The sequence below is a fragment of the Neolamprologus brichardi genome, chromosome 16, assembly GCF_056152115.1.
Source record: "Neolamprologus brichardi isolate AB-2024 chromosome 16, ASM5615211v1, whole genome shotgun sequence".
Taxonomy (NCBI): Eukaryota; Metazoa; Chordata; class Actinopteri; order Cichliformes; family Cichlidae; genus Neolamprologus; species Neolamprologus brichardi.
The window spans coordinates 4,087,507-4,190,715 of record NC_142119.1 but is presented as its reverse complement, the minus strand read 5'-3'; the positions used below and the strand labels follow the sequence as shown (position 1 = coordinate 4,190,715).

Below are 103,209 nucleotides of genomic sequence, written 5' to 3'. Positions count from 1 at the left end.
ATTCTGGATGCAGACTGATTAAACAGAAGAGCAGCCTTTACTTTGCTTGGTTCACAGTTCTTAGAAAAAGAATCTAAACTAATTCCAATAACAAGGAGAACAAATTCAAATTTAGCTCAGGCAAGCGCAGGGGAATAACACATGGTGGCGCTTAACAGAAGACTAACAAACGCTGAGGGGAGGGCAGGGTTATTTATAAAGATGGGGATTATTAGGAAAGTGGAGACAGCTGGGGGAAACTAGACACAGGTGTGGGCAATCAAAGCAATGATCAAAGTGGGGGAGGAAGCAAAACTAAGCACAAACCACAGGAATTAACTATACTATTAGTAACTATACCATTAAAGGAAACCACAAATAATAAACTTTATATGTAGAACTATATGGCTTAATAAGAGTACAAAAAGTGAACTACCAACAACAAACCTGATCATAGGTTCACACTGAAACCAAATCAAAAACACCTGAAAATGATTAAGAAATAAAAACAACTCCAACTTTCATCAGGAACAAGGAAACGATTCAAAAGTAATGAGACAACTATGAATCCCATCAGAATCAAAAATACATCCAAAAAATAACCCACATCTAGACTGAAAAATAATGAAATCAGGTCTCAAATAAACACATATTTGGTACACTTTATTATGCAGCCTGCAACTAAAAAAAATTAAATTGGAATTCGATGTATTTTATCTGAAATTGCTGAAATTCTGTTTACCTGCAAATACTAAAAGGTAGATATGCTAGAATAAGGGAACAGCACAAGATCAATGCACTTCATAATATAACAAGTGCCCTTAAAAGTACAACACATTTATTTAAAAATCCATTAATGAAGGATTTTTTTGTTTGTTTGTTTGTTTTATTCTGAGCAAAATCAACCACAGGTTTTCAGTCTGCACACATACAGTATGCTGGGATAAGCTTCCAGTAACCATACATCTCATTCTAATAGGGTTAACTTTAAAAAATGACTTTGTTATCTGATTTTCATGCAAAACTATTATATAGAAGGATTGACTGTACTAGCTAGTGAGTGTTTTGCTGTCACCACTCTCACCAAAGACTTGCTCATAGAGGGATATGTGATTGCTGGGGTTTCTTTCTATTACTGTAGTGTCTTTACTTTACAGTATTAAGCAGCTTGAAGTGAATTATGTGATGAATTAGTGCTAAATGAACTGAAAAAGAAAGAATCATGTATATCCCATATTCTGGTAATTGGTGTAGCCAGTTTTCACCAGCGACTCTTATAAAAAGCAAAAATAGTGGCTTCAGGCAGCCATCATAAATTGCACTCTAATATCACAATAATGACTTTGATGATGTTTATATTTTTAAAGACATGCCACGCTACTAAGGGAAGTGACAAATATATGGCCAACAAGGAATGGATTTATGATATCTTGGCATTAGATTTGTTTGTTCGGATTTAGAGCATGCCAAAGAGGCTTGATCTGAGGGCCTCACGGAAAATGTGTGAAAGTTGGAAATCCTGTTTCAATATTGATAACATATTCTTTCCTTGGTAATGTTTTAGCAGTCTCAGCAGCAGTTCTGGTAGACTGCCAGATGCTTCTTTAGCAACAGGCTTTTAAAACCACCTATTCAGTTAAGTCATGAACACTTTCTGGTGTGTCTTAGCAATTCAAAGATTCACTATCAAAAATATTTCAAAATTGTAATGCGGTGGAATGACAAATTTTCACCTTTTTGTGCTCAATCAGCATTTTCTTTCATGCAGAATAAGTATTCATCATAAAATTATTAAGAAAACTTCGTTTTAAGGTTTAAGCACATGTAGCAGAAAGAAAACATGTTTCCTAAATTAGGACAAACCCGGGCGAGCATCCATCTGCCTAATGTTTCCCACCGAGACTGAAAAGTTATATTTTAGAACTTCCTTTTGTTGTTCCAAAATATTTCCATTTACATGTGTGTTTTGAGACCGGGTGGATGCACCTGTTGGTCTCCAGCTTGTTTCTACGCATACTGCCTTGCAGTTCTTTACAGCAGAACACTGATATAATTACAGTGCACGAGAAAGACATTTCCCGTAAGATATTTCCTAAAACTCTGAACTCTGCTCTTCTCGGAAAACTGTCTTCTATTTCTGACGACTCATGTCATCTAACTATAATAATATCATAGCTTACAGGATAAATAGCATTGCAATCTCCTAATATTCCCTAATTTTCTGCACAGTTGCTGCACAGTTTACACAGTGTTACGACTGTGTAAACTGTGCAGCAAGGAGATCTCTTGACTAAAATAATCCATCACTGTTTCAGCAGCTCAGTAACAGCTGGAAGAATAGCTGGAACTCTTCATAATACAATATTGACAAGCATCATAAATTACACATTCAGGGCAGCGAGGGGTCACTGCTAGAGCGGAGATTAGCCAAGTACAAACAGCTGAGGGATTCTCGGCTCTGAGGTCAGAGGTGGCCGTCAGTTCGGCACAGCTCAGCACAGTGGAAGTGTGGCTTTCTGCACAGAGTGTACGAAGGACATAAAACCATTGAAATACAATAAAATACAAAAGTACAAAGCAGTCCACAAAGCTTGCATCTTTAAATCAGTTGAACACAGGATACTAGAAACCAGGTTTCTGTGAATTATGCTGCAAATTATCCTCAATTCTACAAAATTGGCAATTGTTACTTTAGCATTGTAAAAAAAAATGTTTCAACGGGATTTGACTTTTTTAATGTCTTTGTTCAGACTTCACTTCAATTACAGTGAAATGGGACATTCAATGCTCACTGAATGTTTTCAAAAATAAGTCAGGCAACTGGTTTTTAACTATTTCTTTTGGACGACAGAGAACAGTTGCAAAATGTCTGAAGATGCAAACAGAAACTGATGAAATCAGAAAATGGAAACAAAACAAAGAACAAGATGATTAGCAATAAATACACAGCAGAAGCAACAACAATGACAAAACACTTCATTGATAACAAGAACAGAATAAGGAATAAACAAAGGCTATTCCACAACTAGCAAAAGTAAATAGCTGCAAAGAGAGAACAACTGTCATGTCAAATTAGTCACGATAAAAAGCAGTGCATGAAGTCAGCAAACAACATTAAGACATCTTTCTAAAAGGACCCTGATACATGGAACTACATCTGTTTGGATATCACATGATCTGATTTGCTTATTCTGATTGGTGGTGCTGTGGAGATCGTGACATGTTATCATTAGCTCATTATTCCTAAGAGGTAGTGATTGTCTCTTTTCACTGGAGACCTGTTTTTATATATAAATATATGTTTTGTGGTGTGAACCTGAAAATGCATTAATAATTAACATTTACTTGATCTCCACCGCAGATGATCTTATTAGGGGCAACTGCTCTCAAACAGAAAAGAAAAAGACAATGTCTAAACATTTATACCCGTCAGAAGCCTTTAAGCAATCTTTCCTGTGCCATGTTCTTCTGTTTGTTTATTTGCAGATGATGATGATGATTATTATTATTATTTTGGAAAGTTCTGCAAATTTTTTCTCTTTTTGCTTCACATGGAGATAAAATTGTCATTAAACAGTGCCATCAAATTGTTATGTAACTTTTGAAGGCCATAATAAAAGGCAGCAATTTCTATACTGCTATATAATCATCAAGCACTATGTACAGACCTAAAGTGTACTAGCTGCAAAGTTGAGATGCACAAGGGAATACATCTTAACGGCAGAAAATACCATATGTTGCATAACTATTGCCAGACAGTCTTTATTACTCAGGAGACAAACACTTATGCTGCAGGCATCAGCTTTTAATTCAGCTACTATTACCACTAAACAAGCACTGATGGCTCCAACAGAAAGGTTGCATTAACAGCTGAGGGGAATCCAAATTCTAATTATCAAAACAATCAAAACAAAGTCCCCTGACAGACAGCTAGAGAAGCAAAGGGGTAGGATGGGTATGAGTCATACTGTATTTTAACCATTTTCATGTTTTTGATCAGGGTTGATCCCAAAACCGTTTGATTTTTTCCCCCTGTGAACCACAAGAGCATAAGCCACACTAAATGGATGTACATGTCCCTGTGTTTGTGTGACTGTCTGCTTTTATCCAAAGACTAAGAAAATGTCTTTAAAAACATCTGTGCTTCAATCTGAATCCTTTGCTATGACAAAAAATGCGCCACTCTAAATCAGAAACATCATAAACAGTCTGTGGTGTTTAACTGCTCACCAATAAGCTTATGACATTCGGAGCAATAGAAAGGTGTATAAAGTGGCTCCATATGCCCAGAAAAAGCACTCATCTTAAAGTCTGTCTGGAAACACTGCTAACTAGTTATGCAATGCTATTCTCAAGGGACGTTCCTTCCTGTCCTGTGAAGTGGTAATTCCTAAACAAGAAAAATCACCACTGCATAAGATATGCAATTCCTTTTCCTGTCAGAATGGTTTTCTGCATCTTCTCTTGTTTTTTTCCACATGAACACATAAGTTGCCTGAACATTTAAGAGCTGTGGCAAAATTAATTTCCCACATCTGTGCAGTGTAACTCGTACCGACCTCTTTAACTGGATGAAAAACAAGCCGCTTTCCCCGAAATGAAACAATAAAGAAAAATTCTGTCTTGAGCGGATAAAATCTTTCTTTGATTTTCAGTCAACAAAACATTTGTTGCTTTGAATGAGACCGGTCTCTTGTTATATTACATGAACAGAGTGCAGAACCTTGAGCTGCGTTGAATGAAGTTCCAGATTAAATGTTTAAAAAACATGACTTATTGATAACTATGTGCAGAATTTTATTTTATTTTATTTTTTTAAGAAGAAGCAAAAAAGCAAAAGTGGCCCATAGAGAATGCAGATGTTTTTTTGGGTTTGTTTTTTTTTTTTTGCAATACATGAACTCTTTTCTGTGCATTTCTGTACAGGCATGGGAGGCTACTATAAAACTAATATAGTAAAATACATATAACAACAAGCAAATGTATATGTTTAAGCCCCCTATATCAAGTACTGTTTCATTCAGTTCTTTAGCTCAGTCCTCTGCTACATCGTTGCTTTCTTAAAATTGCAGAGTAAATTTTAAAAGTGTAGCTATTCTTTTCGATTCTGACAAAGTTGTAACAACATAAACGGAAAGCTGTTATTGCAGATGTATTTACACAAATAGAGATGCAACACATGCACAAATACTAAATAGTTCAATAAAGTGCTGTCAAATCTACTGTTTTTTTTCATCTTTTTCCTATAATACAATGACATTTCCAGACTGGTGCATTGTATGATTAACAAGATAATTATAAGAACCCTCCTTTCAGATTTCCATCTGAATAACAATGAATAAACAAAATCAACTACAGGCACTTGTAAAGAAGATAATCAAGTCAGCCTTTATCTTGGTTCAGACAGACTTGTTACTGATTTTCATTTGCTTTCACAGCAAGTGACAACCAACTTGCAATTAATTCTGTGAAAGTCGACACTTTGACGGGGTAAAGTGCCTGAGTGATGGGCTAAAGGGAGTATTAAGACTGTTTAGAATGCTAGGCAGTAATAGACTGTAGAGTGCTACAATATAAGTGAAAATCATACAATGAGCATTTTGGAGTTTTATGCAAATGAAAGGTCTTGGGTCAGTGTTTATTTCTTTAGATTTTGTTAGGGAAATGAAAATATCTGCAAGCATACATAAAAATACAGCACATAAGTCAAAGACAGAGTTTGTAGAATTCTACAAAGGTTCAGTAATTGGCATTTGCAGTGAGTTCAGCACAGCCTGAGCTCTCTGAGCAGCTTTATTCTAATTTCTTTGTGTTCTGGAATAGTTCTCATGTTTCTTGAAGGACAATCAAAGCTCTTCTGTCTTTTGTTCCTATTCTACCAAGAAGTACTGCTGGGGAGGCCAGTCCATGAATGATATCATTCCCCTGTGCGTTTTTCTATTCAGATGGAGTGTGTTTGGGATCATTGTTGTGCTGAAAAATGAAGCCATCAATAATCCAATGCTTTTGGGTGGTCAATCCATATATCCACATTCATAACTCACTGTTATACCTCTCTCCTGATATCCTGCATACTGACGATGATTTGAACCAAGACAAGAATTTTCAAATTTGGATGACCTTCATAAGATCTGTGACCACCACGTTTTAGTGCAGTTCTTGTGTAATGTGCCTCTTCTCCTTGTTCCCCTTCCTTGGCTTATTGACAGCAATCCTTCCACTGAGTGTGAATTCTGAAGAGGCATCAATAAACAGTTGATGAACTGATAAACTTTAGGCTTCTTTAATCCACTTATTTTTTTTTGTCCTCAACTTGAAATTTCAGTGACTAGGTGTAGAGTCGAGTTTACTTGATTTGATTAATCTAGCTTATTTCTTGTTGAAGAATTGCGTTCAGCATATATGAGTACAGCCTATGTGACGCCTAACTCCCTAATGTTCATTACTTTGTGCTACCAGAGTGAGTAATGCACACTCACACTGGCTTACAGTACCTGTTACTAAAATTTACCAGACACAAATTTGTGTGCTTCTGGTAAGATTTTAGTATAAATAAATAATTTTCTTTTAAAATCTTGAGTTTAACTTTAAAAAAATAAGTTTTGACTAGAGGTTGCTTCCGATCTACCAGTTAACTTACTCTTTGGCTAAAGGGCGATCGTGGCTCAAGAGTTGGAAGTTCGCCTTGTAATCGGAAGGTTGCCGGTTCGAGCCCCGGCTTGGACAGTCTTGGTCGTTGTGTCCTTTGGCAAGACACTTCACTCATTGCCGACTGGTGGTGGTTTTATGGGACCTCTCAACCCTGAGTTGCACTACCAAATCCCATTTGCTTTACCCACAGTAATTATAGACATCAACCATCACATAAACATGACTGTTTTTGCAGGAAAAAGGCATTAACATTATGGCAATGCTAGGAAACCCCAAATAAGTTCATGAAAGCTATGCTTCTACCAAAGGGTGAAGCAGACGTTCCACATCGCTCCAGGTCTAAAACAAGAGCACAGGAACTTGCTTTTCAACACATGCCGGAAGTTTCCACATAGTGCAGCCCCATTACAATACTAGGTTGGCTTAGTTCAATGTATCTTGTTTCACATGACACTCCACTGCCACTCAAAGAGCACTTCGGGATGCAGTTAATCTCTGGAGTAGATGATGTGCAAAGCCCCTGAGAGGGGTTGAATGGAAGGTATGACATTTTGTTGAATGTGAGTGCTGATCTGTACGGACATCACGTCTGTTCTGGCATATATTTTTAGAAAATGCAAAAGTGCTCCTAAACAGCCAAAGAACACTTCAATGATACTTTGTATAGTGTCCTGTGGTGGATGGCTAATACAAAAACAGAGAGCACCATTCAAACAGACAGAAGTCCAATGGTCATGTTTACCATATAAGGCTTACAGAGTCCTGGAGAATCAAGCACTTCAAGTAACAATCAGAGCAATTTACAAATTTATTGACAGCTTGGTGGTTTATTATATTTATATTGTAAAAGATATATTTTTTTGTCATACAAATTCTAACTTTTATCCCAGATGCTGTATTATTATTTAAAATATTGTTTCAAAGCTTATTTGATTCCAGTAGCATTTTGCCTTATTATTTTCAAAAGCTTTAACATAAAATATATTACAGGCAACATTTCCAAACGAGACACGTACTGTTTTATTTTTCCTTTTAACGGAAAAATAAAACTTAAAACTGCAAACATTCAGACTTCACTTTTTTTTTGCCACTCAAGTACAAAAAAAGATAAACCACCCTGATGTCAATATGACCAAGTGTCATGTAATAAACAAATGCTATTTAAAAATTAGAGTTTTAAGTCTGTACATATTGTAAGAGCTAGAAACAATAATATCACACAGTTGGCACAGTGCTCATGAGCATATCTGTATCCGCTGCACCTGTCTCCTACGAAATGACAGACATAGAACCGTCACTCCGTCAGCTGCGTGTGATACTATAGTACGCACAGAAAACATCTATTGAAATTGCATGACCCCACCATAATGGTATTTATTTTTTAAACACAGACTTTACACTTGTATGAATTACACGTCTTTGTGTGTGTATTTGTTGATCTTAGCTCCACCTTGTCCTTTCAAACACCTTGAGAAAACACAAATGTTCTTATCTTCACTCACCATACCTTTGTTTCACAGCCACACTGTATTGGTATTTAATTTAATTGCCTCTTTATTTTCCATTTCGGACTCACCCACATCATTATTCAGATGTGATGACGTTCATAGCACTTTGACTTCCTCCACTTGTTGACCTTGGAGGCTTAAAATCACTCAGTGCTGTGAGAGAGCAAAAGCAATTCTAAAGGAAATCTGAGAATGCAATCTGCTATTATATCTGCGGTCCTAATGGAACACTATTCCCACAATTGTTGCCCTTGATGCCTTTTATTCACTTGCTTTTACATCTGCTGCTGATTGAATCTCAGAATATAAAAGATTTATGGTGCAAATAAAAGTTGAAACATTCAAGCTGTGACTTTGAAGACAGAGAAACATGAATACACAGCATAGAAAAGAGTTCTTAAAATGATTTGCTGAACAGAACACAGACTATATCCAAAACACACGCTAGAAAGGGGAGTCACTGGATTATAAGTAATATATGACTCATGTAAAAATATAAATAAAATGGTAGAAAACGTCAACGGTCAAACAATTATTACACCGTACTCTGAAAATCCCACAGCATTCCTCACATGAAACGTGGCTTACACGTCAAGTTGTCACAATATCAGCAAATCACACAAGCAGGAAACAGACTCCGACAAATAAAATGAAACTCACTGTAAATCTTAGTGTAACAGAAAAAAAAATTATAAATAGCCCTATTGTATTAGGTCTGTGTTTAGATGAATGCCCCATCTGTGCTGCCAAGGGCAGCTGATGTCCTTAGGACGAGATGAGAAGATAAGGCAAACTGAAAACTTGAGCCATTCAAGGAAAATCAGCAAAGCAAGCAAAGCCATTATGTTCTTACACACACACACAAAGTTAGTACCCCCTAAACCAACTCATTTAACCACAAATCTTAACATTAGGACAAATATACATGCCGAACAGATGTATTCAACTAAGAAACTGTACAGAAGTATGAGTTCATTTCCATTCCCTACCATAATTTATCTGTCATGAAAAAAAATTAAGATGCTGCAAATTTTTAAGAGTTCAATGCCCTTAAACTTCTGGCCCTAAAAGAACCCACAAAACAAACAAAAAGTATAAAAATATACATATACAGCCTGTGTTTATTTTGTTTATCTGATTTATGTTCCCGTCACCTCATTATTATTTCCTTCCTACAGTTTCAGGCATTCCTTGGACTGCCCGTAGGTCTGGAGAAAAAGCAGATGGTCCTTAGCTCCAGCTTCTCCAGTTTACACGTCAAAAAATAGATTTCCAATTTGACCAATTTATCTGTCACTTTTTTGTTTGTTTGCTGGATATCAGCCTGAAACATAAAAAGATTGCTGGTGTTTTTGAACCCTCATACAATTATCAGCCATTCTTCCATTATCTCTCACTTTAAGGAGCACTTTAGCATCTGTCCAGACTGTCACTTCACTAAAAGTCAATCTAATCAGTGTTGCTTACAGATGCAGTATTAAAACATGGACTGTCATGGAATGGAAACATTTTAAGTTATACTTGATGATTTTGTGACATAGTGAAGCCAAATGGATTAAAGATTAAAATTTCCCGTTCTATTGAAACAAATTAAATTACAAGCAGCATTTTTTCTTGCTTAGCAGATGTTAAAGTTGTAAGAACAGGAGCCGGTGCCACTGAGCACTATGACAATGTGTGAAGCCTGTTCAAGGGTTCCCTGGTGGCTATGTGGTGCAGAGCAGCCGTTCAGCTCCCTGAAGCCCTCGGCCTGATATGAATAGCAGCGCTCCCTTTTCATGTTTCAAATAAATCAGCAGTATAATCCGAAGCGGCAGCTGTTTAAACTGTAGATGAGCCTGACTGTAGCCTCAGGTTGACCAGCAGTTGTTTTTCGGTTAGCATTTTTTTGGCTGGAGATTAAAGACGAATTCTTTGGCCTTTGCCTTTAAACCTAGTCAGTTTCAAACAGCATGCACGAGGACCTCGGGCTGAATGATCTGATATCTTTTACTTCCTAAGTTTCAGATTGATACTTTGTTTTTTCTTGACATACTTCTACAATTTTGGTTTGCCTTTATCCTGTTGTCCTGATTACTTTTATTACATTGTATTATACTTTGCAAAACAAAGAGAATATTGGTAAGGTAATGATTAGAATTAAACAAGGGGATACACAAAAATTCTAGTAATTTATTTCAGAAGGAGGCCTTGAAAGGAGGCCAGTTATTTGGATTTACTGGAATAATTAGCCAGGTGGCGCGCATATCTCTGTTTAAATTAAGCTCGTTTAGCCTAATTTAACTTTGCTTTAATATGGCGTGATTACATAAATGAATCAAAAAAGAAGTTATGTTCTAGAGTTTTAGTGTTTGAATTTAAGAGCATTCTTAAGTCCAAAATGCTGCTGTGACTTTCCTTTAGCTGCTAACCTTTACTTATCTAAGCAACTCTGCAGTGATAAAGGAGATCCAGAGAGATTACAGCTTGAACCAGACCTTTATCTCGTTTCTTTTAGGGCAGTGAACATGATGCACAATATTTGAACAGCTGTTATTCTGAAACTTATGCACATCTAGACAATTTATGGTTCAATGCGGTACGTTAATCACAGCTATGGGATGTATGTCATTGTCGCTGCAACATCTGGTAACAAGTTGCAGCCACAATGAGTGATTCACAAACTTCCCAGGACTCTACCTTCTAAAAGAAAATACTCGGCCTGGGAAAGGAGTATTAGTCCACCTCAGATTTTAGTCTTTCTCATCAGTTAACAACAAGCACATCACATGTGTTTTCTGCTGATAAACTAAGGCTCGGTTTGAAGAGCCATAATCAAATCAGTGTTTCAGAGCTTTGACCCTTAGTGGCCGGCCGTATGTTTTGGTGATTTGATTGATTATATTTTACTTTGTTGAATTTTCTTTCAGCTGGTGGATTCAGGGGTTGCCACAATTCACCTCCATCTTCCCCTATCGCTTCTATCTACTTCTGTCACACCAAACCCCTACATGCCTGACAGCTCGGTCTTCAGCATGGTTCTTATATAGTGCTTCTCTAATCTAACTGAGCTTTTTGTACGTTCACCTCATTCACATTCATAAATCACTTTTGTCTATGCTTTTCCTCTGCAAGTGCTTTCTATCTAACATCTGATGGACGCATCAGAGAGTAACTTGAGTTGGTATTTTGTGAAAGGATATGTGGCATGCACGCTGGAGCAAACAAGGATCGAACCACCAACGTTCTGATTAGTAGGTGACTGGCCCTACTTCTGCCAAACATTGTCCGATATATCCACTATCCCTCCTTTAAACATGTTCAAACCATCTCAGCCTTGCCTCTCTAGTGCTGTCTTCAAACTGCTCGACCCAAGCTTCAGCTCTGCCACCTCCAGCTTTTCCTTCTCGCCTCCTTGACACACACGTATTCAATCTTCCTTCTGCTGACTTTCAGTCCTCTTATCTCCAGAGCATACCTCCATGTTACCAGACTCTCTTCTACCAGCTCCCTTCTCTCAGTACAGACCACAGTGTCATCTGCAAAGACCACAGTGTCATCTGCAAAGATCACAGTGTCATCTGCAAAGACCACAGTGTCATCTGCAAAGATCACAGTGTCATCTGCAAAGATCACAGTGCACAGAGAGTCCAGCCTGTCCATCAAACTCTTTTGCTTCAACAACATGTTGTAGGAGCAACACAGCATCCTGTTGTTCACCTACTTAGTACTGCTTTGTGACAATAAACCACACCCTCCCACATGCATCTTATCAAACCACTTGCCATCTGCCTCTTTTGACTTTGCCTCTGTCTGTTTACCGGAAGTTATTTGCATACATGCATATATGCGTATATGTGTGCTATATCTTCTTCATTAGTCTCTTTCCTAGTATGCCAGTAGTTATGCTTAGATCAAAGCTGCTTCATTCTGACTGGGTGTAATTAAAGATCAGTAACAAATATCATCTAAGATCCAGAGCTTGAGATTGTGTTGATAACATTTTGAGTAGCAAATTACCCTGTTTTCATACGCTCGGGGGTCGTTGTCCCAGTCCCCTGTGGCAGTCGTGCATGAAAAATGCACGTCCTCCTGTTCAAAAATTCAAAAATCAATCCGGACTTGATTTTTTATTTACCAGCTACAGCTTTTGGATTACTCAATCAAAAAGCAAAATGAAGTGGTCAGACTCTCTTTCTGCACATAGGCATTTGGTGTGTATGTGCAGTGAGTAGGGGTGGCTGGACTATTCTAGAAACCCATTAACACCTGTGTGTGAATACTTGAAATCGTGGGTGGGCAGAATTGTATCCCTCTCGCGCTCTCTCTCTCTCTCTTTTAAAAAATGCATCATTTCAAGAGCAAATTATATTCTATCCCTGAGTTGACTGTCACTTGAAGTGTGCTCGCAGGTCATGTTAGTCATTGTTATGATGAGTCATTCATGCTGCAGCGCTGGAACTATCTGGACGAGACGAGAACACTGCGTCAGATACTCAGAGACAGAGTTTTTGTCTATGAACGCTACAGTTTTTTTTCTTTTTTAATGCCATCATTACATCATTACATCCTTACCTAACATTCAGCAGCCCCGAAACAACAAAGTGGACTTTACTTTGGGTTGATTCTATTATAATATACCTTTTAGATGCAGAATTTCTTTTTTCGAATTCATCTTTTCTTATCTAGGCAAACATAAAAAAGAAGCAATTACTCGATTTTTAGAACAGAACAGTCTTCTACTAAATAATCAGCCGTAGATGTATTTATTTCTTTCAGTCACAGATCTTGATAAATGTGTTATATAATGAAACTTCGTCCTGATATAAACTGATGTCCCAGAGAAGAAAGATCACTCGGGGATAAAAGCTATTCTGGCAGTGACTTGTAAGAAAGTAATCTCTAAATAAATAACTCTCCATACAAGCTTATAATGTGTTAAATCTATTTGTGCTATACTTTAAGTGTGTTAAAATATCCCTCAATGACATGTTTTAGGACCTAGAAGGACACTCTGTTTTAAATAACAGTTTGAGTCTAATATTTTTCCATAAACTCGAGCTTTAAGAAAACTTTCCTTTGTAAATATACATTATATATATATATATATATATATATATATATATATATATATATATATATATATACACACACACATTATTTCTTCAGAGTGCAGCCCATTCTCTGTTAAATCTTCCAGACTAAGTGTACTAACACAAATTCAAATATTTAGCTGAACCCAAGGGCGAGCACATACTGTATTTTTTTTAAAATATAAGTTTATATAGCAGGTCAGAAAGTGAAAGATTTCCAGCAGTGACCCATCTTCCCTAATCTGAAGCAGCCGCAGAGACACCTCGTTACCTTTGACATTGGTTATGATTGATTTGTTTTAATTTACCACTTGGTATGGCTCCACTGTTTGTGGTTCGTTTTCAGCAATGCGAGACCTGCATATTGTTGCTTCTTCCTGCTTTTCTTGTCTGTAGTTTAGAGAGCATTACAACACTGTAAATGCATCACAAGGATTATGAGGAACAGTTGAGGAAATGTTGGAGATGTCTCCACCAAACCACCAACCCTTGCAATTAAGGGTTAAAATGACACATTGTCTCACATGACACAGAGAAATTCGGTGGATTTGACCAAATTTACTTTTCAGTTGTAGCAGTTGACTTTAGGTACTTGAGTTAATCAAAACACCGGATCGCATCTGGCAAAATGAGTGATGTGGAAACAGACCTTTCTTTTCAAGCACAAATATCATTGTGCACAGTGAAGATCAAACATCAAACGTAACATCCAAGTGATGGACTCTGAAACAAATGATACAAGATTTAATCTGCTTGTTTAAATCAGACTGCAGCAATAAGAGCTCAACATTGCTGAGTGTTAATTTGATTTGACCAGCTGCACACGCACGCTTCAACCTCGATAATCTGATCAATCAACTGGATTCAGCGCGTACAATTCATTCTTATTCTGTGCTTGTGACTAGTGCAAATGTCCACAAATACGCCTTGTTAGCCTTGTTGTTATTTATGAGGTTTTTGTTCATTTATTTCATTATTGGCAGGCATCTGATGCAAAATCCCGGCAGCAGTTATATAATGACGTCAACATTACATATAATTTCTTTAATTACATCCTGTTATGGGCAAAGGGTACGGGAATGACAAGACGTTTGGTAAACAATCCATCCTGTGTTTATAGGAAAGTCTTATCTGTGGATGTGCAGGAGATTAATCAGAAGGAAATCTGGAGCATTTTTTTAAGCACAAGCAAACAGACGAATCACCAGAACTCAATGCCTTTCCGAGATTATAAGTGTAAATATGACATTCTAATTCTAAAACAATCAAACCATGTTATCAAAATGCTTTTGTCACTATTTCACTTCCATTTTCAGGAAGCAACAATAATTTAACCATAAAACTAATTATTATCCACAAGGCAGCAGCTACATTTGGGATTTGTGGATTTTGTATTTCCACCAGTAGTTCTCAGGCACGGCACTAGCGGATTCCCATGAAAGGTTAAAGGGGCTGGAAAGAACATTAAGTAGGAAGGGGGTGTTATATTTCCTTTTCTTACCCAGGGTCTTTTACCCGAAAACAAGGACTTGAGTCTAACTTTAAATTCTGAGATAAGAAACTTCTATTTTAATCTAGAACCACGGCATATAAATGTATGTCAGTTTGGACTCTTAAAAACAGGAAGGGAGAAGTGATTAATTTTATTCAGCGTGGTCATCTTTTTCATCGTTACCCACCTTGAATTTTCATCAACAGAGAAATCTGGAATCCAACCAATCTTTAAATCTATCTATCACAGCTGTAGCAACTCAAGCTATAAATGCTGCGTGGAACAAACAGACAAGACGCTTTTTACTTACTGACCTATGATACATTAAATTCGGTCAGAATATGAAATAATTTCTGCAGTCTGCTTTTTAAAACCTCAAACTACGTTTAGTTTTAGTAACATAAAATCACCTCAGCCTCATGTTTACTTAAATAAAAACCTCTCACAACTGTAACAGGCTTTTATCCTGCCTGATAAAATGCCAGCAACAGCTGCCGAGAGAGCTCAATGAAGTCGAATAAGATGTGGTCGCCCTCCCAATGAACCTAGACATGCCTTTATCTGCACCTTGTCAAGTGTGGACAATTGCACCTCTGGAGACTCTTGTGCTGCCACTAGAAGTCTAGTAGGAGCTGCAGAGAGGTGTGACACACTTCATTCAATTCATCTAATTTGGTGATTTTTTAAAAAAAAGCAGTCTTTGTTCAGAAGAGTATTTACGCACTATTCCAGAAATAATTCCCGTCTTTATTAATAAGCATTTATATACACCTCACATGCATGACAATTCAGGCGTACCTGCAGCAGAGTGCTGGATTCTTGTAGAAAATACAGAAGAAGAAAAGCAATAACAAGAGGGAGACCAGAGATTTGCCTGCTTGGAGTGGTAACGGCAATGTTAAGAGGAAATGGTGTTAGAAAACAGACTGGGAGTAGACAGAAAGCAAATACATATTACTGGGAAAATTATCCAGCCACAGGATAGATAAAATCTCAGTAGGGATATGAGCCTAGCCTTAATGTTTTGGTGTCGTTTGGGGACTGACGAGACCTAATGACATGAAGAACATCATGACTGCATGACAAGTCTCTGTTTCCTCTCCATCCAGATTACAACACAATCCTCGAATATTCGCAGCAAAAGTGGGAGACCGACAGGAGTATTAAAATGTAGTAGTGTAGATGTATGGGATAAACAAATAAATCTAAATTTAAAAAGAAATGCATGTGTGGATGAACCCTGAACAGCTCGCAAAAAGAAAGAACTGCATTTTGTTTTTAAATGATTTTTATTTTATCACTAAGGCAATAACACCTCTGCAAAAGAGCGACATTATGAATGTCTCCATGTGAAATACAGCTTGCCATTCCAACAGCAGTTCATCACCCTAACCTAGTGTATTTAGATGACCTGTCCTTAAACTGGGTCATGCAGAACCAACTGCACAGTCTGCTGCTGGGTAAGGTGATCTCTGATGCCGTGCCAGTGCTGTTTGGAATTCTTCTTTGCAGTATGCCGCCAGTGCTGGTTGTTTTCTTGTGCTCTTGCCAGATAAAGAACCTCTGCAGGCACTGAAATCCCCTCTCTAGTTATATCCACTGTCGGCTCCTGTGAAATTGAAAATCCACTTGAATTCTCTGTAATCTTTGATTATTTCTGGCACATGTGCAAATTATTATCGGACACTTTGTAGACAGGATATAAAAATCCTGAAGCCTCCGTGCTTTACTTTAACAAAAGAAAATTACACACTAATAAAATGAAGCTTATCACTGAATTTCCTTTCATTTGGATTTTTGTATTACAGAAGAAATTTGAGTAAAATAATCCTGTTACCCCCATATTTATGATTACAGTAAATTACATTTACAATAAGGCAATAAGAGAATGCGAGATGCATAAAACTATTTCTCCAGGTTCCATTAGAGATCAAGTAAATGCCCAATGCATTCTCCTGCCTCCATGCAGACTGGAGCACAACAACAATCTGATCTTGCATTTATTGATTGTTCATAATTGAACACAACCCATGTTCCTTACTAAAGTGCACACACAGCAGTTTAGTACCAATGTGTCAAATCACCACAACAACAACAATTGAATTGCTGAATGAGGTCTTGCTAACTCTGACAGTGCGCAATGCTGTTGATGGACACACACATTTAGAAGCATCTTGTTCCTGTATTGTTTAAAAATATCTTGATGTATATGAAGTCTAATTTTTTAATGATTTATTGTAATTTACTGAAGATTTTTTGTATAGATTTCTACAATTTCATATAAAATAGATCTGAAGTTTTGGGTATGTTTGATTTTGATTTGATTTATCCCGTCAACATTTATCATATGTTTCAGTTTTAAATCTGTTATGATTGCCAAAACTAATTAATTTAGTCTTACATAGTCTTATATTTGTTTGGTAATTATTAATGAACTATGTATGTATGTATGTATGTATGTATGTATGTATGTATCATCTACAAAAGCAGTAAGCCATGGTTACAGTAATTAATTACAAAAATAAAACTATATTAAAACATTTTAAACATATATTAAAATGGTTATAATTATAAAAAGGTCATTTTACAACTCATACAGTGCAGAAGACCTGCTTACCATAAGCAAGAAAATGAATTTAGCAGGAAATGAACTTGAGGTTAAGATAAGTGTGATTATGGTTTGGTTTCCTTGGTGTGTTTTCTCCCCACCAAACATCACTCAACATAAGTTTGTTGGAGAAACGTAATTATCTTCATGTCTGCAAGATAAGAAAATATATGTCCTAAAAGGCAATGTTTTTTTTCTCCTGCACAATTGTCGGAAGACTTGTGGGCTCTCTGTAGTGACCAGCCTGGACAGACATTTCCTTGTGTGATAGAAGAGCTACCATTCTGCAGTCTGTCTTGTTAGCAGATGTCCCGAACAATCGGCTCCACAAACAAGCCACCTCTTCCCCTTTTCTCAGCTTAACTGAGAGGAACTGTGTAAATTGTTGAACATTCCAGCATGGCTTGGTAAATGACTTTGCTTTGACAAAACTTTGTTTTGTCTTCACACAAGAGCAACAAACTACCTGATTGTTAAGTAAATACCATTATCATAGATATTTAATTTTTGTGCATTACCACATTAACGTCTGCTAATTTCTACATTTCAGGTATTTGGCTGGTATTTTTGATGAAAAGACATTTGGCATGATGTGGGGAAGCTGACAACAGGGAAAAACAAGGTCTGCTGAGCATAGAAGGAGAGCAAAGTTAAAACTAGAAATCATTAATCAGTAAGAGAAGATGGCCTTGACATCGCTAACAGAAAGTTCAACAGAGCAATGCAGAGTGAAGTGAGTTGCAGGACTGGGTAATATATACTGCAGCTTGTCGAGTGTTTTATCGAGATCAAGTGTGTCAGCCAAGGAACTGAAACTGGGAGGTGGAAACAATGGAGAAAGAGGAGGGGGGAAGTCTTTGTGCCTACACATTCATATATTTTAGAATTGTGCGCTTGCTAAATTGCAGCTTTGTGCAGCACGAGACCATGGTTCACATGTCACTGGTACTTTTTGCATTTTGGACTTTTTGGACGCTCTCACTCGCTGGATACCTTTTACTGACTTCACTAGGTTTAGGAAAAGATCTTGTTTTAGGTTAAACCCCTATACTTTAGCTCTCTTCCAAGGCAAATGAAGACTATTGATACATCACATTTGAATGCAATAGGCCATCTAACAACAAGTGTGGCTGTGTTTAACAGTATTTATTCGTATTTAACACAACTTCTAACCTTTAACAATAATTTGCATATCACCAGTTTAAGATCTTGGATTATTTCAGTTTGTAAATGTGATCTTGTTTTTGCATCAAACAAACAAAAGAGATCTGCAGAAGATCTTCCACCGGAGGACCAACTGGAACAAGTCCCAATGGTGTTAGTGTCAGCTGGACTGCTGATCTGTTCTGGGTTTCATGCGACAGATTTAGCAAGGAGTTAAATCCATAAACCTCGGGTGTCAAATCCAAGGGCAGAGGAAGTGTGATCATTACACTACACTCTGAGTGTATTTTTGTTGCTATGGGCACAAATGCAAGACTGGCATGAACTGCAAATCTGCAAAGAGTGCATTTTTTCAGGACTGAATTGACGACAGAATTACAGTACTTTTGAGTATGGATGTTTGGTAATATGTGCATACAGAACTGCATTCGTTCAAGACTAAAATATTCTGTAACACTCGCCAACAATGCTCACATTGAAAGACACACGGCTCTAATTTCCCACATGCAAAAACTCTGTCACAGCTTATCCTTCCATTCTCACTTTCTGCAGTGTCCATGCCACTGTTACGATACACCTGTCATTACGCTTCCTATCGTCAGCTGCCAAGCGTCTTTCTGGCTGATGTGCATTAGGACTTCCTGGAAGCTCTACATGCTGGATTTAGACTCACAGACAGAGCATCAGCTAATATGACTGAAAGCTGCTGACAGAAACTTCTCTTAAGCAAAAAGTGTGTACGCTGAGTTGAACACGCTTATCCACAAATAATCGAGATACTTTCTGTTTTTGGGTCAAATTAACCTCTGACATTTCTATGTAGTTGCAACACAATATTTTGTCTGTAACGGTACAAATTTGAATAAAACAGCATGCATACAAATGCAATAATACAGTTTGCTCTGCTGGTACATTATATTAATTAATTTAATTTATTAGTATATTATTTGTTAAGCTCTAGCTCCGCTGTTTCATCCCATCACTGTACTGTAGCATTTCTTTGTTTGTTTCTTGTGCTTCTGATACTTTAATTTGTGCAAGTTCATTGCCAGTTTTCACCTCAACTTAATTTGAATTTAATATGAATGAAACGGCAACAATTTTTTGAATGTTGAAACCTGAAATAGCTGACTCTAAAGATAAACCAATAGATGTGTGGTGGCACCAACTATTATACAATATAGTTATTTCTCAGTTGATATTTAACTCCTCTCACAAACTCTAACTCACTGACATTAATTATGTCTCTCAAACATTTCCTCCCCTTATAGCGTCACAATGTCACGGTGTCCTTGCACACCAGAGCACCCCCTTTGAGTGTTTCCCAAGGAATTAGAGGCTTGATGAACCCCTCATGTCACACATGGCCAGAGAAGCGACCCCAAGATTCTCAGATATCTGCACCTGTCTATACCGTGAAGCAAAGTTGCCCCAACATGTAAGCTGCAGGACATAAAGAGAAGCCTGGGGAGGAAAATCATAGCACAAGGGAGGAGTGCATGAAGGAAGGGGGTGGGGGGTCAGACAGAGTCAGGCTCAATTTCCTGGTATATTATAGTGTTAAAGTAATAAGTCAGATTTCCCAGATAATGTCCTATTAAAACCAATTTGATTAACCACAGGGGGATAAACTCATTTATTAAATACAGTAGGATGAATATTTCCCAACGTGAACTTAAAATGAACCGCAGACTGACTTAACGTTTTAAGCACTAGACAGAATATTTGATCACAATAGCTTTAAGCTAATGTAGCATGCCCATGCCATCATAATAAAATGCTAGAATGCTAAAATGCTGTCAAACACAATACTCGCCGTGCCTATCATCTCAGTTTTGCACAAGTGTCTAATATAAATGTAGGAAACAAGTCTACCTGAATCCTTTTTGATGCAAATCTATTCACATTTTATCTTCGACTAACATGGCTAAAAGAAATGGTTTAAATGAATTAGCAAGAATGTAAAGCAGCCAAAATTAGCATGTTGGCATGTTACTGAACTGCTCAATCCACGAGTCCGAAGTGCAGCTAAGCCTTTAATTGCCTCACTCAGACCATCCTTGAGGCATATTAATTGCTACACTGATGAAATGTAGTGCAAAGACTGACAAACCGAGTAACTGTTTTAAATGCTGCTACTGTACTGATGACCATTTCAGTCTTTATATAGGAAACGGTCTCTTGGGGTTAACAGTTGGGGTTAAAACTCCATGCCTTTATTCCATCATATATCTAAAGGCACGAGTTTCCCGCGATTGCTAAAAATATATGGTCACAAGGTCTGTTTCGACGTGTATTATCTAACCCCATGGCAGACATAAAACGTTCAGATTTATTTGGCTATATGGGATCCCTGTGAAAGCCCCAGAGGGAAGCTGAAGAAAAGGATGTTTAGGCTGTGTCTCTGATCCTCTTTCCCAGGATAAGTGAGTCAAATGACTCCTCCTAGAGGAATGCATGAATATACGGATGCATGGAAAATTACAAAAGCGATGGATGGGTTAAAGGTGAAGCCACAAAACAAAACTAATATAGTTTGTCTTTATTTCTCTTCTTTATTTTTATCTGCATTCCTAAAAGAGTAAATCAAACGAAAGTGTTCTTATTAAAAAATTGTCCTTTCTTTGACATTGATGAATCTCCCTGCATCTCCGTACAAATATTTGAGGAACAATGCAGATCGTGTTGATATATGGTAGGTGTGGGAGTTATCCGTGCTTCTATGACACAGACTTACCCTACACTCAGCCTACATTCTTTAAAATCTCGCCTGTGTGACCTGCAAATATGAAATTGTGAGTTCCCCCTAACGTAAACAAACTTCTTTGGCCTCTTTCCAGTGTCTCTTCTGCTGTGTGTATACAGCAGCTATCAGTATCAGTCAGGGTAAATGTTTCCATTAAGCCAAAGACCTCCTGTTGTTCCCATTTCCTCTGCTGTCATGAAGGGGTGCATGTTGGGGGGCGATTAGATAGTGACGAGCGCACACATCGGCGCCCCTCCACATCCTTTGCAGGTGGTGTGGTGTGGACTGTATTGTTGTGGTGAAATGAATGAAGAGGGTAACTGGTTTTCCTTAATGGGAAGCTCATGTTGTTGCCATTCTTGCTACGCAAAGCTGAAGTACATTTTGGTGTAATGAGGCACCGGCTGTTTCAAAATGAAATTCTCACTCATTTTATGGTTTCAGTTCAGTTTAAACCAAAAGCGTGATCATGTCATTTTGGTGCAGCGATGACAGTTATGTATGATGTTGGTGCTGAGTAGGTAGCATGCGGTGGATCTTTCAGCTAGCAAAAGCTGTCTTGTGAAAAGAAAGGTTATTGGAGCAGCAACAGGCAAAAGTTGCCAAGAACACCAGTAATGTCTAGTTTTTTAATCTATAGGAGCCGTGAGAGCACATCTAATTTAAAAACAACCCTTTGCTAACAACATCATTTGTTGTTCAGCTATATCCTATTGAGCTTGTTACAGACTGAATCTGGACTATTTACAGTCATCCACTGATTTCAGAATTTACTCCATTTAACAGCCATTCATTTAATTACACATATCTGTTTGTCCATTATGTGTAGCTAATATTTCTGTTTGAGCTGTTGGCATCATACTTATTCTGTTAGGTAACAATGAACTGCTATCCAAACTGTGTGGTGCGATGAGCCAATGATCACTCTGGATGTTATTCCGCTGTAAACTTTAATGCGTACTCCAGCACACGATAAACATAATGGCTGTACACTGGAAGAACATATCTCCCCCCCCCATACTGTTCCGGTTGGACTAGCCCACACAGTTACAGCGGGTCTGCATGAACAAATATTGCTTGGTGATCATTTAACCAAAACGATCTGCAAAACTGTTTAGCTAGCAACTGTTGCTATTCACTCTTTGATTCAATAAAAAAAATAACTGAAATTGTTGTTTGCAATTCAATTTGGTTCTCCATATAATTTACTTATAATTTTAATTCTTAATCATATTTTTAGAATGTCACGGTCTGCGGAGACAGGCCGTGCGGTGGTGTGTGTGATGGACCCAGGTGCGTACACAAGTGAGTAGACAGGAGTGAACTTAACAGAAAGCGAGCCTTTATTATGGCTGAAGACAAAGTGTACAAACACAGCAGGGATAGCGTGACTAAACTAGACTATAACTAAACTGGGAAAACTAGTACTGTGACAAACTAAGAAGACTCAGAGACTATGGTGATCACTGCAAAGACTGACCGTGAGAACACAGACGACGCGACACTGAACACAGCAAGACTGAGGACTAAATACACACATGAGGTGATCGGGGAAGTGGAGACACATGAGGACACAGCTGACTAGAATGAAACATAATTACAGCACAGGGGAGAGTAAACCTAAATGCAGTGAACAAAGAACACCAGACTCTTTCAAAATAAAACAGGAAACCCAGAGACATGAAGATAAATCATGACATGAACTTAACAAAACCACACAGACATGAAACATGACAGGTAGACGCACGACTCAGGGAGACTGAGTACAGGGGGAGATGACAGAAACAACTAAGAAATAAAGGACTAAATAGCCACCTAGAAATTAACTAGATCAACACTGGGTCACATGACCCAGCCCATGACATAGAAAGCTATTTTAACTATTTAATCACATCTTTATCCATTTACTGTTATTTTCAGCAAACTGTTAGCTAGCTACTCGAATCAAACTTATTCATTTAGCTAATCTTCGGTGGCTGGGGTCTTTCTCTAGTAGGGAATCACTGGGCTAGACAACTCTACAGTGATCTCAAACGATGGAAAGTCCAGAAACTATGGAGGCAGAAACGATGGAGAGTCCATTTGAAATAACACGTTTGTGCAATAACAAGTTTGTGCCTAGAAACTTCTTGACATTTGTTACGTGTGCTCAGTGGGAACCTTCTCTCATCTGTGAAGTAAATGAGGTGCCAGCAGTGGACCTGCCAGTTTTAATGTTCTCTGGGAAAAGCAAATCACGCTGCACTGTGCTGAGCTTTGACCACAGGTCCCAAGGAAGGACCTTATGTCATCCTGATGGAGGCTGATTCTGACAGTTTGTTCTGAAACACAAAGGAACAGATGCAAGTCCTGTTTGCCGGGTTGAAGCTCATCCGTGGCCCTGGTTTATCTCCTCTACAGCATGTATAGATGTATCATTTTAGAGGAACTGGAGTACCAGTGCCATCTCAATGGGCTGCAGGTACCATCTCATGCTAGTATTTGTCTCATACATTAGTAGAAAGTAAAAATAGGAAAAAATTAGTCAGGATAAGGAGTGAGCAGGCTACCAACTGCAAAACCATTTCTTTTGATCTTGTCGTTTCCTCTCCAGTGGACAGACATGTTGGTACCTGTTTCTTTTGCACCAAAGGATGTCAAATTGATACCCAATGACTAATGCTGCCTAACTGGACAGCTTGACATCCCCTGAAGTTTAACAGACTTGTTCCCTAATTTTATTTTTATTTTTGTTATTTATGCTTTGAGCCATTTATATGAAATATAGCTCATTTGGGTGAAGGTGCAGAAGAAAGTACACAATGTCAAAAAGAAAATAAAAAAAACACAACTCCCTGTTGTGCACTGTGTGGAGTGTACAGCTGTACCACAGCTTTTGAGGCTAAGTGCAGGTGACAGGAACCTAAAGCAGTCTCTCCCCCTTTTTTTCAGCCAGTAGTGTACATAGTTACTTATTCAGGTCACGTAAGAGGGATACAAGCCAGAAGCAGCAAAGAAAAAGACATGAAATGTCTGCTGACATATAACTACAGGAACTGTGTTTCTTAACAATTCTTCACCACTGAGGGAAAATTATATTTTTAAAACTTTTGCCCAGGTTGCATGTTGTGGCTTTGAGCGAACCTGTCTTGCCACATGCTGAGCCAGATAAGGGTCATAAGAAATTCCATATGTCAGCTTGGGCTGTTGTAAGCAGTGGGGCAGTAAATGTGTGGTGCCGGGAGTCTTAATTGGACAAAGCAGGATGCATACTGTAGCAGGCTGGATTTTCTTTACCTTTATAGTGTTGTATAGTTTTGTAGTCCTTTGAGTAGACAACTTCGTTTAGCAGAATTTAATGCTTAAAATTATAGTGCGCTGCAAAAGTGCACACTCTCAGTAGCATCAATATAATCTCTCATAGTCTCATAAATAATATTATACTGCTAAATATTCCATTAAGACCTTGCTTATTTGAAATATTTATGAACATTATACCATTCAAGAACAGCATTAGTAGCATTAGGGTTGTATTCAATGTTAAGCCCTAGATTGTCTTGATTTGCATGAACATTAATTCCAAATTAAAGAGTAAATTCACTGAGACATGCTTTGTCAATGGAGCTTATACACATAAAAACATGCTACGGTTATGGATGGCTGATGTTTGTAGTACATAATCAAGGTAAAATATCTGTTAAAAAACTCATATTTTCATATTTTAAAGTATGTATTGCTCAGTTTTTCTAGTCAGCGTTTAAACAGATCTGAGCAACCCATGCTACTGTCATAATACTGATGGTACCGCAGCTTCCAGCTGGATTGACTATCAGGCAGCAGCCATGGACCAAAATCTGTGAGAAATCCTACGCTTAGTTCAGTCCGTGCCATAAAGAATTAAGACAGTTCTAAATGCATAAGACATGACAGGTTATAGATTTGTGAAAAACGTATCAAACTATCAAAGTGTGGGACCATGAATCATTTTTCACTCTATAAAATTCAACTTCTTTGTGCAACGTTAATAAAAAAAAATATTATTGCACCTCATGGTCTTTCTGTACTTTGAAAGACTTTCAGGTTTTGTGCACTTAGTCACCCGTTAATATGTTGCTCACAAACTAGGTTAAATTAAGTAATTTGTATTAATATGGTGTTGGTCATAATCTCCCATTATCACATGATTTTTTTAATAGACTCTTCAGAAATTACCCAACGCTTAAGGGATTTGGGAACGGAACAACATAAAAAAATGAATCTTGTTTGTTCGCTTTGACGGTTTCAGTGGGGACTCTTTGGCAACATAGCAGATGTTTCTCATTACAACAGCCCCCACTACAGAGTCCCAGACGTGTCAAATCAACTACACAATTCAGTTACACTGTGTTCTTTTGGGATGTTTCACTTCAACACAAAACTCATAAATCAAGTATAGAGTAGATGGGACAAGTGAGAATGATATGAAATGTTACACTGAAGTATTAAATTGAATAGATTTGCTTGAATGGCTGTAGAATGATGCAGGCGAGAGTTTAGCAAACTGAACAGGACTTTTTATGGGCATTGCACTGCAGTTTGATGCAGGTCTTTAGCTTGGGTATCTTTTGCTAATCATACAGCCGGTGGTTAGAGATTGTGGCACAACCATAATTATTGTTACTGTTGCCTTCGAGAGACGGGGACTAGTCTGCAACCACTTGCAGTCAGTTGCTATCTTTGAAGCAACTTCAGTGCATAAAGTCAGTCTGCTTAGTTTGTCATATCTGTTGCCATCTCACAGAAATTTACTGTTTACATTCAGAGTCCAGCCAGAACCTCAACGATTTTAAATAGAAGTTCAGAAATTCCTCCACAAATTCTGACGCAGTTGCTGCAGCACAGCAATTTAACTATTGCATAGATATTGCATTGTATACTAATATAGTATATTGTGTATGTGTAGTATGTAGATACACACAAGATAGCGACATTGTCTAATTCAGTGAAATAATAAAAAAAGAGACATTGTACGTAAATATATGTGTATATACGTTCTTCACATCCAGAGAATAAAACAAAACCATTTACATTCAAACAGCAGTGTGAAGTCAATGTGTCAAGACTACCAAAGTTAGATACAGTACAGTATAAACAAAACCTACAGACATAGTCCTCAATACTTTTGTCATACTTTACAACATTTTACCAAGTGTCATCGGGGACATCACAAATCCTTTGGAGAGTCATATGAAAACATTTCACACATAAATACACAACTTAAATGATACACAAGATTTACTACATTTACCAAAAGCCTATGGCGTTTCCACAAATCTGAAATTAATTTCATCAATGATTATGAGGCATTACTACACAATAAATGACTATTTATGGATACTTTATAGCTTTCCCATTGTACATGAATCACGTGCTGCAAAGCAGTACAGCGTCAACCATACATGCAGATTGTATTGTTTATGTTTAAATGAAGAAACTGTCCTGCAGATCTGATATGATAAAACTACAAACTGTATGTCGGATATTAAAGCCTGATCTCACATAGAATCAATACAGAATGAATACTGAGAACATATGACGCAAACTGATTGGTTTTGCCTCAAACATTAACCACTTACTAATAATGTTTCTTAAAAATATGCCAATTCATAGTTTAGTGTAGAAATAAGTGCTTTAAGTCACAGCTGTATTAAAGACTGACAATGGAAACATACAACAGTTATCATACATAAATGAATAGCCAGCAATGTAAATGTATTGACCTTTTCATTGGTGGTTATTTCAGATATCCATAAAATGTTTCACAAATGAATCTTATGAAAGAGTTACTACCATTCAATAAAACACAGACAGTGGTTGAATGCTTTCATGAGCATACTGTACTCATTTATACTGTATATATAAATCATGCATACGCACACTCACACTTGTCCTCTTTGCAGAAATGTTAGATTTACAAAATATTTACATTGACTGATAGTGACGTGTGTTCCCAGCATTATGGAAAATGTGTTAAAATGATTTACAGTGAAGAGAAAAAAAAAAGACAAATAAAAAAAAGAAACAAAAGTTCAAAGAAGGTTCTGTGATGTGAATGAGCACTAAGAACACACATTTAAAAATGAAGTAAATGCTTTCAAACTGTTTTATCAGTACACATTTTTACAATTTTTAGTGTTTTGTGGTGTAAAATGTGACAAGTTTATCATGTGTACTTCTTAATAAGGCTGTGTGCAGACTAGCATTAGCACTGTGCTAAAGCAGAGGGCTCTTTCCAAAAAAGAAAATCATATACCTTAACCCTTAATGTCTTCTTTATACCTCACTCTCGGGGAATAAAATACTTTTAGCCTTTAAATAAATCACAAAAAGAAGAGTAAATTGTGTGTTTTCATCCCTGGTCACAAAATATCGACATTCTATCAAATGTCACTGGCGTCCTATACAGAAATATCAGAAATAATAGTAGTAAATAGTAAAACTACCAGGCATGGGAAGGGACCATGGTTTGTAAATTCATAACCCTGCATGTATAAAAATTGCTCTAAACCAGTGTGGTTAAATACAACACCAAGAGCTCCTCTACAAGTGTCAATATGTGATGATTTAGGGACAAGAGACCCCTTAAACTAGGTGTGTTGTAGTACCACAACCTTGTAAGTATTGGAGACTCCAGTGGCTTTGACAAAACATCAGTATTTCAACCCTGGGAATAAGAGTAGGCTAAATTAATGCATGCATTTTTATCCACTAATCACTATAAAGATTTGGTTCACTGAGGTAAGAAGGGTTTTGCCCCAGCTAGGATTCATATCAGAGTAACTGAGAAAGCACCAGTCAGACCTAAAACAAACAGGCAGTGGAAGTTTTGGAGATTTTTATAATTTGCTCATGCATGAAAATAACGAACGTCATTCCTTGACACTTCACACAGATCTAATGCTTCTTCTCTTTTGCCATTTTTAATTTCTTCAGTGAAGCAGGACACGTTAGTGGACATTAATGTTGCTTGCTTCATTTGCATCACGATTTTGCCTGGTTCTATTGCACTTTCCATTTTTTATGTGCAAACTGATTATATGATCACTGAACTCAAACGTTCATACTGGCCTTAAGATATTGTTTCGCAGCATGACTATCCTGTAAAAAGACGGGGACAAAATGCAAAAGTAATCCCACCTATATCGGGATTTAACGGTCTGAAGTTTCTTACAAATCCGTAAGCTTTTTAGTACAGATAGTACGCTTGCTAACATTAAGATACAGATTCAGTTTAGGTAGAAAAGAATAATGTGTACTGGCTTCAAAGAAGATGAAAGTGACGGTTGCACTATAAAGAAACAGAAACATGGCTTTGTTCATTACACAAGAGGAATTACATCTTTGTCCTCTTTCATGCGAACATTAATAATTCTGGTCTTCTTCAATTTGATTTAATTTTCTTCCTGCTACGGTACTAGAAAAAGCAGCACGTCATCCAATTAACTTCCTGTATTCTGTCTGAAAACTGAGTACTGTTGACATCTTAATTATTTTTAAATGCTTTAAGAGGGGTAAGGATAAAGACAGCAGTATAAGTAAATGTGATGTGTGCTTAAAGGAGCCAAGTCTTTAAACAAATGCTGCATTTCATTTGCCTTGGAAGTTGCACATCAGAGTGGGGTGTGATGTCACTCCCGAGCTGAGTGCATCCTAGCGGCGTTCTGCTCCTTCGCAAGGTAGAGCCATTCATGCATGACTAGCAATATAGCGCTTTGCTTATTTTATAAGCTGGAAAACACCACTGCTGCATGTTCACACACAAAACGTGGTCAATGCTCTGAATATGGCTTATTCAGCAATATAGGCTTTACAGATTACATGCACTGCTATACTGGATTGTAAAATCGTTATTGGTGGGAATTCTCTAACCTTCCGAATTGGAAGTCAGATTTGAGGGGGGTGTTCCAGTTAAAAAACAAAAAACTAACTTTTGGTTGGGAAAATTCCAAGTTCAAATGAAACACACCATTGGCTGTCAACATTCAAATGTGGCTTCTCTTTGCTAATATTCTGTAAACATCGCAACCATGTGGCCTAACTGATGCACACGTTAGTAAGGATCACTTGAGCAGGTGCAAACATCAGCATGACTAGAAATGAAGAGCGTGAGCTAGTGGTGCGAACCAAAATCGCCTGCATGAACTGCACACACAGGAACAAACACTGAAACAAAGAAAAGTTTCTGTGCTGCTGGCAAGTTATAGCAGTATTTAATTTTGAAAATAAAAAAACAAACATGTAACATATAAACCTTTCATAAATACTGTATGTTATTTAATCCATTTGCATTTAATAAACAAGAATATGTTGATAAATTAAGTTTAACATGTGAAAGATACAGATATGTTTAATACTTCAATATGCACATGTTAGACGTCCTATCTGATTCATTATTGATAATGAAAAAATAAATGAGGCAGGCAAGATTTCTTGGTTTGGCACCAACTGTGTCAAAAGAATTTACAGTGTAACCAAAGGCCTTTTGTGCACAACATGAACCCGCGAGGATAATCAAGCAGTCAGTAATTATTGATTTAAAAATGATTTAGTCAGGCTGAAAGATGTGAAAGCATCGTAGTCCAAGTAAAGCAGTTCAGATGCAAATTGTAGACAAAGCACAGCGCAGGAGTAGCTGTATCAAGCTCACCGTACAGTACAGTTAAAGGACCTGTGTTGGTGTGGATAAGAAGTCATAATTTCCTTCCCTCACTCGTTTTCCTCTACGTATCTATGGGAAGTGGCCAGTTTTCCCGGATGGCGAGCTCCAAGCATGTGGCAGATTTTAAGGGTGATGGTGGGATGGACAGAGTCTGAGAGCACCGTTTGTGTCAGGCGAAGGGGCTGTCTGACTTGAGTATGGAGGCATCTGAGTCGTGGCAGCCTTTGCCGTTCATGTGTTCTGAGTGACCGTCGATGCTGTAGCAGCCCTGTACCTCAGTGATGGAGGAAGCTGTGTAGGAAGCTGAGCGCAGGGCATCCGAGTGGTTTCCTATGCTGCTGCCAAACTGGATATGATACTGGTTCCAGTGCCGCCTCAGAACAGCTTGGACCTGACCAGAGGGATCATATATCAGATTTAGCTGACAGGAAAGCTTACAAAGGTGATATAAAGCCTGAGAGTTCAAGTGATAAGCCCAAAGTAATTTTGCATAAGATGGCAGAACAAAATACACAAATAAATATTTAGATGTTTTGTTTGGGTTTTTTTGCTTCGGTTTTTGGTTTATTTTTTGGCACCCGCTTCTCCATGCACATCTGTGAAAAGTCTAGGGTGACTTTCTGACAATTACACTTTTGTAAAATCTTAGGACAACATTGGTAAACAACAGTTAACAGAATTCTTTTAACCTTCAAGGGCCGGTATCCTGAAACTTTTACAGCAGTGTCCCTGCTGCAACACCTGAATAAAATTTCTAGGTCATTAGCAAGACTTGACTATATGCCAAGGTGGCAACCCCCCAACCCTACTCAAGTATATTTTAATAAAACTGTAAGTTTAAAAAAAAAAATTCTAAAACTACTTTTATTGCACAGTGTTCATTCACTCTTAAGCTGCTGTAACACAAATCAGATGGCTGAACTGCCACATCAGCCTACAGTCAAGTTCTATAGAGGTAAGGAACTACTAAATTTTATTCAGGTGTGTTGCAGCATGGACACATGTAAAGATGTCAGGACACCGGACTGGAGGACTGGAGTTCGACAGCTGTGCTTTAGACAGAGCCAAAGTTAAGGTGAAGTTTTTGTCTTAATGTTTATATAGGCTAAAAGCTTTCTAGCTCCAATTGTGTAAGCATGAAACAACTGATTATCACATAGTCAGTGAAATAGTTGACTCAAAGACAATTAATTGATAAAGCGGTATAAGAAATTCATTGATGAATTTCTTAAATGAAGATGATGATTGTATATTATCCGAAACTTGAAAAGTTGAAGCAGTAGTAGAAATAAAAATTGATAAGCATTTTCACATTTTCTGATACTCGGGGAAAGAAAATAGGAAAATATTCCCCTGCAAAGGACTGCATTTCTTCTTTTATCTGTGCTGATATGAAACCTTTAAAATGACTCACAGACATGATAACACCACTAAACAATGGACGTCAGATAGACGTTCAGATAATGTCTATATTGGGTCCATTGGTCCATGACCGATTCTGGACATCTATGCGATGTCCAAACAAGGTCCACAGTTTTGGCGTCTAACCATGACCCAACCTGGTCGTTATTATGATGTTCAACATTTGAACTTTAGACTGGGTAATATTTTTGGAGGTCATGTGGATGTCTATGATAGGTGCAGGAAATTTACATGATTAATAAATTTAATATTTTTTTATTTACAAATATCAAAATTGTTGTTATCAACATGATACATATAAATATATGGATTACTTGATTACACGATTTATTGTTTGTTATCTTTTTTTTTGTTTTGCTTGTTATTTTTAAATGTTCCAGTTTTGCTTTAACTGTTTTATTTATTTTAATTAATTAATCATTTTAATTTTTTTAATTTTAATTAACTTATTTGTTTGTACTATAAATATTCCATACATGGAAGTCATACGGACATCAACACAAGTATAATGGATGTAGACAAAAGACGTCGCTTGTTGTTACCAAACAACCCCTTCAGCGGACCAAAATTATACGTCCAAAAATGACTTCTAAAAGACGTCACTTTGCGCAGTGGGATATGCCTCTTATCACCTTAATCTATGAGAGAAAGCACATCTGTTTATTTCCCACAATTTTAAATGTGATCTTAAAATGACTTCAGCCATTGGGACGTGATAGAGTCTCAGGAGGATTGTTGGTAAGCAACCAAGAAACAGCAGAGACATGGCTAGCCTAGCTTAAAGCTAGAAGTACCAAGTAACACAAGGACTTTAGATGCTTTAGTTTATGCTCGACGAACAACGGCAGGGCATCATGGAAATTTTTTGCACAACTGTAATAAATTCGAGGGTAATTTGAGAGTCTACCTAAACTCTAAAATAGTGTGCTGTTATGCTAACCACAGCATAATATTGATGTCTTCATTTTTTGGATGGTAATTCACTACTTGAGACTATTTAGACAACGTTTCTAGTAGACAATGGCAGATGCAGTAAGCATGTACTGAGGTTGGGGTTTGGCCAAGGCCTTGGGGACTTGGGCCAGGCAGATCTCAATGCACTAATGAGAGGTGAAAGAATTGAAAAAGAGGGAGGAAGAGAGGGTACGAAAAGGAGAACAAACAGCTTGTAGGTTAGTAGGGCACATATATACACACAGAGAACCAGGGGAGGGGTGCTTCTGTTTTCTAGTTCTTCATTAGATTCTTGTGACACAGAGACACTTTATTAGGGACATCAATTCAACTGCTATTTTGTAAAGATGCCTTATTAGTCAAACATATGGCAGCAACAGCATGTAGGCATTCAGACTGACAATCTGCTGAAGGGTCATGGTTGTTGGTGCCAGACGGGCTGCAACCTACACAATCATCCGTAGAGTTTACAGAGAATGGTCCGAAAATAGAAAATATTGACTGAGCAGGTGTTCTCTTGGAGAAAAGGCCTTGTTGACTTCAGATGTCAGAGGACAATAACCAGACTGCTTTCAGCTGATGGCAACCGTCACTCAAATTCATTCATTACAGCTAAGGGATGCAGTAGAGTATCTCTAAACGCAAATACTCCAAAACTTGAGGCAGACGGAGTGCAGCAGCAGATGATCAGTTTTGGTAGCTAAGAACAGGAAACTGACTATGTTTCACACAGGCTCACAAAAATCAGACAATGGAAGACTGAAAAAGATTGAATAGCATCAATTTCTGCTGCAGCATTTGGATGGTAAGGTCAGAAATTGGTGTAAACAACATGAAAGCATGCAAACAATTCAGGCTGCTGGTGGTGGTCTGAGATATGGAGTGAGATATACTTTCTTGTCACAATATGGGCCCCTCGGTGCTAATTTCACAGCCAGACTGTTGTTGCTGACCGTGCCCATCCCTCTATTGCCACAGTGTGCCCGTCTCCTAATACCTGCTTCTAGCAAAGTAAACATGAGCTCACTGTACTGAAATGGCCTCCACATTCACCAAATCTATGTCTAACAGAGCACCTCTCGGTGATGTCACATCATGGATGCGCAGCAACAAGTCTGCAGCAGCTGTGTGATGGTTCCAGCACACTGGTGTATCTATTTCATGAAGAGTTGAGGCACTCCTGAAAGCAAAACCTGGAACATGCATGACCCATTTCTTCACATAGCATTGTTTATCTTTCACTGTAAATTCTCTCTGAAGCTCTCTTTGAGAAAAACGTGTTTTGATTAAAGCATTGTTCTATTGTGCCTTACTGAGTCAGTGTTTCTGAGTACAGAAATAACAATGACACTTTTTCTTTGAGCGTATAATGAGCACAGGGTTAGGACACACTATGGCAGTAAAATCATAAGATAAATATCAAAGGGAAGTTACTTAGTGGATCTTGTAAACCATTCTCTTCAAGTCAAGTACTGTGCAGACCAATTACCTGCAAAATTGACAGTAATCAGCATGTAGCTCATGGCTGCTTGCTAGCAGCATAATTTTCAGTCTTTGGAGAGCAATACTTGTGTCTTTACTCAACAGCTGAAAGCACAAGCCAGCTTGGGGCATAGATTCAGGTGATTTTATTTTAAAATCTTTATTGAGAAATTGCTTCTCTGCTGTAATTGACCTTCCTTTAATCTACCGTAAGCTCTCTTTTTCTTCAGTTGTAACCACAGGGAAAGCAAGTAGAAACAATGCATTTGCAAGCATCCAGAATCATAGGTTTTGATTTATTTTTACCATTTATTACTAAATGCTCAAAGATGATGTAAGCTACTTTAGTAATTCGCTGACCTGGACTGAAGTTTCTTGGGTTGTAGAAAATGAAAGGTAACATTCCTAAACGTTTGCAGCACCAGCATTTTCTCTTTTTTTTGGTCTGACAAAAAAGTAAGACCTTTGAACAAAGGTGTACTTTGGACAGCCCATTCCAAGAGTTTTTAATTTAACATGCTAGATTATTCTCTAGGGTATCTTTGCTGTAATTTCATTCAGTGTAATCAAGCTGGTAGCCTGAAATGTTATGACTACATATTAGTTTCCCCAACATTGGAAGAGTAGCACCGGGGGAATGACCCTGTCAACGCATGACCCTTCTCAACCATGAGGTCAGCACAAGTGTGGGATAGGGTGTGTACATGTGTTGAAATATCAAAAAAAAGAATAATAAAAGGGCATAGCCCCGTCTTACTTCTCCATTGAAAAAGCAGAAGATGGTGGCCACAAGCAGACCCTGGAATGAAAAAAAGAAACACATTAAAAGAGAGATGACATACAGCTTGCTAATTGGTCTCAGGAAAGTCGTTTGTAGACAACATCTTAGGGTCTAAAGTGCTGTGAAGCAGGGAAGCTTAAGAGGTCAAAGTGAATACATTTTGAAAGCTGATTCAGGCTGTTACTCAAGACATTTCCCTGCACTGCGCACACTGGGACAGCTCAAGATGATCAGATAACGCTTCATCAACATCCAACGGATTTCAGTCTCTTTCAGCTCAGATAATTTGTGCCTTACTTCCTGCTGTTCATGCCTGGGCTAGACAAACAAAGTCTTTTCTCTGGCTAATAAAAATGTTTGACTCTTGTTAAGAGCTAGAAAACAATGAGGTTAATGTCCATTTAACTAATGATTTTATTAAAATACATGTCTCAAGCACTGAACGAGACAAAGCAATCAATTTTCATAATAAAATAAATATGTATGACAGAAGGTTAAAGACAAACAGAACGGTTAAAGACTGCCGTAGATGCCACAGGCAGTCGGCTTCCTCTGCTCTATATGAATGTGTAGAAATGACGAGAATCCCCTCAAACCTTCACACTGATTAATAACCAGTGTCTCACCTGGTAATGCATCAGTATGTGCATGATGTAGTCATATATTTCCGAAGAGACCCGTCCCTCTGGCTTGTAGGGAAGCAGGACGTACTGAATTCCAAGCAGAGGGACCAGGATGAGCGTGGCTCTCACAGCTTTCATGTACAGACTTGATTCTGCTTGATGGGTCACCTTCAGTTTGGTGATGAGAACTCGCACGATGTTGAGTAGAAAGAACAAATTAACCTAAAGGGGGAAGTCATATATAAATCAGCATTACAGTCTAGTGTTTTGATAGGATGTGAAAACAAGCAATGCCTCAAGTATAAGAGCATAAAGAGCAGTATGGCACTTTCTTGGTGACACGCTTGTTAGACACCGTTTACTTGCTGCAGGTTATTCTTTTTTGTCCTCCTCTTGAGGAGTTTCCTCAGATTTTTTTAAGGGCACAATGCACATCATGCTGATTCCTCTGAAAATAGTCTGGTACAAGGACTGGACTGAAAATGTTGAAAGACATTCAGCCCGGAGAACTATTGCTTAAGACCACTTCTAAAATATTACAAGTACTTCTAGCTCATTGGAAGCAAAATATAAAGAAATCAAAACTTTTGCACAGTACTGTATTTGAATTATTAAGAGACTACAAAGCTTCTTTTATGCATCATTTCTTTAAACACGTCAATCCTAACAAGACAAGTGTTAACAAAAAATCAAAGAGGAATGTTTGCTTTTTCTAATAAGTTTCCGTTACTGCAGTATTATAAGACACTGAGTCTACTTCTCATACACGGTAAGGTTAGGAAACCTACACATAACATTTTAAAGGATGTTGGAGGCTGAACATTTAGTACAGACTGTCCTAAGGGACCAGCGTTCTCTGAAGCATGCTCCAATGTGCTGATTAGGTGAATTCCTAGAAAACAACATAAGCTTGGGGACCAGTGGGGGGATTCTCAAAGGGGAAGATGCATTGATTTCACAAGACAAACACATTTATGCATGTTCTGAGACTGTCCTGTTCACAGGATCCCCCACAGAGTCCACTCAGAGGAGGACAAAAGCAGCTTATTGTACTCTTTGCGCAACAAACAGTGTGGCAAGAGAAACATGAAACAAATCAGCTGGTTTATTCTAGCAAATAGATATATAGTGAATTACTTGTTGAAAGTGATTGGGGTTAGGAAAGAAAAGAAGTAGCATTCTTACCAAAAGAGCAGCACAGATGGGGCCGTGGATGATGTAGAGCAGTGATGTTTTTGAGCTAATCCAGCAGCTGCAGAGGAGAGCAGTACGAAAAAGGTTTACACAACAGTAACGTTGCATCACTTAACAGCAAATCTATCACAGCAATCTGTGGGTTTCCTTAAAAAAAATATTATACAGGAGAACTGCTTGCACAAGCATTGGCGTTAACTCACTTGTCGTTGTAGTAGTAGCTCCGAGCGACGGCATGTATGGTGGCTGGGATAAGAGGAAAGCCTGCAAAACAAAGTGAGCAAGTTAGGTAAAGAAAGACCCTTCAGTTAGAAAAATGTAGTGATTAGCTGACTGATATCCTCCTCTTACCCCATCCTAGGAGATAGTACCACATCAGATGCTGCTTCTCAGCAAACACGGCCACCACGATGAGAGTGTGCAAATATATCCCCTCACACAGCATCCAGAAGTAATTACAGCCAAACAGGTACAGGTGAATAAACTGGGACACTTTACAGCTCGTCTGAGGAAAGAAAACACATAATAAATGTGGATACCAGCTGCTGTTTTATAGCAATTGATTTAAGTTTAATATTAAACTAGAATGACCGGTGTAATGGTGCACATTAAACTAATAGAGACATTTGTGAGGCTACAGTCAAGTGAATCGATACAAATGATAAGAAACTGACTGGATTCCTCTGCATGACCTCCTGGTTGTTGGCCACTGCACTCAGCAAAATGATGGTGATCACAGAGTTCAGAACAAAAGAGAAGAAGAGGTTTTTATGAAGGGTGATCCTCTGACAGCTCAAACTCCTGGAAAAACACAAAACTGAAGTTATGCCACAACGCTTTTATGTTATGCACAGACCGAGAAGCATCCGTCTATGGAAGTCGCTCATATAACAGAAGTTGACTCACTTGAAATGGAAAAAAATTGCTAGGGAGATGAGGAGGGAAGTCAGAGACAGCCCATGTCCTATGAGGGCAAGGTAGAAAAGGTTCATTGCAGTCTGAGAAGAAACAAGAGATGGAAATTAGGTTATCAGGCTGTAATCTGATTATCTTTCTCCAAATGGCTACTTGACTAAACATCAACATACATCTCAGCATTTGCACTGAAAGGCTCTTGAAAATGTTCCATTTGTCTTTTAATATTTATAATTTTAAGCTAATGGGGTTTTTTATGAACCAGTTACAGGAAATTATAATATAGTTTCTCCTTGTGTCCAAGGAGAAAAATACAATATTGATGTATTTTTTAAAGACTTTAAGAAATACTTCTGAAGGCTTTCATGAAGGAGTTTTAAAGTTTTTCTTTGGACTGCTTGGACTAGCTGCTTTTTTCACTATTTTTTCACTCAATTTTCAGTCCTTGTACCTGACCATTTTTAGACAAATGTTATTATTGTTGTTTTTAGCAAAGAAATTAGATGTTATCTTTAGTTTATTTGTTACTAACAGCGTGTTGGCTAAAAAAACAACAAAAAAAAAACATTATTCCCATCTCTTTAGCTTGGATTTACTCACGATTTATTTTGAACCTTTACGTTGGCTGTCAAACACAATTTTAAAAACAAAAAAACAAAAACAGTATTGCTTATGCAAAGAAAGTGCTTTTGCATGAACACAGAAATACCCAAAGAAAACTAAAAGAGGAAAACTTGGCATAGCTCAGCAATGTGTGCAGTGTGTCCTTAAGAAATCTGAGGGAACATAAGTCCTGACACAGAACCTGAGAGATGCATCCTGGTCTTTAATTGATCTGTCTGCTGTTACTGCTGTTACATTTAGTACGTTTACAGAAATAATTTAAAAAATATACACAAAGGTTTAAAAAAGCAGAACAAATTCCAGCCTGTATTTGGTCACCAAGCAGACATGCTGTGGTGTTCAGAGTGTGCAGAGCCCCTCACAACCACATCACATGGCCATCAAAGCCATACTTTTCCTATTGTTGATTATCTAACATATAAACTCAGTCCTACCTACTGCCATTTTCAACCTACCATTCTGCCTTCTACAGTGTGCTCATTGCAGCGGGTGTAGTTGGTCCATGTCCTGTTGCTCTCCGGATGCAGAAACCATTGACCACTGTCAGTGCAAATCTTTGTGACCATCTCTGCAGAACAAAAAGTGGTAAATAATTTAAATGTATTATTCTGATTTTTCCAGTAGACGGTAGAGGCAGATGAAAAAGAAAAACATCAATATGGATGGAGCTAATGAAAACATCAATTAGAAGAATGAAATCTAATTATAAACCTGCACATCCTGTTGACGGTTGCGGTTGACTGAATGTGGTTAAGAAGTCCCCAGAAGCTTAAATCAAATTTACTGTAATAAACAGTGAAGTATTTACACCACTCCATACACGCATAAGTTAATAATCACACACACAAAAACCCTGCCTCATTAACAGAAGGAGCTGAAGTCAGTGATTTAATACACATTTAATACACAAAAATTACAAATGCTGCTTCCTGTGTTAATACTGAGAACAGAGCTTTTCTGCTTCTTGGCCATTTGCTGTAATTGGTATTTACATTCAGTGTGTGAGCAGAGTGTGAGGTATAGTCTTTGCTTTTTTCACTTAGAAAGATTCAAGCTAAATTCTGAAGCAAATTTATACATGAAGAACAGTCATTAATCATGAAGAGCTCCCCTCAGCCTGCGAAATCTGTTACATAATACCTTTTGTGGTTCTGGAGAGCTTTAACCTTGGTGATATAATAAGTGTTACTCGGTTTGGGCTTTTGTTTTTTTTACTAAAAGCCTTCAAAGTTATGAATGAGGACCTGAAAGCCACAACAAGGAATAATCATCAGAGTAATTTGTCATCTGTAAATCTGCAGGTGGATGAAGAAAATTGGCTGCTAGAAGCTGCAGATCTCACCGGATGGATCAAAATCCTGGAAGTAGTCCGGGCAGTGCTGCTCGGATGTAACTCCTGCTTTGGTGTCATCCCAGCAAAGCCAGCCGTCCCACGTGCGATTGCACACAGGTTCTAAAAACACAGACATCATTTTAAGAGCTTTTTCGCTCTTCACATTTGGAACATTGCAAACTAAGAATTGAAGAATAGATTTATAGAATTTTGAAAGTGGGATTCTCTTAACCAATTTCAATCAAGACAGCTTTACCTTGTCTGCTGTGGGTATTTTCTTTCATTAACTTTTGATAGCACTCAAACTGGGCTGTAACTATCTTGTTCCTGGTGACCGTAATGTCATCGTAGACACTGGTTGAAGCCTGCTGCTGGGTTTCATTGATCGCCAGACTTGCCTTCACCATAAACTACAAGACAGGCGAGAAAAAGTAGAAATCCACTCATTTTTTTAAGCTTTACAAAGTAGAATGAGAGATATGTTATGGTACAGTGCAACAGAAACCAAGTAAAAGAAACGAGTGTATAAATTCTCGCTCAGTGAGAGGGTACAAAAAGTACTGTTGGTTATGTTTAAAATGAGTAAAGATGTCTCCGAGCCATCTTTGGTTATGTACTTGCGAACCCTCTGGTGATGCATTAGTCTAAAACAGTCAACACATACTACCAAATGCAGGAAAAGGGAGTCATACTTAGTGATTCATTAAAGTCAGTTGCGCTGCATGGAAACTATGACATCTATGCCGAAGTATTGGTGCACAGATGTGTCCAAACTCCAACCTGAAGCTGCATTTTTTGTCCTTTAAAGGATAACATCAAACATGAACGGCCTAGCAGTACATAACTCTCTGAGGTAGAATTAAAGGCGGTTGCTGTATTTATGAAATTTAGATCAGTAAGAACTAAACTGTGTCTTGTGTGCATTTTGGCTGACCTACCGCTGCTGGATTACACAGCAGTATGAGCGCTACCATCCAAATCTGTCCAAAGCCATCCAGCTTCCTGTCAGCCATTTCAGAGCTGGACGATGATTTACAAACTGCAGACCTGCAATGGAAAGCAAATAATTAAACATTAACATTAGATAATCATTAAAATGTAATAAAAAGTCCTCATAAAAAAGGCCCTTCTTATATATAAGATGACACTGGAATGACACTGAATAATCTAAGTGGATAAGAGTGAGTTGACCTTCGCTAAATGTTCATTAAGTTTCTGTTTTTCCAGTTCGGCACATCAGCTGAGTTAGAAAATTTACTGAATCATTAAATACAACAAATTTATTCTGTGACCAAAAGAAACTTTGTAACAAGAACTTGGCCGAATCAGTTTTAATACCGAGGATTAACTACAGCAAAGCACTGTACAGTATGTTCTCCCAATAAACAGCAATATAACATGCCCTCGCTCTCCATGTTAGGTCAGCTTGGAATTACAGGCTCCTGTGATGTAGCTTTTTGGCATAGTATTCAAGGGAACGCACAGCTGAAAAAATAAGCAGCCGTAATCAACCCAACAAAGCCGTATCAATCAAAGGAAGTGGTAAAAGTCTTGTAAGCACAGTACAGGCTTAAAATCTCCTGTTCCTACTGCCGCGTGTGTTTTGTAAGCCAAACTTCTTTTGCTTTGCAGTCCATCATAAATTCTGACAGCACTTATAAATCTGTTAGTGGGTGCAATGTTGCACCTCATCAAAGCAGAATCCCATAAGGTTGTTTGCAGCAAAACTGCAGGCCACTGGGATTTCATGTCAAGGCTGTGGAATAGCAGATGAGAGAAAATTCAAATAGAAGCATATCCCTCAGGTTCTACAGATTTGCTTTGCAAAACAGTGGGTTTACTAATGCTCGGGTAGCTTTAGATAGTTTAAGTGGCTTATGTTTGACTTGAAGTTACACGTCTAAAACCTGTGATGCAAATGTACAAATATATCACGGCATGAGGAAGAAACGCTGTACTGGCACCAAGATAACCTGAGATAAGTTGTTACCATTGCTAACAATTCAAATCAATAGGTTCTTGTGGCAGCGAGGCTTTTGGTGGGTAACAAGCTTGAGAATGGGAGACAGAGAGAGAACCTGATCCCCAGGATAATGATATGGCATGCAGGAATAGGTTAGTGAAATTTAATAACATCCTTCATACCCTAAAGGAACTAAGTCACCTGTAGGTCACTTTTATTTGCAACATCTGAAGTCTGATTAAGTTTGCCAAACCAACACTAGAGCGGGGATATAGGGAAAACCAAGTTGTGTGTGTTTTAGGGGCTTTTTAATACACAGGAAAATAATTAGAACACGAAACTGATCTAAAGCTTACAAGCAGAATGATAATCAAGCTGCTTATGAAGCTGCAGACCAACCGGTGCTCTTCTCTTTAACCAGCAAACAAATCCACAATATCCCAAGCAGCTCCAGATAACTGGGACGATGTTGCTATTTGCATCTAGTGATGTAGTTAGAAGACTATCTCAACCATCACTGCATATATTACAGATGAATGTTTTTAACTTTCTGTGATCAATCGCATGCAGAACAGTCAGGCCTATGTTTAAACTTTTATTGTAGCACATGACATAATCATACCCCGCCTACCCCATTCTCCCTCCAAAGTTACTTGTCTGCACTTTACATTCTCAAAAGTATCAGAAACAGGTGTGCAGGGTCGCTTTATGTGAACCAGAGCAGTGTTTCCCACAGACTCACATTCCGTTTGTGGGACACACCTATAATGAGTTGTAGACTAATTCCATTTATAAGTTTCTCTTTTGGAAACATTTCAATTACCAATTATACACTCAGCAATATAATCAGCTGCCTCTCCTGTGAGCATCGCATCTGGATGAAGAGCTGAAATATTCACTGCTTAGTTATTTGAACCTTACAGTTACAGAACAGACTAAAGAAAAGTGGGGGGAGCAGCACAGACATCAGTCAGTACATTAGACAGAGATTTGACCCATTTCATTCTCACAGCTCTTTCTGCAGCTCAGTCACAGGAGATACTGATGCAGCGTCTCCTCAAGTCTGCTCACAGTTAAAAGGAGGCAGAAGAGGGGTTTACTGAAAGTGTTTAACTCTTTGCAACCAATTTCACTCTAGTGACAGTTCAACCTCCAGCCTCTCACCAACCAGTTGTGGAATAGTCACTAGTGGGCAGCAGTTTCCAGGGTCTTTGACGGGTCTTTAGACCTGTGTGAATAAGGCTTTAGCAATTGATTCCACGGCGACTGCCAGCAACAACTTGCCATTTGGTCAAGTAATATTTATTTTTCTCTTGTAACTGGTAATTATGGTACCAGGTGGTTGCTAATCAGTCTCTGGGCCTGTGTTACTGAGACTTTAGAAGAATGCCAAACTAGTTTCAATTCAATTCAGTTTTATTTACATAGCATGAAATCACAACAACAGTGGCTTCAAGGCACTTTGCATTGTAAGGTAAAGACCCTACAATAATACAGAGAAAACCCCAACAATCAGACAACTCCATATGAGTAAGTGCTTTGGCGACAGTGGGAAGGAAAAACTCCCTTTTAACAGGAACCAGGCTCAGGGAGGTGACTGAAGCAGAAATACTCAATGCATCATGGGAATTCCCCAGCAGCCTACACCTAAGGGAGGACTCGTGGTCACCTGATCCAGCCTTAACCATATGCTTTACCAAAAAGAAAGGTTTAAGCCTAATCTTAAAAGTAGAGATAGTGTCTGTCTCCTGAATCCAAACTAGAAGCTGGTTCCACAGAAGAGGGGCCTGAAAACCGAAGGCTCTGCCTCCCATTCTACTTTTAAATACTCAACAACAACAAGTAGGCCTGCAGTGTGAGAGCAAAGAGCTGTAATGGGGTGATATGGTACTAGAAGATCATTAAGATCCGTACGATACAACGACTTATCAATACAATAAAAAAGATAGAAATTCTCAGCTGTGATGATGTGTGAATAGAATAGTCCCCCTGGGATCCCCTTGCTTTCATATTGATATTTCACTGGCCAGTACACTACACCCATCAATCAGTATTCCAGAGAGAAATCTAACCCTGTTTATTCTCATAGTGGTTTTCACATTTGCCTAACAAGCAAAAGAGCCTTACTTCAGTGCTGGAGGTAGACACAAATCCCTTTGGGGTTGGCTCAGAAAGGGCATCCCAGTGCAAAAACACTGCCAAATCAAACATGCAGAGCAGCCCGCAGTGGCGATACCCTTCTGAATAAGGAGCAGGTGAAAGTAGCTTTTATTCCCACACAGGTCCCCACGCTGCTCAGTCACCCAAGGGACTGGCTGGCTCAGTGCTCCTCAAGTCTGCTCAGAGTTAAAACAGCATTAAGCTGAGACAGAGGAGGGACTTACTGAAAGTGGGATTGTAAAACATTATGGTGATGTGCAAATTAGAAACAGCCAGGAAAAGATCAGCTGCTCTGTCACACTCGCACACAGTCAAACACACAAAAATGCACAAACACACACAGACACACAGCCCTACTCTGTCAAGAACTCCAGCTGTTTCTTGGCAAGTTTTTTTATATATAAATACATTAGAAGTGATACAGAGGATGCATCATTTCAGACAACACAGAATAGACATCAGACTGTGCGTGTGTGTGCATGTGTGCACGCATGTGTGCATTATTGTTTTTATACTTGTTGAAATGATTCTGAGAGAGAAAATGTTAATTCTTTCAATTTTAATTTAATTTTTTATTAACTAATTAATAAGCAATTGTGAGAAAAATGCAACACTGCTACTGAACTTCTGCAGTAAACAGAAAACAGAGCATGATCCACCAGCAGTGCCACATACTGTGTGATCAGAACAGCTGTTCTGTGTAGGCCTACGTGCAGCTCTCACTGTGCTCCCATCGCAGCCTGCTTTGTGGACATCATTTCACATTCAGCTGGTTCAATCCTGTGCGGGGGTTTCTGGAACAACTTTGGACAGCGGAAATTTTTTTTTATTGCATTTCCAAATAAAATTAATAAATTCATGACTAGGACAAAAACAACTGCATTATGCTGCTAACACAACTTTGCGCGTGTTACACAGTGTTCTGTGTAAAATACGTAATACATTATGCACACAGCATGCAATTAATTAGAGTGAACGTGATGTCTTTGATATGCTGTTTAGCAATGGTGGTGATTCTTAAAGCAGAGCCAAAACATGTTTTGGAACCCAATGAGATTTCATAAGGAATTGAATGGAATCCATGAAATGATTTTGATAATGGAATTGGAACCCCTATTGTCTTATTAATTCCCATCCCTAATTCTGTGCTTATACACACACAGTTTTACACAGACACAAAATGAGCTCTTGGTTAATTAAACAACCTGATCCATTTAACTGTGTACTTAACTACAGAGCCTTGCAGCTAAAACTGTTATTATACTACTAGTATAATAATACCAGTAGTGTCCCTGCTTTTAGCTACAGAGAAAAAAAAGGATCCCTCTGATTATCTGCCACGTCTGTCACATAATCCCCTTGATGACTCTCTGTTACATAATCCTTGTGGTTTGTCTGTGTTTACATTCATGCACTTAACTTTTACTATGTCTCTATGTCCTATTAATGCTGCTATTATGGAGGTAACGAGAGCTCAACAGCTGTAGCAGCGGGCTGGCGTTATCGTGACACAGTCCAGGACAGCACTCAGACTTCCCACAAGTCTTTTTAAAGAAAGAATTTTTTTTAGAGTTCTTAAGAAAATGAAAACTTCTTTTTTTTTACTTCATCCTAAGACTGAATACTTTTTTGTTTTCCATATTCGTGTAGATAGAAACAAAATGGAAAATTTTGGACATTTGATTTGCAACTATTTCGCAAACTTCATAAACATGTTTCTGCTAATTGCAGCTCAAAACCAGGAGAGCAGCCTCCACAGAGGCACAGCACTTGATTATTGATCTGTTTGGGTCAAGTTTATCCAACAACAGACCAGTGCAAACTGTAGGTGGTCCACTATTATCTGTAGTACCTCAGAGTGTTTCACTGAAGTGGTTAGTCATGTACACTTTACACAAGAGATGACATCACCTACTACATCTGCAAGCAGAAAGTTACCCAGAAAAAACAGCATATGTATAACATCTGCCGTCTTCTCACCCAGTGCCAGAGCCCAGCCTGCACTTATCAACTCCCACTGTCCCTGCAGAGATGTTATGCTGCACTGTAAACATCCTTTTGTACTCACAGGATGTTTGGCGCCCTGCACACCAAGTCCCATCAAGTTCGGCTCAGTGGCATTCGGAGAACCTTTAGGCTGGTAAAGGCCAGTAACTGCATTACTGTCTCAATCTATAGCATGGATATGGGATTGGAGCGGGAAGCAGGTACTGGGAGCCGATTAAACCTCTGCTTGCAAAAGATGCCGCCAAGATTTATTCCTGCTCTGTCTACGGCAAATTTGATTTAAAAAAAGACGCAATTATGAAACAATTCTTCTTCAAACAACATTGCAATAGTAGCTGACCATATTTTAAACAATAGTAAGTGAATCAGAGAAAAGAATCCATCACAAAAATATTATGTAAAGTGATCAGTTTTACTCTCTGCTGAAAGATAAGCAAAGAAGTGCAAAATGAAAAGATAAATGATGATAATGATGCTGTGCTGTTACACTGCAATGTTTGCAAAACACTGTTATTGGCCTTTGAGAGCTACGCACAAATCTAGTCACTGGGGTATAGAGGTCTTGAGTGTCCTATGCTTGCTCTGTAAACAAGAGATGAGACAAGATAAACAGCAGAGTTGTGCCTTCTGAAACTAATTCCATATCAGTCATGCCATCATTTACCATGTCAGTACACACAGAGTCAGGGAAGATTTGGTGTGTGGACACACGTTTCAAGCACAGATTCAGTAGTCAATAGCCTATAGAAACATATTGCTAATTGTAGGACTAGATCATTAGGTGCAGGTAAACTGTCCAGTAGATCAGCGGTCCCCAACCCCCCGGGCCACGGACCAGTACCAGTCGTTTGGTACCAGGCCGCGAGAGTTGAAGCTCGGGTATGAAATGTATGGTTTGCAAGGTTTTTATCATTCTGTTTTTTTATCATTTTTATCATTAACTCGGTTTCCCTGAGTCTTTTCCCGTGTGTTATGAATAAATCTTCTTCTTTTGGTACCACTACTGGTTTTATTTTGTTGTATTTATCCGCGACACCTTAAAGGCTGGTCCGCGAAAATATTGTCGGACATAAACCGGTCCATGTCACAAAAAAGGTTGGCGACCGCTGCAGTGGATGATGTCTGCATGAGGGGCTTGATGCTTGGGATGAAGGTGACTTTCAGAGGGTGCTCAAGCCTGACCGCAATCTTTAAAACATGGACCTACAGTGTATAGAAATGGTGTCGTGAACTGAAAAGAAACATTTCATAAAATGTATAAAATGTGCCTATACACAGACCACGTTTAGTCTCACCATGTGCTCCCACTGTGATGTTCAGTGCAATATGTGTTTTCTAGCTGTTAGATTTGAAATTCAGTGCACGGCTTTTGTTTAAAAACATGAAGGACTCTCTATTTCTGACCTGAAAACAGGTTGTAGCAAGTACAGAAATAAAAATGATTCTTTTGGTGAGAGCAAACCACTCTCTCTCTCTAGACACTCGTTATCATAGTCTGTATTACAGCAGCACATGTCCTTGGTCTGTGCCTTCATGAGCCAGCGTACACATTTGTTGAGAAAATGAGTACTTCAAGTGCAGTACATCATTCCAAACAAACAACTAGCATACAATTACATACAATAAGAATTACTCATTATGACTGACAATTACTTATAACCCCTCTTTTATCATGTTTGTGGCTGCAAGGTGTACACAATCTTCATTTCCTCCAACACAAAATGGATTATTTAAACAGAGCCGTTCTGACAAGGAAGACTTAATGTGTTCAAGGAGTAATGGAAGCGTTCCTACCTGCTTGGTTTTACGCCATTTTACTGCATTATCGCAGGCTGATAATTATTTTAGAGGACAGTGGAGGGTCTGTGAAAGAGGAAATTCTAAGAAAGGAAAAATCTACATGCCTTTAAATGATGCTGACCGCGAATATACAGGAAACAAGAGTGACAAACCCAAAAAACACGAGGATGTGAGAACACGGTTCCTCTGAGAGCTTCCCTTCTGATTAACAGGGCCAAATTTAGCTATTGGATGTTTTCCACAGGATCAGCTGTACGTGTAGCTTTTATCCATGTGAGTGAACATGCCTGAATAGGAGTTCAACCTCACAGCAACTGATCTTACCAAGCCTGGAACATGAGAGCAGACTTCCCAGTTGCCAGGGGCATCACCAGATGTCTGGAAAAACAACAGCATTCCCACACTAATGTGAAGGAGGAGTCCTCTTTGTTGCAAGAAAAGACCGCTGCAAATCTCCTTCCACCCACCCCGACTAAAGTGATGCAATATTCTTTGCATTAACAGGGCAGGAGGGGGGCTGTGTTCGTTATGGTTTTGAAATAGACAGCAACTCAGATACCAAAACATTCATGTCATTTCATTCACACCCTCACAAGCATGCCAGTGTCCTTAAGGCTTAAGGCAAGCACGTGGATCTATTTATGACGGCGGTGCTGAAAAGAGTGGATTCTAAAACTCATCTCCGCAACTAAGAAAGGACAAGCTTATGGTTGGATGATGCCAGATGTTGTACAGCAAGTTAGGGAAGTGTGAAGACTCTGAGCCTGCATAGGGAAATGCATGTGCAGCTAAACATCTTGGGGAATTATGACTGTTCAAGGAATTTGAAAGTATGTGTCCTTCTGTTATACCACTATCACTTTGGGGGAGACTATGGCATTGTTATGCTTTTGACAGCAACAGCTGAGCCAGGAAATGTAGGAAAGCGTTTACGGGAATGTCATACAGCAAATGGTCTGAGGTCAGGGATTAAACCGTGAACTTGCTGCTCAGTGCAGGGCCCATGTGTTATGCATCCCAACCATTCTGTTATTGCCACATATAGATACACCCAGTACTTCTGCAATTTTGCGTAAAGCGCTTTGGGGTCTTTAAGGACTAGTAAAGCGCTTTAATAATACGGGCCATTTACCATTTTACTCTTGGCTACGTTCAGAGGATTACAGGATTTTTCTGTCAGACTTGGATGTTTGCAGTTTTTCAGTGTATGTGACCACATTTGGATGAGCATAGGTGAATCTTTATGAAGTATTGTTTAGTGTTGGTGTTTCTTTGTCTGCTAGTTGAAAATACATTTTTGGCATGTGACATAACCTTTAGTGGTAAAGATAAAGTTAATGTTAGAAATGTTAATAGTCACACAAAGAATACACACACACATCACAAAAATGCACTTTTACGCTTAAACGAAAAGAAAAGTAAAAGGTTACGTGTGACATTTTTTGTTCTGAATATCAAGTATGTGTTGGCTTTAAAAGAGTCCTGCCAGCAGAGTTTTGAGGCATAGTTCTAATTATGCCAAGTATTCAGTGCCTGTGTGCAGCAGCTGAGCTTTTCCCCTTTGTTCCTACCCCGTAATCAGCTCCTGTCACCCCAAATTTATTGTTGTAACCACTCTAATAAACTATCAAACTGTATAAAAGACTTTAAAAAACTCATGAGTGGGCCGATTACATCAGTAAAATGCTGCTTATGTGCCAGTGATTCAGTATGAATTGAATGTTTCAAACACAGGTGAAGGTTTTCTGAAAATTGATTCATTGTATTTTCAAACCTTTTAAATCACAAAGTGACTTAAAGACTGTGAGAAAGCAGGAGTCAACACAGAGGATTCAATTCAATTCACAGCAACTGCCACCTCGAGGACATTTTATCATTAGTTACAGACCTAAAATATTAAACCAAAGCATTCAAGAACCAGGTTAATGTCACAGCACACCACTGTGACCCCTGTGTGACCCTCTCAGGTGTTGCCTGGGTTTAATTGCTGATTGGCTACTCCTGATGAGGTGTGGTGTAAGCCGAGGCTTTATGCTCACTGGGCTGTAAGTGTTTTAGCCAAGCCTATCAAGTAATTTGAAACAAAAAGGAATGTTTCTTAAAACTCTGATATCAGTCCCCACATCATGTTGTGGGTTTTGAGCCGGGTCGCAACTCATGTAGACAGCACAGCAATACTCTGCAGTACTTTCACACAGTAGCCTTCTTTGAACCCTTTAAAAATACAGCTGAGTACTGTACTACAACTACTACTTAGAACTATTAAATGTTTTCTGTGTGGACAACATAAAATACTAGATTTATTTATTTATTTTTTAACACAGATGAGACATGGCGTAACCCGCTAGTGATCTTTGAGATTACGCTCTAGGGAGGTTACTGATAGGTGATGAAAGAAAAGGGGGAAAAAAATGGTGACCGTCTTGCTCTGGAGGACCTTTTGCTAGTGTGGTTTGGATCTGCTTGTCCTTTTGAGGTGAGCATCACTGTGTATCATCTTTAGATGACATATGTGGTCTCATTGAGGATGACGTTTGCCCCATCCATAGAATCAGCAGTATTAATACATCAAATGAAATGTTTCTTTCTGAAAACAATGATGTCTCAGCACTTCAACAGAGTTCCAGAAACCTAAAGACTCAAATCCAAGGACTGCCCAATCTATTCTGGCAACACAGTTTTCTTTATTTGCTCAAATAGCAGTATCTTTTAGCCATGTTACATTGTAGCAGTTTTAACCTGTCCCCTGTCTTCACTAAGCTAATCTAACCATCTACATATATTTCTTACAGTTCTACTGATCCTTCTAATCCAGTTCTGCCTACAAAAACAATCACATTTCTTTCCAAAACTCTGAGATTTAAAAAAAAAAAAAAAAGATGAACACGATGCAGCATGCAACAGACAAGCGTTGAATTGCTGAATTGCTTTACTCAAAATGTGAAAGTGAATTTGTTTCATTAGCGTGTCCTCATTAATCTTGACAACAACAAAAAATAACAAACACCAAGGCTGTCTTCAGTTACCTTTGCATACTAAAGGTCTTAGCATAGGAAAAGGATCCTGTTCCAGAGGCCACTGGTCTGCGCAAAGGAAAAAATTGTACAAATACCTAGATAAAAATACTCTGGTTAAAAATAAACCAGGCTCCGTCTTGCACTGCATCTATATAGCTGCTCTTGCAGTTGCGATGTAAATGTTTTGAAGTAGCTATACAACCACATGGATAACCTCCTGAGCATGCCCAGTGTGTAACCTGGTGCATACAGCATAGGCTGGTGTGAATGTGTGGTTAATTTCATCCGTTCTCTCCACTGCATAGAGCCACATTTTTACAGGTCACTCGACTTTCTTTGTCAAGTGCTTTAAATGCACTGACAGCTTGACAGATTTATACAATAGCTTAAGCTTCTTCAGCAGAATTGTTCCCGTGTTTCTGGGTGACATTTCTGCATCCTAACAAGCTGCTGCTTTTCACCAAATTTATTTCCATAACTGTCTGTTTAGGGGATTCTTAATCATTAAAATGGCAACCAGCAGAGGATTTTCAGGCCAAACACTGCCTTTAAATCAGTGTTTACATGTTCTCCCAGTTTCTTTCTTTCTTTCTTCATTTCTGTGGATTTTATCAATGAAGCCTCCACTCACTTATTGGCTGTTTTTCTTTGTGCTGTTGAAATATTAAAAACCCAGAAAAATGTCCTTTGGGATCTCTCTCCAAGCAAGTCAAGCACCATTCTTTAATCCCCCCTGTGTTCGATTTCATTTACATACATACAACCATTTCCAAAGCTTCATATCACACTCTTATTCTCCATTAATAAAATAAATTCTTGAATTCCAGAGGTAGCACATAACACTCCCCACACAGACACACACACACACACACTGAATGCAGAAAAGCAGTAAGGTTGTTCTGTGATGCATTATTTAATCTCTGGCTGAAAACCTCTTTTAGCATTTAACAACAGTCAACAGTGAGCACAGGCTGCTCAGGGACCTGTATGAGTGGTTCCCTGTGGGTAGTGCCACGACAAAAATAACACTGGAGCTCAAAATTAACAGCCCAAAGGAAGCCAAGGAATATCCTCTGTATGCTTGCTGTGGGCCCTAGACTTGACCTCTGAAAGTGCTATTTACGTCACTACTAAGCGGTTCAAGTTTCTCTGTGTGCCTTGGGTTTGTGTAACGAAAACATTTTAACAGCTTAGCCCACACATGAGAGCTTCAATAAATATATTTGTTTTTGTGGAGAATATCTGAATAATGGTCATTTACAGTTAGTTTCACATGACATTGTCCCTTATTGCTGTCACAAAGGGTGCAAAGTTATTTTAAATTTATAACTGACCGCTTGTTATCAGTAAAAAAAACTTTTACCTGTAAAAAGATTGAGAAAACTAAGCGTTAATCGGAGAAAATAAGATAAACTATTCAAACCACAAAAAATTAACAAGTAAAAGAATTATTGCATGCTACAAGAGGTTGAAGGCAGACAGTGTTTGTTTGGTAAGGCTGAGGAGTAGCTAGCATGCAGACCTCCCCAGTAGATGTCTGCTTAGTCACTAGAGAGGTCAGCAAGATAAGGATCCAGAGCAAGACAAGATCCTGTCTGTAAGCTGGACAGTAAAGCAGCATTAGCAGGAAATCTAGTGCATTATACGGTCTGTGGCTCTGTCTGGCTTCAACGCTACGCAGAGCATCAGTCTCATGCATGTCTGATGGTTACATGGATACTGTGTCACTAGTAGTATTGGGTGTAACTTTTTACAAAATAAAACGTTAGAGTGCTCAGATTTCCTTTTTGTTCTAATGTTAATGACAAAAATATACAGTTAAAATGTTACAGCACTTCCTTTCATTGCCACAAAAAAGAAAGCTCAGACACATTTCCAATATTTGGGGCAGTTTTATGGTTGTCAGTGCACATGCTAAGGCTTTTATAAGGTATTTTCCTGTCCTGAGGTGTTAATAATTGCATGTGAGCTGCTAAGAGGCTCTATAATACATTTTGAATCCTAGCTCCAAGGAGGAGGGTCATGTCAGTACTACACCTCCAAATCTAGCTTTGAGATTGGCTAGTCAGTATATTTAGACCATAGGTCTTGAGCCAACCATTGCTCCAGATCACTTAAAAAAAATACAAAAGTCTGACTCTTTGGAAACAAAATATTTAATATTTATACCCTTAGTTGCTTCTAGTCATCCTTCCTGCTAATCTTTCCTAGTGGTCACTCATGGTATTGCAATGCACAAATAATCCCTTACAGCAAACGGAGCTTTTTCCCAGTGGCTATAGTTCCCTATATGTTTAACCAAAGCAACATTATGATATTGACCATTACACAGACTACAGACAATAACATATTGTGTTTTTCAATGGGGAAACAAGCAATTTGAGACTTTTATTAACCTTGAAAACCAATTAACTACAATAATATGGAGAGATTTTTGGCACAGCTTACGGCAGCCTGGGCTTGACAGTAATAATAGTCGTATTTTCACGCTAGAGTAAGTTAGCTAATTGGAAATCCAACAGAAATGGCTGCTGCAGACATTTGCTCAGAGCTGCAGAAAACGCAGGGTGGAAGAGGAATGTGAAGCAGTGTAAAGTGGTTGGAAACAAGCTCTCTCAAACAAGAAATCTCTGCACTTAATGTAACAGATTATTTATTAATGATCTTCCATCAAAGCCCCAAGAATTTATTATGAGTTTATGTGGCGAAAAAAAAAAGTTGCTCTATACTCATCTGCTAGTACTCCAGGTTCACCTTTGGAAGACAAACATGCAGCTCTTCCCAGGAACCATTTCCTCTATTCTGTATGCCAGAAGCCCCCTCCCACACACTAAATCAAGAAGCTTGTATCACTCAGTTTGTTTAGCTCCCACAAACATGGAAAACCCTTAGAAACCATGCAGCCTTTTCCTTTTATCCTTCACAGAGCGCTGCAGTTCAAAATGCCAATCACTACACAGCAACCAAGCCGTCCTGAAGCTGCGACACGTCCCATCAGGCACCTCAATTTAAACTGGAGATGAGAAATACATTTACCCTTCATAATGTATGAGTGGAAAAATTACCTCAAAAGGTTTCATATCCCTGAAACTGAATCCAGAAGCTGAGGGGAGTGCTGCATATGTACATCACTGTGCTTTTGTGTAATGCGATAGCTTCAGTCTTGAGTGAGCAGGGAAAAAAATATATAATATATAAAAGAGGTGGTGACTCAGTTTGAAACATGATAGGGAATCAATTTAAATACATCTGACAGACAGTGAAAGGTGCTGCAAGAAACCTGTGGTCATGAAGGTTTTTATAGAGGTCTGAGAGGTCTGCAGTGTCCCCGACAAGATGAGGAAGATAACAGGGGAATCGATCAGGAGCTGTGTCCTGGTGATTTATGAGGGGCGACGTTTTACGAGAATCATCATTACGCTTGTGACTGTGAATCGGATGGCCTTTGCACTCACCAGAGAAGGTCGCCTGGAGTTTACAGGATAAATTCTTCACAAAAAGCTCCAGTTTCAACACACGTATTATCACTACAAAAAGCCACATGAGAGCTTCTTCTAAGGCCTGAAGAAATTTCTTTTTCACGGTTCTCCATATGAATCGGCTACACTGCAAATGAGCTGCCACTGGCACAGCTTTCTAAATGCCATGGCTGTAGGAGAAGCTCTGCTATATCATGAAGACTGCAAAGGTTTGGGGAGCTTTGCTGCCAAGTTCTTTGTCTCACCCACATTTAATAGTTGCTTTCTAGACGTGGGCAGTAAACACTCAGCATGGGTTAAATGTGATGAGCTGCACGACACTCCCATTGCACAATCGGCTCATGAATTTGGTGTAGGCCCGAGCCGCTGGAAGATGTCAGAGCGAAATGGCCTCAAAGACTCATCAGACAGCCCTGCCAACTGGCAGCTTCGATACGTTCACTGTCCAAAGTGTCTTGACATGCATGGGCAGGAAAGCAGATCCACTGTTTTACTAGGCTTACTTTCTGGCATTTCTCAACGTTATTTTACCTTTCCTATACTTGAGAATAAACATGTGCATATAATGTAAACTTGAACATTTAACATTTGACTAGGTGTGACATTCAGGGTGGAGCACTGGAGTAATGGGGCTGTTTTTGTTTTTGAGGTGTGCGTGACAAATCTGAACATCTGTGAGATCATCACAGATGTTCTGCTTTGATGGAGACAGCAAAGCAGAAATTAACTAGTGCTGCTATACTGCTGCTTAATATTTCTCTGATTTTTCTTGAAAACTGTTAAATAATATTAATACACTTTAGATAAAGTGATTTCTGACATGCAACTAGTAAAAGAAGCTCCTTCAAAGTTAAAGCCCTGAAAAAAATCAGCTTTTTTGCTGGTTTTATACAAAATAATCCAAAGTTAAAGCACTTTTTAGTCATTTTTAATTAGAAATGTCTGTTTCTGATGTTTATGTTAGCCCTTTTATGAAATATTAATCAGTGTTCATCTTGAAATGAGATCTGAAAATGTGTTTATTCCAAGAAGAAGAAGTTAACTTTGGGCCAAACATGTGCTTTGAAACGAATTTTTCTGCATCTTAAACTTATCACATTTTAAATGATCTGAAGTGACCAAAGCAACTTACTTAATATTTAAATGAATTATTTTAGTTTTGGCAAGGCATGAGTTGAAATTGCACGTTTAAAAGCAGAGCAGCAAATAAAATCGGCACATAAAATCTTTTGGCTCAACCTTTTGAATGAATTCAACTGCTGATATTTCCCAATCACCATAACAAAAGTGCTAAATTAGGATAAACAACATTTAATAAACACAAGAAGTCATCTGAGAATACTCCACCTCGACATTGCAAAACCCACGGAGTTCAAACATATCTAGAAACGCATCTGTTAAAAACCCAATCAGCTTCAGATTGGGAGTTACCTCTGCTCTGTCACCTCCCTTGTAATGACTCGAATGCATCTTTCCTCAGCAGAATATAGTCCGCCAATTGTGGCCATCGTCATCACATCCTCCTCCTACACACCACCATCATCACAACCATCATTCATCATCATCATGATCCCTTTCACTGTCCAGCCCACAAACTTCCAACATGTCCAAATCTGCCCCTTATGTAACCATGCAGATGATTTAGCAACCAGTGGCCGTCGCTTACATCAAAGCCTCGGTGCTGAATGGAGCCGAGTCTTTTTCTTATTCCGTTTAATTAATTTAAAAAACAAAACAAACGCCTGACTGCGTCTTATCCCTTCCTATGAGGTATGAGTCATTAGTAGATGTATAGATTACATGTCAAATCTAAATCGGCCATGCATGCATCTTAAAATGTAACCTCTGAATTCATTTACCAACAGTGTTATCATTTCTGCGCGTGTGAAAAGATCCTAAAACCACCTGAAAACGGGACAGGGGTGAGCGCGAATGTCTCATTAGATGGAACTAATATATGAATTTGATAGAAATAATCACGCACAACGCGCTTTGTTGGTCTAACGGTGTCCAAAGCGCACAAACAAAGCCGTGTCTTTATTTTCTTCCTACAACTCGACATTTCTTACATTCAGCTCCTGACAGAGGGGCAATGCGGCTCAAGCGGATGCTCATCGTTCAGAGTGGGCTCAGCCATTCTATAAGTGCATGTTCCCCGGCTCCCTCAGTGCACATACAGTCGAAATGCCCTGGATAAAGCAACAGAATGCCCTGTCACCTCTGCGCTAACTGCATTCGACGTGACTGCGGCTCAAATTGCCTACAAAACATGGAAAAGACAGCGCGTAGACCGCAATTCACACTCCACTGTAGCACGTCCTACCACAGAGTAAAATCCACCCGGAGCGCAGGGGCAGGAACCGCAATAAACTCTCAGAGCAGTCCCCCAAAGCGTCTTTTCCTCCTCGGCTTCAGCGCAGAGAACTGGACACGGTGGACCTCCGGCGCTCAATGAGCGCAGCTCAGACGGCTGTCAGGTTGACGTTGGAAGGCAACCCACTACTTCCTGTTACATCACACTGTAGGCTACAGCTGAGGACCTGCGATCTGTGGCGAGCTCGGCACAGTGCAGGATGATGTGCCCCTTTCACTCCTACACGCCAATGCAGGCTTGTATACACAGTTTGTGTTATCAAAGAGTGTTTTTGCTCACAGGCACTTCACCGGGGAAACTGTTTTGTGCATTTTCAGTGATCTTTTCGTTCCAAGCCTGCAGAAACAATGAAAGGGCTCATTTTAAACGCGGAGACATTTAAATCATACGTCTAAGCCTCCCTTTTTGTTCATTTTCTTCCTTTATGGCTGGGTTAAGACATCGGCTTATATTTTATTTTACTTCTACCCGTGATCTATAATTGTGCATCTAGCCTACCACGCATTCATACATTTCTTATAAATTGATTCTTCGTTATTTGGATGGGTCATTACTGATCACACACAGGTAAAATCACTTTTTGTAGCTTTTGAATCCCTTTTGCTTCTCTGACCTTCTCTGTTTCAAACCAGCTGCAGTTTCAAACCAAACTGCTGCTATGAAAGTACTGGAGATGCTTTCTAAAGCCATAACCATATATGCACCGATAAAATGACATGCATCAAAAAGAGTCTACTGCCAGGGGAATGTGTTTTCTTGACAGGCCACATATAAACATCAACACTTTCTAGTAAAGTAAGATACAGACAAACATTATTCCACTGTGGGATCTGACATATGATGAGGATTTATTGTATTATAAGCTAGAAATACAGGTAAAAACATAATCTCGTTAGCATTTACTTATAGATGTGTTTCTACAAATTTTTCTTTATGCAGAATGAGCCCCTTTTATTCATAGGAGGCTGCATTTTCCGTAAACTACAAGGAATTGCTCTGTGAGATTATGATTGGAACACGGTGTCAAAGTGGATTTACACACTCAGAATTCAGATGATATTGAGTGATTTCAGCCACAACGATGGTTACCGCCAGCTGGTAAAGCACACAGAGGCGTAACAGACTGAAGGAAATATCTGAACCCTTGATCCTGCACTGATGGGATGTTGTGTCTCTGTTATGCTGTTGGACTCACTTAGCTAGCATGATTTGGATCCACTTTTCATTTTAGAGGAAAAAGACTTACAAAGTTCTTGCACCACTCTTATCCCACTGTGATATTTCTATCGTCGATGAGAGCGATATATTCCAGCAGCTTACCAGCTAACTATTGTACGATGATTGTGTATGGGTTCAACAGAGTGTCTTCACTCAAAACAGGAGAAAGTTACAGCCTATAAAACTAAAACTATATCAGGTGATACGTCTCAGTGGGTTTGTCAGTATAAAGAATGTCTTTCACATGAGATGCATTGATTTGACATTCTGAAATTATTGTCTTGTGGAGCTTTATGAAAGCATTTTTTTTACAGACTTGAATAAAAAGCCCCTAAAAAGTAATCAATAACAAAACAGAGATCAAGTCTTGAAAATGACCCAGATTCCACTGAAAATATGCAGGCCGTGGATTCTGCACTACAACAGAGGTAACCTAGAAGGATGCTTAAAAAAATTCACCTTCACCCTGCACAACAATAACGGACTGTTGTGCAGGGTGTGAACTATCAGCTTTATGTTGTTATAAAGCTGATAGTTCAGTTGACAATTCTTGCAACTCTAAATGATTTCTGTTGGCTTATTTAGAGTTCTGAAGGCCATTTTGCGATTCTTTGTTTTCCAGTGTAAAACTCTGGACTTGTCAGTCACACTAAAAGAGATGGAAAGAGAGTAAATAAACCCAAAACACAATAGGATTGTTGAAATGTATTATATAAACTGTTTCAGTCCCATCCATTACAGCCATGTACAGTAAACAACACACTGTTCGTCTGCTGCTCAAACTTCTTTCTTTACACAACACTGCCCCCTTCTGGCTTTTCTTACCAACAACATTCCAAAGCTTGAAAACATTGATTTAAAGTCATAAAAAATCAATAACAAACAACAATACAGTCATTATCCTGTTCACAATGATTTACAGCTGTGATGGTTTCTTGATTATGGATTTGCTTAAAAAAATTCAATTCTGGACGAAGAATTGTGCACAACTTTAATGCTGCCGTTCACACTGAACTGAAACTATGCCAATACCACAGTAGAATAGCATCAGCTGCTGTACATACACAGTAAATATGCATTAGATGTATTCCCATTAAGGCTATAGTGAGAAGTTTAAATTGAAATGATAATATCTGATCGTAAAAATAGAAAGACATAAAATATGTATACATATAATAACTGCAGTGCAAAGCATTAGTGCCCAGAGCATGAACATCAGCCAAACGAATGTTTTTTGTCAATAAGCCATAGAAACAATGCGAATAATAAGTTTAATTCATTAAAAATCTAATTTAGGTACTTAAAAATCATTTTTACACAAGATCTGTTATCCCAAGCCAAGTGTGCTACAGAAGAATATGAGATGCTGCCTGACGTACGACGACACCAACAGAGAGCACCGTCCTCAGCAGCACGGTGTAGCAATTATTTCAAAGTCTGCTCGTAAGATGTTATATTTTTTTCCATAAATTCTGATGTAAATTGAAAACACGACTATCCTGCTGCGATATCAAAGCTCATCTGTCTCTGTGTTTCTTGTGTCTCTGTATGTCACTCAGGCCGCTGCTAAGGTCATACATTTTAATGTTTTGTAATGAAAGGCAGAAATATTATTCTTTGATGCTATGCTTCATGTATGGCAGCAGCAGTCTGAGCGGCAAAGGGACGCACACAGACAAGCAAACAGGACAAGGCTCTTTATGATATTTCTCAGTGGTACTCTGTTTTTATGAAGCTTTTTTCTTAAAAAAAAATAAATCCTCTGAAATGTCTGCTCTCATTTGTTTCTTTTCAGGGTCCAATCATTATTCTGCACCTTCATCTAGGACGAAAGGACATCATCCCTCTTTGGTGTCACTTTTAGCTTCATTTGTCACACTTTTTCCTTCAAAAAGTCCCCCTCCCTTATTTCAAAATGTGTTTGATTTCAGTAAGAAAGAGCCGATCTGTGACATTCCTCTTGTTGATATCCTTGCTTCTCCATTTTCTTTGTTACTTTGGCTGTTTTCATGCTGTCGCCAATCCTACCCGGGTGATCTACGACGCCTCTAGTTCCATTACAACATATTGTAATCTACTCCTGCTCCTCCCCATGTCCACCAGTGTGGGTTGTCCTTGAGCTTGATCCAAATTCTCTATCAGCGTCATCATCATCTGCTTATTCTCCTCTACCGCCACCAGTATCTAGACCACAGGGGGATCCCGCAGTCTCTTCTTCTAACGATCTCATTTAATGAACATCATTTAGATGCAGATTCTAAACAATGACTCCAAACTGCACAGTGCAGCACAGCATTACTTTCATGTGTCTGACCAAAAATAAAATTAACAGAGTTTTTGTTGACATAAACCTCAAATTATTGCTGAGATGAATAAACATGTTTCAACAAGTCAAGAAAATCATATTGCTAAGAGGACCAATGATGTCAAGGGGTCGTGGCAGACTTGGCTGCAGAGCAGAAAAAAAAAAACATGCATAAAGCTAAAAAAAAAAAAAAAAAAAAAGCCCAAACAAAACATATATTGGCATAAATACAGCTGACAGCAGAGTAGAATCTCACACAGAGTCGAGTGTTCTTCTTGAGTAATTAAGAATGTTGTGTAAGTTTTTCCTCCTTACTCGGATCGTCATCCTCTTCCCATGACCTGCAACATAAACCACAAAATGTCTTCATATTCAAATGGAATAATTAAATACAACAAATTAAAAAGAAATGAACTGAATGAGCATGAACTGAATGAGCATGGTACGCCAAACTTTGGAACTGATCAGTTCCAGATTGTCCTGTCTTCCTCTGATCATCCCGGGTCTTAACCTGGTTCTGCTTGAGGTTTCTTCCTGTTAAAGGGGAGGTTTTCCTTCCCACTGTCACCAAGTACTTGCTCATAGGAGGATGTTTGATTGTTTCTTTGTATTATTGTAGGTTTATTACCAACATAAGTGCCTTCAGGCGACTGCTGTTGTGATTTGGCAGTATATAAATCAACTAAACTGAACTGAATTGAATTAAAGTGAATCTCTTAAAATAATCCTACCCTTTCTGATGCATTTGTGGAAGCAGTGTCTCCGGGTTATGAAGTTGTTTTCATTCCCTCCACAGCCGCTGTAGGAAAATGCCTGGCATCGCTTTCTTTCTGGAATGTATGCATATCTGTTCTCTGAACCACTACATGTCCCCTTGTCCACAGGTCTGAAGCACAGCTCTGAAAGAGTGAAGTCTGTTAATCACAAGAAACGGCAAACAGCCAACTTTATTTCATGTCATCCTTAAAATGTTACATAATTCTTTGATTAAATTCGATCTATGTTAGTTTTATTAGAGAGCTAAGACATAGGCTGAAGATACCACAATCCTAAAGGTGAGGAAGATGAATGATTCCTGTTTGCATCCACCTTAGCTTTGAACTCCACAGGTATTTGTTACTGTTGCATTAGGCTTCATCCACCTGAAACTGATTTTGACCGGCATATTCAGGCTGAGTCTTGGAGTAACAGATTCTGAGAGTGGAAGTTGCTGTGTAAGCCATCCTCTTTGATTTTTTCTGTAGTTTTCTGCTGGGTGAGAGTAGGGCCATATTCCATATTCTGACTGGAGACCCATAAGCAATGACTCTTTTTCACTACTGATGCACACTTATTTTCACTGACAAACAGTGACCTTAAAAGTTCAGCATTTATCTCAGTATTTAGCTTGCTAGGCTCAGCTAAGGTCACATCATAGACGTGATACAAAAAATAATGGCACACTGCAGAGAAATCCAGGATAAACAACAAAAAGTGATTTTGTTCAGGGTGAAACTACATCGCAAATGAACAAAGCCCAAAATCTGAAATCAACTGCAGAAGCACAAGAGAGCACAGGAGGGCTTGCAGGAAACAATGACAATAGACAATATATATACACAGGGGCAGGACTATTTATACACACACAGGTGGGGAACAAGGCATAGGTGACACAGTTAACACAGGTGAGAATCCAGGGTCAGGTAAGACCAAAATTAAAAGGATCTCAGCGTACAATTATTATTAATTATTAATTATTAATTATTAATTATTAATTATAATTATTATAATAATAATAATAATAATAATAATAATAATAATGATGATGATGATGATGATGATAATAATAATAACAATAATAATAACCTTTAAAGCTCAAAGACCTATCCTAAACACAGAGATGAGACTCACATTATGCATGAAGATGGATATAGGAGAACACTACAGGACAAAGGAATAAACAGAAAGACAAGATAGAGGATAAGAATGGCCTGGAATTGCTTACACCGAGAGAATTAAACACACGAAAAAGCAATAATTCTATACAATAAATAATAATACAATCAGAGCTAATACTCAAAAATGACTCATTTGGTAATGAAATCAGCCTAACAATAAGAACTTCTGACACTGGGTCTGAAACCCAAGCTCAGATATACTGGCTAGGAATTCAAACCCCTAAATCACCACAAAGCCTCAGTCTTTTAGGCAAACAGTTAATATATAAGAATTATTCCACCACTGTGTTAAACTTCCAAACAAAATATAGTATGACAAGTTCACACACATAAATAGATCATGTTGGTAGAACTGGGTCAGGGCATTGTTCATATTGTCCTTTCTCACATGTAGGACACAAAAGATGCTCCTGGAAGTGTGCAAAACACAGCACAAATGACACCCACGCACTGCCTATGAATTCATCAGTTATCTGCAACAATATGTCCACATGGGCACAAACACACATCACACCGACTTTGTATTCTGGAGCTGGCAGATTAAAGCTCATTTAAGCTCCCATCAAACTGACTTTTGAGTTCTTATACACAGCTGTGAGGTGCCCAAAGTGTTGTTTCATGCCAGTCATGCCACTGTTTGCATTGCAAATTCTCTTTGATGAAAATAATTAATTAGATAATTCAGTGAGTTCTACAGCTGCTTTTTATAAACATGCTCCTATAACTAGTCACGGCACATAACTGGGTGCAGGCAACCTGGCAAATATATAAAGGGTTTTCATGATGCTATTGTGTTTTATTTTATTTAGCTAAATTTCAAGTTTATATTCCTTTTTTTATTATTGTTATTGATGAGATGATTTAAACGACTTTCTGGGCAGCTCCACTGCCCAGAACAGTTTCATGCCTGAAAAAGTCTGAGCTCCACAGAGCCAAAGTGTGTGCTTCACTGAGCAGCCACAAGATGTCAGTCTTTGATTTGATTTCTTTGATTTCAACATGGCAACATCTGCTTGGCAGACAGACGTCAGCATGCACACCACATTCTCTCATGCTCATTTCTGGCTTTTGTAACTTTGAGAGTCGAACTCGGTTCATCGTAGTAGTGAACTGTGACATCAAATATCACCAAAACCTACTTTCTAAATCTATCTTTTAAAGACCTGATTAATGAATTGAAATCATAGGAAGGTTAACATTCATACCAACTTTACTTCTCAGAGACACTTTATTACATCAACGAGATCTTTGGGTTTTTTGTTTTGTTTTGTTGTTTTTTTTTTTTAAATCAAAGAATTACCCTCAAAAAGAAAAAGATTGATTCCACGGTGGAACTACAGAGGCCAACCTATCCTGAATCTCTTCTACTCAATATTTTTGACAACAGTGAAATTGAATTCTTAGAATTATAACTCTTTGAATGAGTTGAGGGCGATGGGAGACGAGCCAGGGTCTCCCAGTTCTTTCCTGCAAGCTGTACAAAACAGCCTTGCAACAGGACAGCTGTGATTTATGCTCCCACACTGCGAATACACCGAAAATTAGTGAGTGGGAAAGTAACAAACGAGTTGTGGGAAGAGGACACTGATGCACTCTGTTTCTGCCCTTTGCTTTTCACAACAAAAGCATGCAAGCTGTCTACCATCTATGCATCACTGCACCTTGACAATTTCTTTTCTTCTTTTTATAACAAAAACGTTTTTGGCAGCACAAACTGCTCTAGTTAACAAATGGCCTGGAGTTGCTTACTTTCAGGTCTGAGAACATTTCAGAATTCAACAATGACTCTGAGGACAAGATGAGTGATTTAATCATGCCTTGTGACCATTAATCTATCCCACGTGTCTAATACTCTGTGTAGTAAATGAAAACTATGTGTACTGCTTCTAGCTTTGTGCTTCATTGTCTGACTGTATCTTAGTCGCAGAGCTTTTCACAGTTTTCTCACTGATCAAGTTTACTCCAAAAGTGAAATCAGCTACACAGCAGGCTTTATGGGACTAACATTCAATGAAATCCTGGCTGTTCTCAGAAATGTAGCCTCTGTGTTTATGGAGTTATGAAGCATAGTAACCTAACGACCAATTTGCATGAATAAAATCAAATTAGCCTTAATTCTAAATGCTACAGCCAAGATTTCTCATTGTGTTCTCCTTGAAAATGTGGAATTTTCTTACCGTTTGTCTCTGGATTTGTGTCATTCCCTTGCACCAAAGGTGCATTTGCAATTTGTTCCCCTGAAATACAACAATATGGGAAGCCATCAATCAGTCAGTGAATAAATTTGCTCCCTTTGCTAGACTCTGTTGTGATCATTAATGCAAATTTTGCACCTGTGCATAAAACAGAGAATTGCAACAGGAAAGTGATTACATAAAGACTGGAATTAGCTTACTTGCGTCTTTATAAAATTAAAAAATTGGTACTCTAAAGCTTTAATTAACTAATGACATGCATATGTAACTACTTATTACTAAATAGCAATTTGTCCATCTGTGCAGTATTTACTGATTTTTGGACATGTTGTTTCCTTCTGCTTCCAGTCATGCCAACATAGGCTGAATGCCTCCATCAATCGCCCATCTCATTCTGGTTTTTACCGTTTTCTTTTGTTTTTTAAACCCCAGTTGCAAGGGGAATGATGCCATCAGGTATAATTATATTTATCAGTTACTTAAGACACAGAATATTACAGAGAGAGGCAACGTTGAGATGGTTTGAATATATGTGCAGGTGGGAGATGGATATACTGAAGCTGCCAGGCAGGAGGAGAAGAGGAAGACCACAAAGAGGATTCAAGGATGTGGTAAAGGAGGACATGCAGAAGGCTGGTGTGGCAGAGGAGGATGCTAGGGATAGGGTGAGATGGAGGAAGATGACCTGATGTGATGACACTAAAAGGGAACAGGTGAAAGAAGAAGAAGATATAGGCAGAGTGTAGTGTACAGTCATCTTTACCAGTCTCGATGATTGGCTGAACATCGTCTTTTCTTGGAGAAGGAGATTCTGGTGCTGTGGTTGGGTTCACAATATTGACACGGACAAAAGAGAAAAGCAACATCTGAGAACATGTGTCTCGACTGCCATCCACAGAACATCAGTACTGCTGTATTTATCTCAAAAAGTTGATTCTGTTCATCTGGACATGATGTTTCTCCTCCTGAAAACACTACATCCAGATGAACAGAATCAACCTTTGGGGATTTTTTTTCCCTGGATGATTGAGCATCAAGACCTACTATAGTTGGAGCATTCTAATTCCATTAGCATCAGCTGGGAAAAGGTGTTGGTTTGCAAACATTTTGTCTATAAATGAAACTAAACATTTGTCTATGTGGAATTAAAATCGATTCTCTCTACAACATGGTCTTTTGGCAAGAACTGGTCACAGCCGAGCGACTTGCTTGTTATTTTCCTCAAAATTTCAATATCTAAATGACTTATGCCTAAAGTCTGGCATAATTGAGTATGCTTTGGTCACTTTAAAACCCTTTAAATGCTAAATCAAGGTGGAATGTGATTTCACGGTCAGCTAAAAGTCATCACAAAGTTAATTTTCAGAGGTAGAATTATTTTGATTATGTCACCTCCCTGAAATGGGTTTTCTGTTGATGCACAGCAACTGGCCATGTTTCCAATAAAAGAAAGCTATTGTGTGTAAAATATACACAAAATCCAAATGATTTGCAAGTTATTCAAACCCTGTGTTTAATCAAAATTGGTACAAAGACAACATATAACATGCTGAAAATAATGTGCTGATATACAATTTGGTGCCAGCGGAACCTTTCGAAAGAAAATGATTGTTAAAGTAAAGAAAATAAAGGATTCCACACTCTGTGAGGGAGAGAAATAATGTTTCTTTACATGTAATTTTACAGATTCTAACATTATGAAAAGATTAGAGAACTCTCTGTATACAAAGGATAAAGACCATTAAGCTGTAATGAAAGGCTGTGATCTTTGGGTCCTCATGTAGGACTTCATCAAAAGCAGATATGACTATGGAAGAAATCAGAGAACGCTTCAAAACAACAGTCAGTGAACTGCATTAGTGAATGCAAGTGCATCCCTACCTGGATTTAGACATTTTGCCTGACACTCAGCCATGGTCCTGAAATTGTTGGCATTGCCAAAACATCCTCCATAATAAAACTGCTTGCACTCCTGACTCGAGCTGTCAAAGAAGAAGCGTGACACGAGCCCTCGACAGGGACCGGGAGCCTGGGGTAAATGACATGGGTTCTTCTCATCTAAGAAAGTAAAAGAGGGAAGAGTTACAATGAATTCTCTTGAAACGTGTAATTATTAATTTGCTGCTAAATAGTAATAATAATAGCATGACTTTAATATGTCGTATGATAGGGTGAGGCAAGGTGTCACAGAGGTTTCACCCAAACCCTCTGGTGTAACGACATACACCTTTTTTCACACCTTGGCTCATGTGACAGCAGACATGATTAATAGTAGGTCAGCAACCACCTCTTAACGGACACACGCCACTAGGGTTTAAATACGTGAGACACCTTTTGGTTTTAGAACTGAAGAAGCCTCCTGAATGAGATCAGACTTTAAGAAGTCCAGTCGCTTTTTTTTTTTCAAGCTCTTAAAAATGGTTTTGGACATTTCAGTTCCTTTTCTGAGTCATGAAAGTCCATAGTTTTGCTCCATATTTGACTCCTATCTGAAATATAAAATGCATGACAATGAAACTTCATTCGTTCATCCTTCATTAAAGAAAGACCCACAGAAGAGCCAAACTGTGTTCAGTATTCCACAACATATAGAGCCAACATCACTTTGTTTGGTGGGATCAATGGTACTTCAGTTTCTTTCATTTTTATTCAGAACATAAAGCTTCAATGACTCTGAAATTGATTTCCTTAAAAAAAAAAAAAAAAGCCAACTGAAACCAAAAAGAAACACAATTAACTTTGCTGCTTCAGTTGGGTTTTCATTTGCTATGAATGTAGTTTAACTGAGTGGCAAATTATTTTCAAACGTATGCAATACCATCCGATAAAGCCAGTGATGGCTTTTTCCTTATATGCATACGAAGCAAGGCCTTGAGCAGAAACGTTCAGTGCTATCCAGTTAAACATGTCTTTATGAGAATTGCCAAACAGAAAAAAGGAGCAGGCACAACACCAAAGACACAGTGAGGGAAGATAAACCTATTCAAAACAGTACGCGGTACAAGGTGCAGTAAATTGACTGCATGCCATGAACCACTTTGCAATCACAGGGCAGTCTGTCACAGATATCTCACTTTTTGCCTCCCCAGTGGTACAGTGACATTTCTTCTCCAGTCAAGTTTCAGATACAATCCAACAGAAGGCAAAGAGTCAACATTTCCACCAAGAACTTCCTTATGTTCCCTTGTCCCTGGTGACCCACATTCCCTCCTCCTGCCAAGGCTCTGCTTTCTTTTCTATCATATCTTTTCTACTTCTTACTTCAGCTCTACTCTTCTCCACTTTTTGTTGCGTATAATATCACCCTCGAGTGTCGGAGTACTGAGCCCAGGGTCTTACACCTCTGAGCTACAGTTAGGTGCTCATCTAAATTCTGAATCTGCTACGGTGTGTCTTTTTTACTCACAGTATCTCAGATTTGTTTTATGCTTTATGCCTTTAACTGAAAGCTTATTACTCGGTAATCCAACTAAGGATGCTTATGCATGCACTCAGCAGTCACCATGTCTTTAATCTGAAATTCCCAACATCTGCAGAGATGGGAGGATGTGGGAACCCTGCTGATTAACTGAATAAGCCGTCACAAAACTTCAAACCATTACAAGCAACAGACTAAAGCTTAATTTCAGTCTGAAATCCAATCATGGCTATACTATGAAATGCACCGCTTACATTAGACTGACATTGTCAACTAATACAGGTGCAACTCGACAAGCTGTCAATATACTGATCAGCGTGGCTCTTCACAGAGTAGAACATGCGCCTCTAAGCCCCCTCAGCCCCCTCAGCCCTCAGTCATTCAGTCCATGACACACAGTGTGTGTGTTTGATTCACTTATTAAAATATTTCTGCAATTACATCAAATTGTAATGGGATCCTCTAAATGCCTGTCGTGGTGCAAAAGCATAATCATCAAAGTGTAATCATTATCTTTATCCTCACATCTAAAATGACACTTGTGGTGCATTTTATTCAATGAATATTTATTCCAGAGATTGTTAAGGCAGTGAAAGAAATTAAGTAAACATCTTAAGCCTCACATCAGTGGATTGATAAGTGCAAACATCTGCAAACACGCAAACATCATCAAACCCACAAATTATTGTTTTACATTCTAGTGGAGATCTCAGTCTTCAAAAAAATACTTAATATGTCAGACTGATTTTCTGAGTAAATTATGCACAAAACAGTCGAATGTGTTCATTACATGGACCGGTGAAGACACTGTTTGAATGGTACTTTAGTCACGCACTAGGATGTTCAGATCAGATTTTGTTCGTGTTACTTGAATAACAACACGACAACCAGGATTTTAATAGGTTAGAATATGTGAAAAGCAAACTATATTATATTGTTATTAACTGAAAAAAAACCCTGTGCAAAGCTTAGCCAAAAGCAGAAATGTAACTGCATTGTTTAAAGAACGGACAAAAAAAGGACATGTTTCAGCAAAAGATTGTAAACAAATTTTATCGTGGCACTTTCATTTCAGTCAGTAAACCTCAATTATAAAAACAAGTCGATCCAATCTCTAAGAATTTACATCAAACTGTTTTTCCAGTACGTTTGGTGCTATCTGGGAACCATCAGCCTGCCTGCTTCCTGTGAGTCTAGTAGATAACCAGGCAAGATTTTATCCATGTATGTAGAGACATGTTTGTTTGTTTTAATAATGAAGTTGAAATGATGAACTGCATCAAGGTGGTCTGAGTGGATGGTGGTCACTCAGCTTACAATACCAATCTATTATATATATATATATACTATTGCAACATTCTATACTAATCTATTACTGTTGCAAAAACGGTAATTAGATTACCGTTACTTTCTCGTAAAGTCTTGGTTACTGCGTTACTAAAACCGTGATTTTTTTGCAAGAGTGTCTCATGACAGTGACATAAGCAAGTGCGACGTTTGTGGCAACAGCTGTGTGCAGAGCAACAATGGATAATATATCGAGTGCAGGAGAGAGTATGAGCGTGCAGCGTTTAAAGTGTGGAAGTACTGACCTTACTTTGAGTTTATTCCATAAAATGTGACAAAAACATTAGCGTCTGTTGTGCGTGGGAAGAAAACATTTTTACAGCGAAAAAAAACCCTAAACTTCCAAGCAAGCACAGAGTGGCTATGACGTAATGGCAAATTCATAGAGAAACTGCCGTATCCTTCCACTGACCGCTGCGGCACACCTGCACCAGGATAAACCTCCGCCTACTCTACTCCTGCTTTACAGGTGAAAATAGAGCAAAAGGACCGCTAGTCTTTGACTTTATTTATTTTCTGCTGTGTTTTACTTGCATCTATTTGAAAGACTGAGTGTAAACACAAAAAAATATTTTATTTTATGTGCTGGAATGTGCAGAAAATAAGTTTAAATGTTAAACAAATTTCTTCAAGTCAGTGAATGTTGTATATAATAAAATTTTTGCTTGATGCATAAAGTTAAAAGATTAAAACTAATAAAACAAGTTTTAAAAAGAGACTTTTCCATTTGATTACATTTTGTATGATGGATTATGTAGAAAAAGTAGAATTGGGCTGAAAGATCTATCGCTTTATCACCTATTCAGGTTGTAAATCGTGTTTTTAAACAGTAACTAAGTAACTAAGTAATTAATTACTTTTGAAAATAAGTAATCAGTAAAGTAACGGGATTACTTTTTTGGAGAAGTAATCAGTAATTAGTTACTGATTACTCAAGTAACTTGACCAACACTGGTTACGAACGGACTGTGGTTTTAAACAAAAGTAAGTAACACTTTGTTCCTCAAGTAACGTGAGCATTGTTTGTTTCTCCCCTGGTCTTTCCCTGACCTTAACCAAGCACCCATGTCATCAGCACACTACTGATCCATTAGTATTCAGCTGTAGGCTTATAAAAGTTTACTTCAAGTGACATTTTAGCTGCGTGGAAACATAATTGCACAGATAAAGTAAAACAAACAGTCTGAGCTTAAAAACTTCAACACTCTTTGAAATACTTTTGCTCACCAACAGTTAAATGGACAGACTGAACCATCCCTGGTTTCCATCAAGACTGCGCCAATTAGCCGCCCAGAGAGTGTGATTTACTGGCTAACAAGCCAAGAAAACACAAAATCAATCACTCTTGTTCGAAGCCAAATGAGAATTCTGCTGGGACTTCTGACCTGTGCGTAAATAAATGCTGCTACCTGTCTAAAGTCACTGTGGTCAAGCATCTGAGGACTAATATGGTTGCCAAGTGATATCTTAAAGCCGCACACCGTCTGTTCGGTTTATCTGTTAAGTCTTTGAATAATCACTCTCCACTGAAGGCTGACTGTGATTAAAACGCTATCATTGTAACATCTAAATACGTTTCATGAGGTGACTTTGACTTAAAAGCTTGGGCAAAGAGTTGTGCCAAAGGGCCAGGCTTGCGTAGTCACCAGAGCAAAGCAGCGATGAATAATTCAAATGCATAATTCTCTATTAAAGCCGTGAAGGTGGCAGAGGTGATTTGCGTTTTGAGAATTATCGGTCAGCTTTTTATTTTTATTTTTTTTCTCAAATACTGAGTATGAATCATACAGAGAATCCCATCATTCAGCAAAGCACACTTAAATATTTAAGATAGCTGTGAAAGATTCTGAGGGCTGAGCTGGATTACGTGTGGAGAAAAAAAGGAAAACATGTATGTTTTCATATTTTGCCTAAATGTTATCTGCAGAACGAGGAGACAGATGAGATTTTGGAACAATATACAATGACTCTTTTGATGGGACGAGCTGAATATTTAGACTACATTTCAGATCAGCCCATCGCTTCTTTATCTCTTCGCTTGCTCATTTACTTTCTTTCTGCTTCTTCCTTCATATTTTTTTTTTGTCAGTACACGTCACCGTATTTTTAAAGGTCTTTATTGTGGTTACACATTATCAGTGAAGCCTCATGTGGAAAGAAAAGACAGCTGATCTGTAATGGAAGAGTAAATAAAGAAAAATAAACAAACTCAGGGTGGAAAAATAATTGAAGCCTGTGATTTCCAGTTGATAATGACAGACACAGATCTCAACAGCAACTTTTTCATTCAAAATATATTGCGATATGCTTCTGATTACATTGTTATTATGCTATTTTTGTGATTGAAAAGTAATAAATAAATGCAGCCACCAGCCTATAAGCACTGATAAAGGTCAGCGCTTGCAGGCTGAGCTACGAGGAGAAGAAATATTATATAAGTGTCTGTCTTATCTCAGCAGAAAACAAGAATGTCAAAAAACTATCTCAATAATTGGAAGGCCCGAATTACTTTCTAAAATTGCACATGCCTGTTAGTTAAGCAAGAATGCAACTAATTATTATTGAAAACATTTTCTTTTCATTAGCAATTCATCTGCCAGTGACTCAGGCCGACCGACTCGGAAAGAATGCAGTGAACAGTGGAAAGGTTCGTAGCGGTTTCCCATAAGACTAAATGGATGGATTTCAGTGGGGAATTTCCCTCACTTACTGTCCAGCTGCTTCAATATATTAATTTACTGGCATAAAGAAATTAAATAAGAAGCTCTAACTAGAAATTGTTTGGCATTTTTGCTTACTGCATATGTTTTATTTCCCTTAACTCCACATTGAAGCTTCTAATTGAAACATACGAAACCCAAATTAGATGGGAACTATAATCACAGTCATGCTCATCGTTGTGGTTACTGGTTCATTGGAAACCTTTCAGATTAGGGAAAACAAAAGACTACTTGTAGAGGTACAGAATCAGGGCAGCTGATGTAACTCGAGTACATGAAACTGATATTACATACATCTATTGGGCCACCTTACTGGATGTGCTTTTACATTTATGCTCTTTACAGTATTGCAAATATTGCCTAATATGTGCTCTAAACGCCTTTCTGCTGCTCTTAAATGTAACACCTGACACAAAATTACATAAACTATAACTGAATTCCACATCATCCACAGCCTCAGGTACAGTACAGATGAGGTGGTATAAAAATCCTTTAAAAAAATGCTGTTACTAAACGAACTAAACCTTTAACCCGTCAAACATCATTACGTCACAGCCCAAATAACACACATCTACCACTGTGTCCAGGAGCAGTGAGAGGGCAAATCTGGAAATTACAACATTGCCTTTGCTAATTTTCATCTAGCAAAATAACGTCACAACATATTTGTAAAACCTTAATAAAAACAATACATTTCTATGATTTTGAGATTTTATACATAAACACTGCTGGAGTGTGAGGAATAAACAAATCAACACAAATGATGGATTTCGGGGGTAAGATTTATTTACTGGTTTACTTAACCACCTCCAAAACATAATTCAGTCCCCAAATAGTCACTGCAAAACAACGTAAAAACAGCTTACCCTTGTATAATGATGTTGTTTCGTACACAGGCCTTTTCCACACCCTTAACAAATTTGACATTTCAAAGACCTCCAGCAATATAATACCATTTGTGTAGTTACAGTTTTGCTGCTCTCTCTTTTTTCACTTTGGTGTATAAAAAGCTGTGCTCACACACTGAATGTAAGAGGTAAGTACAAATAAGCACATCAGTGACAGAGGAACCCTTGTTTGTCTCCCTGACCTCTGCGGGCTTAGCTATAAAAGGCAAAGCAAACTAAAAGAAGAGTTTTGGACCTGGTGATTTTTTGGGGTAAGCCACAATGTTTGTCACATCGGTTTCTGACCTTTACAAGAAGATTCTCAACAATCTCTCTGTGTCTTTGTCATCTGGTGTAAAGACGTTTAGAAGGTACAGGTGGCATAAATCAAATCAGAGTGTGCAGACTTTTTGCCATGTGCAGTGTTTGTGAGAAATAAAGGGTTGCTGATTTGACAGGCCTGCTGCACAGAATGAGTCGGAAGACATTGGATCTTAAAGATCTGATTCCTGAGAATTAGTGATGACATTTTCAAGGTTTCATTGTGAAAAAGTCTAGCTTTGTATTCCTGTTGGCAAAACCATACAGAGTCGCTGAGTGAAGGATTTAATGTGTTCCATCATACAAACAAACATATCCTGTAAAAGGCCAATTGGATAGTGGAGAGCACACTAACAGGTAGTGCTAATGACATTTTTATGCTAATTTAGGTTAATTTCAAATTAATTTACAAACCCATCAGACTGAATAACACAAATGTGATATTTGTTTTACTAATGTTAATGTTATGAATGGCTTGAGTTGTTTAAAGCAATCTTACCTATACAGTATGTGCTATGGAAAGATACATGTGTATTTTAAAAACAAATTGGCATATATTCTTAGTTTTAATTTTCTGCATTCTCCTCTTTAGATTTAGTTATTATTCTTGGCAACTGTTGTTGTCATTAAGGCAACATATCTTTCTAAGAATGGCTGTTCTTAATGAACTTACAGGAATCCTGCAGTTTTCATGTAAATGAAAAAAAACAGTCCTGGATTTCTGGATCAGAGTGTGTATGTATGTAGCCTCTTCTCATAAAATGAAATTCTTTAATGTTTTGTTATCTGGCTTTAGTGGGATCATTGTGATGCATGATCCCTTTTGTCAAAGCTGCAACTCATAAAGTGTCCTGTGGCATCAGTAATAACTCCTCCCGTATGGATCCTTTGAAAGAACTTGTAGTGAAGATGGCCAATCACAAACCAAACCACAATATTTTCCAAAAGCTAACCAAGTCATCACTGCTACCCAAACCTGAACTAAAATACTGTAAGTAAGAAATACGTAAGTGAAAAGTATTGAGTTAACAGTTACCAAGTTAAAGCTCTTGAATGATACATGCACCAGATTCCTTTATATTTGTGTGTGTAAGTATTTAAAGCCTGCTGTGAAGGCTTGTTTCCTTTCATTGTAGTTTCGACTTTGAGTTTAAACCAAAGTCATCACCCAGCGCTGGAAAAAAAGGATACACTCCTGAAAGTGCGATTCAATTTAGATAAAAGCCACCACTACACGCTGTCCCTTGCTTGTAGTGTGCTCTAACATGTTTTTATTTGTTCAACCAAAAACCAATAAAGGCCGTCCTGGAAGTGCCCTTTAAATGCCATCATACAGATATGTTACATTTATAGCTGCATTTAATGCAGTGATATTTTCTTTATAACCTGCTGCAAGTTTGAAACTTGTGTGAGACTTTAGACACAGACCAGTTATCCTGTGGCCTCATGCAATAGTGTGGATCAAATGGAGGCATTTCCTGTATGTAACAATAGTTGGAGGATGCAAATCCAGTCATCATCCTCTTGTTTGACTACATTATCCTCCTAGGACCTGGCGTCCACATATGTGGACATCACATTTTGGGTTATTTAGACCAAAATACTAAATTTTACTCTACAAGCGCCTGATATCCACTTACGAGGACATTATGCTGCTACTGTTCTATCGGAATTTTAAACGAATATCCTCATATGTGGCTCTCATTTCTCTTAGAAACAAAAAATAGGTAAAAAAAAATATTGGTAATTCTTTGTTTTTACATTCATCAGGTCCCAATATGCCCAAATACCAAAGACAAATTAAAAATCGATGCCATGGAAGAGTTCGGGTCTTAGGAGATTAAGCTAAAAGTAAAGGTTTCTTAGTGTGAGAGAAACATATTCCACTTTGATCAGACATGCTTCAGTATTAAAAGTGTATTATTTATATGCTATAAATTCTGCACGCAGCTCCAGGACTGAGACAAAGCTGCTCCTCACCCATTCCCAAGTTTGCTTTTGTCAACTTCAAGTGTTTTTCACAACACATACTTAAGAATTCACATGAAGTGCTTCTGGAGTGAGGCGCTGCAGCACAACCTGACTGTGGATAAATTGAACTTCCAATTGTGAACGGGGCTAATTATCGCGGCTTTGATTGCTTTTCAAGTGCGACAGTTTTATGATATATTACTGTCGTCCCACTTAACAAAAGCTAAGTGCAGCGCAATGAGTGACAGGATGTATTGCTGTGCTGTCAAGGCTGCACTTAGCAGGTGTCACGGTGCTTTCACCGTCACCAATTGATTTGGGAGGATACAGCAGGGATCAATGAAGGGGTCCTGTCACTCCTTTTATTTAGTCCATCTTTTACTCATAGTTTCACACACACTCATACTCAGTGTGGCCAATCTACCTTTACTTTTAGTGCACTCAGGATTTAGTTCTGAGCTTTTTTTTGTATGTGCGTGTGTGTATATCCGTTAAGCCCAGTCACGCCACACCACAGAAAAACAGCTACCGCATAACGTGTTTGAGCTTGCGTCTTTCAGCGTGGAGGTTAAGAGAAGTTTAGCAATAATGAGGGTTGAATAAAATTTTCCATCTCACCAAGAAAAAAGGGAGTTGAAAAAAAGCAACTCATCTCGACTTGTCTGTTTTGCAATCTGACAGTTGGCGCACAATAGCAGGTGTGCTTTATGGCAACACTGATTGCATGCTATCAACAGCCTAATGGGAATTTATAGAAGTATCTGCAATCTTCTCTATATGCAGCAGGCATCTCACACAATGTTTCAGGGAGGAGTGAGAGAGAAATAGCCGCAGCAGTGTTAGAAATATTCACAATTTTACATCCGCATTTTGATTTTACCTGGGAACACTACCATAGAGAAAATCTTCCCTCCTAGTCAGAACCCAGTGGGACAAAAAGTATTTTTAGCTAGATTGTTGATTTCACTCTAATTGAGCCAGAAAAAGTCATCCCTTTCTTTTACAGCAAGTCTGAGGTGCATCTGCACCCATCTTAAAATTATTCGAGCAACTCAGACAGATAAACAAGCACTGCCTATGTGCACACTAACTATAAAAGCCATTCCTTCTTGCCCTCTTCCTTCTGTACAATCTTGATTGCTGTATATATGGTTGGTGCATGCGTTTCCCAGTAATAGTTTTTATCTAATCTAAATGCAATTTAAAATGGCTATATTGCCTCTGACGAACCTATTACCGGCAGTTTGTGGTGCGTGACTGCACGATGTAAGCAGATTCCTGTTTGCTTTCACTTTTAGATGTTGAACACAGCTTTTTTGTATTTTTGGGCTTAGAAACCTTAACTATGTACACGAGGCCTGTAAGGCTTTAGAGTGCTCCAGGGATTTCAGAGGTGTGGCTCTGGAATATTATTTCCAGACAACAGGGATATAAAGAGGATAAAACAATGGGTGTTTGTCTGTTGAAATGCAAACTTGTGACAACATCATATGGGACTAACTAGCTTTGTGTCTACAGGTACCTGGTAATCCCGAGCTCCAGCATAAGACAAACAGCTATCCTGCAGGCTCACAGGCCATTCAAGACTAAAACAACTAAAAGTGCCTTCTTTCAACAGGAGGAAGCCACTATTATATTCCACAAGATCCTTTTGTGGTCTCGTAAGGAAACGTCAGTAAACACTTTTACTTACTATTCAGGAGCACAGTTTAAAGGTACTTTACTTGAGTGTTCCCATGTTGCTTTCTAGCTTAAGGTTAAATTATACACTGCATTTATTTTTATAGAAATAACTGTTTAGTGTGACAGAGAGTTGTTTTTGAACACTAATATTTTGCACTGAAAGAATCAATATGCAACAACATCAGGAAGAAGGAACACAAGGAGCTGGAGAAATACCAAGGGCTCAGCGAAGAGCTTTAGAAGATGTGGAGGGTGAAGGTAACGGTGGTCCCAGTGGTAATCGGAGCACTAGGTGCGGTGACTCCCAAACAAGGCAAGTGGCTCCAGCAGATCCCAGATGAACAATATCTGAGATCTCTGTCCAGAAGAGCGCAGTCCTAGGAACAGCTAAGATACTGCGCAGGACCCTTAAGATCCCAGGCCTCTGGTAGAGGACTCGAGCTTGAAGGATAGACAGATTCTTATACTCTTATATATTCTGTTAGCTTTCCCTCAATACATTTTTTGCATCACATCCTGAATGCAAAAGTGAAATACGGCACATATATTTCAGCATTAATAATAATGAATACTTTAGAGATTTCTGTGGCTGGCACAAGTACCGATACCTTAGCACCCATGGAGCTACTTACCTTGCTAATCCTAGTCATGTTTCTTGCTATAATCCTTGGAAAAACAGGCACAGTTTTTATTTTCTAAAGCCAAGAACAATGCTGCTCCTTCATTTTCATGTCCTTTACACACAAAATAAAGGCTAATGATGCAAAGTCATGCTTCAGCATGTGAATAATAGCACATTTGGAGTTATTAAATGCATACTGACTAATATTTTGCAGCCCTCTCAATTTGAAGAAAAAAAAAAAAGATCCTGATTTTCTGTTATTAATGTAATTACCATTTAGTGATAAAAGCTACTTGCAAGGTAGCTTTGTCTCCTGCCTAAAAATTACAACCAATTTCAGATGTCATATCTGAGGAGGATATCAGTGAACCATCCTAAAATTTTCTAAGGAGCCGTTTCCTTGCTTGGCTTCATTCTCTCACCTGTTTTTAAGATTAGGTTTAAAACTGTCCTTTTTGATAAAGCTTATAGTTCGGGCTGGGCCAGGTGACCTTGAACCCTCCTTGATTCTACAACTACAGACTTTGCTTTGCTGGACTTCCCATGGCCCACTAAAATCACATCTTTCCACTACCTCTGTGTGTCACTGTGTTTTTATCAATAATGGTTGTCGGTGATTTTCTGATTTATTTGGATAACTAGTTCCTGTCTGTTGATTATCATGATTACACTTAGTTATGCCTCATTCCCCACCTGTCTCCACCTTCCTTATCAGCCCCAGTGTGTATAAATAGCCATGTCTACGTGTCTTATTTTACTCCTCCTAAATGTTTTTAATGTTTTTTTGTTTGTTTTTTGGACTGAGCCATACTTTGTTTATGCTGGGTATTGTTTGTTATTAAAATTCACCCAAATAGTCTTGTTTTGTTGTGTTTTATTCTTTCTAGTTTGTATGCAGGCTTGTGCAGCATTTGGGTCATCCTCTATACACTTCAGCATTAACAGCATCTTCATATAGTAATTCTGAATGTTATTACATGTCATTCTGTTTTCCCCAGACCTCCCAGCTGGCTTCAGGCCCTTCCTGAAATTGGCTCTGCCGGAGGTCTCTTCGTGTTAAAAGGAATTTCTTCCTTCCCACCATCCCCGAGCAGTCACCCATAGTAATTTGACTGTTGGGGATTTCTCTCATATATCTGTAAGATCTTTACCCTCTTGTAAAAAAGGTGACAGTTGTGAATTTTTTAAGTGATCTTTTAAGGGTCAAGCTGGGTAGTTTTCATTAAAAAAAAAAGGTCAAATTATACATAATTATGACCCAGAAAATTAAATCAATCTATAAAAGTTTCCTTTTATACATTAACCAGATGGCTTCTGCAAAACTGTTCAGAATTAATGTGCTGGCAATGTTCCGTGTTAGCATCATACCAACAGAATGACTTTATAATAGGATTTTATGCCCAAGGAGGCAATAAAGCCTAATGAGGAACAGTAGTCCTTGAAAACAAAAATGATCCTTTGCTAACAACAATAGTGCCACAATCCTCGGTCTGAGCGTGCTCACTATGAAAAATTATCTGTGTGTCATAGGTGTCCTTTTTTTCTGCTCTTGCTCTTGACGAAGGCGGTCGCACTTTTCTCCTCTCCTCCTCTCCCTTAGCTTCCCTGCTTAGCTCCTCATGTCCTTGTCGAGTCTCGTGTTTTTTGGAATTATGGATTTGATCAACTGGTCCCTAAATGCAATTGACACCCCTTTCTCAACGAGAAGTTTGGGCTTGGGTGAGCCTGAGTGCTGAAGATATCTACCTATTCGGAACCATGGTAACAGGGTTCTGGCTGATTGGAGCTCGCTTGGCCCTGACTTATCGAAGAATTAAGGAAGCGGAATCGGCTGTTCAAACCCCCACAAGGCTGCCCGCTGGGATTGGAACGATGGGAAGAGGCGTGAGTTTCTCAAAATGGGCTCATTGAGTGCAGCACGGATAAGATCTTGGTGAGGCTTACGGCTGCCGTGAATACTCAGAATAAGATCTCTGAGTGCAGACTGGATTACATCTTGGAGGGGCTCGCTCGGAATAACATCACAGAGCGCAAGTTTGATAACATCATGGAGAAGCTCACGGCTCTCCAACGGGAGATTGAGAGACCAGTGTTGGACTGTTAGAACAGCTTTGAAATTCATATGAGCTGTTCGCACTAAAGTAAAAAGCACCATCACTTCATGCGGATACCCTTTCGGCGCCAGCTGCGGTCTCAAGGCTGGAGCCGAACAAAAACACCCTGATAACAACTGTGTTAGTCTGTTCCTTCCCATTCCATGCAAGGCCACCTGGGTTGGCTGGAAGACTGTTTACTTAGCCTAGCAGGGCGAAGGACACTGTCTCAGCTGAACTCTGGACACGCACACACATACATATACACTGATATGCACACACTCATCCCCCCTCCCTTTCCAAACGCCTTTGATGCTTGTTCCCTCCTGGGAACACGGCGGGTCTGAGCCCGCGCTGGAATGGTAGCGCTGGGCAGGATGGCTGCTGTGTTTGCTTCGGATTACTCCTCAGCCCCCACCCAACCCTGTGGCTTGTCACGTGTTCCATAATGTTGTGCTGTGGACATTTATGTGCTTTTTGTGCAGAGAAGTTTTTTTGTTTCCTGTTCTCATGCTGTCCTCTCACAGGAGCCCAGCACGAGTAGAGGTCTCTTTTTTTCCTCTTGTACTTTCCCATTGTAGTGTATTTCAGTGTTTTTTTCTGTATCCCCATGTGATGTCTGTGTTGTGTGTGTAAGGTCGGGGGTGGGTCCCATTTCACTGCAGGGCAACCTGCATGTGGCAAATAAAGCCTTGATTGATTGATTGATTGATGTGTTCACTGCTCAAGTGAGTTTTCAAAAAAACGTCAAAAAATCATTTAGTCAGCCAAAAAAGTTAGACTCACCCGAGACGAGGCATGTTTCCTCGCATTCTTCCAAAGTCTCAAAATTGTTCTGGTTTCCCCCACAGCCTCCATATTCGAAGAGTTCACAGCGTCCGGAGTCAACATTGAAGTAGTATCTGTCCTTTATGGCCCTGCACGGCCCCGGCTCGTCCTTCAAGGCACATAACTCACTGAAGATAACGGGTTCAGCTGGCACTCCATGTGCTGTGGTGGGACAAGAACACAACTTTTAGTGCTCAGCTTCTTTTGGCATCCAGTAAAATGGATTTTTTTTGTGAGGATAGAAATTAGGTCACAGCATCAAACTCTAACCTCAGGCTTTGAGATAAGGTAAAGTTGCATGGCAGTATAATTTTTAAAAGACTTTCGTGTAAACGGCTGACAGTCAGCTTTCAGCCGTTTACACTTTAGACACAAGAACAGCACGCCGTGTGACCTGACAAAAATAATTAGAAATATGCAAATATTTAGTCAGAAAAGCTACTCACATATTTTATTTTTATGCAATAACTTAAAATAAAACTTCTACTTTTGGCATACTTTTTTTTGGACTTGCACTAAAAATAAGGAAGCACCAGCAACCAGCAAAACTCCCCTGCGACATAAAAGCAGTTCAGATCCAGGTAGGTGGCAGCTGGAAGGAAAAGACTGAGTGAAGGCAGCACAAATTTCCCAGCATGCTGCACACAGCGATGGCTTGGACGGCAGCACATCAAATTATTTATTGCACAAACTGCGAGACCGGATCATTAGAGTGTTAAATAACTGGGGCTGTTGAGGTGAACTTTCTTGATCACTAGGCGGTTGAGGTCACAACTTTTAAGATCAGTGGACACTGGAGCTTTGCACAGACAGCGTTCTCTAATGTCATTAATATTTATAAAAGCTGGCTTTGTCAGATCCATGAAAAAAAGGTGACACGAAACCCTCTGAGCTCTACTAACCACCGTTGCGAATGTTAAATCACTGTCTCTGTGTGCTGCTGGGAAATAGCTTTCTCTGTCCTCATCCCTGCTGTTTTTAGGTCAGGTCTCTGTTATGCTCGCCTGCAGCAGTGCAGTTACTTCAAAACCCACTGAGATCTCTTTGGTTTGTTGGATATCTGTCCAAAAGGGGTTTGCAGATGGTCAAAGCTTGAACCACAGCATTTAAAAATGTCTTTATGGATTCTGCGCATGCTAATGTAATAAATAAATCAATGTGTTGTAATCTCTCACTCAGTGTTTCCTACCTTCCCTGCTTTTTTCACGTACAAGCACAGAGAGGAGTGATATTTGAAACCTGGGAGTGTGAATCAATACTTGCGCAATCCAGCACAATGAATAAATATAATATCGCAAATGCACACAGACAAAAAAATTGATTGCTTTTGCTATGGATCCCCAGAAAGTGGTGGTGCTCAACTGTCTTAAAGAATGCATGACAATTTCCACCTATGCTGCTTATTCTGCAGAGAAGGTCTGAGGTAAATATAGCCACGTTTGTCACTCATTGTTATTTTCACTGTCATTCTCAGGACTTGTCCTAGATCTGCTTTGGCTAGATTAGCAAGTCACATTGTGAGGCAAAAATTCCAAGAATACTGGTTAAGTTCTGAGTTCTCTAGAGACATTTTCACACATGCAATGCAACCCAAAACTATTTCCTGCTGGAGCTGCATGTGAGCGCTCAAAATTTCCAGTGCCTATGCCATTTTCACTTCTGCCTGTGCTTCTGGGGTGAAGTCCCAGTCTTCCTCCATTTACTCAGATGCTTAAGGCAACCACTGTATTAATGGCTTACTTAAAAATAAGACAAAAGGAAATCCTAAGTAAAGTGAAGACAAGTGTTAAAACAACCAAAAACGCACAAGAAAGATCAATTTCTTTTACAGCTTATCAAAACTGAGGGCCATCTCCTGCGGGCTGCAGGCAAAGAGGCATGGTAGAAGCAGGATAGATCACCGGTCCATCACAGGAAGAACACAGTCAGACAACTACAAATTCACCAGATAACTTAACAAGCAGATGGGGGAAGAATCAGAGTGGAATTATAGAAAGGCCTCTCCTGGCTGGAGGGCTTAAACCAGGAACCTTCTTCCAGTAAAGTGACACTGTTAACTCCTGCATTACTGTACCAGCATACACAAGGAACAGAACTGAATTCATAAGATTTCAAGGCTATGTATCTAGTAATATATATATGTTGATGTTTGAAAAATCACCCACTTTAGATTTTCGCAGCTGGGATGAAAAAACAAGGTTTGTTTTCTGAAAGCTACAGAGTTTCATCAAAACAGGTCCTCTAATGGGACCTACTCTAACCCCTCTCCTATCAGCACAGCAGTCAACAAACAGTCACTCTGCCAGGAAAGGTAATGAGGGCAGCAGCTCATCCTTTCAGCCTGTCCTCCTCCTTTACCTGTCCAATTCTAGCTTGCAACCAGCCATTGGGGATACCAATCAGATATTCCCAATCTCCTTCTTTCCAGCCGACCTGTGTTACTACTAATGCATGTGGTGAGGCCAGCAGAGTTTCCCTGAAGAGTCTTGTGGTATTTTTGTACATGCTCCTCTTGCCGAGGTTGATAAGCAGTAGCAGACAGGGAGGAATTGCACATTGACATAGGTGAAGTGAGTCTGTCTGGTACCCCACACAGGCTATGTGGACGCACCTTAGTGCTGAAACACACTGAAAAAAAACTTTAAAGAGAAAGATGGCAAGTCACAATTGTTTGCTCTCTTCTTTGAGATCGAATGCCTCGGGCTACCATGGTTACAGCACAAAAAAAATTCTTTAAAAATAAAAGTGCAGACATGGTGCAGACTGGGCTTTGTGTTACACAGTGTCTTGCAAATAGGAATGGTCAATAAGCCAGAATTTGACTTTCTAAGGAGACGGAAAGGAAACAGGTTCCTCCTATTGATTTCTGCTCCTCCTCTCTAAGCCAGACCAAAGCAATAAGGACTCTTCTTCTATCACTCGTGTTCATTATTCAGACAGAAGCATTGTGAGGCAGTGTAAAAGAAACACAACAGAAGACAACGTTGACACACAAATGAAGACATTTTCTCTGCAGGGAAACCAAAAAATTCCAGCCAATTCCATGTGGTGACTCAACAACTTGCTTTAAAAAATCTGTTTGGATTCAGGAGACAGACACCTTCTGTTTTTAATTTCAGGCTTAAAACTTTCCTTTTTGATAAAGCAAATAGTTAAGGCTTCAGGTGACCCTGAACCCTCAGGGAATTACACTGTCCTAGGCTGCTGGGGACTTCCCATGATGAGTGTTTCTTCCTCAAGTGCCTCATTTCCCTTTCTATGTGTTCATACACCATTATCTATTTATTCATCAGTAATTATTTATCTCTGACTCTCTTCCACAGCGTGTCTTTTTTCTATTTCCCCCCCCTCACCCTAAACCGATCGCAGCAGATGGCCGCCCCTCCCTGAGCCTTCCTTCTCACTGTTGCCAAGTGCTTGCTCAGAGTGGGTCATCTGATTGTTGGGGTTTTCTCTCTATTTTTGCAGCATCTTTACCTTATACCTTGAGGTGACTGTTATAAATAAATGCTATAATTAAACCTGAAAGTGAATTGATTTACAACTTTAAGACACATGTTAAGACACATACAGTACACTCAGCACAAACAAGTGCCATTTTCTTTTCATGTCATGAGATGCCAGCCAACAGCGGTTCCTTTGATTTGAAGCCTGACCCCTGCCCAATCCTGCGTTTTCATTTAATGTTTTGGGTTTTTTTTGGTTTTTTTTTTAAATTGGAAAAAATGACCAGACCTGCAACAATCAGATTTTTTCCTTGATAGGTTCAGAATAAAGTTAGAATAAAGATCATTTCCAAGGCATTCCTTTTATGGATGCAGATAACGAGTCATGTCAGGTATTCCCAGTAGCTTTTCCTCTGAACAATGGTAGGCTAGCACTGCCTCCTTTTTTTTTATGCACCCTTTTAATGGAAAACCCATCAGTGCAATCAAGTACAATCAGGAGTGCCGCAAAGAAGAAAAGGCTGAAATTAATTACATAGATGCCATTAAAGAAAGAAATGCTGAGAGTTTTTGAGTGGTTGGCGTGACATGAGCAATCTTCTAGTCACCCTCATTCCAGCTCAGGTTTTCTTGAGCAGCATCATAGAACTGCAGCTAAATGCCAAAGAGATTCAACATTTAATAATTCTGAATGAACAGCAATAATATTGTTTTTATTTTTGTCAATCCCAAGCTGTTTTTCTTGGTGGAAAATTATATATTATGATCAAAAAATTAATAAATGTATGTAAAAAGCTATAAGCTGTATTTTACATGAAGCAATTTGCAAACTAAAATTAAATCTTTAAAGTATGCCGGGGTAAAATTCAATAAAAAAAACCACACACTTTCACACACACCCCTCTGAGCAATCTACAAATCCATCCAAAGCTCTGGATCTGTCATCAGGAATCCTCTACAGAGTTGAACAGAGGGGAAGTAAATATTGTTCACAAAAGACATCAGAAAAATCCTTGGACCTATTAGCATGCTTCTTGAAATATGAAATATGGAGCGTAATGAATCAGGAAGCAGATTTCAGGCACGTCAGATTCCTATTGATGGCTACTCTTCTGAATACTGCTGACAAGTTCAGCTTGGCCAAGATTTGTACGTACACATATGGACGGATAAAGATCTGAGTTGCTCAACATGTGCGCTGTGCTGAGCACCTCTGTAATTCCCTGGGCAGGTTGAGTCTGATTGAAACCCAGTCCCAGCTTGTTCGGTGTACCAGAAGATTATCCCGCGTCTTCATTTCTAGGGCCCTTTGCAAAGAGGATTGAATTACCACAAAGCAGCAAACAAAAACAGGCAACCTACAAAAGAGTCGAAGAGAAAATACGAAAGAGCACGCACCATCATCAGGATGACAGTTAAACATGATGTGCTAAAAGACAAGCTTGGGAAAGTGAGACAAATAAAGATGGAAAACAAAGATAAAGAGCAGAGTAATGCCACAGTTTTGACAGCTCCCAGTGCATTTGTCATCTAAAGCATCAACTGTATGAATGTTCGCTGCAGGAAGGGAAATAATCTGGTTTTAACATTTCCCCATGCGTTGAGATTTGAAAAGAAACAGCAGAAAGAGAACATTTACTCACTAAGCTGGATAAATGCCCACAGTATCAATACAATAAGAAATTCCTCCAGTGCACTGAAAACAACACTTATCAGCCACATATACTAAACAACACAATGTCTGATTTTATTAGTGCCAAGCTAAGTAGCACTGGCATCATTGTGCGTGCTGATAAAGAGTCCGCCTTCTACTCCCTGAAGAGGGTTTCATATTCCAACATCGTGCTCATTCTATACGTTTTAAGTTCTTTATCTTATCTCACGCGCGAGTGCAAGACGTCTGCACTAATCCACGCTCAGCTATTTGACAACTGTGAGCACACAGTTCAGGTATTCATAGAGTACTCCATGTGTTTACTTACTTATGCACTCAAAACAGTCCGTCAAACTGTGAAAGTAATGATTTAGGAAACATCACTGGCAGTCTTCATAGAAAGCCTGACAAACTACAGATTCACTCATGTCTGAGTGCACTGCCCGAGGACCCAATCTGCAATCAGTGACATGATCCACGAGTTTAAAGGAGGTTTTTTTTATGCCCATTCCTTTTAAGGCTTGATGAGATAAAATAATCATTACTTAGTTGGTGAGTTTATTTAAGACAGGAAAAAAAATGGTGAACATTGCTTGAAAAAGCTGCTTATGGAAAATTCATTTCTTTACTAACTCGTCTCAGTAAATATTTAACAAGTGCAAATTCCAATAAATAAAACTGATATTGGATTGCAACACTTGGGTCAATATGCATAAACATTTCTGAAGAAATCAAAAGGATGCATCAGCGTGCCAGTGTAGATAGGCCCGAGACTTAAGAAATGCTGTGTGTTTATCAGAGCCCTGCCCTGAGGCCAGTGGACAAAGGGCTGAGGGCGAGTCAGTGAGTCACAGTGTGTCCCAAGATTTTACAGCTGACCTCAGAGCAAATAAGGCCACACTCACTGCGTACGTGTTTCTGCCTCTGTGTGTGTGCGCGCACGTACATACACACTTCCAAACATGCATTTGTTTTGTAACTTGGTTTCAGGAGAGTTTTGTTCTCTTTTTAGAGCACAGAAGGATAAATCTCTGCTCCCTGAATGCTTTGGCATTTACACACGAGGTCTTTAACAGTCTTTGTCAGCTCTGGCAAAAAGGGACAAATCAAGGAAGGACATCTAGTTGACAAACACCCGCATTTGCTTCCTGATTGGATGTTATCTATGACAGTGTTACGCATCCAGATTAAAACCTGAAAAAACAGGCTTAGCAGTGTTTCCAGAAGCTGTAATTGACATCGTAGGTTTAAATGTCGGGTAAGTTAAGCCACTTAAAAGGAAAGAGTATCAGGGAAATGCCTACAACTGAACACTAGAAAAAAACTGGTACTGGAAACGTAAAAAACAAAATTTATCACTTAAACTTGATTGTTTAACCTTGGAAGCATCAAGGACAAAAATTGGCAATAAGTGCTGTAAAACACTGCTCTAATATTTGGGTGGGGTAGACTGTTGGAAAACTCAATCTATTAGGTGAAAGAAATACATTTATTTTAAGTAATTATACTAAAAACTGTCTGTTTTTCCTTGTTGCAGGTGTGACTTCACAGTTTTTAACAAAAAAGCACGATAAATTATAAATAGATTTTTCTTTTGTTTGTTTTTTTGCAGACTCAAACTGGTGAATTTGGTGGTTCTGCAGATGATGTCATTTTGAATTACACTCTCACAAACAGGGGGGTTGCACAGGAAAAATCTTCCTGCACATTCAGCTCATTAAAGCAACAGACCTGGGTCTTTGCCACAGAAAGATGACCTGATTCCTGCATCAATCGTGGAAGCAGGAGGAAGTTCCTCCAATGGCTCTTCATGCTGAGAGATCAAAGAGGGCCTCAAGCACCTTTTAAAGTATTTTCGCCAGCAGATCAAAGGAATCCCCCTGAAACACTGACACGTTCATGCCTCCAGGACAAAAGTGTTGCCATTTCTACATACAATAAAAGCTTTGAAAGTTCAGGTTGTGTGGTCGGGAAACAAACCGGGGGCTACCCTGAAGCCAGAGTGAGTAGTGAACCAGTTCATGTCTGGGCAGCCATGGGTTGGGTCCCTGTATCGCTCAGTTCACAGAGAATAGACAAAACCCTGCCACAACTGGTGGCTTGACTGCTGCTGGACACACCCAAGTTAAAAACCTTTGTGAAGTTAAACTTCACAATCGCCGCCAAACTTACGCCAAAGTTATCATGCAGAGCTCTGTTTATCTCAGTGTAAAGTATGTTCTATCTGGTGTTGCTAAAAAAGATTGCAACAGAGCTTTGCTTTAGGCTGCAAGAAAACCTGCTTAATTATCCAAAAGGCTTGTGGGATCCATGCATTTTTAATCAGAACCTCTGTGATGGCGTGGCAGGTGGGGAGGGAGGAGAGATGCAATGAGCAAGGTAATTGTTGCTCCACAACTCGATAGCTTTTGTGGACTCATTTGTCCATGCCAAGCCAGATTTAACACTTATCTCCACTTACCTTGTTTTTTTTTAACCCAGGGCCATTTTTTCTTTTTTTTCTTTGTTAGCTTGTTCTTCTCTTTCTCTGAGAGCCTGGTGAGATAAACCCAAAAACTTTGCCTGCCTTTTCTTTATGATCTTAACTCTTTTTCATATATCTTGCAAACCTGAAGAGACTTTTTCCTCCTATTTCAGTTCAGTGGTGGAAATCACTCCACGTTGCAAAGGCATTATCTATTCCTGGCAATATCTAAGTTGAGCCTCTACCTGTTTCCCACTTGGTCTTGATAATAAAACAATAGTGGGAACCACAAATCCCTCTCGCTTCAGTGATTCTTCCAATTCCGTGCTGTGACATTTGCAAAGCCAAAACACTGCCGACCCCAAAAAATCCCACTCAGTGCCAATTAGAGTCTGGTTCAGCCGGTCCTCAGCCAATCAACCAGACAAACCATGTTTCCTGGATGCCACTCTAATAGGATGTGTGTGATTAGCTGAACCACAGGTTAGTGACAGTTATCTGCACACCTGTGTGTGCCACTGCAAGAAATTAAGTTTACATCGGTACGAGCAAAATGATAGTCTGGTCCCTTTAATTTGAGAGAAGACTGTGACTTCTCAGTCCAGAAGGAGCATATGGCAGACAATGATGCAGGCATAAGTTCGACATAAGTTGCAAAAGCCGCTGGGGGAGAAAATACAACAGCACCATCTGCCATAGTGAGGAAGTCCCAGCTACAAAAAGACTCACAATTATTCATCACGTCACTGGCAATAACAACCAAATCATTCTCAGAAATGGCAGTGTTGAGACCAGTAATGGAAAACTTTCATTACAAGGCACGCTGATATAACACACTCAGATTAGATTAAAACTTGTAACTGCTGTCTTTAACCGAATAGAACTATTTATCTGAATAAATCAGTTCATTTATTTACTTCAGGGTAACAAAAAAAACTAGGGATGCAACGATACCAATTTTTTCAAACCGATACGATACCGATACTTGGATCTGAGTATTGGCCGATACAGAGTACAAAAACCGATACTTCTACCACACACACACACGCACAAATGCAATGAATTGGAAGACAGGTTTTATTTTATTCTCTGCCGATAATGAATAATATCTTAATAAAAATGACCACAAAAAAATTTCAAGTGAAAAATAAGCACTTCTGTTAAATTATTGCAGAGTCTCCACATTGTAATTTAACAAAATATCACTGAACTATTGGCACTGTCCCGAGCTTTCAGAATAATAAATAAACACTTCTGTTTGGAATAAAATAAATACAAATTAGGTTTGAGAATAAAATAAACTTTTAAATTATTGCAGAGTGTCCATATTGTACACAAACAAACAAAATAATGAAAGTATTTGGCATTGACGAACGAACTCCCCATCTGCCCGTGGATCATCAGTCCACTGTGCCGTTAAACCAAGGACTGACATCGCGCACACACTGCTTGTCTTTACCTCTTCAGAAAGTTTTGGCACCATTATCTCCCTGATGTGTGGGCGGCTGGGAATTTCATATCGCAGCTCGAGTATGCTGAGAAGACGGTTCAATCCTATATTTTCCACGACCGGCATTGGCTGGTCATCCAGAGCAATAAAATGAGTCAGAGCCTCTGTTGTTTTAACTGCCCGTGGATTTTCTCTTGACATTTTTCATCGCTTTTCCAAAACCCGAGTTAAAGTTGGCTGTTCCGGTCCACACTGCTGACATTTTGTTTAGCCTAGCTACAGCAGCCTCCAGTTTCTCTTTTTTTATCTGGAGCCGCCAGTCTCACTCGTCTAACCCTGTGCCTGTTTAGCGCGGGATGTCTCCCTAGTGACCAATCTAAAAAATGACAACAAAAATGACAATCCACCCTCTGATTAATGAAATAAGTTAGTATCGGTTCGTGGTATCGGTTAACTTTTACGAGTTAACCGATACCACATTTTACAGTATCGGTCCCGATACCCGATACCAGTATCGGTATCGGTGCATCCCTAAAAAAAACCAAACAGATTATTTCAGAGTGTGTACAATGAAAGCCAGGCATATTTTACAGGGTGGTGTCAGTGCATCAAGAGCCCCCAAATGCAGATGTCTTTGCTAATATCAAACCTGAACCGGAGGCAACATCAGATGAGTCTAACATAAGTTAAAGAGAAAAAGAGGAACAGAGGCTTCGCTACAGGATTTGTTGGTTCATAGCTATAAGCCCTGATCACGCTCACATCCATCATTCAAGAAGGTAAACTTTCATAAATGTTATATTTGGTACAAGTGAAATATTTACATTTTTTTTAATATGAGGATTTATTGTTCTAAAGAAAGATAAAAACAGCTCATAATTTAGACAGGACAACCCATAGCTGCTGAAGGTGTAAATGACTGAAGAAAAACAATGCTGGCCTGCACATCACAATCATCACGCAGGTTCACAGTTTGCTATACTGGCTGTTTTAAGTAACTTAGCTAAGGGTTTTGTTTTGTTTTTTTTCCAGATGCATCAATATTCCAGGTACAATGAAGCACTGAAAAGAACCTGAAGGATTCTAAGGACTACGGTCATTAATGTTTTTGGCTTTGATGTGGTTCTGATGGTGCAGCTGAATCAATGGGTCAGAGAGAAAGTGGCTCATTCCCCATCTGTGCAAATGCCATCCTCAACCGATTGTACTGTAGATACACTCATTAGATTAGGAGATCAATACAGCAGCCTTTTTCTACAGTGCCGGTTATAATTCAGACAAACATATGAGAGAAAAGAAAGTCCTTCTTCTATTGCCGATTGGAGAAGTGAGACTAAAAGTTAAGTTTGAAAGCATGCTCTCATATGAAGGATTATGCCTGCTGCTCCTGCACTGACACCAGAGGATAACGCAGCCGAATTGCACTGAAAGTTCACTTTTGTTTTATTTCCACTTTGTTCACATCAGCAGCATCCATTTCAATTCACGGTCTCATGGTCACCGCCATTCAACTGAAAAGATTAGCAGGATGGATGGCAGCATGGGCAGAACAGTTTTATAGAAAACAAAATATAACCAGTACAAAGAGACATTTTAAGCTTGAAATGAGATCATTTACTAATTTATTTTTTAATCTCTTCACAGCCAGCTGGTCTCCACTGACCTGTATGTTTAGGTTCACATCTATCCAAACTGTCCCCTTTGTGAAACACTATTATTCCATTACATCAGCGGTGCCCAACCTTTTTTGCGCCACGGACCGGTTTATGCCCGACAATATTTTCATGGACCGGCCTTTAAGGTGTCGCGGAAAAATACAACAAAATAAAACTAGTACCGAAAAAAAGATTTATTCATAACACACGTGAAAAGACCAAGGAAAACCGAGGAAACGATAAAAACGATAACAAAATAACGCTGAAAACCGATAAAAACCCTGAAAACCAGACATTTCACACCTGAGCCTCAACTCTCGCGGCCCGGTACCAAACGACTCACGGACCGGTACCGGTCCGAGGCCCGGGGGTTGGGGACCGCTGCATTACATGATTTGGGTTTGGTTAAGTCTTTCTAACAGTAATCAAGCCTTTCTCAAATTAACATGTGCTTGGTTAGCAGGTGGCTGAAATGCAACCTGAACCCAACTTTGCACCTAAGTGGTTTGGTCATGACCTAGAGGTTAACAAATGACATGATGTCTTTTAAAAGCTCCACAAAAAAAAACTATGACAGAATGTATTTTTTTATTCAAATATGTTGAATACTGCGAACTGTGTGCATAAGGTTAGGATAACTGGTTATTCTATAATTACAATGAGTGTGAATGTGAGCAATGGTTGCATGTCTCTGTGTTCGCCCTGTGACAGGCTGATGACCTGTCCAGGGTGTAACTAGCCTCTCACCCTGTGACAGTTAGGCTCCAATGAATCAGCTTTATGACTTTCAAGGACAACACAATACAAACATTACAGCGAATTCAATTTAACTTCAGTTTCTATGTGAACACACCTTGAGATTATACAGCATTGCAAGCTACTTAGCACGGTACTGTTTTGTATGGAAGCCTGTTTCCGCCACTAAGGAAAAAAAAAAGAACAAACGAAAAAAAGCAATCCATAACTCATTATCTTTCTCGAAATTTCGACTTATTAACTCAAAATTTTGAGAAAAGTAACTCGAAATTTCAAGTTAACTCTGCTAATCAGTAATATACGATAATGACGTCATTTTCTTGTTACCCTGAAGGATATGGCGCAGAGGAATGCGCACTCAAAACCGGATCGCAACAATTTGGCGCTTTCAAGAGTACGTTTGCTGATAGGAACGCCACGATAGGAACGCCACGATAGGAACGCCACGATAGGAACGCCACGATAGTAACGATTCAGCTAATAACACAAGGATTTGTCAAGCCATGCTGAAAATACTCAGCAATTTGTGCATTCATGACTGGCTGTAATACTGGTTAGCTGTAGCATTTGTAGCTGAGGGCTTCAGCTTCTGGGTAACAAGGAAATGATGTCATTCACATAGATTACTGATTGGCAGCACTAACTCGAAATTTTGAGTTATGGATAATTGTTTGGTTTTTTTTGGTGGTGGTGGAAACAGGCTTCCATAGTTGTAACCATAGTTAACATATAAAGTATTTTTTTTCCTATTCAAGTATTATTATCTCTAAACATCATTACAGCTGCAAGAATTCGCCATAAATATGATGCAATACATGAAAAAGCCCACCAAAGACACAAATTGAATGAAAATGTAGCTCACTGAACATTTTCTGGTGTTGTTTTGCCTCAAACCCCTGCGCAGTGCCCGTGATGCTAGTCGCTTTTCCATGTTTAATCTGTGGCTATGATGCTTTGTCAGCTGTGACTGTTCAATGATTTCTAAACCTAGTGGAGTTTTCATCAGTTGAAATGACTATTTATGTATTTGCATCATTGTTAAACCACAATAATTCAGTTTTGTTTGCAAATAATTTACTCACAAAATCAACTAGAAAATCAAAACTCAAAACAGTGGTGACACTGCGGGTGGAAAAGCTGAGGTTAAAAAAAATAATGCAATCGTGGGAACAACCAAGACGACAATGAAATGTTTCAGTCCGGAGCGCCCAGCAGGCTGACCCGGTCATGGCTTTGCCACGACTAAAACCGAATAACAAAACCACAAACAAGAGAAATAAACAATGCTTTGTTTCTCGAAATTGAGCAGTACCAATCTGTTCACATTACAGTGCATGGAAAAGAAAGAAGCTGTAGGGAATAGGTCAGAGGTGTTACAAATACAGAGGAAAAACCGATTGCGTCTGACTTCGCACTATGCGTAAAATGGAAAACTCATTTTTTAGAGAAATAGCAGACAGAAAGACACAGTGGGAGGCTTAAGAAACAGTGTGTTCAGATACAACTTGATAATTTATTATTTGTTATATTTCAATATGCTCAGAAGCCCAGAAATACCAATATCCTGCTGTTCATCTGAGCACATATTCACAAATCTCAGTGTGGAGTTATAAATGCCACATTTCTCATAATAAAACGTTGCCTTTTATTGCATGTTTTTAACTCTCCCAGTTGGCGTTAAGACTAACTACATATATTTAGTTCAGTTGCGCAAGTTCATACATTCAACAGTGTTTGAAATATCAATGAGTAGCAGTATCGAGATTTGTTACAGTTTGCTTGTGTTTTTGTGTAAAGATTTTGCACTTGATTTGAAAGTACCTCTGGGGCAAAGCCAAGATCACAGGTGGCATTTAAAGACTGTGTACTCGTGCAGAGTGTGTTGTGTTTTCATTTTTGTGATGGACTTGCATTTGACAGACTTGCTCTGAACCTGACACTGCTCTGCGTGTTGATATGTGTGCAATCTTTAAGTTAAAGGTTGCACGGCTGAAGGTAAACAAAAACAGATCCAACTGCAGCCTGGGGCCCGGACAGCTGACGCTTTTGTTTGCCTTAAAAGTTGGTATAAGCTCAACCTCACTCTGTTGTTTTTCACATTTCATTCGGGTCTTTCATTCGAGTTGTTTCAGTAGATCAGATCAGTCTGAGCAGCATGGGACTGCGAAAGAGGCGTAAGCTCAATTTCAGTGACTATCAACGTCAAGCAGTCAAAAACAAGAAACCCATCATCCACATGTGCCTTGTCTGAACTGGTACAAACCAGAAGAAGTGATTGGCCTTTCATCAGGCATTCTGCTTGACTGCTCCTCCAACAGGTTCAGACTTGGTTCACCTCTGTCTTTTATTCCCCAAACCTTTTGTCCACTCTGCTGATTTTTGCTGCTATGCTACAGCACAGTTAAGTCAGCACACCTTCTTAAGAAATTAGATTCTTCTTCTTTTTTCTTTCTTTCCCCCAGCAACATAAATCCAACATACACAAATACAGCATTTATATATAAAACGAAATAATGCAATAGCACAAGTTATTTACCACCATTTCCATATCTCAAGCCATATTTCCACTTCCATTATCTCCCACAAGTTCAGCATCCTGTGAGACGCATAACTTCCTGAAACACTCCCCCTTAAACAAACCGTACATTTATTGTCAGTTCCACCAACAGGAAATGCTACCATAGCCTTATCCACTTGCAGACAGCCAGTTGAGCTCCGCTGCAAAAACTTTCCAGAGTCAAGGAAAAAGGATAGCACTATCTTTTCCAGCAAACAAATGTGAGTCATTCACGAAGGCATAAGGCTACAGACCTAATTAGTTCCCATGTCGGTGTCATTCACCCCCTGTGCAAAATGCCAATTATGACTCAACATTTGCGAGATTAAAGCTTCCTGCAAGCTACAGCAACATTAATAATGTCGCTACAGCTTGCATGAAGCTCCGTCAGCCGCAGACTCCTTCGAGATAGAGCGCACTGTGCAGGGACAGATAAAGGGACGAAAAGCTTTGAACAAAAGGCCAGCTTTGTTTGGTTTTGTACCTGGAATGACACAACACCATCAACAACACAAAAGGCAGAAATTAAACATGTCTTGTTTTTTTAAAAAAAGCCACAAATGGGCCTCTTTTAACAACCTACGTAACTACAGATGGCCTTTATTCAACAGAGTGACACCAGTGGAATTCGGAGCTGTCATGTTACGTCAAGTCATTATAGGAGCGTCAGCCAGGAGGACAAAACAAAGCTTTTTCTCCAACGTGTTCCAGTTATTTTTATCAGGTTTCCCAGATGGTTGTTAAATCCAGGCCACTTGCTACTCTGTCTGTTCACAAATAATAGCAGATTGTCAGTTTTGATCATTTCGACTGAAATTATTCTTTTTGATTCAAATTCACGTCATCAACCTGATGAGTACAGCAATCCTAAGTAAGGTTAGCTAATTAGGATGCTTTTTTCCAATTATTATTAATATATTATTAAAATATTAATATCCTTTTTTTGTCTTTCACATCCCAAAACTACAAAATTATTAGTATAACCAAGTCCATGTTCCAGATAAATATCTGTACTTTTGCACACGTTTTTCCCTTCATGTCTCTGTGCCAGTCACTGAAAATTATGAATAGCAACAGGTCTTTTTTTAAGGAATCTGACCCAGGTTGAGAATATTATCCCAGTCTCCAGAGTCAACTTAAGACCTAAATTTTTGCTTGTTGTTTACAATAAAGATATTACGAATTCCTTTTTTCAGGTAGTGAATATTCAGTAATGGAAAAAAGACCTTCTGACTTTGAGTCTCTTTACAAACCTTTCCTGGGTGGCCCTAAAATTACTTAACAACACCGTTTTAAATAAAAAGTACATCCATGTGTTCACTGACGCCTATAATGGGAAGCTAGTATACTGAAAGTACTGTTTCTATCCCTTGTTGAGCCACTTTTTCCTCCTATTGAGCAATTGGTACACACATTTCCAGATGTTCTGGCTATGCCTCTGTAGCTGTGAAAGAACACACTAGCGAAATATTGTCAGGTGAGTTGAGAAATGATTATAGAGACAGCATCTCCCCTCTAAATACAGAGCCAGGGTAGTGTCGTTTGCCAGCTTCTACAGGTGACAGTGCACAGGACTCACCGATTAACCTGCGCTGGATGCTCCTTAGAGTACATTTATCATCTCCTCCAGCTCTGTCAAACTGGAGTGGACAGGTATTTTCTCTCAAAGGACACGTATATTCACCAAAACGCACTGTAGTCAGCTTTTTATCTGAAAATGGGGTAATAGCTGCACAAAGATCTGATGCCCAGAACAACTTTGCACTGGAATGTTTCTGGGTTTCCAAGTATCTGTATTCTGCACATCATAAATCAAAAGTGGAAATGTTGTGTTACTGTTACTTACTCTTAGTGTACGGAAAATTTCTTGGAGTTCAGTGTTTAAATAAAGCTACTTCAAGAGAACCATCAAATCCACTTTTTATCAAATTAAATATTCTCAAATTTAAAGATTTGGTTGACCTCAGAACTGCGCAAACAATGTACAAAGCAGCGAATAAATCTTTGCCCCACAACATTCAGAACTTGTTCCAAATAAGACCAAATACTCATGACCTGAGAGGAATCCTTATGTTCAGCAAGCCAGTAGTAAGGACAAATGTCAACTATCATAGCATTACAGTCAGAGGAGTAAGTGTGTGGAACACCTGTACAGATGAAATCAAGACATCAATACAAAAATTCACACGATTGTTCAAAAATAATAAATTGCATGAATATATGAAATCTTCCTCAGTGACTGAGTTGTCTCATTGTGTCCTCATGTTTTATAGATCAAGGCCTAAGTAACCCAACCTTAAGTGTTCATTAAAGTGTTTGTCACATAGATATAAAATAAGCTCAGAGATTAAGCGGGTGTTATATAGGCTCTCGACTAGCGTTCCTGCTGCTCTGATGTAGGCTGAGGTGTTTTATATTCTGCAGCAGATGAATCAGCAAGGACCTTTGAACTCTGAAATTTGTAACTTTCTAAAGTTCACGAGGTCAAATAAAATAAGAAGCTGTTCCCAGCCAATTAAGTTATGTAACTGTGTATCACAATGAGTTTATGGTTCCCGCTCAAGCAGGTGTGTAGGCTACAATTACACATGCTATATTTCTTAGCGATATGCACTGTATATTCACAGAAAAAGATGACACACACATTTTAATTAGTCAACCAGCAAAGCTAGAGGCATCACCTCAAGCAGAATTTTAACACCAACTTAAAGTGATACTGTGGTGGGCGAAAGCTGAGGATGCAGGCCTCATAAAACAATCATATTTAATTAAATATGCTTCTACTTCAGAACATTGTCACATATTTATGTTTTTGGTGTCGCACAGGGCAGCAACGCTCAGCAAGCTGAAGTAACAAAACCAGAAAGACACTCAAGGGCTGCGAATAATGGGCTCGAAATTATCTTGTTACAGCACAACTTCCAGTTATTATGACTCACACAGCTTATTCCACTAATGACCATTATTATTTAAACCACACGCCCTACAGAAAGCACCACAAAAGCAAATTTATTTAAATATTTTACCACAATAACAGATGTGCTGGGACAATTTAACGTGTTATGGAAATATGGCAGACAACATGCCTCAACCCTGTCTTCAAGAAATTCAAGTTGTAGCTGATTTAAATCATTTTCAAGCCTTGTAGCAGGTCTTTTAGAAACCAGGGGGTCACACACCAATGCACTACTGCTGGTCTCAAGATGGGATAAATGGGGAGGTTCCCATCAGAAAGGACATTTGGTGTAAATTGTTGTGCATAATTTTTGCATAAAAGTGATGATCTGGTTGAATGCATCCTCCTGATGTTGACCATCAGTTTGATGGTTAAAGTTGTTGGGCAAAGCCAGAGGAAGTAGACGAAAGGAGGAAGGCATGTTTAGAGTCAGCAAGAATGAGGGAAAAGTAGGACAATGGAAGTGAGAGCGGGGACTTTAAATCTAGGGGCTAAGAATACTAAATGGCCTGGCCTGTATTTACTAAAGGAGAGATTAACTCTTCCCAACTCTTCTTGCTCATAGGGGGCTGTCTGACTTTCTGATTGTTACTCTGTGTATTGAAGGGCTACTATTACCTTACAGTAAAAAACACCTTAAGACGATTGTTGTTTGTATTTGACACTATATCAATCACACTGACTTGAACTGAACAGATGTAGTGAAGGAGGACATGTAAAGGGTTGGTGTGACAGAGGAGGATGCTCGAGATAAGCTGAGATGGAGGCAAATGACCCGCCGTCGTGATGCCCTAACAGGAGCAACTGAAAGAAGTCTCAGGTTGCAGTCATATCTCAAAGCATGTTCAAGAGAAAGTTTCAGGTCTTTAGACTAGTTCAACTCCATCCTCAGGTCTTTTACATGACGTTCAAATTGTGTTATAGAAAGTAAATCCATGTCAGGTCAGGACAGAGTACAATCTTGAGTGTTTGAGCCTAATACTCCCTCTCAATGATGAAAAGGCTTTAAAACAGCAGTACTGGGTGTCTTTTGTAGTGTTGTGTAGGTATCACTAAAGTTATGAACTCAACAAAATGAAGATACAGTCAATGCACTAGATACCCGAAATTTTTCCTCAGAGGCTGGATTAAGAGACTTTGAGCCCATCGCTGACCTCTTTATCATCTGACCAGCCAGGCAGAGAATGCAGTCCAAAAATCGCTGCAGGCAGTGTGATCGACCCAGAAAGAGAGGGATAAGAATTAAGCTAAGTCAGCTTGGACCTAAAGCTGTTCCTCTGCCCAGCCTACAGGAAACATCACAGGAAAATAAAATGGATGAAATAAGACCCAGACACAGGACATCAGAGTCTGTTGTGCCCGTATCTTTACGGAGACTTGGCTCTATTATAGAATGTGCCTTTAGGTTATCAGTAAGCCTGGAAAAGTGCTATATAAATGTCCTTCCTTAAAGTTTTTTACAGTGCATCCTCAGAGTGCTAAGCTTTCCAAATCTGAACTTTTAAGCTCTTTTTTTTTTCCTGGTGGTGATGCAGTTCCATGTTTTTAGGAGGCAATTTAGATGTTCTTAGTCCCATTTGTGTTATTAATTTTTCATGCCTTGCAGCAATTTCCAAGTTAACAAAACTTTGCAATGCCTTTCTTCACTATCTGCGGGTCTACAAGAAATGCATTTTAGCATTTTCGCATTTTGGCTTCAGTTACAGTTACATCTGTAAAAACATCTAAAACCTGTGTGAATAATTTGTGCATTAAAAACATTTTTCAGACTCACCTTTCTTAATGCAGCCACACATACCAACCACAGAATTTCACTGGACGAATTTGCGGCATTATAGAATTTTTAGAAACACGGTTGATTTTTTTGGAACTGCACAAAACGATCTGACCAATCAGACCACTACATTTGGCATCAAGCACGTTCGTAACTCAAATCGCACACCATTACTAAATATACAGTGATTTGGAAATAGTAAAACAATAATGTTTTACCTCAAACACAAAGCTAGACCATGCTCTGCGTCAACTGGCTCTCTGAAATCATTTTCTACCTCCTAAGATCTGCTCCCAAATCTGCCAACAAGACCTCAAATTGCTTGACTGACATTCTGAAAACGTATAAAAGTGGTCGTGATACAACATGGATCAAACCATGAAATTCTCCCTGCTGCTGCTTTCTCATGAGAACCGAATGTACCCAGAATCTCACGTTCTTACAGGACCAGCTAATCATGTCTTGATGTCAACTTCATTTTTTCTTTTCACAGTGTGTTTTTTGAGGCCAAATTTCCTGCAAAAATGCAACACATACAGTGTGCACATACAGTACACGGCAAGTTCAGATGCGGAAAATTTGTAAGTTTGTTTACTTTTTCCATTACGCGTTTGGTATGTGGGGACATTGAAGACCACAAGGGTCAGTTATGAAGAAGAAATAATGAAGTCTGCATGGCAAAGTGAAATTACATAAAAGTTAGGCATAAAAAACAGAACAAAAAATTCTCTCACGAAAGTATAAAGTTTGAAAAACTAGGAGTTGGTACATCCACAAACGGAGAACAGAGGCAGAACAATGAATTACGTCACTGAGAGAGATTTCGTGCCTCTTGCATTTTAATGCTTATATGACCCTGAGGAAAGGCTGCTGGTAATGTTGCAGTGGAGCCACTTTTTGGTGAGCTTCATGTCGAGACAAAACTAACATTCCTTATTAAAGAAACTGCCAGCATGAAACATTAGTCTGTAGCTATTATTAGTCAGTGCAGAGAAGACTTTCCAGTTATAGGTGAAATGATCTTGTGGTAAAATGTTTTTAGTGACATTCTAAGGCTCATAGTTTTCTCAAGTCTGCTCCTTACTGCAGACGCTAATTAAGATGGCACATGCTACAGTGTTTTCTTTCTATGGCCTGAGGCTTTCTAATAAAAGGGCCACTTCAAACAGCTAGCGAGCTTCTAATTAAATTCCTCCACAAATTAATGAGACAGTGTTTACGCCTCCATGAGACGATTAGTGATACGACCAGAACTGTGCTCCAATGATACCGATGTTTAGTCCCAAACTGGCTCAGTGAAGCCCTTATTGTATTACCTCTCAAGAGCACCTAAATGATATGCAAATAGTAAAAGCTAATGTTCTTCTGTGAGCAAAACATTGTTGAAGGCCACTATAGGACAATAGACACAAATTGTCTCTCTGTATTTACCGAAGATTTTCTTTCTCATACTACTGGGTGGCTAAAAAATAAAAATGCCCCTGGTCGTGTTTGCTATAACAATATCTGTATGACTTTAAGAAAACATTTAGTATTTTTAAAGTTTTTGCCTTAAGGTTAAAAAGACCTGTATGTTTACAATGTTAATCATCAATAAATAGAAAGTGATGGTTTAGGGAAAATAATGTCTCTTAGATGCTTAAAAAAAAAGTCATGGGTGCTGATATAGGACGCTTGGATAAGCAGGTGACCTATATGCTGAAAGCTACTGGAGTGACTGGTTTGAGCCAACCCAAGACCATTTCCTTTGTGGCAATGCCAAATGCTCTCTCCCAGTTTTTCTGCAAACTTTCTTTACTATCCAATCCAGTAAATGCTAAAATGTCAAAAGTATATCTGAAAAATAAGAAGTCTTGCTTCCACAATATTCTTCTGTACAAGTGAAATTAGTTTCTCAATTACCATTGGAGGGAAATGTATTCTCTCACAGCTTATATTGGAAAGATTATGTTTTGGGTCACTCGGGAACATATCAGTGGTGTTTTGCTCTCATTATATCCTTACAGAGGTTATGATTCTGGTGTTTTGTCAACTCTGGAATTTTAAAACGTGTCTAAATCTGCCCCTCTGCAATGTAATTTAAAGTTGTTTTCCATTTATATGCAGATGATACATGACTGTATTTCTCATTCAAACCCACAGGGAGTGGCAACCGAGTTCCACTCTACATACCACAGACCTAAAAAATTGAAAGCTGACAAAATAAATTACTGGGCTTTAACACATTTCCAACTAAATAAAGTCCAGTCAGTCAAAAATAAAAAATTTATTATTATCATTTTCTAGTTTATTATTATGATGATTATTATTGCTTGAGTTCTCTTCGGTCTGCCTCTGAGTCTGCGTCTGTATCTCTGTCTATGGTGTCACCCCGTCTGTTTGTGAATCTGTCTGTTCAGTTCAGCGTCTTGTCTGGTTCCCTGTGTCTGGGTTTCCTGTTTTATTGTGAAGGTCTGTGTCTTATGTGAGTGTGCTCAGTTTACGTTTCCCCTGTCTCGTCAGCTGTGATTTCTCCCAGGTGTGTTCCCCTCCTGTCTCTCATCCCTTGATTACTGCCGTCTGTGTATTTAAGCCCTGTGTTTCTCTGTGTCAGTGTCGTGTCGTACCCTCAACTAGCTGTGTGGTCTGCTTCCATGTTTCTAGTGTTTAGTCACCTGCTCCAGTTTAGTGTTTCTTTTCTAGTGTATTCATGAGATATGCCATGACAATTTTCTCCTTCCTCAGTTTGTTTTGTAATTATTTGTAGTCGAGCTACAGACCCACTACATATTCAGCAGCCTCAATAACGAAGTATTTTTCACAGATTACAGCATATCTCATGAATACAGTCTTGAGAGTGTACAGGGCTTTTTATAATACCAACATCGAGTGTAAGTTAATAAACTATATTGCAGGAATAGGACTTAGTTTCTGGTTACGGAATAGAACAATGCATTCTTCCATGTATGTGCATTTTAAGTGAATTGTAATTAATCACAACAGGATGCTTGGAGACTCCACAGGGTCGTATCAGTGGAATCAAAAAGCTAAGTTTTGCCTCAGGCCCCACATGGGGTTTGAATCACCTCTGGACAAAGGACTGGAAAGTTGCCACCCATTAAGAGCAGTTTTTAAGTTTGTTGTTATTGAATCTTTACAAAGGAAATTTTTATCGTAATCTAACGCAATTAAGGTCTATCAACTTTGCTGGCAGTCCCTCATCTTCAAACTGTTCCATGGGTTTCACTAAAATGTAAATCTTACAAGAAGCCAGGAAAATGCTTGGACATTAAATGTACATGTGTATTTATCAGGGGAAATGTCACGTTTGTCAACATAACAAAGCGTCAGGCTTACAAATTCTAATTATAGCTTTAAAATGTTCCTTCCATGCTTGGAAATGATGAAAAAAGGAGCTGTGTGTCTTTGAGAGATAAGAAGAAAGCAGACACTGACATTAAAGATATATAGTGAATGTTACAGTTCACTTAAACTGGTATTTGCTTTCAGGAAAGGAGAAGTGAAAGCAGAATATTAGGCTACATTTTCTTCACCACTTTGGACCAGACCTGCCACAACTCAGACCTTTCACAGCTTGTTTGGTATCTGACATCCAATCCCATCGGTCTCATTACAGCTCGCAAGGCTGTTGTTGCGACGTGACAGAACGAGAGGAGGTGCCGAGCGGTTCAGGTGTTGTCGTGGCCAGTATGAGAACTGCATTTGTTCTGGACTTTGGCCTCTCCAGACGCCACATCTCGACTTTAAAAGTTCACACACAGCAAAACAAACGTTGTTGCCAGGACCTCAGTAAAGACATTGATTAAAGTATGGGGTCACGTCTCAACATTTTCTGGATTTTTACACGTAATACTTAAAAACTTCTTACGCAAAAAAATAAAGAAAATAAAAAAATGACACAATAGTTTCTATTGAGAACATTTGAACATTTACGCGTAATTTCTAACATGTTTTTTGTTGCAATTTTTACGAATATATGAATATAGTACAGGACTGTACTGCTGTACACAATAACACGCATTAATGCCTAACACGTCCATGTAGTATTTCAACAGGAATAAAACTTAAGTGATAAATATAAGAAAGTGAATATGTATAAACCCTGAGCGCAGTCGTATTTTACGCACGAGGTTCGCGAGGAGAACTTTCTCCTAAAGCACGGTCGTATAGCAACAAAAACAAGTTTAAAAAAAGAACCCGCATACATATACACATACAAACTTTGTCTTATTTGTCTTACCTTTTCTGCAAGACCCAAAACGGACCAGGCAGGAGAGCAAAACTGCGCACAAAATCCACCACTTGTTGGAGAGAGGCATGCTGCTGAACGGGGGGCTGGTCCGCGCGGAATGTAAAGTTCAGAGGGAAACTTCAACAAGTTAAAGTGCTGTAGCGCGCGCTCGCGATTGTGCACGTGTATGGGAGGGTGAGTACTTCCGTTTGATAACACTGAGACTGTAGACACTGCCTACGTCACTGAAGCTCCCAATAATTTCCTGGGATATATCGATAGAAGGGAATAAACTCTGACTCATAACACTTACAAAGAATTGAAATGGATTGTATGAAGATGGGAATGTTTGATTATATCTCTTATCATGTTTCTCAAATAAATAATGTTACATAAATGTAATCATAACAAGAGTAATAAGAGGGTTGGCCAGAAACTTTACAGCGGGAGAAAATCCATCTCTCTCACACACACGCTCATGGAGCTCATGAACTTGCATCAAGCCGGTTGCATCTTTGCAGCTCCTCAAGGGCTGCAAAGATGCGACACATATTCATCTCCCTGTGATGAGAAATTTTCATCTGAAGTGCATTACAGAGCCTCAGCTGTCTGCTTCATGCAGAAAACGTGTACCTGAGCCTTTGGAAAGATTCTGAAACACTTCTTCTTCCAGCGCCTCCAGGCCTCTGCTGGTGA

At 38.9% G+C, this 103,209-nt stretch overlaps 2 protein-coding genes across 2 annotated transcripts; both read right to left on the bottom strand.

The window, feature by feature from the left end:
- Positions 1-26,203: 26,203 nt before the first annotated feature.
- Positions 26,204-56,116, bottom strand: calcrla (calcitonin receptor-like a). Its single transcript, XM_006793711.3, has 13 exons — positions 55,975-56,116; positions 40,164-40,272; positions 39,482-39,635; positions 39,235-39,345; positions 38,348-38,460; positions 37,260-37,351; positions 37,028-37,154; positions 36,705-36,858; positions 36,557-36,617; positions 36,345-36,411; positions 35,163-35,381; positions 34,513-34,554; positions 26,204-30,288 (listed from the first exon to the last, which is right to left on the bottom strand). Exons 2-13 carry the CDS (start codon positions 40,236-40,238, stop codon positions 30,067-30,069), a joined length of 1,437 nt encoding a protein of 478 aa, XP_006793774.2. The 5' UTR covers positions 40,239-40,272; positions 55,975-56,116; the 3' UTR covers positions 26,204-30,066.
- Positions 56,117-57,933: 1,817 nt separating this feature from the next.
- Positions 57,934-102,683, bottom strand: tfpia (tissue factor pathway inhibitor a). Its single transcript, XM_087829821.1, has 7 exons — positions 102,523-102,683; positions 79,529-79,732; positions 65,562-65,738; positions 64,444-64,497; positions 63,663-63,722; positions 60,280-60,447; positions 57,934-59,889 (listed from the first exon to the last, which is right to left on the bottom strand). The coding sequence occupies exons 1-7, from the start codon at positions 102,599-102,601 to the stop codon at positions 59,801-59,803; spliced, it is 831 nt and encodes a 276-aa protein (XP_087685947.1). The 5' UTR covers positions 102,602-102,683; the 3' UTR covers positions 57,934-59,800.
- Positions 102,684-103,209: the final 526 nt, after the last annotated feature.

Coding starts and splice junctions, on each gene's coding strand:
- calcrla (XM_006793711.3), bottom strand. CDS start 40,238: ATGGCTGACAGGAAGCTGGATGGCTTTGGACAGATTTGGATGGTAGCG. Junction 39,636..40,163: donor TGCTGTGTAATCCAGCAGCG/GTAGGTCAGCCA, acceptor CCTGTCTTGTAG/TTTATGGTGAAGGCAAGTCT. Junction 37,155..37,259: donor GCAATTTTTTTCCATTTCAA/GTGAGTCAACTT, acceptor GTGTTTTTCCAG/GAGTTTGAGCTGTCAGAGGA.
- tfpia (XM_087829821.1), bottom strand. CDS start 102,601: ATGCCTCTCTCCAACAAGTGGTGGATTTTGTGCGCAGTTTTGCTCTCC. Junction 65,739..79,528: donor GGAAACATGCCTCGTCTCGG/GTGAGTCTAACT, acceptor TTACTTTCTTAG/ATGAGAAGAACCCATGTCAT. Junction 63,723..64,443: donor TCAGCCAATCATCGAGACTG/GTAAAGATGACT, acceptor GTTGTATTTCAG/GGGAACAAATTGCAAATGCA.